We start from the raw sequence: 144,179 nt of genomic DNA on the forward strand, positions 1-144,179 counted from the left end.
AATGGGACAGATTGCAGGCATCTGTGCAGAGCTGAGATCTTACTTGGTAAATTCCAAAGGAGTGGAGTATAGGAGGAATCGCAAACATCTTCTTCCTGTACCAGAACCATCATCAGCATTGCAATCACAACATTGTATCTGTGACGCAAACTCTAAATCAAAGAATGAGTCAGACACTGTTTCCAGACTAGAATGTTTTCAAAAGTCTGATTCTGTTACAGAGAGTGATTCGAACATTCCAAAGGTCAACCATTTTAGAGAAACTGTCCCAGTTGCTAAATCTAATTCCCTGTTTTATGTCACATGATATGGACGATTGTCTACTCTAAACCAAGTGTGAAATATGCAGTAACATGGACTTGACTGCACATACCTATAAGTTTAACATTGTGTAATGCATGTCTATAGATTACTTGTGATTTCTGCATACCAGTCTCATAACAATTGTATGGTCTGTTTCTCAAAGAGGGAGGATGTAGATCAGAGTGGAAAGTGTGTGTGCTTGTATCTTTAAGATCCATGAAAGGCTACATCCACGTATATAACCCGCACACCTTCACAACCTTAGTGCTATTTTAAAGGAGCAGCTAGGGAGTGAGCATGCATGATCATAGTCATTAATTGTATTTAAGTTACTTAATTTAGAGTCTGTAGTCAACAATAGTAATGTGTTTGTATATAATAAAGCTACTTGAACAGAACCCACGAAGATTTGTTTATTCTTGTCATAACATGAAAGCAACAAGCAGCATTTACTGCATAGGCTGACCACTGGTACACATGCATACTTATTCCCAATTTTTACACTCTGTAATGAATGGTAAAACATTTTGCTCAGACTGACTAAGATGCTCCTAGCCTGTCTTGGGGATTATGAGTTGCTGCATATGTGCACTCTTATTCTGGTTACTAATCACCAGCCATCGGTTTCAACTTTTTTTTTGATTGAATGTTTTTTATTGAATTTAATAGTCTTACATATCCATAAAACATTCATAATTAATAGATGCCAAAATAGTAACACATTAAATACCAACAGCATGAATATCACAAAATCATGTTTCACTCACATCCCAACAATAAAACCGAGATCCACAGACCAATTTTCCATGTGGCCAAATAACATATATGTTGCAGTTAGCCCTTATAGACTCTAAGAATAAGAAGTTCCAGCACATGAAATTGCTGCTGAGTTACAGTAAAAGGAATACATTTTACCTCACATCTTTAGTTTTCCTGCATTCATATTTAATAATGTCTCTTTACTGTGTACTTCAATTTTAAGTATTTTGAGGCACACATCTCAATTTCTGACCAATCTTAGCTTTCTGTTTATAGTTCTCGGAATGAAAAATAGTAGGCGTCTAAACTACTTCTTCTGCTCTGGCATTACTTGAGCATTGTTACTATTTCCTCCACTCCCCATTCCTAAAAAATCCCAGGATGACAATATTTTCTTGCCATAGATCAGTTCTCATCCTGCTGTCTACTTTTTCTACTTGCTCCTTCCCTTCCTCTTTCCCAAAACATGTGCTTAATGCTGCATTTCCTCTCCACACCTCCAACATGTGTAACATTTACTCTTGTCCATAATTTTAACTTGTAACGAGTGGTATACCATTGATGTAAAATCACTGTTGGTCCCATCCCACAAACAATACCATTTATGCAGATGATTTCTGGTAGGGCGCTATAACTTCAAGATGCATTTTACCTGCCTGTCCAGTCTAAAAAGAGAAAAAAAAATAAAATTGGAACAGTGGACTGACAGGCTGTAAAATACATTGCATATAAACAAGACTGAGTAGCTAGACATTTGTATGACTTATAGGAGAAAAAAAAGACAATAGACAAAAAGGAAGCAAATCTCTCCTCTTGATGATCTCCAGCTCTACAGCCTAGACTACTGAGAGAGTAGAACCTATAAGGTTCTAAAATTGTTGTTTCTGCTTCCTTACAACAAGAATATATTCAGATTTTGCATCATGGTCACCCAGGATCCACATCCTTTAAGAGAAGAGCAAGAAAATTGGTATTTTGGCCTTCATTATTAAAAGACATTGATAGAGTTCTTTCTTCTTGTTTAGTATGCAACAGTACTAGACTGCATTTGCAAAGAGAACCACTTCAGCTAAATCCAATTCCTGAACTACCTTGTTCTACTGTAGCAACTGATACATTTGAGTGGAACAATCAGCACTACTTACTTTTGTTAGACTTTTATTCAAATTAGCTTGAGATTGATCTACTACCAAACTTATCCTCAACTACTGTTATTACTAAGTTTTTATCATTTGTCAGTTCATAGTAGTCCACACAAACTTTTTTTGACAATGGTACTCAAGTTACTAGCCATTTGTTTTTCAGAAATTTGTGAAAGAATGAAACTTTTTACATATCACTAGTAGTCCTGAATATCCTCAGTCCAATGGTCTAGCTGAACAAATAGTACAGAGTGCAAAGCAGTTACTTGAAAGGTCAAAGAGTGACAATACTAATGTATTGTTGAATTTGCTTAACCTCAGAAACATACCCCTTGATGATATTCTTGGCCCACCTGCTCAAAGACTACTTTCCAGGCAAACTAGAACTACACTACCCATTTTTTCAAGATCGTTGCAGCCTAAATCTAAGATCACTAGAACCATCAAGGCTCAATTATTTAAGAAGTGTAATAACCAGAAATCTAGTTATGACAGATTTGGCAGATTACTTCGTCCATTGAGGAAAGGAGAGATGGTATGAATCCTGACAAAAAAAAAGGTTTTGATCAAATGGGACAGATTGCAGGCATCTGTGCAGAGCTGAGATCTTACTTGGTAAATTCCAAAGGAGTGGAGTATAGGAGGAATCGCAAACATCTTCTTCCTGTACCAGAACCATCATCAGCATTGCAATCACAACATTGTATCTGTGATGCAAACTCTAAATCAAAGAATGAGTCAGACACTGTTTCCAGACTAGAATGTTTTCAAAAGTCTGATTCTGTTACAGAGAGTGATTCGAACATTCCAAAGGTCAACCATTTTGGAGAAACTGTCCCAGTTGCTAAATCTAATTCCCTGTTTTATGTCACATGATATGGACGATTGTCTACTCTAAACCAAGTGTGAAATATGCAGTAACATGGACTTGACTGCACATACCTATAAGTTTAACATTGTGTAATGCATGTCTATAGATTACTTGTGATTTCTGCATACCAGTCTCATAACAATTGTATGGTCTGTTTCTCAAAGAGGGAGGATGTAGATCAGAGTGGAAAGTGTGTGTGCTTGTATCTTTAAGATCCATGAAAGGCTACATCCACGTATATAACCCGCACACCTTCACAACCTTAGTGCTATTTTAAAGGAGCAGCTAGGGAGTGAGCATGCATGATCATAGTCATTAATTGTATTTAAGTTACTTAATTTAGAGTCTGTAGTCAACAATAGTAATGTGTTTGTATATAATAAAGCTACTTGAACAGAACCCACGAAGATTTGTTTATTCTTGTCATAACATGAAAGCAACAAGCAGCATTTACTGCATAGGCTGACCACTGGTACACATGCATACTTATTCCCAATTTTTTTACACTCTGTAATGAATGGTAAAACATTTTGCTCAGACTGACTAAGATGCTCCTAGCCTGTCATGGGGATTATGAGTTGCTGCATATGTGCACTCTTATTCTGGTTACTAATCACCAGCCATCAGTTTCAACTTTTTTTGATTGAATGTTTTTTATTGAATTTAATAGTCTTACATATCCATAAAACATTCATAATTAATAGATGCCAAAATAGTAACACATTAAATACCAACAGCATGAATATCACAAAATCATGTTTCACTCACATCCCAACAATAAAAACCGAGATCCACAGACCAATTTTCCATGTGGCCAAATAACATATATGTTGCAGTTAGCCCTTATAGACTCTAAGAATAAGAAGTTCCAGCACATGAAATTGCTGCTGAGTTACAGTAAAAGGAATACATTTTACCTCACATCTTTAGTTTTCCTGCATTCATATTTAATAATGTCTCTTTACTGTGTACTTCAATTTTAAGTATTTTGAGGCACACATCTCAATTTCTGACCAATCTTAGCTTTCTGTTTATAGTTCTCGGAATGAAAAATAGTAGGCGTCTAAACTACTTCTTCTGCTCTGGCATTACTTGAGCATTGTTACTATTTCCTCCACTCCCCATTCCTAAAAAATCCCAGGATGACAATATTTTCTTGCCATAGATCAGTTCTCATCCTGCTGTCTACTTTTTCTACTTGCTCCTTCCCTTCCTCTTTCCCAAAACATGTGCTTAATGCTCGCATTTCCTCTCCACACCTCCAACATGTGTAACATTTACTCTTGTCCATAATTTTAACTTGTAACGAGTGGTATACCATTGATGTAAAATCACTGTTGGTCCCATCCCACAAGCAATACCATTTATGCAGATGATTTCTGGTAGGGCGCTATAACTTCAAGATGCATTTTACCTGCCTGTCCAGTCTAAAAAGAGAAAAAATAAATAAAATTGGAACAGTGGACTGACAGGCTGTAAAATACATTGCATATAAACAAGACTGAGTAGCTAGACATTTGTATGACTTATAGGAGAAAAAAAAGACAATAGACAAAAAGGAAGCAAATCTTTCCTCTTGATGATCTCCAGCTCTACAGCTTTGACTACTGAGAGAGTGAGGAGTACAGCTGAATTGGACAATGGAGACGCAGTTATGCTGGAAGATGTGCTAGGAGAGATACAAAAATGAATTCCACATGGGAAAAAGTTATGGAACAGACACAGACCAAGACTACAGAAATAGGAAATGCACTGAATAGCCAAACTGATGAGTCAGGACAAGCCTCAGGAGAAGGAACAGCTGCCACTCCAGGCTGAGGCATCAAGATAAGCATAGATATGATGAAGGAGCTATTGAGATATCACCATGGCAGTGCAATATATAAAAATGTTCATCTTCATGGTGTTCCAGAAGGCATGCATGAGAGAAATGAGAGAATTTAAGTAGCTAGTGATAAAACTGTTAATGTAGTGGGCAGAGATGCCAGCAGAGGAAGTTAAGATTGAGAGGACTCATAGAATAGCTTGGTCCATGGGAAATCACCACAACCCTAGACAAATAATAGCATGGTTTGAATCCATTAAGATAAAAGAAGAAAATTCTTACTTGCTTATTGAAATTGTGAGCCAGATGGATGTGTATTTCTTCACAAGTATTTGTTGACCAGGATTGGTCTATTGCTATGAGAAAGAAATGGACAGCATTTCTCCCTGTCATCAAGATGACTAGATATAAGGGTGTCAAAACAAAACTTTTTTTACCTCGTTCCCTGTAAAATAGTTTTGGAAAGTCTTAGAAATATTGGGGACATTAAGATAACAGAAAAATGTTTGGATGATAGGAACATTCATTTTTATCTGTTTCACCTGAGGAAACAACTCAAAAAAGGAGTACACTGTGGAACCAGAAGGGTATAGAAGGCTATGGGAGGGAAAAATCAGGATGTTGCCACTATTTAAAAAATATTAGATGCTAAATGTATTAGTAAAAGCATCATTCTTGCCAACCTTACTAGTTGCCCTTTCACTACAGCCTTTCTCTGGTATGTAGGATGCCAATTATGAAAGTGGAGGTAATTGTTAGAGAAAGTAGATTTTCTGTAAAGGGCAGCTAGTAATGTTAGCAAGAATGGTGCTGGATTTAGATACCTTTTTTGTAAAGTGTTAGATATTGTTGGGTATGTTTTGTAAGAGAGGGTACCTGCAAGAATTTTTAATGGAAATTAGGGACTAAGTAGTGTTCAAGAGAACACATGGTATTTATTGTCCTATACTGACTGAAACAGTAATGTACATAATATGGATGAAAACAACACTAGAACCTTAAAGGTAATTGTAATAGAGCATTAATTTCAACATTCAACTTGGATAGTAAAGTCATAGGTTATTGTTTAATGAAGAACTGGGAGATCTTTCAAGAAGATAATATAGTTCTTAAGAAAGTAGATAATAAGCCCATGGTGGTTTGTAAGAAAGTAGGTAATTCAAAACATTATTGGAGAGTTCCAGGAAAAATCAAAAAGTTAGTAATAGACCCCTAGGAATGTTTAAGTGTGGCCATTGCACACTATGTAAAAACATTCTGGTAAGTAGTAGTGTCGTTATTAGAAATAGAGAATATTTTGTCATAGGGGATTATTGTTTTGAGTCAAAAAATGCGGTGTATGGAGCTTTGTGTTCTAAGTGTCCTGCTTTTTATATAGGGAAAACCTTGAGGATGCTTAAGAACTGAATTTATGAACACATGCAAGACATACAAAAATCAAAGACCACAAATGCCCTTTTCTGACATATACGAAAAAAAATAAAGAACACAATTTTGCTTTTGTAGTTATGGAGGAACTAACAAAAGACAAAAGGGGTTTTATTATAGAAGAACATCTTAATACATGTGAATTAAAATGGCGAATTTTAGTTAATGCAACATGTTTTCCAGGTTTGAATGATTCAATGGCTATTAATTCCATTTTAAAGTTGAAATACTATGACACTACATAGTTTATTGTTATTTTTATTTTTATCTGTGTGTAAGGTTTTACTTTGCAATCAGTTTTAATTGATAGGTTGGGTCTAACATTGTATCATGTGATTTAATCATGTATAAAGGAAGTGTCATTAATAACGGGTCTATATCAGAACACTGAAAGTTCACATTTTCGAATGTTCTTACATCGACCCCTAATTAGTGAATGCTGACAACATTGAATATTCAGAACAGGAAATTTTTTCCTTGGGAAAAAATTCGCTGTTCCAAAACACATACACACAACACAAGCACACCAAACAAACAGCAATCCACACACATACACCCAAAATCTTACAGCTAACCCTACACTAAACTGTACAAACACCACTAACTATCCACTTACCTTAACCCAATCCCTAACCCTAAGGTCCGTCACTATTGCACACTCACCTCACCTGCACCCTAACCCTAACTCACCTAACCTGCCCTAACCCTCACGTCCACACAATCGCACACATGCCTCCCTCGCGCTCTAACCCTAGCTCACCTAACCCACGCCCATTCTCACACTTACCTGAACCCGACCCGTAGCTTTCCACCACAGCGCTCAAAATAGCAAAACGACAGAAACAGACAACTGAATTCTTTCTCTAGGAAAAAATTTGGTTATCTGTCGCTTTACTATTTTCAGCATTCGCTGAATAGGGGTTGATGTAAGAACATTCGAAAGTATGAACTTTCGATGTTCTGATATAGACCCATTAATAACAGATTTAGGTCTGAGGAAGTTCTATCTGATGTACAGAATGAATGCACTAAACTTGTTCTAATAAATTTTGAGTTTGGAATATTGTTGCCTTCTTCTTGATACCACAGAAATTATCAGTTTGTTTTTGGTGTGTTTCTGTGGAGTATTCAATTTCACCCCTTAGCAACATGTAGGAGACAGAATACAGAGGCAGGAGGGCTTTCAGTCTTTCCATGTAAGAATTGTTTTGTGTAACCTGTAATTTATTGGTGAGAAACCTCTGTGGTCTTTCCAGTAGTTGCAGGTGTCTGGTGAGGTACATGCAAAAGGAAGCATTGTACTCAAATATTGGTCTGATGAGGGCCAAGTATAATGGAATTATAACATACTTAGATCTACATGCAAAGGCTTTACTTATAAGATGTGCCACATAGAAGGTTGTCCTTACTACTGTGGAGAAGTGGTGATCAAAGATCAGATCGCTATCAACCTGAGTACCCAGATTATGTACCACTGGGTCTACACTTGATGGGGGGTGCTGTCTAAATGTAGTTAGCAGGGATGTCAGCTTTCCCAAAGGGAATAAGAATGCACTTTTTGCATATATCTTTAATCTGTAGCTTTGGCACAAATCATTTGCCTGTGGTAACCCTCTCTGCATTATATTAACATCATTGAGGGACTAAATAATTGCTTTCACTTTCCAATCATCAACGAACTTGGTCAGCCACAGGCTGTCCATGTTTGCCTGGACTTCTGAGAAATAAATTGCAAACAGTAAGAGGCCTATCACAGAATCCTGTGGTATGCCACTGGTGACTGGTGTTGTGCTAGAGGTGAAGTAACCTACTTTTACAGTATGTATCCTGTGGGTGAGCCAGTTGGCTACCCATCTGGTAATGTAGTGGTAAATTCCCAATTGGGAGAGTTTATCTATAATACCTGAGAAGGGGAATGTGTCAAATGTCTTTACTAGGTGAAGATATGTGGTATGCACTGTCTTTCCCTCATCCAGTGTCTTGGTGACTTTCTCAAAGACGTCAGCCATGTTTAACAAGCATGATCTACCATTAACGAATCCAAACTGGGCTGGGTCGAGAGTTTGGAGGTTACCTATGTTCTTGTCAATAAGGTATAATGATTCTTTCCATGGATTTGCAGATGAGGCTAGTCAAGCTTATGGGCCTATAATTCCCAGCTTTGGTCGATGGTTCCCCTTTGTGCAGACAGATTACTGTTGCTGTCCTTCATTCCACCAGAACATAGCCTGTTCACAGGCTGTGGTAAAACAGGGATCCAAGTGGATCTGCTAGGTCACGTTTTATGTTGTTTAAAAGGCTACCTGGGATGTTGTCTGGTCTCATTGATGCGATGCTTTTGGCTTTGGAGAGCACCAATATGACCTGCTCTCTTGAGATAATAGGCTGAGGAATGATGGCAGGTACACCTTGGGGGATAACTGGAGGGGAAAGGGGGTCAAAGTTTGCTCAAAATCTGTAAGCTAGAAGGTTGGCTATTACTTCCGGCTGATTATGGGTGGTGCCATCCACAACCAGTCCAGTGCATTGCTGGGTATTGCCTTTTAGATTTTGGACATAATTAAAGAATGCCTTGTGATTATCCTTAGCTAGGGAGACTATTTTTGCTTCATAATTAGCTTTAGGGGACTTAACAAGATCTCTACTTTTTTGGTTGAGCTAGAGAGAGAATTTTTCCTCTGCTGAGTCAGTTCCCTCTTGTTCTTGGACATTAGTTTCCTGTTTATACTAGGGGTCCACCAGTGTGACTTGTTTTTTTGGCAAGACCTGGTTTTAATACAGTCAGGTACAAGTGATTCTATACAACTGCTTAAATGGTTATACAGGGCATTCCAGTACATAGGAGTCTGTGTTATCTACATAAGGGGGCTTTGAAATTTCTTATACTATCCCTTAGTAGGAGTTAATTTGTCTTTGAAAAATTCTTAAGTGTTTTGAGCTTGATATGGTATCTGGTCATATAATTACATTGAACAAGACTGATTTATGGTCCCATCTTACCAGGGAGGACATCAAATGGGGGGAGTGTGCAATGCTCGCCATTTTAGTGAGTACTATGTCCAGGACATTTGAGCCTTTTGTGGGTGCATTGATTAGCAGTTCTAGAGCATTTGCATTGACAAAGTCGAAGAACCTCTGAGCCAGTATGTTTTTGGTTGTGCATGTTTCCCAGTCGATGCTAGGAAAGTTAAAATCTCCCATGAGTAAAGTGTTGGGCTGTATGGCAAGTGACTTCAGTAAATACATGTATGTGGTATGCTTTTCCTGTTTCATGGTGGGGGACCTATAGATAACTATGATGTGGTAGGGGGCTTTGCCTATAGTTAATTGGACATGGAGTAATTCAAGAGAGTCATACAGTTTGACCAGTCTCAAAGTGTACTTATCCTTAATGAAGATGGATACACCTCCTCCTTAGGTTCTTTCATGCTCAGTTTTTGGTCTAAATGTATGGAAGACATTGTAGCCATGCATTACTGTGGAGATTTCTGTGCCTTTAAATCATGTATCAGTGACTGAACAGACATCAGCATCTTCCAAAGTGATGAGTGCTTCCAGGGAGTGCAGGTTCTTGTTTAGACTCCTGGCATTAAGCAGCATTTTCTTGAGTTTATCTAGACAGGATTTTGTTATGTTAGGAGGTTAGTTATTTCGACACTGACTAAAAAGGCACAATAGGGGTGGCTAATGCCTTTGCCAGTATCTGAAAGCCTAGAGGAGGCAGGTGCAGACCATCTCTGGCAAAGCAGCATGGCCTGGCAACGGGTCTATATCAGAAGACCGAATGGAAAAAAATATTGAATGGCAAAACAGCGAAATGAATGGACCTCAAAGTGCTGTTTGCCAGATCGTTGTACAGTGAATATTGGAATATATGCCCATTCCTCACTGTAGTGTGATCTCGGAGTTGGCATATATATTTAGCGGGGGTGTGTGTGCAGTCTTCCACAATAGCAAGTTCAAGGTCCGGTCTTTTCACTTTTTTGCCGTTTGATATTTTTTCCATTCCGTCTTCTGATACAGACCCCCTGGCAACCATGTCTTCCCAGGCTGACAGATATTGGATCCCCCTGGATTGCCACTAGAAGCTACGCCAGTTGTTAAAGTCAATCATTTTTTGCTTGTATTGTGGCATCATCCTTGGAGAAAGTAGAGTGCTGCTTAAGACTAGGCTTATACCTGCCTGTGACACATAATCTGAGAGCTCAGTCATGTCTCTCTTTATATACTCCACTGAGGTACATCTGAAGTTGTTCACTCCCACATGGACTATGACGGAGTCATACCAGTACTTGTAGTTGAGTGACCTGAGTGCTTGAGTGACTTCATAGATCCTGGCACCTGACAGGCAGGTAACTGCATCCCACTCCTTATCCAGCCTGGAGAGAGGAACATCTGTGTGTCTCACAATGGAGTCACCTATAACCAATACATTAGGTTTTGTGGTATAACTGCTTATGGGCTTATTTGTTGAGATACTAGTGTGTGTGTTATTATGTGCTACGGTTGTTTATTGCATTGCTATATGTGCAAGTGGTTTCCATTTGGGAGACATTTGATCTTTTGGTAAGCACAAGGTCCGCATATGTGGGTTTATGTTTCATGTCCTTATTTAGTGTGGAAAGTGTGTATGTGTGCTGAAAACCTGTTTGTAATTCAATTTGTCCTTATGTGAGAGTGTTGTCTCAAATTTCATAGTGTAACTACATCTCTCACATAAAGTATTTGTTTGTTTCAGGAGTAAGTAGTTGTCAGTATACATGAGGCAATTGCTACATTTACTCAGGATGCTCATGTCTATCATGCTGGCCAGAGAGATGATGGAAAACTGCTTGTCCATGATAGCAGGTTCTTACTGTATGCTTTATTAGTGAAGGAAATGGGTTAATTTGACAGGACTGTACTGGTAGCACTGAAACTGCTAGAGGGACCTATACTTTATGTAGGATAAGGTTGATCAATAAGGCAACATGGCTCAGAACACAACTGAGTTGCTCTTACAGTAGAAAAACTGAGCTTCTAGGGTTTGTATCAAGGAAGGGTACTGCTAACTGCCATTGAGCAAAGAGCAGCACCACACAAACATGATACTTAAATACAGGCGAAGAGAAACAAGTTTTAAGCTAACTAGCAATTTGGAAAGCACACAATACGCCTTCCACCAGCAATCCCCAACTCAGACATGTTAGATCTGTGCACTTCTGCCACAAGGGTGAGGAAAACCACATTCTTAATGGGGAGTAGCTGGTTTGGAGCCCAGGCATAACAAGACCACACAAACTACCTACAACATCCCTACAACTGACAGCTACAATGTAACACAGTGCAAAGCAGCATCATAAAGTATATTTTTTGAAACTGCTAAAGTGCGGTCACAGTACATAAGAGAAGTGTAAAAAGTAGGTAGAGTCCTTTTGTGTTTTTCCCAGCTGAGTGCCCAAGTAAATAACTACTGCCATTAGATGAACAATGCCAGTTCTTCTAATGTAAAAGAACATTAAAGGCGTGTCCAGGGTGAAATGCTACCACAAACAAACTTAAATCTATGGGTACAGCAGTGTACTTTAAACATCTTATAAAAGCATGATTATTCAATAAAAGTACTTCACTTTGTATAAGTGAGCCAAGAGCCACTCAATTGTACAGAATTTATAAAGGCACTAAACACATGATACACTAACAAGCCATTCAGCTAATACAACTACATGCAGAAATCTCAAGTGTTTCCCCAACCTAAACAGACCAAGCTACCTCACAGTTCACTAGACAGAAAATCCACTGACCTCTTTATGTAAAGGCAATGCTTGCTAGAGTGTGAAAATACACTAATTTCTTCAACAGCTAGCTAGATAATGAATTCAGAAGAAGAAAATCAGTAGAGTAGTCACTGAGAGGCACTTTTTCAATACAAGCACAAGGAAAGGTAAATAAATAATTTAAGATATCAACAGCAGTGTAGAAAGGGAGAGACGTATTAAGCTCAGTTTACAGTAGGGGTGGGTATCTTAAAATCACCAGGTTTAAAAAGTAGTTCAACAAATTGGAGGGGAGGTGGGAAATCCTAGCAGGGAATCACAGCAGTGCTTTAGTTTATGCAGGCTTGAAATCTTTTCAGACAAAGACAAAGGCCCAGAATTTCATTGTGCATTTAAGTATTACTCAAGAGATAATTTAAACAATTAAACAACATGTGAAATGTGCAGCCTAAATAAATTAAGCATCTATCTCTCACATAGAACAAAAACACCCAGCCAAGCAGATTTCTTAAACCAGAAAACAAAATGGAGCAGGTAAAATAGAAATCAGCTCTATCAGTCACAGACAAAAAATATATAGGTTTAATTTCCACACCAAGCAGGGAATCACCAGCAGTACTTTAGTTTATGCAGGTTTCAGACAAAAGCCTAGAATTTCACTATGTATTTAAATATCACTCAAGAGACAATTTAAGCAATGTAAAAAATGGAAAAAAACACGTGAAGTGTGCAGCTTAGATAATTTAAGCTTCTATGGATATTTTAAGATTCTATGAAAGCATGTTAGTTATTAGAGGTATTTTTAATCAGATACATAGCAGGAAGGACATGAAGGAGATGCAGTGTGGCAGTGCAGAATAACAATAGTTGGAAAGAAGACTAAGGTATTGCAAAGCATTTAGGCCTAATAAATATTTGAAATTAAAAGCCAGAGAATTGTGGGAAGGGAGATTTACATTTTATTCTAAAAGATACAGAGCATTGTGAAGGATTGACAGTGGGGCTATAACAGGGGAGCATATACACCAAGTGAGGAAAATTGAGGTAGGGCCTATAATTTTTTACAGAGCACATCTTGTTGAAAATCACATTGAGTTCTCTCAATGAATGGAGAAAAATTATACACAGGTGGTTTCCCAATTAGATGCTGGATAAGGAAAAGTCTAACGAAGAGATATCGGAGACCTTCCATAGGGCATCAACTGAGATGGGGCCAGTTTTGATGGAGGGCTGGAAAATATTGGAGAAGATCAAAAAGACAGAGGAACAGAATAGGAAAAAAAGATAATAAGCAAAGAAAATTCTAGAATCAGTTAAGAGAACACCAATAAAGAGAAAAACCACATCAGAGGAGGACAAGATAAGACTGCAATAACTGAAATAGAAATTTAGAGAGTGGAGGATATTGCTGAAGAAGATTCCATACAAGATATACACTTTGAAACTCACCACTAGCTCATAGGACATTAAGGCTACAACAGCAGAAGAAACAGGGCTACGTATAAGGTAGTGGATGGTCAAACTATTGAGGCAGAAATGCAGAGATAATGGATTCAGTAAATATTGGTAAACTACTGCATTGGTGTATATAAATCCAGTAGGAGAGAAAAAATCATAGAAGGGGAGCAACAAAATTTTTAGACCAACTCAATCTGATAATTTTGATGGAGGTCAAAGCTAAAGGGTCAGTAGAGAAGATAACTGCACAAGAGGTAAAGTATGCTCTTAGAAACATGAAAACAGGAAAATCACCCATAGTAGATGGTGTTCCTATACAAATATGGAAATTACTAAAAAGGCCAAATGATACAGATCTGGACAAAATTGTTTAATTTGGTGCTAAGAGTACAAAAAAAAAACAATATCTTGGAAGAGGGCAATAATATCTCCAATACATAGGGAATGAAAAGATCCAATACATCTTGCTTCCTACTGCTGAATACCCAAGTTAAATCATGATTACAGACTGGTCATGTATATACTTACTAAATGGATAAGTAGTGTTATACCGGGTTTAGACTCAAAAGACTAGACAAGGTCCATAGAGGATGCTTTCAGATTATCTAATAAGAACTCGTATGATTGTGCAGGATGTGAGGGCAATAAAAATAACAGTATCATTCATATGTTTGGATGCTGAAAAAGCTTTTGTTAAAGTAGATTTCTTTTAAGGTGTTAAAGAATATAGATTTCCTGACTGACATGATGTAATTACTATATATATATATATATATATATATATATATATATATATATATATATATATATATATATATATATATATATATATATATATATATATATATATATATATATATAAAGGATCAACAACACAGATTTAAGTAAGGGACTGGGCAAGAATCCCTTTCATCCCCACTCCTTTTTGCAGTAAATTTGGAGTCATTAGCCAAAAGGATACCCAGAGGATAGGCAGCCTAGACAGAAAAGACTATAAATAGGCTTAAAAAGAGCTGAAACTATATATTGTCACATACAATGTCTTAGTAACATTGGGAAAACCAAGGGAACAACTGCTTAAATTATTGGGAATGTTAGAAAAGTTTGGTCAATTATTTGAATATAAAACCAATGTTGGTAAGACTCACACTGTAGGTATATATATGGAGGACAGGATGATTTACAGAAGCAATATCCAGGGATGTAAGGATCAAAGGAGGTACAATATCTAAGTTTCTGGACAAATCAAGTAGAACTTACTCTGAAATTATGCAGAGAATACAAAGAAACCACAATAAATCAGTCTATAGGAATGAGCCCAAATATTACACTGGCATGTACTATTGTATATAGTATTTTAAGCTCAGGCTTTTTGGTAACCAGTAGAGGAAAGATAAATAAACAAATTAAATAACTAATGAACACATACTTTTTGGCAGGGTTATAGACCAAGAGTCAGATGAGAGAGGCTATTACTGCTGAGCAAGCTGGAGGGAATTGCTGTCCCAGATTTAGACACTACAGCAAAGCAGTGATAATGACCTTTAGTGCAAGATGCCATAGCATTATGCATCAGGCTAGGTGAAAAGATATGGTTAATGAATTGAGAAAGACCTGGAACTCAAGAATACGGACCTTTTGGAATTCATGTGGGGAAATAAAAGAAAGATATTTAACATGGCTGTACAAACAGTAATTAACAAATAGATGAGTAAAATGTATGCAAGCACCCATTTGAAATTATGGAATTAGGATGTTTTTCCCATAGGACCATCTAGAAGGGATGCCAATGAAAGACTGGAGGAATGGTATTGGGTACATAAACCTTCTAAACTTTGTTAATAGCCACAGCTGATGAGGTTATAGGGGACCATAATATGGAAAGTGGTTAAAAACACATATGTGACACCAGAAAGAAGGATTGCTGAGAAGAGACCTCTTAACTAATATCCAAGTTTGAAGTAATAATGATTTCATGAACCTTAATTATGTCCTGACTTAGGAATGGGGTCCAATTTCATCAAGGCATATAAAAAAACTAAGTACAGAAAAAACTAAACCAAGAGGACACATGAAAACAACATGCTGGGGAGGAGTTCAGGCAGAAGCTTGGCCAATGGTAGTTGTGTAGATAAGTGAAATTAGGGAAGGACAGATAGGGCATAGGAGCTTAATATCTTTGTCCATTTAAAAATGGAATGTCTGAGAAAAAGTATAATAAAGAAGGCAAAAGAAGAGCAGGAAATAATTCTGATTTGGCATTTGCCAGATTAATATTTGAAAAATATAACGTAGCTCCCAAAAGTGGGAGTTAAAGCTAGAAAATATAAAATATCCATGTGGAAGTTTCAGCATAAGTTCTTCTATACACCTTCTAGCTTTGGGAAAATGCTCACCACAGCAACATACATTGCTAGAGATGTCAGAATTGAGAAAGAAGAACAAAAGAGGATATTGGATCTGTAGCACTTTGAGAGAGCAAAGGGAAGGAATAGAATTTGATAGGAAATTATGTGGACAGGAAATATCTCTAACAAAGGGTTTTTTTACACCAGTATGTGTGGCAGGCATTATCCCCTCTCTTCTGGTGGAAATTTTACTTTGACTAGTAATGCTCATGGCTAAGAAAAGAATAATGCGGATATAGAAAAATCAAGCACCCCCCAACATTTGACAAATTGTGAGATTAATGGAAACCCTAAAGGAGGAGGAGGAAAAACATAAAATAAGTAAGTCACAATGTTTTTTTTTTTTAAGGTGGCATTTATGAATTCAAATACTGGAAGGATACAAAATAAAGGAAAAGTAGGGTTTCTCTGGATTATTATTAACTCAAAGGGGAAGATAAAATGGAGAAAATATATAAAATATGTTTTACTTCTACTCACTGTAAAAGTAACAAAGGGATAGCAGAGTAATTAGAATTAAATAACTATTAAATTTAAACAGAAAATGTTTTGTAGTGACACCAAAAAGTGTTTTAGGAATTTCATTTTGTAGAACAAAAAAAGGTTCTGAAAATATTATAAAACTGTGCAAGAGGGAAAAAAGAGTAATTCATTATAATTAATAGAAGTTTTATATAGCATTTTGGGGAAATATGACTTCAGATAATTATATGCAGTGAACATATTTTGCTCTGTTAATTTAATGATTTGTAATTATGTGATGAGCTGTATTAAAACAAAGCCACTATTTAAATAAATAAATACACTTTAAAATATTAAAAAAGAGAAAAATCTCCATCAGATCTATGTGACTATGGTCACGAATGATGGAATGTGAAGAATGCTTCACTTTTTGAGTAAATTGAGTGATGACCTTCCTATAATCTCTAAAGATTGTAAAAGAACAAAAATAATGGTCACTGTGATGCCTCACCACTGGACCAGTAATCGAGGAGCCTCAATCCTCACCACTGGCAACAGTGGGTGATGTACATTGGGAGGATGGTAAGTACTCAGACAGTATTTCCAGATGCAGCTCTCTGCATCAAGTGCAATTTCCCTTAAGAGCACACAGAGACTAGAGTTATTCTAGGGGTGGTTTCTCCGTCTTTCTCCAGATCCCCAATAAGAGTCCTCACTGGCACAGCTATAGAGTTGAGATCTCAGCTGTGTGGCCAAGCCAAGACCTCCAGCACCATCTCTTTCCAACCAGTGCTTTGTGTCCCTGGCCAAGTAGCTGACACACACACTCTTTGAGGTTTGATTTACACAGACACACACACACACACACACACACACACACACACACACACACACTGGGAAAGGCTGGCACAGGTTTACTAGCTATGCACCCTTTTGTGCATACTATAAGGTAGTTATCACTCCCACCGGCCAACTCTTTATCAGCTACTTTACAGCCCTTAATAAAGGGTGTCCAATCCTTGGCAGTTTGACCAAGAGCAAGGCTATTAGGAGTAGCCCACACAGTGTCACCAAATAAATATGCAAGTACTCTCAAAACTTAAATATCTCTAGAAATATCAGCCACAGTGAACGGTTTAAATATATTTAATAATAAATAATAAAATAACAAGAAAATATTCAGTATATAATTACAGTGACATCAGAGTTTAAAATCAAAGGAAATATTTAAAACAGCAATGCAGGACAGTCTCAAATAAATAAACCAAAATATCTAAACTAAGCTTTGCTATATTCCTCACTATATCTAAGAGAGTTACTATGCCCTAGAAACAAACTTACAGAGCAAGGCAGATGTTGTGGTGAATGGTTCTTGTCAGGTCCAAGACAGAATGCACTCTCTCAATAAGAAACTCCTCAAATTAATATCTCAAATATTACTGGTGGGATAGCTTGCAGAATGACATTTTTTTTTTTTTAACATTTTTTAACAGGGAAAGTCTGACTATCATCTGACTCTATCCGAGGTGAAACCCCCACTGCTGGAATCTGGCAGTATTTAGAATCTACCTATGAAAATACATAGACCTCAGATTATTGGCAGATACTGGAAGTCATAAAACAATTGCATTCCTTTTCATTTCAAAACTAGTAATTAGTCCACTCTAGAGATGATACAGAAAACTTCCTAGTATGGACATTATGTCTCTAGTTCATTGAAAACTGAAAGATGCCATTTTTATTTTGTAGCCATAAAGTAATTTAATTTCAGCTATGTTTCTGATGTCAGCCTCCTGTATTCCAGTTTCCAATGTTAAGATATATAGATTTAAGCACTTACAATAGTGTATGTACATTTCTGTTCTCTTCTAGCAGGGCACATTGTGGTTACATTTTAAGCACAAGCATTTTATAAAATATCTTTCTAACAAACATGTCTGTACAGACCAGTTTGATATACACATGACATACAGTTCTAATACATTTGTAACACAAGTATCTTATATAAATCATGCTAATATTCAAAATTGACATATCGATATTTACAAAATTCCAGCTAGAGTGCTGACAGTATCTCCTTTCATGATAGTCAAGTTATGGTAATTTCCTATAGTGTTTATCAAAATGTAAAGCTGGATGGCATGCGTAATTTTGATTGCCAAAATGCTCTTCTTAGTAGATGATAATTGTGGGAAGGTATTTTATATTTTTTCTTTTCTTTTTGGAGCAGTCTTTTGAATAGCTACTTAATTTTTAGTATTTTTGTGCTGACTGTATTGTACATGACTGCATGACATTCTGAAGTTGTTTGTAATTCCAGTGTTGAGTAAAAAGTGACTATCTTGAAAGGGAAAAATGACATTTATGCAGACTTCTCAGCACCAACCAACTCCCACCCAGTACTCAGAGAAACAATGTATGCCCTCTATTTCTATCAGTTGTTTTTATAACTTTTATGTCAATCTAATTCTTTCTGGATATGAGCTTTCAATATATTCACCCACACCTTGACAATGCATGATGATTTTCTCCATGGTGCTAATGGGGCTAATATACTCTCTTTAGCCTTTTGCTCACACAATGATATATATATATATATATATATATATATATATATATATATATATATATATATATATATATGGATCTAGGATGTTTGCTCAAGTGAACAAACATCCAAATCCATAATAACTGAACACACTTTAATGAAAGTGCTTTTATTGAAAAAGTACTTTCGTTAAAGCGTGTTAAAAAAAAAAAAAAAAATACATTTACATTTTAGCAGGGGGGCAAAGCCCCCCTGCAGCCCCCATGTAGGGGCTGTGCCCCACACATCCCCCTACTTTAATATTCTCCCTCCAAGACCGCATTACAGTGGGGAAAAGAGAAATTTCCCTTACCCACACCATAGTACAGCCTTGGCAACAGGCATACTTATGTCAAAGTACTTCTTCGGTGAAAAGCACTTTTGCGTAAATATGCCCGACCGTTTGGGTTTCGGTCGTTTGCTCACTCGAGCAAACGTCCTAGATACATATATATATATATATATATATTTTTTTTTTTTTCACTTTGGAATCTGAAAATACTGAAATATCGAATTTCAGTATCTCAAGACCAAAGAGTCGAAACTGCAGATGCACGAAACTTCAGAATATTGAACCCAGAAATGTCGAACCCGTGATAGTGATGGCGTGTTAAGTAAGTGTGGTGTTTTTAAGGGTTATGGGGAGGGTTAGTGTGTTTGTGCGTGTGTTGGGGAATGTTAGCTGTGGGTTAGAGTGGTAGGTGAGAGTGTGAGTGTGTCAGTGTTGAGAGTGGTGGTTTGTACCTGTGTGTTTGTGCAGGGGTGTGTGGAATGTTTGTTGGTGGGTTTTGTGTGTGTTGGTGTTTAGTATGACCTTGGAGTTAGTATATATATGTAGGGGTTTGTGGGGGGTGCAGCCCCCTACATGGGGGGTTTAGGGGGGGCATGCCCTCTACTTATAGTAAGGGTGTGTGTGTTTGTGTTGTTGTGTGGCGGCAGGTGTACTTGTCTTTGTATGTGTGTTTTAACGGTCGTGGTTTTGGGTTTTTTGTTTTTTCAGCTTTATAGTCTCGAAATACTGAAATTCGATATTTCAGTATTTCAAGATTATAAAGTGACTCCATATATATATATATATATATATATATATATATATATATATATATATATATATATATCTAGAGAGAGAGAGAGAGAGAGTCCACTTAATATTAGTTTCAACTTTAAATCCAAGAATACAGACTTAACAAATTGCTATACCAGTCTCTAACATTGCTCCTTATTTTGGAGGATACAGCTGAATGTTATTGAGTGTGAAGGAATTAAATAGCATTATAGTGTTGTTGCATTGTCCAGTTTTTAATAAGAAAAGCCACAATAGTGCAGCAGTATAGAACCATCAGCAATGTATTACATGTCCTTAGCGGTACTATTGTTACTCAGTAATACAAACATTTACAGGGGCAATCAGAATGACCACCTGCATTCCACCTCATATGATCAAATACTAAAGGTGTTGTCATGGAAAAGTGATGAATTATTCTAAGCATTTCATTTTTTTGGCCCTTGGTTTGGATTGGTTTCCTCCTGGTGCTCCAATTTCCTCCCACATTACAAAGACATGCAGCTGGAGCATTTCTCCCTGGGCCTCCGCTGAAAATTGGCTTGTTCCAAGTTGGACTTTCCCGGTTAACAAATAATAAATAAATAAAATAAATGACATCTTCTTCTAAATGCAGGAATGTTTACGTGCCCTATACATTCCCAATGGGAAGGGCACGCAATAATGCAAGCACATTCTCATGGGTACTCCTGCCCATAAAATGTGGATTTGTGCCCTCTCTCTGTGCACATGCATGCTTGTGAGTTACTAATGCTGCTCATCGACTTCTGCTAGAGAGCAGCATTATGCTACAAAAATTGATACCTTGTCTCCAAGTAGGTGAGCTGGTCATCAGACACCCTTTCCAATCCAATGCTAGACTAGCTTCCAAGCTTAGTAGTTTACCGCTCTGTACATCATTACACACACACTCCTCGTATTTCTGAAACATTTATTTCCATGGGTTATGGTGCCAGCTTCTATATATGGATTTTCCACAGCCCTTAATTCTCTGGGGCATTCCCTGGTTAACATTTAAACCAGGATAACATGGCAAATCTGTCAGTAAATCCACAACAATCTACTCATATTCACCCTTTCTGTAAATAAATATGAAAATAATCTTTTCAATGCAGCTTTTTGGTAAAATAAATTATGCTTGAATAAAACAGTGAATCTCTTCATTTTTCTGAAATGAATGGATGGTTTATCTTATTTTAGGGATTGCTGTTGCATGTTTGCATCTAGCTTTCAAACAATGCTATCAGATCTAACTCCATTCAGGTCAGTGTTGGTGTCACCTTAATAACCCCTGAAATATTTCACTAATTACTTCAGTAATATGGTGTGAAAACTGAACAGAGGTATTAAATGCTGTGCTGAAGATATCCATTTATAAACTTAACACTAATGAAATAAATGTACTTTTTTATCTATGTTTTATTCTTTAATCTAGGTACTGTGGTGTAGGATGAGGACTGATAGCCTCACATTCTGAGTTGAAGATTCCTTACACGAGATATTTATTTTGAACAGCATGAAAACAACAATACTGATATGGACATAAACCTGTGCACTATTTGTATTGCTCATTTCAAGAAGCTGAAGTCATGTTTCAATTAAATGTTTTGAAACTTATTTTCAAATCTGTAAATATAAACTCTACAAATAATCTAGGCTTTAGTTTTCCACCAGGCATATTTACCTTCCCTGTATCAAGAAGACAGATTTCTGCTGCAAATTCTGAATCTGTAAACCACATCAGTGGTATAAGACATATGTTCATTCTTTCTGCCTTAAAGTTATGCCTTGAAAACTGTTCACTCTAAATGGTGAAGTTGCAGTTTGCCTCATTGTTGCGATACTGTTCATTAAAATCTCATTGCAAAGTAATTTGTTGCAGAGTGGAGAAGTATGCCTGCTTGTACTATGTTTATATTGCAGTGCAGTCTTAATTTATCTTGACGTCTCACTGTTTTTTGTAGTGCCCTGTCAAAAGGCTTGTTGTGCTTCAGTTCACTGCTGAGATGAATCTGTCAATGTTTCATGCATTCCCCTGCTGATACACTGCTAGCATTGTTGTTTTTTTTTTTTTTTTCTCCTGCAGTGGGCCATAAGAAGCATGAAAAGATACATAGCTGACACACAAGTCAAAAGAATAATTTCAAAATGGCAGAATGTGTTTGTTTTCTGTTTCTTTTTATTTCTTTCAGTGGGCTCTACTGATATTAAATACAGTTCATAGGATCCTTTTGAGCAGCAATTTATAATCTCCTGGGACAATTATTTACAATAGCAACTTAATTTAATCTTTGTGATTTCCAATACTTCCAGCAGCTACTTTAAGAACAAAATACAACTATATTGTGACAATCCTGTCTTCTTACTGCAGACTAGCTTTTAACAGTTACTAAATTGTTTTTGCTCCTTTCACTGCTGTACTAGCTCTCACCTTTGCGCTCTCACGGAGTTAGCAGGAGTGTATGCTGAAAAAGTTGTGAACTGTACCCGTTTTAGAAACAGGGGTGCTACTCTCATGATTATGTGGCGGAAACAGTCGACAGTTTATTCAAAGGAATTTGTAGAAGATGGCCATGACATTACAGAGCAGTCAGTCTCATAACTTTTCCAGTTCTTATTGCAAAAAAAGACCCTAAGGAGCAGGTTTGTGGACATTCTAAATTACAATTATTCTCACAGATGGACACAGCATATTTTTACAGAGCAGCATTCTTACCAGTTCAGCTGCATCTTTTTCTGTCACTGGATTACCTGTGAGATGGTTTATGGAGATTTGTGAATGTGAGATTACCCAGGCATTGATTCTATATTTCAGGGGTTACAGTTTGAGAAATTAAAGGCTGTGACAATATGGTCTAAACTAGTAAGGGGGTTAGGAAACTATCGATTTAGCAGAAGATCCTCTGTTCTAGAAGTGACCTGTATGTGGAATGAGTAGAAGTCCACTGGATGGATCTGGGTTTACTGGTGAAATCACATACCACCTGGCAGTTGATGTAGCAGAAAGACTTTCCACTTGATATACTGAACACCATGTGGAGAAGATAGGGCTTTGATGAAGTAAATAGCCCTCATGATTCATAGGTTCATAGATTAGTACTAAGCTAACTGCCTTTGTGAGCCATTTTAAGCCTAGCCAATTATCCCTTGTGAGACACAAACCCTGCACCTTGTGTTTGTAAGGCTAACACCTTAACCATTAGGCCACCCTTCCAAAATGACCTCAGGAAAATTAACTTTGTCATAGAATGTCACATAGTGATACTTCTGTCTTTCTGCTGTTCATGGAAACAACATATGCCCTTCTATAAGCTGCAAAATCATGTTAAGGAACTGATTTAAGATTTGTGGGGCAAACACTTGTGAAACTCTTAATTTATCCTCTATAATATGCTGAAAAGTCCCCATAACAAAGATGATTAATGCTACACAGTGCTAGTTTTTGTCTGGTGAGACAGGAATTCCACCTATCCCCTTGCTTTCATATGATAGTAGCACATCGACTAATTCCCTTACAGTGTCTCTGTCCACATGGTGGTGGCAGTGGGCAATGTTCTGACTATGGAGTTAGTGGTGTGTTTGCTGCTGGCAACCTCATCTGCAGTATGTAGGCTAAAGGTACCCACTATCGCATTCCATCCAAATAATCATGACTCTACTCTTAATGCCTTAAATTGATTGAATATCCTGTACCCTGGCAAAGTCTGATGATCAGAATAACTGTCCTTGCTAAATTCATATGTTTCTGAAACACTCTGCAATATGTAGTTTCATCATTTCCATATCTGATGGCTGTCACTAAGCTGTTATCATGCATTGACATGTCATTATGTAGTAATTTGTACACTATGCATGCCATGCTATTCCTTCATTATTGTGGTCTCGCTACATGTGTCTCTGAATTTGATTGCTGTACCTTGAATTATATATAGCATCAACAACTGCATCATTAGAAATAAACTGTACTTAGCATAGAAATCTTTTAAGCATAAAACTTTGAGAGCTTTGTTGGTCCTAGAAACACATAGGTTAGTACTAGGCTAACTGCCCTTGCGAGCCATTTTAAGCCTAGCCAATTATCCCCTGTGAGATTCAAACCCTGTACCTTTGGTTTGTAAAGCAAACACCTTAACCATTAGGCCAACCTGTGGAGGAAGGTTGATGATTGGGGTGGTGGGAAGGAGGCTGATGGTTTAGCTATGCAATCTATGAAGAATGAGTTGAACTGGCTGGCTGTTTCAAGGTTGGGGTCTGGGCAGGGGTTTTCTTTGTTGCCAGGATTTGTTGAGTGCAATGACTGGAGTTTGGAGTAGTGGGCTTTGCGGTCTTTAATTATTGTTTTTTTTTGTGGAGTTTTGTAGTTGCTTATACTCTAGGAGAGTGTTAGGGTTTTTGTGTTTTTGATATTGTTTCCATTTTTGTCCCTTTGGTGCAAAGCTAGTTTAGTATCTTTTGATAACCATAGGCAGGGTTTGGTTTTGATGCGTTTGGTTTGAGGCATTTGAGTTACTTATGCAGTTTCTTATAGTATTTAAGGGTTCCAGATACAAAACAACTGTTTTATGCAATTATTAAAGAAAACCTAGAAGATGTTTTTTGTCCTAAAATGCCATGACATTTGCCATTTTTTTTTTTTTTGCAGGACACAACTGCCCAAAGGGGGACAGGTGGCAACCCTAACTTTAACAGATTAAAAGGTATGGCTGACACCTAACAAAATTTGGAATTTGGCATTAGTTTTTTTTTTTTTTTTAATACCACAACTATAACACCCAACAGCTCCCCTCCCAGTCATCTAGGAGTGCCTCCTACGTTTTCCGCTGGTGCAGCAGAAATTATCTGCTGACAGTAAATTTTTAGGTGAAAACCCTACAATGAAAGTTTAAGTCGTATAACTGCATAATTTATTGTTCCGTTTATAACAGATGTTTAAGGAGCAGAACACGTATTTAGCAATCTTTACCGATAATCATAATTTGATAGCAATATTATTAGAACGTTTCAATATACATACAGCAAGTGCGCCCCCACAATTTGTTTTTTTTTTTGCAACTGATCACGTCAAACCACTACAGAGCAGTAATCTCATAAATAATGCAGCTCGTGTTACTACTGGTTATTTTTCATGCACATTGATTTATGCCAATTTATTTAAAATTACAGACAGTGGCAGCGGTGGGATTATACAGAATGACTTCAGATATATTAGATGTTACGCCAATTTGTATTACAAATCAGTACTAGACAGTGCTGTTGCTTGGTGGAGAGGGTAATCTACAAGTAATAAAATGTCAAACATTACCTGAAAGTAAGGGAATCAAGTTGTAGTAGTACTGTACTATGCACCTGCCCTACATGTAAAAATATATCCAAAACATCTCCCCCGCCATTAATTTTCAGAACAGAAGGTGGAAGTAGCAAACGCAAAACTGATCCCCTCCCATTTACACCCGCACCAAAGCATGAATGTCTAACATGCTAACCAAATTATGTTTAGGCATGGTAATGCAAAGTTTGCCATTTCCAAGCAAAGCTGAACAAATAAGAACATGTGTCACTTATGTAATTCCAAAATTATGAAATAAAAGTACCAATTGATATAGGAATATCAAAAACAAGTGATGAAAACAAAAATAAACATGATAGATGAATTTTTGAAAATATCAACTCAATATAAATGTGTCTGTGTTTCTTGATGGCTTTAGGCCATGAATACAGAAATCCATGAACATATGAATCTATGAACTTGTCAGCAACAGGTGTGCTGCTCGTCTGGTCAGGATAAAGCAGACGGACATCTGTGGGTTCTGTTCATCCAGCTTTATTATGTACAAACACATCAGGGCTGAGCCTTAATAACTTTAACTTAGGTAAACATATAAACAAACTAGTATTACACTCATACATGCTCGATCTCTGGCAGCACTCTCAAAATGGCACTGAAGCGAGCACATGCTTGCTGTTCATATGCAAGTCCTGTCCTTGAAACATTTCTTAAAGGTACAACACACACACACAAACACACACACACACACATATACATATGACAGAAATGTATGCCAGTACTTGACTATGCCCAATAGCATAACAAGACTCTGAATAACTGAACTTTGCAGAATAAGTCTCCCGGGGGCAAGAATACTCTTGAAATCACTGTACTGTAAGAAATCATCTCTTATCAGTGTAAGAAACATTTCAAAAGAACTGCACTGTGCAAATAAAAGGGGCAGAAGAAACTCAGAGTAAAAAAACATTTTGAGGTAACTGCACTTTGCGAATAAACAGTACATAGCACACTGAAACTTTCCCAAAATGGCTGTACTTTGCTAAATAACTCTGTACAGTGCAAGAAACACTCTGTAATGGCAGAACTCTGTGAAAAGGGACAACCAGCATAAGAAACTTTTCAAAATGGCAGCATTTTGACTGCACTTTATGAAATAGTTACACTTTGCACACAAATAAACTCTCCAGAATAAATGCATGGTAATAAGCATACACTGTAAACACTTTTACACACTTTGAGATACTTTTAATAAATCTAATTATGACCCTTATAGCTTCAATCAATGCAAAATAGTAGCTTATGCCAAAACACAGTAATTTGTCAGAAAACATGCAGTCACCTTGCTTTATTTATTCTCAACGTGTCTTTTTGCTCTTTATTATATTCGTTTTGCTCATTTAATCTTTTTTTCATGCCTATTATACTTTTCTTCTGCTCATTGTACTCTAAACAAGCTTGTTTTACTTTAAACATGCTTGTTTTGCAATTCTGAAATAATTCCAAACCTCTTATATGCTTTTGTGATAATCATTTTATCAAATACCTTAATCTTAAACATTTTGTTTAATTAATAAACTTTTTGTGCCTCTTACTTGCTTAATAATGTAGTTTGTACCCTTGTAATGTTATTTTTTTATCTTTTTAATAAATAAATCCTTCATACAAGTTTTCCTTACCTTTAGTTCATTTCTGGCCCATTTTTTCTCAGTTCGCTTAGTTTACCTTCACTGGTAACTCTGTGCCTCGTAGTTCTGAAAAGCAGTGTTTGGAATCCCAGTTCTGACACTGTCACACATCTGGTCATGATAAAACAGACAAACATCTGTGGGTTCTGTTCAAGCAGCTTTATTATGTACAAACATCAGGATTGAGGCTTAATAAATTTAACTTAGGTAAACTTATAAACAAACTAGCTATCACACTCATACATGCACATTCTCTGGCTGCATTCTCAAAATGGCACTGAAGCTAGCACATGCTTGCTATTTATATGCACATGCTATCCTTGAAATGCTTCTTAAAGGTACAACACATACACTATTCTAGAAGGTGGAACCATATTTATAATTGGTAAAGCTAATGGTTTTGTAATAATGATTAATTACATGCTCTATAGTTTCATAGGTTCATAGATTAGTACTAGGCTATTTGCCCTTATGGGTCATTTTAAGCCTTGCCAAGTACCCCATGTGAGAATCAAACGCTGCATCTTCCGTATGCAAGGTAAACACCTTAACCATTCTGCCATCCTCCCACACTAGGCTAACGACCAGCAGGTCCTTTATAAACCTAGCTGTACAATCCAAACCAATTGTGTCACTGTGTACTTTGGGTGTCTATTAGGAGGGGTATGCTAGTCTGTAGATGGCTAAGGGTTTTGTAGGGTGGGGTTAGTTAGGTAATATTTTACTTGCTGTCTGCCTCTATCCATTAAAGACATGGATCCAGACAGACCAGGGGTAAAGTTACAATTTCCCATCCAATAGTATAGGTTATGTTTAAACAGGGTCAGGGATGCACTCTGCTTCACATAGATGGAGAGCCTGTTCCATAGTGTGGGGATCCTTTTTGATACATATTGGTCTGACCAACATGTTCTCTTGCTGTTGAAGACAAAGTTTAAATTCTTGGATCTACTGTTTCTGGTGCTGCTTGTTTTGCGGATGTCCAAAAGATCCATCAGGGCTGGATCTGAGGATGCCTTATATGCCAGACATAGATCGTCTCTCAGTAACCTGCAGGAAACAGAGTATACAGATATAGCCTTAAGGCGATCTTTGTAGGGCAGTGTATTAATACCTCAAGTTCTCCTGGTGAAAAACCTCTGCAGGCATTCCAACTGTTGCAAATGACTGGTGAGCTACATGCTGAAGGGGCATTGTACTCATTGACTGAGTAAAGTGGTACTATAGCTTCCTTGAATCTGGATGCCATACCCTTATTATGAGTTTGGCAAAATAGAATGATTACCTTATAATCTTGGCTACATGTTGGTTGAAGACCAGATTACTACATATATTCCCAGATTATGAACTGCTGGGTGAACTCTTAGGAACATTTTATGGATAGAGACTGCCTCGTGTAGACTTTTCCCAAAGAAGATTATAATGCACTTCTTGAAACTGAATTTTAAATTGTGGCTTTGGCACCAGTCATTTATCTATGTTAGGTCTTCCTGAAGAATGTTAGTGTCATGGGGGGAATCTATGATATGATACAGTCATCTGAAAAACATGGTGAGCCAGAAGCCCTTGCAAATAGCTTTGACTTCCAAGAAGTAGCTGGCCAAACAGGAGAGGGGTCCAGCATGGATGCCTGAGGTACTTTGCTGGTGACCGGTCTCTTTGTGGAGGTGGTCTCACCCATCCAGGCTTCTTTGGTCCTGTCTGTAAGCCAGCTGTCAATCCAGTCATTTATGTAAGCATTTATACCTAGTTTTCTGAGATTGATAACAATATCTGAGTGAAGGATCGTATTGAACACCTTAGTCAGGTCAAGGTAGGTAGTATGCACTGCATTCTCCTTATTTATTGCTTTGGTGACTGTCTCAAAGAAGTCTACCAGGTTCAGTAGGCAAAATGTTCCCTTAACAAAGAAAAACTGGAATGGGCCCAGTGTCTGTAGGTTGCCAATGTCCCTGTTGATCATTTCCATGATAAGTCATTATATGATTTGAATATTAGACATGTCAGATTGATGGGTCAGTAGTTTTTGGAGTCAGTTAAAGGACCACGCATGTGAAGATGGATGACTGTTGCAATCCTCTTTTCACTCGATATGTAACTTGTTTTGAGGCTGTAGTTGAAAAATACCTAACATGGTCCTGAATGGTCATGTTTTATGGTATTTAGTAAGCAACCTGGAATAATGCCAGGACCCACTGAGGTAGTGTTTTTGGCATTGGTAAGTGCCACCAAGACCTGCTTCCTGTTGATTGATGGGGGGGGGGTGAATATGTTATAAGGGATTTACAGGATGTAGTGGGGGTGGGGTGAAGTTTGAGATAAATTTGTCAGCCAGCAGATTAATTATGTCTCTGTGCTCAGTGAAGGTAGTGCTATTTAACACCAGTTCAGCATACTGCTGTGTTTTACCTTTAAGATTTCAAAGATAGCTGAAGAAGACCTTGTGGCTGTCATTAGCCTGAAGGCTATCCTAACCTCATAGTTGGCCTTGGTGGACTTAATTAATCCTCTTAGTTTCTTGTTTAGTTGAACTCATTCTTTCCAGTGCAGCTGTTTTGAGTGTGTACCTTTAACTTGCAGTGTGTCTGGCTTGAGCCTTTAAAAAATGTAGTTATCACCTTACAGTTCTAACAATTACTCATTGACAGAGGTCAAATATAAATACATTTGTGTTTGCCACCATGTATGCTTCAAGATAAAATATTCTGATATCTTGCATGTAGCATGGTTTTGGAATTATTAATGCCAACATGAACAAACAATATTTGGTGCCTAGATGAGCAGTATAAGGTAATCGCAGAAATGCTTGGAGGCACACTCGGCTGTTTAATCAGTGAGCTCTTTCCTTTATGAGAGTAGCTCTTCCTGATTTTGGCCATGGCTTTTTTCCATTTGTTACATACCCTCTTAAAGTTCAGGTTTCACCAGTGTTTTGCCCCGGGCTTCATGAAGCTCAGCGCAAGGATGGCATTAGCCTTGCACTGACCGTGCGGCGTAGAGATGGCGCAGCAGCACCACAAGCAAATTAATGAAGGTGCACTGCTGTAATGGCCACGTGCATAGGAAATGTGCGCGAGTGCAGGGGGCATGCCCAAGTGATGCACGGAGGCGTGAACATGTCGGTTGCATATGCGCAACCTAAAATGCTGACTAGTATAGCCTGCCTCGAATTGTAATCACTCCTGTCAGCATCCGTGGATACTGAAATGTATGCAAAGCATACAAGACAGTTTTGTGAACACCAAAATAAAAAGTAAACACAAAGGCACGTAGCTGAATATTGAGTCCCCGTACCTCAAACAAATGACATTTAAAATCCCGTGCCTGTATTCCATTGTAGTGTTGATAGGTATACCAAGTGGAAGTGAAACACATCATGTTAGCGTACCACCAATTGCTAAGCCTAGCCCAATGGTTAGGGTTACCACCTGTCCCACATTGTGAGGGACAGTCCCCCTCTAGGCAGCTATGTCCATACCAAAACCATTATAAATGTCAAATGTCCTGCGATTGTAGGACATAGTTATGTCCCATATTTTATGTAATAGTCCCATACAATACTTATTTCCATATGTAAAATACCTAAATGTTACAAGAAACAGAATAAGCAAGTAAATGAAACAGAATAAGCAACTAAACTGCTACAACAATAACCTTATATATAGGCATAAAACTAAAGTTTTATCCTTTGTACTGACCGTGGGTATGTGTTGGCCTGTAAAATCTGATGTTTGTCCCGAAAATGTCCCATCCTGGTCATATGAAAAGGTGGAAACCCTACCAATGGTCAGAGCATTGGCCCAATATCTGCCCATTTGTGGTCCAAGTTGTCCTTGTCAGGACGGCCCAAAGATGAATGGGTATTACCCGGATCTACCTACCATGTCATGAAAGATAAGTATTTGCATGTATCTATGTGCGTGAAGTACAGCATGTGGAAGATCAGAAATGCTAGGGTAGTCCTCACAACCATATTGGTACCAGAGATATGTAGTGTACACAATGCGTTCTGTTGATTGCGCCATGGGCCATCAACCAGAGAAGGGATGGATGGTGTCTGTGGAATATGGGGGTGGGGGCTGACGGGTAATGTAATAATTCGCCAAGGGGAGACTGGGTTGGATGCACAATAGGTGAACTGGAGGTGTACAAGGGAGCAGTGGGTGAATCAGAAAGATAACCAAAGAACAAATATTCACATCCACAATACAACCTGACAGGCCATACTGTAGAACACAATCCCAGAAACATATGAACATTTATTTATTTATGTATTTATTTATTTATTTACATTTGTTGACCGGGAGTGTCCGACTGGACGTAGGTCCATTTTCAGCGGAGACCCAGTGAGAAAAGCTCCACAGTTAAAATAAACAGACAGTAGTTACAATGGATTACATAGCGATTAACAATTTAACATAGCAATTACTTACAACATATTTACAGATGAAGAACATAGTACATCAGTAGACAACCAGAATCTTTATCTGCGAAGTACATAACAGACATTAACAAATGTTACAATGAGAAGTTCCTGCTGTATAATAAGTACTAGGCTTATGAGCATCTGAGCTTGCTATAATCAAGGTAGTTAGTGGAGTGGAAAGAAAGGTAGTGGTTGGATGGGGTGGGTGATATTAGAGTGGGAGTTGCAAGGGCATAGCCAGCAAGTTTTTAGGTGCACTTTTAGTAAAGTTTTGAAGTGGGTGCATCATGGTACGGAGGTAACTGTGGGTGGAAGGGAGTTTCATAATTTGGCTATGGTGCAAGACAATAGTGCTTCATCAGCAGAGTTATTGGCTTTAGTAATCTGCAAGTGATTTTTGTTGCTGGATCTTAGTGGTCTGGTGGTGCGATAGGGTTGGAGTAGATTCTGGAGGGATGGGACATTTAGTGGATGGTTTACTAGTTTGTGGGTGAGTGAGAGTTGATACCACTGAAAGAGGTGAGGGAGTTCAAGCCAGGCCAGTTCAGCAAGTGAGAGACAGTGGGGACTACAGTAGGATGCCCCTGTGGCGAACTTGGTGATTTTGTTGTAGCAGGTCTCTAGCTTGTTTAGATCGCATTGCCTTAGGTTGGTATATATTGGAGAGGCATAAAATAGGGTGGAAATAAGGTGGGGATTTGCTATTGAAATCTTTGCTGCTTTGGTGAGAAATTGCTTATTTCTGTATAACGCTCCTGGTTTTTAGTGGACTTTTATTATGGTCATGGATATGTGAATGTCAAATTTTAGTTTATTGTCTATTTCCACTCCTAGCAATTTGGTGTGTTCAGTTGGGTATATAGTGGTGTTGTCTTTTTCTGTGATGTTAAAGTGAGAGTTGTTTTGAGTATGTTTGGTGAGTTGGAAGATGAGTAGTTTAGTTGTGTTTGGGTTGAGTATTAATTGGGCATTGGATAACCAAGTTTCAACAGAGGAAAAGGCTTCCTATGTGACTTTTTGCAGTTTTGGTAAGGACTGGGCTGAGCAGATGATGGTTGAGTCAACTGCGTATTGTATGAGTGTGCTATGTTTGATGGCAGAGGCTAGATTATTGGTGTAAACAGAGAAGAGTAGGGGTCCAAGGATGGATCCTTGGGGAACCCCTATGGAGACAGGTAGTTGGGGAGATATGTCATTCTGCCATACAACGGATTGTTGGCGGTCAGACAGGTAACTCTGAAACCAGTTGGTGACTGATTGTGAGAAGGATAGGTTATTGAGGACAGAGATAAGTTGTTTGTGCGGGACCATGTCAAATGCTTTAGATAGGTCTAGGAAAGTAGCAGAGGAGAGATAGCCATTGTTTTTATGCTGAAGGATAGTGTTAGTAAAGGAGAGTAACATTAAAATGTGTGATACACATGTACAGAAACATTACCGGCACATACCCAAATAATGGTCTGGCCTGAACTGAGCCATCCAACCCCAACACACCTGGATATATAATTGAATACCCATCATTCCCTCCACAGCACACCACCCTCCCTTCCTGAACGTCCACCAAAACCACCCATACTTGGGCTGCTAGCTAGGCACAGCCATATCTGCACATAGTGACCCCTACTCATAGCTAGTAGGCAGTCTCACCCTAGGCAGTCTCAGGATTGCAAACTATGTATCCCTTGCATTATAACCCTACCTTATTTTCATAAAGCCAAAGGAATCAAGGTCATCGGTCCCCACAATTTTTGGATATTCCTCATGGGATAAGTATCTTTTCTAAACATTAGACTTGGTGTCACGACACAATGTCCAGTCCTGTAGACATCTGGACACAAGTTGTATGAGCAGTAGTTGTCCACAAGTCTGCTCAGCCTCCAGCCGGACCTGCAGAACCTACAACCTGGGATTAAACCCCTGACCGTGATGCACATCTCCCCATGTGCATTATCGGGAATATATACCTTACACATTCACATAGTGGCAGTCTGATATAGGGTGATTAAGGTGCTTTGAAGCAGATGTAAGTAGGATTACCACCTGTCCCACTTTGCGAGAGACAGTCCCTTGTTGGGCAGTTGTGTCCCGACCAAAAATAATACAATGGCAAATGTCCTGAGATTGTAGGAAATACTTATGCCCCATATTTCATGTAACAGTTGCGTAAAATAGTTATTTCTGTATGTAAAATACTTAACTGTCACAAGAAACAGAAAAAGCAACTAAACTGCTACAAGAATAAGCTTTCATTTAGGCAAATAAGTAAAGTTCTAACCTTTGTACTGACCGTGGGTATGTGTCGGCCTGTAAAATCTGATGTGTGTCCCGAAAATGCCCAACTTTGGCCATTTGAAAAGGTGGCAACCCTAGACATAAGTGGGTATGCAAGTGTGTATGCGTGATGGTAATTGGTGGTGATTCAACGGTATGGGAAATGTAAATAAGCATGTAGATGTATATGCATGTGTATGTACAGACCTATATATATATATATATAGAGAGAGAGAGATAGATAGATACAATGAATGAACATGGTCACAATATAGCAGTGATAACAAATGCGAAGGGAAACAGCAGAGGAACCCCCCATAATAGTTAGTGCTGTTATATATCAGGATGGCCAGAGGTGAGCACACCTCTGCATCCCCAACCACAGGGAGAGTTCTAAAAGTGGAACTAACAATGTCCCCATGCTAAGTCTAACTTTCAACTAGGTACAGGGCAGTCCCGGTCCCCAGTCAGACAAGCCTAAACCCAGATGACCACAAGAACACCCTGACAATCAAATACACATATGTGCAAGGACTATAGGCTTTGGAGTTCTGAATATCCTCGGAGTGAGTCAACATGTGGCATGGGTCCAGACCAGTAGGGAATAGGGAATGGTGCATGTGTAGTAGTGCGATTTTCCCAACAGGAAAATGGATGCCTGCTGTGTAAGTGAAGTGATGAGGCGTGTGTTTGGGAAACAATGAACCATGGGTATCCATATAAATGAAGCAGAACACCAATAGTATAGTGGTTAGAGCATCCGCCTAACGAAAAGGCATTCACGGTTCAAGTTCGACTGTAGCACATATCATTTTCCTTGTGGAATGAATGTTGCTTTGCTGTAAAGCCAACATTTAAACATGTAAAAGTGAACATGTGTATCGCATGGGACTATTAACCAGATCCTTTCAATCAAAGCAGTACTGTCATAATGAATAAGGCACAAGTAAGCACAAATAAGCGTCAGTAAACATATGTAACGCATAGTAAGCATAGGCGAGTACACCTGCATGGGTGTAAGCAGCTCCCAGCATAGGAAATGTATGTTTGTATGTACAGATGTAATATATATACATATATATATATATATATATATATATATATATATATATATATATATATATATATATAGTTTCATAGTTTCATAGTTTGGTACTAGGCTATCTGGCCTGGGGCATTTATAAGCCTAGCCATAGTGATGTGGCTTTCGCCACCCCATGTAATGGTACAAACGTGTACAGAATAGATTTAGAATACTGTGCCTCTGTCTAGTAGTGACACAGTGAAGACCCCCTTACATAATAGAATTAGTTTACTGTGCCTCTTTCTAGTAGTGACACAGAGATGACCCCTGGGGTATACCTACGATCTCCCATCCACTCGTCAAGATTTCTCTTGAAGAGAGTCAGTGAGGGGCTCTGCCTAACATGAACTGGGATTCTGTTCCAGAGTATGGGAAGCCTCTGAGTTATGAATCTGTCCCTCCAACATGTCCTTTTCATATTTGTGCTGAGGTTCAAATCTTTAGCTCTCGTGGTTCTGATGGATTTGGATTTTTTGAGGTGGAGCATGTCCATCAATTCCTGATTGGACATGGCCTTGTACGTCAGGCACAGATCACCTCTGAGTAGGCGGTATGCTACTGAATAGAGTTGGAGTTTCTTTAGTCTGGCAGCATATGACATATGTTGGAGACCCTTGATCCTCTTGGTGAGGTACTTTTGGGGTCTCTCTAGCTGTTGCAAGTGCCAGGTGAGGTACATACCAAATGGGGCATTGTACTCAATCATGGGCCTGATAAGGGAGGAGTACAGGGGCACAATGACCTCCTTTGATCTGGATGTGAATCCCTTCATGATAAGGTGGGCAAGGTAAAAAGTCTTTCTAACCACTTTGGCAACGTGGGTGTCAAATGAGAGGTTACTATCGACTTGGGTCCCCAGGTCTCTGATTACTTTTTCCATACTCAGTGGGTTACCACCTATGTGATAATTTGTTTTTCCCAAAGGGGATGACTATACATTTTTTGGCATTTAGTTTAAGGCCATGACTCCGGCACCAGTTGTCCATTTCAGTGAGGCCTTTCTGTAGGATGTATGTGTCAGCTAGTGCATTGACTATGGCGCCTAGTTTGCAGTCATCTGCGAACTTTGTCAGCCACAACCCTCCCATGTTTGCTTTCACATCTGAGAAATAAATGCCGAACAAGAGGGGTCCCAGGACAGAGCCCTGTGGAACACCACTTGTCACTGGCTTTGAGTCTGGCTCCAGCGATTTTGACTTTATGGGTTCTATCCTTTAGCCAGTTTGCCACCCATCTTGTGATATATGGATTTACATTTAAGCTGTTGAGCTTGTCTATGATGCCAGAGTGGGGTATTGTGTCAAAAGCTTTAGCCAAGTCCAGGTAGGCTGTATGGACTGCTTTGCCCTCGTCAATGGCTCTAGTGACTGTTTCAAAAAAGTCAACCAGGTTTAAAAGGCAGGATCTGCCTTTTACAAAGCCGAACTGGGTGGGATCAAGTGTCTGTAAGTCCCCAATGTCTCTGTTTATTAGTTCCATAATGATTCTTTCCATAGCTTTGCAGACCAGGCTGGTTAAGCTTATGGGGTGGTAGTTACCAAGGTCAGTAGAGGTGCCTCCTTTGTGGAGTGGGACTACTGTTGCTGTACGCCAGTTTTCAGGTACATATCAGGTCCCATTGATGCTGTGTTTTTAGCTTAGCTGAGGGCGGTTCTCACCTGGACATCTGAGATGACAGGGAGGCTACATTCAGCTGGGATAAGTATTTCTTCTTTTGGGGGTGAGGGAGGGGAGAAATTTGCCCTGAACATGTCTGCCAGAATGTTGGCAATATCTGTGGGTTCAGTGTATTTTTTGTCATTGTGAACTAACTCTGAACATATCTGAGGGGTTCTGCCCAGGTTTCTAACATAGCTGAAGAAGGCCTTGTGGTTATCTTTAGTGTCCATAGCGATTTTTCTCTCAAAGTTGGCCTTGGATGTTTTTATGAGAGAACGTAGCTTTCTACTAGTGCTGATCAGAGATGCCTTCTCTTTATGGGATTTTGCTCTGTCGTGCAGTAGCTTCCTTCTTTTGTTATACAATTTGTTTATAGCTGAGGTCCACCAGACAGGACACCTGCCCTTGGTGGAGAGGGTCTTGGTTTTATTTTGGATTGCATGATCCATGCATTCTTGGAGATGTCCGTAGAAAGCATTTGTGAAGGATTCTGCATTGTGGGATGTGGTTTCCACTGTCCCAGTGGGCTTAAAGGATACCATCTCAGTTTTAAGAAGTGTAAAGTCGGCTTTTGAGAAGTTTTTCACTGTAGTCTTTTGTGTTGGGGGTGGAGGTGGGATATGTACATCCAGGGTGATTAGTTTGTGGTCAGATCTCACTAGTGAAGGGTATACTTCCGGTGTGGAGCACTTTGTCCCCATGTTTGTGATGATCAGGTCTAGTATATTATCTCCCCTTGTGGGAGAAGTGACTAGCTGTTCCATTGCATTTGAATTTATGAATTCCACGAACCTTTGGGCTAGGGTGTTTGGGCTAGAATAATGCATCCAGTCTATGTTAGGGTAGTTGAAGTCTCCCAATATGATGGTGTTTGGTGAGACATTTATATCCTCCAATGTCTTCAGGAAGGCTGAGTGGGGTTCCTGAGATTGGGAGGGTGGTCTGTAACATGCTACCAGTTGTATAGCAGTTTTGTCTACGGTTAGTTGCACCTGGATGGTCTCTGATGCTTCATGTTCATAGGTTCATAGGTTCATACTAGGCTATCTGCCCTAGGGCATTTATAAGCCTAGCCAGAATGTGTTTGGCTTTCACCACCCATTTTAAATTTATTTTGCTATGCCCTTTTTCGAGGTTAGTATACTGTGCCTCTATCTAACAGTGACACAGAAGTGATACCCGGGGTAAACCTACGATCTCCCATCCACTCATATAGGTTCATAGGTTCATACTAGGCTATCTGCCCTAGGGCATTTATAAGCCTAGCCAGAATGTGTTTGGTGTTGCCACTAACCTGGAGATGTGGGTGTCCTTGATGAATATGGACACTCCCCCTCCCTTTTTGGTTTGGCCCGAGTTTTGGGGCCGAAAAGCATGATACGAGGTATTGCCTGGTAGCGCTGGGGTGCTCTCAAGAGCCTTGAACCAGGTTTCAGTTACTGCACAGACATCGATGTCCTCCATACTGAGGAGTGCTTCGAGAGCCTGCATATTGAGATCTAGACTTCTGGCGTTGAGCAGCATTACCCTTAATTTTTTTCCATTTTTGTTTTCTAAGGAGGTGGATTTGTCTTTTGAGCCTTGCCTAAAAAAGGCACTATGTGGGAGGCAAGAGCCTTAGCCAATATCCGGAAGTCCAGTGGTGACAGATGCAAGCCGTCCCTTGCGAAGCAGCATGGCTTGTCCAGCATGTCATCCCAAGCAGACAGACATTGGATCCCCCTAGAATGACGCCAGTATTTGAGCCAATTATTAAAGCTGGTCATCTTGTCTTTGTATTGTGGCATCATTCTTGGTGAGGGCAAGATGCTGCTCAGGGTCAGGGTCATACCAGCCTGGGCTACATAATCAGAGAGCTCTATGTCTCTTTTCATGTAGTCCAGGGAGGTACGTCTCAGGTCATTCACACCGGCATGGACAATGACGGAGTCATATTTGTACTTGCTTTGGAGTGACCTGAGTGCATGTGTTATGTGGCGGATCCTAGCTCCCGATAAGCAGCTCACCATTACCCTCTCCTTGTTCAGCCTGGTAAGTGGAACGTCAGTGTGTCTGACTATAGAGTCACCTATTACTAGTGTATCAGGCATGGTGTTTGGCCTTAAGGGCTGTGATTGTTTGACACACTGATTTATTGAAGTATGTGATGCATGTGTTATGTTTTGAGGTGGTGGATTTCTGGGTGTCTGCTTTGGGAGCCTCTGTTGTTTTGGTAAGTTTTTTGTTAGAGCCTCCGAGTATGTATTTGTGTTTTTATGTGTTTGGTTTGCAGTTGTGGTAGGTCTATATGGGACTGGGTTTGGTGTGTGTGTGGTTACCTTCTCCTCCTGTCTGGTCTTGCCAGTCCTGAGTTGAGAGAGTTCAGCCTCCAGTTTGGCTATATAGTTGCATCTCTCACATGTATTTGTGTTTGTTGGGAGGAGGAGAGGGTTATCTGTGTACGAGACAATTGTAGCATTGTCTCAAGATTCCCAGATTAACCAGCTGAACCGGAGAGGATGCCAGCAATCTACCACTCGACATGCTAGAATATTATAAGGGAGTGCTGTGCCTTTAAGGGAAGTGGGTACTCACAGGGAAGGTAGGTGGATGTAGTGCTTACTTTAGTTAGCTAGTGCTTACTTAGAAGAGAGGTTTTGAGAACAAGTGCTAGGCTTATAATAAAGTGATTAGACTAGATTATTATAAGAGTAGAGCTTTCTTTAGGGAAAATTTGAAGAGCAGACTTGGCGGAGCCAGAAAAAGTTTAACCTTGTTTAACCGGCGATGCGCTATGCACACAACCGTGCAAAGCCGTGCAAACGTGGATTTTAAACAGGGAACTTCAAAAGAGCTAGAAATGGTCCAAAACAACCAACTACTACAAGCGCTTGTGCTGAGGTCACTCCTTCAGGGACAGATAGGCTGCTCAAGGCTCCCACTGGTGAGCAAAGAAACTTCCTTCTATCCAAGTAAGGGAATGGACACCACAGGAACTACACCACACCCCAGAATACAGCAAAGCCTGTATACTGGTCTAAACTAGTCGAGGAGAGCCGGGAAAACAAGGATTTTTTTTGTTTTTTTTTTTTTGTTTTTGAGATAGAAAGCACACAGAATATATATATATTTTACATATATATATATATATATATGTATGTATATTATATATATTATATTGAAGTTAGGGTGAATGAATTTTGGACGATCTGATAGGGACCCATATATATATATATATACACACACACACACACACACACACACACACACACACACACACACATATATATATATGTATAGATATATATCTACATACATGAAATATATATATATATATATATATATATATATATATATATATATATATATATATATATATATATATATATATGAAGAATGAACGTTGTAACAATAAAGCATAAACAAGGGATGTGAAGGGAATCAAGAGCAATTTTGGTATTATATAGTGCTTTCAGCGTATGTCATAAAAAGCTGCCCAGGAGTGAGCAGAGCACCGCTACTCACACCACAGGCAGGGTTTTACCAGTGGGACTGACATCGTTGAATTGCTAAGTCTACTTTACACACAGACAGAATGTAGTCCCATGCTGGGACCTCCAAAAATTGGAAAGCGCAAATGACCGTATTCCATAACCCCAGGAAATGCACATATGTGCAAATATACATGGCAGGAGACCCTGTGAATACACGAGACGGGACAAAATGTGTGTAGGGCCCCAAACGCTCTGGTGAGGGCAACGTGTAAATGTGTTTCATAGCTGTGATAACAAGTGGATAATGGATGTTACGCGTGTAAATTCAACACAGGTGGGGTGAAAGAACTATGGGTATGCAATTATGGATCCAGGCATGCAAGGGTTGAATGGTCCAGTTCTAATGGACCATCCTGTGGAGGTCAGCTAGTTTGTAACAGGTATATATGCATACACACATGCAGACAACAATATGTTGAAGTACAATTTATGTAACACATGCATTCCATTTGTTGACATAAATAATAGGAATGTGCACATACAAACATCGACAGTAGATGGAATAATAGGCTGTGCAGAAGAGGGATGGGTCAGATCACACTGTATCACACTCCAATTACCATCGGTAATCCGTACATGAACATATTGCGACATCTGTCTGCTGTATAACGTGCTAAATACCGATTATAAGATAACTGGAGTGAAGTGTCGGTGTCATAATGAATAAGGCACTAGTATGCTGGTGAAGCATATATAAACACCATTACACATGTGTAAGTGCGTATGAGCAGGGAATGTATTGACACACACACACACACAAATATATATATATATATATATATATATATATATATATATATATATATATATATATATATACATACACACACACACAAATAGATATATATATATATATATATATATATATATATATATATATATATATATATATATATATATATATATATATATATATATATATATATATATATATATATATATATATATATATATATATACATATAGACAGCAAGCTAGGCCGGTGAGACATACAGACATGCAATAAAGGTAAATACAACACTGCTTCCCAGACCACCAGCAGGAACTACCAGTGGGAGAGATCTACAAGGTCTACACTTTAAACATGGACAGCGACGTCTCTTGTGGGACACCAAAAATTTTGTTCTTCCAGTCAAGGCCAGTAAAGATTACTGTGACCAGGATGTAGCTGTACACAGAACAGTAGGTTGTGCAAGCCTGATAACACATGGGTTGACACAATGTATGACATGTGTCCCAACATGGGGAGAGTGGGCAGTGTGTAGCGGCGTATTCATACCCCATCTGTGCCCACCTGCACCCACAGTAAGGATGAGTGCTGTAGAGTAGTGGCAGATAGGGGAACTATGGGTATGCAATTATGGGCCTAGGCGTGCAGGTGTTGGCTGGCAGACACATATTAGGACTGCCCTATGGATGTAAGTAATATTCCAATGTGAGTATTACAGACGCCCATACCTCCCAAACCTTAAGAGCACATCTACTGTATAGTCCGTAAACCATTGGGGGAACACATAGGGACCATATCATTGAACTGTCCCCGATTACCACGGACGTCCGTGATTACGAATTAGAATCTAATACAGTCCCAACTAAAGCCTCCTAGAACTAGTGATATTAGGAGTAAAGGTTGCAGAATACACGTAATGAATAATGACAACATGTAAGAGTCCTAAACAGCATGTACCTCAGACAATGTGTATGAATACATATGTGCTCTGGGTCCGTCAAAGTGTCAGGTTAATAGCACCAACCTTCCAAATGTGTCCCTAAGGTTATTATGTAGTGTCCCTGATTCAGTGTTCATTCTTCCCCATCCGTATGAGAGGTCTGCTAGTGAGAGAAAGCGCATGTTATGCCGACTACCTTAGATGATAGAATAATAGGATTGGGGTTACCACCTGTCCACCTTTGCAAGGGTCACTCCCCTTTGGGCAGTTGTGTCCTGCAAAATAAATGTAATTATGGCAAATGCCCTGTGATTTAAGGCAAAGATTTCCTATATTGTCTCTGGTAGTTGCATAAAACAATTATTTTGTACCTGAAATACCTAAATGTTATAAGAAACAGTATAAGCAACTATAATGCTACAAGAATAACCTTTTATTTAGGCAAAACAGTGAAGTACTCTCCTTTCTACTGGCTGTGGGTATGTGTTTCCCTGCATAGTCTGATGTCTCTACATACAGGTTCTATAGGGTTGCCACCTTTCCAAACGGCCAAAGTGGGACATGTTCTGTAGAAATGTCAGACTTTCCAGGGCAAAACATACCTACAGTCGTGCATAGTACAGAATTATACTTATTTGCACAAATAAAAGCTTAATCTAGTAACATTTGAATTGCTTATGCTACTTCACATAACATATAGAAGTTTCATATATAAAATAACTGTTTTATGCAACTATTAATGAAATGTAGAATATAATATTGTCCTGTAATCAGGACATTTGCTATGTCTTGATTATTTTTGCAGGACACAACTGCCTAAAGAGGGACTGTCCCTCACAAAGTGGGACAGGTGGTAACCCTAAAGTCCCACCTTGGCCAATTGAAAAGGTCGCAAACCTATAATAGGTATGCAGTAGCATGACTCGGCTGACGGATGTGGCTCCCACAACCCAACTACTTGTCTGTAGTGAAGAGTCTCGGTTCCCATGTATCAGCCAAAAAGGAGCAGATAGTATGAAGAACACACAAATAATATGATTAATTCACTGTACAGGCTGCTTATTCTGTACAGTCGAACGCCATCCTGTCGCCTAATGGGCAGCCATTCCCGATACTGTAGTCATGTAGTCCAATGTAATAGGCATCACAAGATTGGAGCAGATTGTATGAGAACACACAATTAATATGATTAATTCACTGGAAAGGCTGCTGATTCCATACATTCAAATGCCATGCTGTCGCCTAATGGGCAGCCATTCCCGATACTGTAGTCATGTAGTCCGATGTGATAGGCATCACAAGGTATGAGCAGATTGTAAGAGGAACACACAAATAATATGAATGATTCACCGGACAGGCCACTGATTCTGTACAGTCAAAAGCCATGCTGTCGTTTAATGGGCAGCCATTCCTGATACTGTAGTCATGTAGTCCGATGTAATAGGCATCACAAGGTGGGAGCAGATTGTACGAGGAACACACAAATTTCATTGATTCACTGGACAGGCCGCTGATTCCGTACAGTCGAATGCAATGCCGTTGCCTAATGGGCAGCCATTCCTGATACTGTAGTCATGTAGTCTGATGTAATAGGCATCACAATGTAATATTGTGGTCCTCGCTCCCACCCAGGGGTGTGAGTGACAGATGCAAGCACCAATGTCGGTGCATTTGCATATGTGGGAGCGAGTGGGTGTAAGCATGTTTGGCTACCAGTATGCGACTATTGCACTGGTAAAGCAATGTAGAGGCTAACCGAGTGTAAGAAGCTGTAACCAGAGGTCAGCAGTGCTTAACACCGTGCAAACCCATGCACACCCCGCTCCCAACTGCTGTAATGTGCCTTACTCCCTCCATATCCAATGGGCTTGTTCTGCCCTGCAACCAAATAAACGTCCTTTGCAAGGGTCAGAACCAGGATGCTGTGCACACAGCTAATATGTATTACCAATGAGGGTTATACTGGGAGTGACTGTGGTTGGGAGCATCACAACCCACATGCAGACACAGGTTGCCAGTACTGGCATGCAGGTATGCATTGCTTCATGGGTGTGTAGTGGTTGGCTGTGCAAGATGGCTGTACAAGGCTGGGTGAGAGGTAATCCTTTGCATGGCGTCACCCGACAATGGTGTGCAGTGCAGTGCAGGGGTGTAGTGTCTGCAATGTCCCACACAGATGGGTGCTGCATTACCTTGCCTGACATCCTGGTTACCAATGTGCATGACCATAGCTTTGCAATGCATGTCATGTCTGTGTTTGATAGTCCTTCACATGGACATTGCCTGGGATGTGCATGTCCCACAATACTGTACAGTGACATGTACAGGTGTACCTGGTTTGGCAGACATGTTGTGTACACAGCCTGTTATCCCCCAATATGCCAATACTGGCCTGGTGTGGCAAAACCTGCAGGTCAACCCTGCACCTGCATGGATAGTATGATACAGGTATTCTGTGGTGTCAGTGGCATGGGTCCATACAGGGCACATGTGTACAGCATTGCCTGGCCTCTGTGGATCACATTTGATTGCACCACATATGTTGCAGGCATTCATTGTGGAACATAGTGAAGGCATAATGTCCGCATATATGTGCCTATTGTGCCGCTGTACAGGGTGCCATGTCCTCTGCAGGCCATTGCATTCACACCATGCCTACTATCTGTCATCAATGTGCATGGTACTAGCAACATAGCGGGATATCCTAGGCAAGTTTGTTTGTGCATGGCACATGGATGCGGGACATATACCAGGTACTAGTACGGTTGCATACTTTGTTCACCAGTCCTTTTGCCAGATGTATGGGTATGGCTTGCCAACACAGTCCCATGGCTACTGACAGCTGTACTCCTCATGAGGTGGCCAATGTGTCATAATACGGATACCATATAGGAAAACTACAAAATCCACTCCCAAACATGTCCATTGGTAAGACAATCATGGCCACCTCTACACAGGCTCTGACAGACAAACACACACTTGCCATGTCCTGTATACAAACACCTACCATATCACACTGCAGCAATACGTGTTTAGGGAATGTGCTACAGCGAATACTGGGTTGTGCCATACCTATAGTTGTATTACTAGGTGGGGGACAAAACCAGGAATGACAAAGGTGGTCATGCAATTTGTACAGAGAGTGCATACTCTACAAAGCACTGTACTTGTCTCATGCAGGAAGACACACACACACACACACACACACACACACACACACACACACACACACACACACACACACACACACACACACTTGGCATGTCTGGAATTAGAACACCGACCCAACTACTTTATTACACTACAGCATTACGCAGTTACAGAATGCGCTACTGAGATTACTGGGACACAGCACTCCCAGAGGTGTATTTGTAGGTGGGTGACATCATCAGCCTTGCCAAAGGTGGGTATAAGAAATGTAAGGAGTGTGAGCAGTCTAAAAGCATTACTCAGTCCTCAGGCAGATGGGGACACACACACACACACACACATGGCAAGTCTACACTACAGCATTACGCAGTTACAGAATGCACTACCGAAATTATTGGGACACAGCACCAGTTCTGAGGCAGATGGACACACACACACACACACACACATGGCAAGTCTGGGATTAGAACACCAACATAACTACTTTATTACACTACAGCATTACACAGTTACAGAACACGCTACTGAGATTACTGGGACACAGCACTCCCAGAGGTGTATTTGTAGATGGGTGACATCATCAGCCTTGCCAAACATGGGTATAAGAAATGTAAGGAGTGTGAGCAGTCCAAAAGCATTACTCAGTCCTCAGGCAGATGGAGACACACACATGGCAAGTCTGGGATTATAAAACAACCTAAATACTTTATTACACTACAGAATTACGCAGTTACAGAAAGCGCTACCGAGATTACTGGACACAGCACTCCCAGAGGAGTATTTGTAGGTGGGTGACATCATCAGCCTTGCCAAAGGTGGGTATAAGAAATGTAAGGAGTGTGAGCAGTCTAAAAGCATTACTCAGTCCTCAGGCAGATGGGGACACACAAGTCTGGGATTAGAACACCGACCTAACTACTTTATTACACTACAGCATTATGCAGTTACAGAATGCACTACCAAAATTACTGGGACACAGCACTCCCAGAGGTGTATTTGTAGGTGGGTGACATCATCAGCCTTGCCCAAAGGTGGGTATAAGAAATATAAGGAGTGTGAGCAGTCTAAAAGCATTACTCAGTTCTCAGGCAGATGGACACACACACACACACACACACACACACACACACACACACACACACACATGGCAAGTCTGGGATTAGAACACCAACCTAACTACTTTATTACACTACAGCATTACGCAGTTACAGAACATGCACCGAGATTACTGGGACACAGCACCCCCAGAGGTGTATTTGTAGATGGGCAACATCATTAGCCTTGACAAAGGTGGGTATGTAAGGAGTGTGAGCAGTCTAAAAGCATTACTCAGTCCTCAGGCAGACGGACACACACACACACACACACACACACACACACACACACACACACACACACACACACACACACACACACACACACACACACACACACAGCAAGTCTGGGATTAGAACACCGGCCTATTAACTTTATTACACTACAGCACTACACAGTTATAGAATGCACGACCGAGATTACTGGGACACAGCACTCCCAGAGGTGTATTTGTAGGTGGGTGTCATCATCAGCCCTACCAAAGGTGAGTATACGAATTGTATGGAGTGTGAGCAGTCTAAAAGCAATTTACAGTCCTCTGGCACACGGGTACAGACACACACACACGCCAGTGGTGGGAACGGAACACCTGCCTATTTTCAGATCACTATTACAATACTACATACTTACAAGTCGCGCCACACAGACTACACATTTCAAGCCTGTCATTATGACATTCTAGGAATGCGGACATCAACAGGGATGCTGGCAGGTAAGATGTACATACCTGTGAACCTGTGTGTTTAAAGTAGGAATCCATCCTGACCTGGAGTATGCCCATCTGTGGAATGGATGACTACTACCACTATACAGGGTTACAATGGCCATGCCCATACACAGAGCCACATAACCGACACAAGGTGTCACTGAGCATGCTCACACACTTAGTAGCACAGAGCTGTTCAGAATGCACTATGTGTCCATCTACACAAGGTTATACTGGGCATGCTCATGCACTTAGTAGCACAGGGCTGACTGGGATGCACTCTGATTCTAAACACGGAAGGTCACAGTGGCCATGCTATTGCAGGTAGATGTAAAGAACACATTGTAATGGGCTCTGGTGTTAGTAGTTGTCATTGTTAGCAGGAACGCTGCTCTACATATATTTGACAGCAGTCTTTTGCACAACATCTGCTGCTGCCCATCACCTTAGATGTACCATCCTATACCAAGCACAATATCACCACTCACAGTGATGTCTTGCTAGGGGTGGAAACTGCTTGACCAACACAATGATCCTTACTAGAGGTGGCCACTGCTTGAACAACACAATGAGCCAATGCCCTGCTGTAAGTACAAGGTTGTCCAGTGTTTGCCATTCTGGTATGACATGACTGACTGTAGACAGGCCTCTGACACATATCACATGCATCCATGATTCAAAGGAGTGGGGATAATACACAAGTCGCATCTGCCCATACAGTGCCATTCCGAGGCAAATGTCCTAAACACAGGATATCACCCTGACACCTACAGGACAACTGCATTGTTTTCTTATGTTAATCAGTACTAGATGTATAGCGTCCATAATCACAGCTGCTCACAGTAGATCCAACAATGGGGAGTACTGATGTCTGAGCAGTGAGGAACACCTGGCTGATGGTTCTGTAGTGCACAATAGCACTACCACCATATACCTCAGAACCAGACATGTGGGCCATAACACAGGTACGGACCGCTCCAGGTGGTGGTGTCCCCATATACATAGAGGCCACTCACATGTACTGACCGGTACCCCCACAAAAGGCATCACAGATGAGTTATGTGCAGGACACAGTGTCACATGCTGCATTCTAGGATGCAAACCTCAGACACCACCATGCCCTCGGACCACCAACATGCATCCATACATGTTGTAGGACATATTAGAGTACACCACCATGTGACCCTTGACCAGTGGACTGTACCAAGCTCTACATCAACGGTAGAGAGTACCCATGTACTGACACAGTTGCATCATGTGTTATGCAATGCAATGATACCACTCTCTGTAACCAGGTCAGCTGTACACATACCAGGGGCCCTTTGTACTTTACAGCATTAGCAGATGACTGTTGGTGTACACCAGTACACACCCTCATGTATGGATATGACATACATGTACCTGCCCTGGGAATGTACATGCCACACACACACACACACACACACACACACACACACACACACACACACACACACACACACACACAACATACATGTAAATAGCATAGCTGTTGTTGTCCTTTGTGCAAACAGGTGGCTACAGCCATTACACACATGCACATGGAATGTAGGTCCATGGCTGCTGAATGCTAACAGTACATAAGGTGTGACATCAGTGTTGACAAAGGTAACATTCCCTCTGTACCAGTCACCCATTGCACCTATTATATCATACAACAGTCCATGTGTCATGTAGGTCATTACATATGTCCACCAATTGCAATGCCTACAAACATGCCCAAATGACAGGATTGTAGGACCTACACACATGTACCTGTAGTGTTGTGCATTCAGATAGCATGCATGTGCAGTTGCTGATGTATGCAGGTGATGTGTATCCTAGTACATCATGCAGTTGCAATGCAGCCTCAACATTGCCAACTGTATATGGTGATATGCTGAATGTATGGAAAGATGTACCTCAGGTATGGACAGATGTGTGGAAATAACAAAGTGGTGGGGCATCTTTGCATATGGATGTTTGTTGAGGACAGCTCACAGGTGTGTCACAAGTGGTCCTACAATAACCTGTGTAACCGGTAAGCAATGGTTTTGTTAATTGAAGGACATAACACACAACTTAGACAGCGGTAGGGTGACAGCGAAGGTAAATCACTTGACACCTGTTAACAGTTAAGATGTCTCGTGTGCATTTACCAGCACTGTTGCCAAAGGAAGTGTCAGTACACTTTGTAATGCATGCAATACTGCTGTAAGTCTGTCATACATATCATGAGCTAGGCAGGTCTTTGATTCACAGTACTGGCATGTGTGGTTGCGTGTGTGTCCAGATATGTCACGTATGGTGGGGAATACACCTCAATTGTTACTCACTCTCCTGTACACTAGTGTACATATCTGTACAGACTGCAATGTAGAAAGCAGGACATAGGCAGGGGCGTGTATCTCACACATGTGAGGTATCTGTATGTGCGTGACATAGGTGTATTCAATACTGAATGGCACAGTGTGTGTGTGTGTGTGTGTGTGTGTGTGTGTGTGTGTGTGTGTGTGTGTGTGTGTGTGTGTGTGTGTGTGTGTATGGCTGTCTGGTCCCTAGAGTGAGGATGTATGTCACCATACTGAACTGATAAGACCCCTTCTCCATCCAGGCGATGCATTCTACTATCCATGTTGATGTCCCCGATCTTAGGCCATACTGACTACCTGTACATGTGTATTCTCTGTGGTGCGTCATGTAGGTGCACAGTACTGTAATGATGATTTGCACATAGGCAGGGGTCCTCACCTCACCAGTAGCAACTGTATGCGAGTGTGTGTTACTGTGTCGGTGAATCCGTGAGTGTGTGGGTGTGTTACTGTGTCACTGAATACATGTGTATCAATACCTGAGTGTGTGGGTGCAGTTGTGTGCTGGCATCCTATCATGGGAATGTGTATTACTGCTTCCCAATGAGGCATCACACCTCCCACTGGCCTCTAGCCTTGTAATCAGCTAGACTGCTCTCTCATCTCACCACTCCATGTAACTGTACCTGTGATGTCACCCTTTATGGATGTCACGTCTGTAGCCCCAGTAGCGTAATACACAACTATTATGCTCTTGGATCAGTAGACGTGTTTGGAACGTGGGACATTCTCACTGTTATGTGGCAGCTACATGGTGCTTGCTGGTATATTCATACATACCTGTGAGTAATCCACATTGACATATGGGACACTAACTGCAAACACTGACATCCACTGGCACGTGTAATTAGACCTGAAGGAGGACAGCAGAACATCATGACCAACATGCAGTTACTGTTGTTACACAAAACACATACTGTTAACAGTACAAAATGCATTGTATACCTGTAGTACCTGGTATGTCTGCCGCCTGTCAACAGTACTCAACAATTGTAAACTACACTTATTTTCCTAGTCTGTTCACTCTGTGCATCAGACCATATGAGCATGACCCTGCACCGATGGTGTGGATGTCAGGGATGTGGCACAGGCATCATCATATGCTCTGGTTGATAATGTTTGGCAGAGGCCTAGGATGCACCATTTGGTGACATCATGTGTGTGGGTTAGGGCCTTTGATCTAATTGGGCATGTGTGGATGTTATGCATGTGTGTGTTGCGGTGTCCTACATATGTTTCCAATGTGTGCGTGTATGTATGCACACAGTTCTGGCATGTGACTGGCCTACACAGGGGTATTATTGACAGCTGCAGACCATACAGGCCAGGTTTTACAGTTCACAGTGTCCGGCCATGGACATGTGACCTGTGCCTGCCAGAGGTTGCACGGACACTACCATGCAGGGGTGCAAATTGGGTGCTGTCTGATGTCACTTGTCCACTGGAACAGTGTCCCAGTTGGGACTGTCCTAGGCCACGTGCACATGGCCTGCTTTGTCGTGGTGTGGACAGCACAGCACCAGATGCACTGCTACTAATACCGCCACTATGGTAGTGGACATGTGAGATAGCTCATACATGTAGACCTGAAACAGGTGCTTGACGCCTCACTCCTACCAGATGTTCCAACACAGACAGCTCACGCTCGAGAATTGTCATGCCACAGTCAAGGACTCCAACCATGTCACCCAACCATCTATCCAAAGCTTCAGCAATCTGCTGTTGAGCATTTACCATTGCCTGGATGTTGTTGTTTAAAGAATGGACAGCAGCCCTCTGAAGCCTCTGATCTTCTCTGTTGTGCCATTCAGCATGAGCCTGTGCCTCCATTACAGCCTGAAACATGTGTCTGGTGACACCAGCTGCTGCGCTCTGTCTTGCAGGAGCATGTTGGCCAGAGGTCCTCCTATGAGCAGCACTGGCCACGTGCCTGTGTGGGGCACCACCAGTCAGTTGACTGACACCATAGTGTGCAGGGACACCTTCCATGGCCCCCACACTTTCCTGTTCCAAGCTACCACATGCCAACTGTACTTCCTCTATGGCCACTGGTGATGGGGTATTTGCAGGCATGGGATCTGTGTGCGGGGATGAGGGGGATATAGCTGGAAGGGCAACCAATGGCACAGTTTCAGCCCATGACAACTCTGCCTGTGCCTCAATCATACATTCATCATCACTGCTAGTGTCTGTGGGGACAATAACATCAGATGTACCGCAGGAGGGGCAACGCACCTACATCACCTGTGAGGGCAGACAAGAACTGTACATTACAATCTATACAATAGACACACACATGCACACAGACACACAGACACACAGACACACAGACACACACACACACACACACACACACACACACACACACACACATACACACACACATGTGATAAGACAGAAGGCATGCAACATGCATGTGATACGGCAGACGGCATGCAGCGCAGACAATAATACTGGTAGTTATACATCCCTGGGTTGCACACAACAGCATGCATGTGTCATAGCAGACAGCATGCAAATTACATAATAATAGTAGTAGTTAGCATACATCCCTGTGTTACACCATGTAGACCAGCACAGGTTAACAGTACACCTGCCTGATGTGTGGCATATGACCTTGACAATCACATGTAGTATGACATGTGATCTTCTGACATGTGCAATGACATGCACACATGTTTAACACAATGATGTCCTGTCAAATATACAGTGGGGTAATGGAGTCCCAATGCAGTGTCATGTGTATATACAGATATACTGCACATTTAGCTGATGAGCATGTCCATTGCAGGGAATCACGAAGTGCCTCTATTGCTATACAGTGTGAGTTACAGTCACAGTTCATAGCCATGACTGTGTTCAAATACAATACATATATATATATATATATATATATATATATATATATATATATATATATATATATATATATATATATATATATATACTGTGGAATGTGACCCATATCACTGAGGTGTATACACACTAAACCATGATGTAGAAGTTGTGACACAGGTCACTGAAGGGTAAACCGATGACACCCCTGTACATCTGCAACCATATTGCTGCTGCTTGGCAACTATGGCTAGACATGGAGAACACTTCGGTACACCATGTCCCACATGACATCTGTGTACCACACACACACATACACACACACACACACACACACACACACACACACACACACACACACACACACACACACACACACATGAGGAGCAAGTATGACATTGACGTCCGACACCAGCATGGAGAATGTACTGTATCTGTGGGCTGATGTGGATACTGTACAGGTGACTGCTGTCATGCTGTGACACCCTCAAGATGTTCAACACATCTTAAGTGGTGGATTGATGTCACGCCTACACAAGATGTGCACAGGTCTGTAGGATGTCTAGTGTTCCACATCTACAATATAACCATTACACAAAGGCCATAGTTGGACCATGTGTAGCCATTGTACGACAGGGTGTACACACAAGCACATCACGTCTACTGTGTGGGTTGCTTCATGTCTCTGGCCATCCTCCATGGCCATGTGTTTACATGTGTTGGCCAAATTATTGTGATGGGCGTCTATTTCACATGTCTGTCTTGTCCCATATGACATACACCCATAGATGTCATATGCTCCACTGGCAACAGGGTTATGTAGACCAGACAAAGGGTGGTATGTGGGATATGTCTGTAGGTTAGTTAGGCAGTGCTGCAGCCAGGCCACTAGATGTCATGGACATGTCAAGATAGCACATCACATTGTGTGACATTCATAGCAGGGCTATGATTCACACCAGTGAATCCTGTGGGCTGGCCATACTCCAGTCCACTGTGTAGTACTGTTTGTATTCCCCACATGTGTAGTTCTGATCTGTAGTACATGTCCCTACAGTGAACAGCACCTCCACCATTGTATGCACAGCTGTCCACACATCTGACAATGACAGTTTGTGAGGATTCATGTTGGTGAGGTGATCCACATAGTTTGCAAGTGTTGCACATAGGTAGACATTGTGATGCATTGCAGGTCCGACCTGTATATTGTGACAGGACCATACATTATGTGTACATGTTGTAAATGGCCACATGGCAGATAGATCTGTGCATTATGATGCCTGATAAATAATAACAGTCTCACCTGCAACGGGCTGCTGTCGCAGTGGAATGCCTAAATAGGAGTAACACAGCAGTATGAGCATTATCCACACCTGTATGATGGTTACAGGGTGCAATGTGCATGTTAACACATACACTAGTACATTAGACTATACTATGGTGTATGCACATGTGTGCATACACAGAGTAGCATACTATAGTATGCGACATGTATGTATGCATGCCTTGCATATGATGTTACATTACATATTGTACAGTGACACATACAACTATATGGAATGTAGTTGTTATAGGTGCAGTACTGACTTACCAGACAACTCCAGGCTCAGTGGTTGAGAGACACCCACCTCCACAATATCGGCCAAGGCTTGTGGATGTGGTTCTGCAGGTGTCCACATGTTGGCCAGTAGCTCCTCGGTATGTGTGAGTGGAGGCTGGGTTGGTGGTCCACCACCTGTTGCACCTTGTTCCCTGGTGATTGCATTTGCATGCTGTTTCGCCCATCTAATGAGGTCTGCACAGTTTCTGCGCACCTGCTGGTATGTGCGGTTGTGGCCACCCACATCATTAACCCTCCTGCGAAGTTCCATCCACAGGGCATCCCGCTGCTGTGCATCCTGTGGCATATGGCTGAACAGGATATCATGATTGTCAAGTAGGTATGGGATGAGGGCCTCCTCCTCTAAGTGGGTAAAAGGGGGTAGCCTTGCACGCAGCATAACTGGAAGACATAATGATGGAGATAGGTCACAGTAACTCACAGAGACATACAGAGCTACAGCTGAACATACATGTGTATCACATTTATTACATTTAAATAGTTGTATTTGCAAATCTACATGACACTGACGTGTTTGTGTCACACACATGTGACACTCAATGGTGAGTGGATATTATCACCATATATGTGTGTATGTCACCTGATTACATTGCTCATACTCCATGTGGATGCTGTCTTGATGTGGACATGTCTGTTTGCCTGTACTGGTGTTCCTACCTATCAGCACATGGTTGGATGTGTCCACATTAATGCAGTCGATCTTGATGCTGTGTATATGTCACATATAAAGACTTACACTGCCTTAACAGACATGACCTGTGACCCTGCAGACTTGCTCACATAAGGTTTTACATGTATGTGGTCTGCCATATACATCTACATGGCACTGTACAGCAATTCAACATCCTGCCATGTATCATCTGTGTTGCACATGTGATACACATGGGACACTGGCTAGCCAGATGGTATTTGCAGGGATGGATATCAACTATAGCATGTACAGTCAAAGTCAACTAGTAGGCTATATGCCATGGGCCATGTATGAATCTAGGATGGAAGGTTACCTGGCAGTAGCCGACAGCCAGGTCTCTGGGGCCAGGTGGAGCAGTGCCACATTACTGATCCACAGGGTTAATGATGCATTTACTATGCGGTCATCACACCATGTCTGAGAGGGGAGTGATGTGCAGCTTTGACGGACAGGAATGCATAGTATGGCAGGACTATGTAAAGTGTATGGGACAAGGATCTGTCCAGCATGTGGAATGTGGATGTCCATGAAGTATGTGTTTGAGATCAGGATGTGTATGTGTAGCATGTCCAACATCACTGGGTTGGACATGGATTTATTCAGGATATGCATCATGCTACATAGTGGAGATGGGGAATGGGAAGGCTGGTGTAGGCCATCTGCACATTGCCAATGCCCCTTAAAGGAAATATGTGATCTGATATGGGTCACTTGAGTGTTGTGTATGGCTGGACAATGATCTCTATATTCATGGATGGCACCCTGTCATTATTAGGGTTGCCACATATGACTACCTGACAGGTGTGGTGACGTAGCTATCACAGGAAAGACAACTGCCCAGCTGCATCCCTTACACACAAGTGTCCATTATGTTGGCCACTGCCTAGGTGGTAGTTCATGGGTACAGTTTATTAACATAGGGTGACAATGCAATACGTAGCTGTCAGATTGTGGCCATATGTCACACACACCTCACCCACAAAGCCCCTTCTGTATGTTGTCCATAACACTCTTGAGTCGGCTATTGCTCCTAGGTCATAGTCATTCGCATACTTCAATAGGCAGATGCCTTCTGTTTGTCTGTGAGGTATGGACTACTATGAGGAGGAATACAATTAATTAACACTGTCTTACTGTAGCTGCCACTGGTGTGATGAGCATGTATTATTCAGACACCTTCTGTAGTGTTGGTTCTACCAGCAGTCCCATTGCAAAACACTCCTGTGACATAGGAATGTACATCTAGTATACCGAGTGTAGGTAGAACATAGTATGGGTGATGATGTCCTATGACCTGGCAAGGTTATGATATGCAGTGTGAAATCAACCTTACTGTCATCTACATCTGTACTGCTGACATCAATTATTTGATCAAGGTTAATGGCCTTTCAGACCAGACTCAGCAGGGTAGTAGTGCAGTACTTCCCATTATCAGTGGTGTCTCCCCATTTGTGGGTTGTGATACCTGTTGGTGTGCACCATTCAGTGAGTACAAAGCCTGACATGGAGCTATGCTTTACATGATGTGTACATGGAGAGCATCTTGTTTTGCCATATGTGTATGATACAACCTGTGATGTGGACAGGTCCCATGCAGCCTGAGTGCAGCTTGTACCTAGATAGTTGTGGGTACAGGAGCCCTGTGATGTACATAGATATATGATTGTGTGCCTGTTGGGGGGGGCAGTGTGTTTATGTTATCCAAGACCATATCTGGATTGCTTATTCATGCTCAGCACTTGTTCAGAACTTGTAAGCACTACATAAGCTACTAATTACTATAGCACTCAATATTCCTCATTACCTAGAGGTAAACAGGTTTGTATATACTTTTCACACTTTATTAGATTAAAATAGCTCTTGTACTCACTCCCATCACTTATCTAGGGGAAATTAGTTTTATATTCAGGCATGTCCAAGGGTCAGCTACCAGTGTTCTCTCCTGTCTATCTGATGAATCTGGACATCTTGAGGCAATTTAGACATTGCCTCATGTACACAGACAACCCTCTCTGCCTACCACCCAACACTACAACCTGTGAGAGATGCACTTATCTAGCCAAACTGGAGGTAAAGCTCTCTCCAACCAAGCCTGACCCTGACAGTCATGTGGAGAAGGTAAAAATTCGCACCACACCACACTCATCACATAGTCTCACTGAATCTACCTCACCATTTACTGAGAAAACTACTCATGTACCAACTCATTAGCTCAATGTTTTCTGGAATTCATAAACACCAATGCCCTGGATCAACATATCCACACACCCACCAGGGGCAACAATATCCCAGACCTAGGCATTACCAACATGAGTGACCAGTGTTCCACACCTGAAGTCAACTCCTCGTTGGTCCAATCCGACCATGAGCTGAACACCGTTGATATCCACATCCCGCCCCCACCTCCCATTAAGGGAACCACAGTATAATATGTCTACAAAGCCAACTTCATGCTTCTTGAGACAGACGTGGTAAACATCATGACACTCATGCAGATGGACAATACTGTTAAAACTGCTGAATCCTAAACAAATGCACTCTATAAACACTTACACAAGTGCATGGATTGTGCTATCCCAAACGGAACCAAGACACTATACTCCTAATTAAGGAAACCAATCCAGTGGTCCCCTGCCATAAACAAACTGTACTACAGGAGGACAACACTGTTGCAAAAAAGAGTACAATCCCATGCGTGGAGGAGCTCCCTGGTCAGCCTCAGTAAGAAGGTGAGATCCCTTATAAGATCCTCCAAAGATAGCTATGAAAACAAAACCACCACTAATTCCAGCAACAACCACAAAGCATTCTATAGCTATGTCAACTATCTTCGATGTCAACACCCAGATCTGCTCTGAGTTACAGCACAAAGGCACGAACATTACAGAACCAACTGATATTGCCAACATCCTGGCAGATAGGTTCAGTGCTATGTTTCTCCCCTCCCTCTCAAAGCTGCACACTCTAAAGCCAATATCACAGCATCCATGGGACCAGACAACATCCCAGGCTGCGTTTTACATGAACTTCAGAATGTGCTGGCTCACCCCTTACGCACCATGTTCAATAATAGCCTCACATCGGGCTTAGTGCCCCCTAAATGGCACACTGCAACAGTTATCCCACTCCACAAAGGTGGCGCCACAATGGACCACAGGACTTATTGCCCTATAGGCCTGATTAGCCTGGTCTGCAAGGCTATGGAGCACATCATAGATCTCAGTTAGAGAAACATTGGGTAACTCCAAATCTTTGACTCCTCCCAGTTTGGCTTTGTTAAGGGCAGATCATGCATCCTAAACCTGGTAGACTTCTTAGAGACAGTTACCAAGGCATTAGATGAGGGTAAGGAGGTCCATACAGCCTACCTAGATCTCTCAAAGGCTTTCAACACCATTCCTCATTCTGGTATTATCAACATACCCATCTGCCTGAACATTAACCCCTACATCAGGTGATGGTTTGCAAAGTGGCTCACAGACAGAACACATACAGTGGGAGTTGCATAGCCTAGGTCCGACTGTATACCAGTTACAAGTAGCGTCCCCCAGGTCTCAGTCCTAGGACCCCTCATGTTCGGTATATAATTCTCTGGCATACAGGCAAGCACAGGAGGGCTTTGGCTGAAAAGGTTTGCAGACGACTGCAAACTAGGGGACATAATTGTTTCCCCAGCTGTTAGAGACACCCTCGGGAAGGATCGAACTGAGACGGATACCTGGTGGCAATATCATAGCCTCAAGCTGAATGCCAAAAAGTGCATAGTCATCCCCTTTGGATATAACTAATTACGCATGAACTACCACATAGGTGCTAGTCCCCTACATACAGAAAAGGTGATAAGGGATCTGGGAACCCCAGTAGATAGCAATCTCTCCTTTGATACTCATAATGACAAGGTGGTTAGAATATCCTTCTACGTGGCCCCCCTAATCTCTAATGGGTTCGCATCCAGATCATAGGAGGTCATTGTGCCTCTCTACTCATGACATATTAGACCCATTAAAGGATACAACACCCCATTTGGGATATACCTTACAAGACAACTGCAACAGCTTGGAAGATCACAACAGTATCACACCAAGAGGATTACTGACCTCAAACAGATGACCTATGCAGCCCAACCTAAGAAACTCCAGCTGTACTCAGTTGCATACCACATACTCACAGGTGATCTCTGCTTGACATACAAGGCCCATGTCCAACCCAATATTGCTGGATATGCTCCACCTAAACAGAGGCCCCTGAGAGCCACATGCTCTAGGGATATACACCTAACCACAACAATGACTAGGACATGCTGGACGGATAGATTCCTGACCCGGACACTCCCCATGCTTTGGAACATAATCCAATGTACACCAGGCAGGGCCCCTCACTAGCACTCTTCAAGGGAAATCTTGACATGTGGATGGGAGACAGAAATGTACCCCAGGGATCACTACAGTGGCTCTGCTGGACAGAGGCACAGAGAACTAATGGCTCTGCTGTTCAGAGGCACAGGGAACTAACCTATGGGAGTGGCGAAATCCAACACACTCTAGCTAGGCTTATAAATACCCTTGGTAAGACAGCCTAGTACCTACCTTTGCACTTATTACATGTCTTATATGCACGGATAGTTAACTAGCTCATCCATTTTACTTTGCTATTATGCTGATAAACTGTCGGGTGACTACATGTCATATGTATCCTGTTATTGTGTATTGTAAATGCCAATAGACAAAACTAATGTTTGCCTAACATAACAGTAATGCTATGTAACTTGTAATACATATCTGCCTACAATACTGTACATTACACAGTTACTGGCACAATATCCCACAATGCAAATCATAATTGCACAGTGGGCCAACCTTCGACATGTTATTCTCAGTAATACACCCATGCATATGGCTACTGTTACAATATATCAACATATACTATCCCCTGTTATAGCACATACTTGTTGGACCAGCCCTGCCACTGACAGCGGCTGGTGGGGAATATTTATGTTCAAAGCTCTTATATACCATCCCTTGTGGTGTATGTGGTGTTTGCCTTGTGACCTACAGCAGTACACACGTAAATACTACAAGTGTTACTATGCTCAACAATACATCATTACAAGACAACTGTTTCCACTATATGGATTGCGTGCACTTTAAACATAACAGAACAGGTACTAAATACACAGACATACTGAGTTTTCTACATACCTTATTAGTAACCCGAGGTGTCGTTGACTGTTGATTCAATCCTTTTCAGTTTGTGTTTCAATCTTCTTTGTAACATTCTGCTGGTATATACGGATGGTTTGAATGTGTGATAAGCCATCCTTTTCTTATTAAATATCGGTAACATGTGGTATCGTGACCACCAACTGGCGTTCCAAAGTAGTTAATTAGATGGACATCAGCTGTCCAGCTACTCCATTAGCCGATACCATGGCAACAGTGGTGTATAACTGAGTACTCCTTTTGGGCATTGTCCGTTTGCCTTACATTCAAGGAAGATGGCCTGGATGTGTTGTTTGTGATGTATTTCAACAGTTATATGGAGACAGACAGAGATATATTAGCTTCATGACTCCCGTGGATTGTGTGTAATGGCTAGATAATTTTGTTCTACATGTGAGTACAGCTGTTATATTTCAGAACATTGCTACTTATGCAGGGTTTGTTTGTACCTGATACTTCTGCAGATGTTTCAGTCTGGCAAGGATGTTTGGGCAGCTCAAGGCTGTATGGCTATGCATGAACTGTTATGTGGTTTACAGTGTGCTCACCAGACATCCTTGATTTGGTGTACATGTGTATCATACTGTGCTGTTACTCAGTAATTGGTAACACATCCCGGTGTACACACAACCCTCTGAAACGGGATTAGTGCAAACAAACCCTATAATATCAGCAGCTGTTCCATTGTATAACAGCAACTATTTCATATGTTAGTGTGTCTCTGACAAGGTATGTTAAGGCTTCTGCAGATGTCGTACAGAGAGTGAATGATTTGTGATGTTATTACAGTTTGCACTGTAATTTGTTTGGGTGTGGGGGTGATGGTGGGTGTGCATAGTAGATGCAGGTGTGTAGGAACTGCTTTTATACATAATCGATATGTGCACGGGGGTTCCTTCCCTATTTGAACACCTATCCTTTACTGGACTAATAATATGGTAATTGCAGGCTGATTCATTAAGGCACTGTTAAGTATTTCCTGTATAGCACGCAGGTGATGTTAGTCCTTGAATCCTTTCGACAATACATCAGAATGTAATAAAGTGGTGCTATATGAAAGCTGTGTATTTCTGTCATAGGTATTTGCAGTCATTGTAGTTGTGTTGGTGACTGACCCTCTTTGGCTAGGGTTGCCACCTTTTCATATGGCCATAGTGGGACATTTTCGGAACACACATCAGATTTTACAGGCCAACACAAACCCAAGGTCACTACAAGGGAGAGAACTTTCCTTTCTTGCCTAAATATAAGGTTATTCTTGTAGCAGTTTAGTTGCTTATCCTGTTTCTTGTAACATGTAGGTATTTTAGATGCAGAAAGAACTATTGTATGCAACTATTACATTACATATGGGACATAATTATGTCCTATAATCTCACGACATTTTCCACGTTTAATATATTTTGTCAGGACACAACTGCCCAAAGAGGGACTGTCCCTCGCAAAGTGGGACAGGTGGTAAACCTACCATTGGCTCATGTCCATAGCACATATTTGTAATAGTGTATAGGCATATACTCTCCATATCCCTTGTTCTTAAAGGTTGCTCGTGGCAGAATGTGTGATTGCTATGGTCCATGTTATACTCATATATGAACACTTCAACCACTGTATATGGGATACCTACAGAATCCCAAAACCATACAGTTCCGACACCCACTGTACCGGGCTCAGACTCCCATACCCCACATTACTGACAGTGACAGTAACTTGCAAAAGTAACACGAACATGGAACACACACACACACACACACACACACAGACACACTGCTACCCACCACATCCAAAAAAAACATCCTACACTATGTATGAGCAGGTGGACAAGCCCCCCTACCCCTCCATGTAGGTGTCTGCACCCCCACACACCCCTACTTTAATATTCTACCTCCTAGATCACACAAACAGATGCACAAAGCTAACCCACACTCACACATTACAGTCCCCCAGGAACATACACCACACTCAGAACACACACTTACACACACTACAGCCTTCAGAAACACACTTACACACAGTAACCTACCTGAACCGCAACACCAGAAGCACTGACTAACTGTCCCTTAACATTGTGATTTTAAACCTCGCACATCTGGTGTTTTGGTACTGTTTTCTTTTGGACCTTAAGCCTTAGGATTATGTGCTTCGGTATGTCAAGCAGTCGGTATATGGTAGGTATCCCATTTATATGTACCTCCATGGTTATGTAGATGTTGTTAACCTATCTATATATCTACATATATATGTATATCCCCATATATCAACATATATCTCTCTCTCCCTCTCTCTCTCTCTCTCTATATATATATATATATATATATATATATATATATATATATATATATATATATATATATATGGTGATGTGGGTCCCTTGGCAATGGTGGTGGGCTGTGAGGGCCTTCACCATTCTGTCCCTGCTGCAGCTGTTTCTGCAGGATCATATTGTGTAGCATGGCACATACTATGAAGATGTGGGCACACGTGCCTGGAGAGTACTGCAAGGCTCCACCAGATATGTCCAAGCAACGGAACCGTGATTTCAGCATCACAAACATGCACTCTATGATTATACCACTTGTGGTATCACTAATTGAAATATAAGGTGCACAGTGCAGCTCAGCTCCAAAGTTAACTCCCCTGCAAGGAATAACTCACCTGTCATGCTCCCCAGAAAGATATGCCAGGAACTCTTCAGTGTTGGTTAAAGGTGACTATCTCAGCAGACCACCTCCCATGTACCTTTGTTACTGTTCCAGGCTGGTTGCCATGGGGAATGCATGAGGAATCATGTTGCTGACCCTTCTTCATACCTGTTGTACACCATCCTTATTCACTTCCTCACAAAGTCCTATCAGACACTCTCCATAAAGGCACATACCAACTGCATGGTTGTTATCCTGTTGATGACAGTCAGTGTGACATGGAACTAGGCATTGTGCTGATGCAGGACAAGAAGCAGCAGTAACCTGCAAAGAGACAGCATACAGAAACAAAGGTCTATGGAGGATGTCATGTGTTTTGTGCATATATGGACTATAGCATGCATCAGACTTACTGCCTCCACTTAAAGTGTGTAGGAGTACTGAGCTGTTTCTGTTCATCTTGTCTTTCCCCAAAATTGTGGAATTGTTACAGAACCCAGCAGTGCAACTGACCGCCATTACAATTCAGCCACCCTGACAATGGCATATACAGTGAATTTGAGCAATATACATCTATCCTCAAAATGAAGACATTTGATTATGAACTCCGTGCCAAGAATGTATGCAGGACAACAGTAGGCCATGGCCTTTGGCAGAACATCAATCTGCATGTCAGTGTGATCACCTAGTATTATCCACATATGGCTTCCAACATGAATACATAACGAGACCCTACCCTCACACACACAATACTAACACAGGCATACAGCACCATGGTACTCCGTGCCAAGAATGTATGCAGGACAACAGTAGGCCATGGCCTTTGGCAGAACATCAATCAGCATGTCAGTGTGATCACCTAGTATTATCCACATATGGCTTCCAACATGAATACATGACGAGACCCTACCCTCACACACACAATACTAACACAGGCATACAGCACCATGGTACAAATTTAGTAGTAGGTAGCCCATAAATGCTATGTAGGCCTTATGTGTATCTTTCCCCACATTACTGACTGAAACAGAAAAGTAATTTGTGTTTGCTACAAATCCCACTACCCCATGGAGCAGAAACAAGCCAATGAATGTAGTCAATTTTTTTTAGGCTTCCCTCCACTCTCCATCTTCCAAGACATGTTCCAAGGCTGCTTCCTATATGGGCTCCAACAAGAATTAATAACACCATTGGGTACTCTTTTCAATCATATTCTATGTGCTGGCTTCATCCCAGCTGAATGCAAAATGGCCACCGTTATTCCCTTGCACAAATGTGGTGCTTCCACTGATGCCAGGAAATACAGACCTATTAGTCTGACTAGCCTTATCTGCAAGGCCATGGAGTGAATCATTATGGACCTTATCAACAAAGATATAGGTAATCACCAACCATTTGACCCCACTCAGTTTGGCTTTATGAAAGGGAGATCATGCCTGCTATACCTGGTGGACTTCTTCGAGACAGTCCCCAAGGCCCTGAATGATAGGAAATCTGTGCATACAGCCTACCTAGACTTAGCCAAGGCTTTTGACACTATCTCCCACTCAGGCATCATTGACAAACTCTCCCAGCTAGGTATCAACCTGTATATCATTAGGTGGGTCGCTAACTGGCTTACTGTTAGAACCCATATAGTCAAAATAGGGGAATCCACCTCCAACAGCAGACCTGTAACCAGTGGTGTTCCACAGGGATCAGTCCTGAGACCTCTACTGTTTGAAATCTATTTCTCTGAAGTACATGCAAAAACTAAAGGTCTGTGGCTGTTTGTTCATGACTGCAAACTGGTAGTGGTCATAGAATCCCCAAACAATGTCAACATCCTACAAGAGGGTCTTACATCAACAAATGATTGGTGCCAGACTCATGGCCTTAAACTCAATGCAAAAAATGTATTATCATCCCTTTTGGTAAGAACGGTGTTCCTGCTAACTACCACATTAACAGCAACAACTTAAGTCCACAGTCAGTGGTGAAAGACCTGGAAACACAGGTTGACAGCAGCCTTACCTTTGACCACCATGTCACCACGGTGGTAAAGAAGGACATTCGATATTGCTCATCTCATAAGTAAGGGAATGGCCTCCAGAAAAAAAAAGAAGTTATAACCACCCTGTACTCTTCCCTCATCAGGCCAATAATTGAATACAACGCCCCCTTTTGGTATGTACCTTTCCAAGCATCTGCAGCAATTGGAGAGACAAAGGTTCCTCACAAGGAAAATTGAAGGTCAAGGTCTTCAGCATCTGTCCTATGCTGATCATTTGAAATCACTGTCACTTTATTCTATTTCATACAGACCACTCAGAGGTGATGTCTGCCTTGCATACAAGGCAATCACTGACCCTGCTTTACTGGAAATGCTGCATATCTGTAAATCAAATGGTATACGGGTTACACACTCTAAAGACCTTAACCTGGTATGTGACATTAATAGAACCTGCTGGAGGGACAGATTTGTCTCCCAGAGGTTACCATACCTTTGGAATAGACTCCCACTTCATGTCAAACAGAGCACCTCATTGGCCCTCTTCAAAAACAATCTGGACGATTTGATGGGTAACTGTAAATTCACCCCAGGGGTTCCATCTTGGACAGGGACAATAGGTGCTGATCATGGAAATAAGGGTAGAACTTGGCTTGGCTTGTAAGGGCCCTTAGGCTATTAGCCTAGTAACTTCCTATGATCCTATGACCCTATGATACACATGCACTCTTTAACAGGCGCAGTCTGCCAAAGGAAGTAATTATACAAGGTAAGTGGACACACCAGTGTCAGAGCTCACATCAGGATGCCTTGCAATCACACTCTTACTAATGCAGGTTGCAATTTTCCCAAATCAGAGCAGTAGTTAAGTAAATTAACACCTTGGCTAGTCCCTCAGACTTAACTTCCTTCAAACTAAAGTTAACAACAGAAAAAAAATCTCTTCTGAAGTTTGACTCCTCTTGTTTAAATAAGTGCCTCCTCTGTAATTTAGAAACAAAAACATCTTCATTCCAGTGGCAGAGCCATGAGAATTGTAGATCTTTAGCACTTTGTGAACACAGGCAGTGTCTTGTCAGTGCTGTACTTCTGCTTGATTGGCATTGCATTGACAATCATGTCCCTTGCAGCTTGTGCCTAGGACAGCCACCCCCTTCACGCACAGTCCTCAACTTAAAAACAGGGCCTATGCTTTTCACTTAGTAAAACACATGGCAGACCTTTCAGTGTGGCATTTGAAGTTGGTAAGTACAGTACATGCAACTGTTTTGTCATTGTCCTACTGTGCTCATCCCTCATTAGACCCATTATAGAATACAACGCCCCATTTGGTATGTACATCTCAAGGCATCTGCAACAACTGGAAAGGCAGCAGAAATACCTCACTAAATAAATCACAGGCCTAAAGCAGATGTTCTATGCTGACTGCCTTAAAAAACTCCAGCTATACCCTGTCGCATATCATCTACTCCAAGGCAATCTCTGCTTAACATACAAGGCCATGTCAAACCCAGAGCTGTTTGACATGCTACACTTAAAAAAATCCCAATCCCTCAGAGCCACACACTTCAGGGATCTAAACCTTGTCATCACAATAAACAAAACATGCAGAAGGGATAGGTTCCTGACCCAGAGACACCCCAGACTCTGGAATAGACTGCCCATACATGTCAAGCATAGCATCTATTTGGCCCTCTTCAAAAGGAACCTTGATGATTGGATGGAAGAAAGGAAATTCACCCCAGGGATCACGTCAGTCACCCTGCTAGACAGGGGTCCAGGGAAGTAAATAATGTGGGAAGAAATTGCCAGGGAATTGTTATGACTAGGCTTATTTAGGCCCTAGGGCCAGTAGCCTAGTACCAACCTATGAACCTATAAGTAATACATCTCTGCCCATGTACATATCCTCAGACAAGTCGCCAACTATCAGCTCAACTCACCTTCCTCACAGCAATATCATGCAAGTCAACAACTATGAGCTCAACTCACCTTCCTCACAGCAATATCATGCAAGTCAACAACTATGAGCTCAACTCACATTCCTCACAGCAATAGCATGCAAGACAACAAACAAACTACATCTACAGCACATGCACAAAGCAGTAACCATCCAACATTTTCAGGCAGAAGGCTCCATTCACTAACTTACCTTGTCAAGTTAATCAGTGAAAAAAATGGCAAGGTTTGTCCAGCATAGACAAATATCTTTTTTTTTCTCAATGTAGCCAATTCCTTAGTGAAATGAGCAAAGTGTTAATGGATGCTGCTTTTATCATTCTGTTTCAACATGCAAATGTGACAACCCTCTGTTTAGAACAAGTGTTTCTGAGTAATTATTTTATTGCACTGTGCACTTGAACAAGGCTACATATTGAACACACAACTACCTGTGAGGTGCAGTGCACATGCATGGGTCGATAAATAACCTTAGTGGGAAATGGGTAAACGTATGTTTCAGTATGACCTACAGAGGCACTAAAGTACAATTATAGAAGAAATGTAGTTATTTGGCTATTTTGTCACTTATTCATGATATAGTTCAGACTACAGTTCCATCCTGCCATGCCATGTATATTCACTTTAAACTAAGATGGCATCATGACACGTCACACAAACTAATTGCTCAATATCATTCATGACATATCAGCAACATGTGTGGATGGAGGACAACTGTTGTATTCCTCTAAATTGTGCCTTGATAGGTGGATATGGCTTCTAAAGGCACTTAGGATGGCAGGGCTGCTAGGTAGTAATCTAAGTAGACAAAACTATTTCTGTACATTATGGATAGAGACCACCACAAGCACCTGTTAGCAGACTCTTATGAAGCTTCCCCAGTATAATGTGAATGCCTCACACAGCTTTGCCAGAACGTTGATTGCTGTCACTGACATTAGCCATTCTGGTTGCCAGTGCAGGCACTGCTACATAGACCTAAACAGGATCCACCATGACCTTCTAGGCCAATGGGAAGAAATGGTCAAGGAAACTGTACCTGAGAAGTACAGTAAGCATGCATACAGTGTCATTTGTGTCTATATTATGTGATTGAACAGTGAAATGTTCAAACACGTAATAATCGACCCCTAAATGTCGAAACATCATAATGTCGAATGGCAAAAAAAAAACAACATAAAAACACCCAAACAAACCATAAAAATGCTCTAAGCAGGGGTGCAAGTCCCCCTGCACCCCCACACCCCCGCTACTTAAATATACCAACTCCAAGATTGCACTACAGTGCAGACAATGGAAAACTTCCATGTCCGCACTGTACGGAGATCTCCATTGAACCGTTTGACATTCCGACGGTTCGACATTTAGGAGTCAATTATTACGTGTTCGAACATTTCACTGTTCAGTCACGTAATACAGACCCTGTCATTTGAATGCTATATTACACAGAGGTTCAGGGTCATGGGCAGGAAATAAAATTTATGATGCTGCTCCTTTTTGTTATTATTATTTTTTTGTTTGTTTGTTTAAAGCCAGCTCCGCTTTTGGAGAGGAATGGAATATCTCTCCAGATGCAGGGCATGTAAAATTGTTGTCATACAGCATGAAACTAGTGGATATCACATCAGTAGTATATTAAACAATGGTATAGTTATGTGGAGGTAAATGTAACACTGACGTATAACACCAGTATATACTACCAGGTACAACCTCTCTGTTACTGCTGCCATGGTACCCATCTTGCAAGCAGGACATGATAGTGGGTTCCACATATTAGTCATTAAAAATATATTCATGTGCCAGTTATGCATGACATACTCATAGCATGTTAACCTTATGACATTTCTTTCCAATAGTACGTGGGATCTTACATTATGAAGATTGCCTACCATATGAAAAAAGCTGTTAATTTTACTACCAATTACTTACATGCCTGTGGTACAAAATAGATTCATAGATTCATAGGTTCGTAGGAGGTTACTAGGCTAATGGCCCTAGAGCCTTTACATGCCTAGTCACATTATATCTGTATTCCCTAACTGACCACGTTAGATGGTCTATATTAGCAAGTCAATGGTCAGTACCAACTGCCCCTGTGCATGGGGGACATAGGTGCCACTCCTGGTGTGAATTTACGGTCTCCCACCCAAGTGTCCAAGTTTCACTTAAATAGGGTCATTGAGGAGCTCTACTTCATGTGATTTTGGAATTTATTCAAGGGGAGTGGCAATCTCTGGGAGACATATCTGTCTCTCCAGCATGTTCTAATAATTTCACATAATAGGTTAAGTTCCCTGGAGTAAGTGAATCTTGTACCATTTGACTTGCAGATGTGTAACATTTCCATTAGGGCAAGATCACAGACTGATCTGTAAACCAGGTACAAGTCACTTCTCACCCATCTATAAGATACAGAATACAATGGCAGGGCTTTAATTTTATCCACATATGTCATCTTTTGAAGGCCCTGCATTTCCTTGGTGAGGAACCTTTGTGGTCTTTCCAGCTGCTGCAGATGTCTGGTGAGGTACATACAGAAGAGAGTGCTGTACTCTATTGGTGATCTGATGAGGGTCAAGTACAGAGGATTTATAAGATCCTTATTACTGAATGTGATGCTCTTAGTTATGAGATGCGCAACATAGAAGGCTTTCCTTACCACTCTGGATACATGGTGATCAAAGTTTAGGTTGCTATCAATCTGTGTACCCAAATCCTGTACCACTGGATTTGAGCTTAGGGGGTACTTTCTACACTGTAATTTGCAGGGCCATCCCCTTTATCAAAAGGGATAATAATGCACATTTTTGCATTCAGTTTCAGTCCATGGCTTTGGCACCAACTGTTTGTCTGTGCTTGTAATATGTTAAAATTGTTAGTGGACTCAATGACTGCACCCAGTTTACAATCATCAGCAATCTTGGTAAGCCACAGGCCATCAAATTTTGCATGGACTTATGAGAAATAGATACCAAACCGTAGAGGACCCAGCACAGATCCTTGTGGTACACCACTTGTAACTGGTCTACTGGTAGAGGTGGAATCTCCAGTTTTGACTGTATGCATTCTGTCAGTGAGCCAGTTGGCTACCCATCTATTGATGCATGGGTTAATTCCCAACTGGGAGAGTTTCTCAATGATATCTGAGTGGGGGATTGTGTCAAAAGCTTTTGCTAAGTTGAGATAGGTGGTATTACTGTTTTGCCTTTATCCAGAGCTTTGGTGTCATTCTTGAAGATGTTCACCAAGTTAAAGAAACATGATCTGCCAAATTGCATTGGGTCAACAATTTTAAGGTCAGCTATGTCTCTGTTAATAAGGCCCATGATGATTCTTTCCATGGCCTTACAGATAAGGCTGGTTAGGCTTATGAGACTATAGTTACCAGGGTCGGTTGATAGACCCCCTTTGTGCAAGAGGATTACTGTTTCTGTTTTCCACTCTGCTGGAACAAAGCCAGTGCTTAGGCTGTGCTTAAAGAGGGTGCCAAGTGTTTCCACAATGTCCTGTTTTAGGCTATTTCGTAAGCAGACTGGGATGTTATCTGGTCCCATACAGCCATATATTTGGCCTTGGAAGCACGGTTATGACCTGCACTTTGGAGAAGCTAGGTAGAGGATTGGTTGTTGATATGTTTTGGGGTATGACTGGTGGGACAGGCGGGGGTGAAGTTTTTGCCAAATCTGTCAGATAGCAGGTTGGCAATTTTCTCAGGTTCAGTATGAGTGGTACCGTCTACTTCTAGTCTGACACAAAACTGGTCACTCCCTTTTAAATTTCGGATGTAGCCAAAGAATGCCTTATGTTTATCCTTAGCTAGGGATGCTAATTTAGCTTTGTAATTAGCTTTAGAAGACTTACAAATATCCAATTTGCTTGTTCAGGCTGTAGAGGGTGTTCTTGCTCTGCTGGGTCAGTTCTGTCTTGTTCTTAGACATCAGTTTCCTCCTCTTGTTATATAACCTATTTACACTTGAGATCCACCAGGTTGGCTTGTTTTATCATGAGGACCTACTGTATTTCTTCATAAATAAGACCTAACCAGAGAATAAGGCCTAGCATGATTTTCCAGAGTGGTCATGATATAAGCCCTACCCCAAAAATAAGCCCCAGTTAAGATCGCCAACAACACACGATGGACGTGTTGAATTATAAAATAATATTATTGACACCTGTTGACTAAGGTTATCATACTCTGCTCACCATTTTCAGACCATTCGCACACCCAACTTCTTCCCTTTGCAGAAAGTTGTAAGATTCTTTCTCTGGAAGTCCTCCACGGTTCTTACTGTAACCCTAATCATCATTCACTCTTGACGGTTGAGATCCTTGGTCCATAAACACTGGCAGGTGTACTTTGATTGGTCAAAGTACAGAAAATGAATGTAAAGCACACGGACTTGATAACGAATGTCTGTGGTTGTGTCTTCTTAACCGTCGCCATTTTTTGTTGCCACTTCGGTCTCATAAGTCTTCAATTAACCCAGCCCCCAGACAAGATGAATGCAAAAAGAAAGAGTTGTTCCATCGAGCACAAGAAAGGAATCATAGAGGAATCCCAGGGAAAGAATATGACGACTTTCTGCAAAGAGAAGTTAGATCTCCGAATGGTCCGAAAATGGTGTGCAGTGTACGATAACCTTAGTCAACAGGCCAACGAGGGAAATGCTAAGAAGTCTAAGTGTGGCTCAGGTCAGCAACCATTACTTCCTGAGCTGAAAGACGTCATCTGTGAATGGATTGCTAACAGGAGAGCAAAGGCTTTGGTTGTGCACAGGGCTTGCCCTTGGAATGGCACCACAGTTAGAAATATCACAAGAAAAATTCAAAGCATCACAACACTGGCTGCATGGCTTCCTTCAGCGATAAGAACTGTTTCTAAGAAGATCAATAACACTGTTCAAGCTGGAAGATACTGAAGTTATTAAACGTGCAGTTACGTTCAAGTCCTTTAATGATGGCATCGACTTTTCTAAATACCAACTCTCCAACATGATTGCTGTGGATGAAACTGCAATGTTTATGAGCCAGGGATCTCAAACAACAGTTGATCAGAGGGGTGCCTCGTCAATCTATATTCCCTCCACTGGTTACAAGAGTGCAAGTGTTACCTGTATTTTGGCAATTCATCTAGATGGAAAGAAAACCCCACCTCTAATCATTAGTAAGGGCAAGAAAGATATGATTGCACGTGTTTCAGGCATTTACATTCTTGAAACCGAAAAAGCCTGGTTCACGCAAGCAGTTATAAGGAAGTGGGTCGATGTAATGCCGTCACTTGTTTTGCAAGGTGGTGAAAGAGGTCTGCTAGTCTGGGATTCAGCCAGCACTCACCACACTAAAGACATAAAGAAATTCCTTGCACAGAGAAGACTAGATCAAATAATGATTCTTGCAGGAATGACTGCCTATCTCCAGACTCTTGATATTGCAATAAGCAAGCCATTCAAGGACCATTTGCACACGGAATTCAATGATTACATTGAAAATAGAATGGAGAGAAATCAGCATGGAAACTTTGTGAAGCCTAGCCTGCAAGACGTTATGACTTGGCTGAAAAATTCATGGGATAAAATCACTGACAGTTGTGTTGCCAATGCACTACAAGCAGGCTACTTGGACAAGCAGTGCTCATTTAAGGAGAGTTCTATTACTAGGCATGACAGATTGGGGCCAATGGTTCTACAGGAAATGGAGTTGCAAGAAATTCAGGCCTGAATACAGGGCTTGGAGACTTATGACAATGTTCCAGAAGAAGATGACATGACTGTATTTTAATAACTTTTCCATTGTCAGGGCAACAGAATGGATTGTTTCTGCTTTCAGTTTTATTTCCCTCCTCCAATACACATGCACTGAGATTTTTCTGCACTTTCTGTTAAGCATGAAATATTGCACTGTGAAAGTCAAGGTGTAAGTCAAAATGTCTGTTGCACTGTTTATGTAGAATTCTCACACAATTGTTAGTGCGTTGCTTAAAACTGTTGTCCAATAACTGAAAAGTACCAAATAAATGTCAGTGTATATGAATAAATGTCGATTTTTGTACATGAATACATGTTGATTTTTGTACATGAATAAATGAATAAATGTAGTGGTTAAATAAGGCATCCCCTGATAATAAGCCCTAATGTGTATTTCAGTAGGGGAAAGATTATAAGACCCAGTCTTATTTTGGGGGAAGTATGGTAGTTTTGATCTGCTCAGGTACAGCCAAGTTTATACAGTTGTAAAAGTGGTTCTACAAGCATTTATGTACACCTCTGCATAGGAGTCTTTGCTTGCTGTGTTAGCAGGAGATTTGAAACTATATTTATAGTATCGCATAGTAGGCAGTAGTTTGCTTTGAAGACATTTTTCATTATTTTAGCTCCTGTGGGAGGCCAGTTCTGATTGTTAATTCAAACAAGACTGATTTATGATCAGACCTTACCAGGGATGGCAACACACAGAGTAGTGCAGTAAGCCACTATGTCAGTGAGTACTAAGTCTAGGATATTTGAGCACCTTGTGGGAGTACAGAGTATCTGTTCAAGAAAATTTTTATTGACAACGTCCAGGAGCCTCACAGAGAGCATGTTAGTGCTCATATATTTCACCCAGTTGATGGAAGGATAGTTGAAATCACCCATGATCAAGGTGTTTGGCTGTACTACAAGTGACAAAGTCCAGGTTGGCAGTGTGTTTCACTTTTTTCATGGTGGGAGAGCTATAGCTAGCAATGATGTGGATGGGGGTTTTGCCTACAGTTAATTGGACTTGGAGTAGGTCAAGAGAGTTGTACTGTTTAACCAGTCTCAAGGTACATTTGTTCTTAATGAAGATTACTACACACCCACCTTTGGTTCTTTCACGCTCATTTTGAGGTCTGAATGTGTGGAAGGCATTGTAGGCTTGCACGGCTGGGGTGCTGTCTGCAGCATTGAACCATGTCTCAGTGACTGCGCAGACATTATTATTTTCCAAGGCGAGTAGTGCCTCCAGAGAGTGCAATTTCCTGTTTAGACTTCTAGCATTAAGTAGCATGATCCTGAGTTTGTCTCAAGTGGATTTTTTTATGTCATAAATGTTGTTGTTGTGGCTTTGCCTAAAAAAAAGGCACATTGGGGGAGGCACGTACCTTTGCCAGTAATGGAAATCCAAGAGGTGACAGGTGAAGACTATTCCTGGCAAAGCAGCATGGTCTGTCAACCATGTCTTCCCAGGCTGACAGATACTGGATCCCAGATCCCGTGGACTGACACCAGGAAACTATGCCAATTGTTGAAGTCAATCATTTTTTGTTTATATTGAGGCATCATCCTGGGTGAAAGTCGAATGTTGCTTAGGGCTAGGGACATTCCTGCCTGGGACACATAATTAGAGAGTTCAGTCATGTCTTTCTTCATATAGTCCAAAGAGGTACATCTCAAGTCATTCACCCCAATATGGACTATGACAGAGTCATAATGGTACATGTTGTGGAGAGACTTGAGTGTGTACATGATTTAACTGATCATGGCACCTGACAGGCAGCTAACTTTGACCTTCTCCTTGTCCAGCCTGGTGAGGGGGATATCTGTATATCTCAGAATGGAGTCACGGGGTTTATTAGTTGAGACACTGGTGTTTGTGTGTGTGTGTGTGTGTGTGTGTGTGTGTGTGTGTGTGTGTGTGTGTGTGTGTGTGTGTGTGCGTGTGTGTGTGTGTGTGTGTGTGTTGTGATGTGTAGTGGATTCTACTGGATCTGCAGTGTGTGTGCAATAGGTTTGCTCTTGGGAGGTTTCTGATCTTTTGGTAGGCTTCTAGTGAGTACCTCTGCATATGTGATTTTAAGTGTGGTGTGCTTGTTACATGCAATAGGTGAAGTCTGTGTACTGACAACCTGTTTGATGTCTGGCTTGTTTTTATATGAGAGAATTGATTCCAAATTCATATTGTGTATACATGTCTCACATATAGTATTTGATTTTTTTTTTTTATTTTAGGAGTAAGTGCTTGTTGTCAGTAAACATGAAGCAATAACTACATTGCCTCGGGAAATCTGTGTCAATCATCTGGACAGAGAAATGGTGGAAAACTGACTATTCATTGTGACAGGATTATACCTTAATTATTAGTGGGGAGTGGACTAGTTAGATGAGGCTTTGCTCTAGGATTAACCAAGGTTTCTATTTTGAAGTAGGCAAGGGTTAAAAAACTGTAACAACTCTTCTCAGTGCCACTCCACAAGGAACACTGTGCAAGGCAAAGCCAACCAAAAACAGTGCAAAAGCACAGTAGGAATGGAGTTCAAGCAGCACAAATTTACAAAATCTGATTTTATTAAACGATTAAAACAAAACATTTTAACTGATTCACCGCGTTTTTCATCCAAAACACAAGGACTTCTTCAGGTTAACAAAATAATTTCCTACCTCAGGGCTTTTATATAAAATTTAATCCAATCATTCAATCAACTAATTCCAGTCATTTAAAGTTATACATACATAATATAATATATAAATGTTAGGTATTGCAAAGCATGCTAATAAGAACACCATAAGAAAGCACAATAAGAAAGCATAGATATTACAAAGCATACTAATAAGAACACCATAAAAATGCACAATAAGAAAGCACAATAAAACAGCACAATAAAAAATAAAATAAATACATATCTTTAAAACTATAATCTATAGGCATACCCTACCATAAAAATAATGCATTAATTTACCTACCCTCATAAAATGCATTCCAGTAAAAATAGCTTATTCTATTGAATTTCTCTAGCCTTATAATTTAGCTGCTCTTAATTTTAGTACTGGTAATAACGATATAGATTAATTCATACCAAGGTCCTCATTGGCCTGAAGCACTATTTGTCAATATATCTCTTTATATTCTAAAGTGTCTTCCCATGGGCCACCTCTAGTGCTAATTCTCACCACTTCTAATACAAAAAAGGCAGACTTGGCTAAGAGGCATCCTACAATATGTTTATAAAGTGCATTGTTTTCATTTTTAGTCTTAATGCTATACATATGCTTGTATAGATGCCTCTTCAAGCTCCTTTCTGTCTTGCCCACGTAGAAACCTTGGCAATGCTTACAAATAGCTAGATATACTAAACCAGATGTCTCACAATTACAATGCTGTCTGGCTTTAATCAACAGATCCCTATTAGGTATATATATACTCTCCCTACCACTTATATAAGTGCATTAAGTGCATCTTCCACATTTATATGTGCCTCTCTTTTTTAAACTACTTACCCTTTCTCTAGCACCTCCTTTTGGAATTCACATATTTCCTTCATATTTCTACCCTTTTTATACATATAAAATTAACAGGTTACTCAAATAAATGTACTTCATCTGATATACTATTAAGTAACTGCCAATTCTTAGAAATTACTTTCTATGCCTTTGAGGCATATATACATTATTATAAAACAAACTAATCCCCCTTCTGTATTCTTCTTGAGGTGTTTTATTTTTACCTGTTTTGATGGATGTTCCACAATTATTTTGGTCTACATGCTCTTTTTTACCTAGGATAGGTTGATATCTATCACTTCTACCTTTTAAGACCTCTTAAAATTTCCTTCACCATATCTAATGGGGTATTTTCTTTCTAAAAAAACATCTTCTGACTCTTCTCACATTCTACAAGAAAATCGTCTTCATCTGATGTCATTCTAGATGCTCTTATTAATTGCCCCTTGACTATATTACGTTTTTGCTTATAGGGGTGAGCGCTAGAGTAATACAGATATGAACTGGAAAAGGTGCCTTTCCTATACAGGGTAGATTTAAATGCCTTTTTATCCATCACCTCATGTATAGTCACATCCAAAAAATCCAACTTACCTTTACTTGTGTTATATGTAAACCTCAAAAAAATGGTAGTCTGTTGAATATAACTAATAAATTCTGCCAATAATTCCATGGGTCCCTTCCAAAATATAACTATATCATCTAAAAATATTTTGTATAATGTCCAGTACTGGGCATATTTTGAAGAAAACACATTTTTTCTCCCACATATTCGTTATTATGTTGCCATATGTGGGGGCACAGTTTGCCCCCATTGCCACACCTTTAATTTGTTTATAAAACTATCCTTTAAAATTTATATAATTATTATTTGGAATAATTTCCATAATTTCTAACACCATATATTCATTATTATTTTCCTTACTAATATCAAATATTGCCTAAAAGAGGTCTACCACATCTATGGTGACATAAATAGTATTGTCACAATATATACTATCAGATACCTCTTGAAGAAAATCCCAGTAGTCCTTTAGACAGCCACTTTGTCCGTTATTATATTTTTTCAACAGTTTATCAACATATATAGCCAGAGATTGAGTCTTTCTTCCCCTGTGAGTTGCTCACAGTGCAGCAGGATAGTTTGTGAGGGTTTACTAGCAGATATCTAGGGAAAACTATCTTTCTAGGTGTTTACGTATACAAATCCCAATGCTAAACCCCATTTTGTGATATGTAGCTCTGAGCAAATCTGAGGCTTAAATACAGGCAAAGTTAAATAGTTTTAACACAAACTAACCAATAGGAAAGCCCAAAACTGAGCATTTTTCCAGCAATCCCCAACAAGGGTGCAGGAGAGCCTTCTTACAGTAAGATGGCTGGTTTTAGTTCTCAAATGATAACAAACAGTCTAGATTCAGCAAGTCTGAATTTAGTCTATTTTCTGTTTAGGCATAGGTATTACACAATTCAAAGTGCAGAATAACAGTCCCAACAGCAAAAAAAAAAAAAAAACAGCAGAGGTGAAACAGGTATTTAGAGCACAAAGTGCAATGCAGGTATAAAATATACTTACTTTTCATTTGAAATCAGTGCAATGCCTTCGATTTCTCTACGGATGCAATCAAGATCTCTGGCTAAAGTTGCCAAACTCAGCACCTCCAGTAAACTGAGCCAAAATACTGGCATGGTGAGACTTCAGGCCCTGCATAGTTTGTACCAATGACCAGGCATATGTAGTATTTCTTTGACCCTGTTCCACATGACATGCTCTCTAGGGCAGACGCACACACACCTTTGATGATCTCTGATGCTCACTAGTATATTACAGACAGTAGTGTCACACTTTGCTCTCTGAGGCTACTACTAAAATGCCACTGCACTCTTGTCCACATTTCTTCCTTTAGGGCTAAGCGCAGTCTATTCCTACTTATTATCATATCTACTAGCTTCATTACATTCCATAGCATATATTTAGTCTATCTGTAGTTAACTGAGTGGCTGATAGCTGACCTCACACAAAATACTGATGCATTTTGCTCTGTTTCTTTCTTACATCCTTCCTTATAGGTTCATAGGTGTGTACTAGGCTAACAGCCCTGGAGCCTATATAAGCCTAGCCCAAGAAGATTCCCTAGCATCATGCCACCCAAAGCTAATTCCCAGTGCCCCTGTCAAGCAAGGCCACTGAAGTGATCCCCAGGGTGAACTTCCTATTGCCCACCCACTTGTCAAGATTTCTCTTAAAGAGGACCAGTGAAGTGCTCTGCTTGACGTGAATTGGAAGTTTGTTCCAGCGTATGGGAAGTCTCTGGGTTAGGAACCTGTCCCTCCAGCATGTTCTGTTTATTGTAGTAATGAGGTTAAGGTCCCTGGAATGTGTGGCATGGAGGGATTGGGATTTCTTTAGGTGTAGCATATCTAGTAGCTCTGGGTCAGACATGGCTTTGTAGGACAAGCATAGATCGCCTCTAAGTAGGCGATAAGAGACAAGAGTATAGCTGGAGTTTTTTGAGTCTGTCCATATAGGGCATGTATCTAAGGCCTAAGATCCTCTTAGTGAGGCATTTTTGTAACCTTTCCAGTTGTTGTAGTTGTCTAGTGAGGTACATACCAAATGGGGTGTTGCATTCTATAATAGGTCTAATGAGGGACGAGTAGAGAGGGATTATGACCTCTTTCTTCCTGGATGAGAAACCTTTTGAAATGAGATGTGCCACATAGAAGGACCTTCTGACTATACAATGTGGTGATCAAAGGAGAGGTTGCTGTCAACCTGTGTCCCCAGGTCTCTTATCACACTTTCAGTGTTTAGTGGTCTACCGCCTATGCAGTAGTTCATGGGCACTGAATTTTTCCCAAAGGGAATGACAATGCACTTTTTGGCATTGATATTAAGTCCATGGTTCTGGCACCAGTCATTGGTGTCATACTTTACTTGACATGTGTTGCTTTATTTTTCTCCATTTCTGTTACTGTTTTACTCAGTGTCAGCTATAGCTGTGTCTGTCATGAAGCAGTGCTCCATGCTCCGTTGTCCTGCCCAGCCTTCTCCTACTGGTTCTCCATCTGCCTTCAGGCCCACCTCTCCATCAGGTGATATAGGTCATGTGGTGGTGGAGCATGTCCTGAAGGATTCCTTGGAAGCCTTTGACAGTAGATCAATAGAGTGGGTTACACCACCATTAGATCTCAATTTGTTACTTGGCAGGAATTAGAAGAAGTGATGGTGGAATTTTTTAACTGGCAACACAACAACTGTATTGGCCACCTGGAGACTGTCCTTTGTTTGACTAGAAGTGGGACACTGCAGCCTGGCCTGTCACTGACTGGTGTGCCATTTGAGGCAGGACTCAGCAGAGAGGGCAGTCACGGAGGGGACTGACCTCTGACTGTGTCCTTTCTAAAGTTATGGAAGAGGAAGCCGGAACCCCACCCAGTCATGGTATTCCCCTTCCTTATGTTGTCACTTCCCACCCCTGTTTATGGTCCACACCTCCCTGTCTCAAACTGTATCTATCCAAGCCACCCACTTTGTGTCAGCACCTCTCCTGTTGGTATTTGTGTTTTGTGTTTGTGGGCCTCTACTGTAATCTCCATACCCTCTTTCTACAGGACATATGGGTATAAAATTCAGGGACACTTCTGTGACCAATGGGACTCCAGGCATCTCTGGCAATGCATCCAAGCCATAACCAATTACAGGCCTGCATCCTCACCATGTGATGACAACACAGAATTTCTGAACAAACTAAACACCTACTTCAGCAGATTTGATATGGACAACAACACTGTGCCAAATAAGCTCCCTGTTGAACAGGGTGAGAAGGTGCTATGTCTATGAACATCTGATGTTCTGAAGACCCTGAGGCAAGTAAATCTAAGAAAAGCAGCTAATACTGATAATATTATGGGAAGGGTTCTAAGAGATTGTGTTACCCAACTGTCCACTGTATTAACAGATATAGTCAAGACATCCCTGCAACTAGCCATTGTACCCAGTTGCTTCAAAAATGCGACAATCATTCCCTTACCCAAAAAATCCCAACCAACCAGGGTAAATAATTATTGGCCAGTCGCTCTTACATCAACAGTAATGAAGTGATTTGAGCAGTTGATCAAGAACCATATTTCTTCAAGCCTATCCACAACACTGGATACATTACAGTTTGCGTATAGTTCTAACCACTGCATGGCTGATGCAATAGCTATAGCATTTCTTGAATCCTTGGCACATCTAAAGAACAAGAATTGCTATGTCAAAATGCTGTTCATCGATTTTCATTCTGTCTTTAACACTGTCACCCAGCCCAGAATTTGATATCAAAGCTGATTCAGCTGGGCATCAACACCCCTATGTAACTGGATACTGGACTTTCTCATCAACAGACCACAAAAAGTATGTGTGGGAAATAACAGGATTATTATAGTGAGCATGAGTGTCCTTCAGGGCTGTGTTCTGAGTCCTCTGCTGTTCACCTATTGTTGACGCATGACTGCATGGCCAGCACAAATCCAACAAAATCATTAAGTTCGCTGATGATACCACTGTTGTAGGTCTTGTCAGAAATGGTGAGGAAACAGCCTACAGAGTTGAAATGGAGCAGCTGCTAGGATGGTGTCACAATAACAATCTGGCCTTAAATGTAAGCAAGACTGACAAATTAATAGTGGACTTCAGGAGGACTCAGGAGATACATCAACCCTTGGAAATTAAGGGGTTGGCAGTGGAAAGAGTCAAAAACACTAAGTTCCTGGGGGTGCACATCTCAGATGCCCTGTCCTGGTCCACTCATATTAGTCACACAGTGAAGAAGGCACAACAATGTCTGCACGTCCTATGGAAACTGACAAAGGCAAACCTGTCTCAGTCCATCCTCAATGCCTTCTACAGGGGGTACATCAAGAGCATCCTCTCTAATAATATCATAGTTTGGTATGGGAACTGCAAAGCCTCTGACTGCAAGGCTCTCCAGAGGATAGAGAGAACAGCAGAAAAAAGTAATTGATTCCTCACTCCCATCCATGGATGATCTGCATGAGGCTCGGTGTGTGGAAGGGGCTAGGAAGATAATCAACGATCCTACTCACCCTGCCCATGGCATGTAGTTCTGCCTTTCCTTGGGCAGGTGGTATCTCAGCTTACACTGCAAAACATCTAGACTGAAAAGGAGCTTCTTCCCTTCATCCATAGGGATGCTGAACTTGAATGCCAGGCATGACAGTGAATAATTAGATCTACGTATCTGCCACTTGCTATGAAGTATCAGCTATAGTAATCTCTGTGGCAAATTGCTTCAATAACTGGTACAGATAGCCTAATTTCTTATGCTATTACTTCTTAAATGTGCAATTGTCAGAAGTGAGTCACCACACCATACATGTGTAATATGCAATATGAACATCAGAATATATCATACTACATCTGATGAAGTGCTATATTCTAAGTAATCACAAAGTGAAATCATAGTCTTGCAATACCTGCTAGTATAATATTGTCTAATGTCTTCCTGTCCAATTGTGGTAACTTATTGTATTGTTAATATGTGAATTACTACTGTATGTGCATTAGTCTTAGTGTCATTCAAACTATGTGTTTATTGTTATATCTTGCACGGGGAACAAAGCAATGTATTTTCATTCGGGTTACTATTAGAACATTGAATTTTCAATTGTTCGAATCACTAAAGGTCGACCTTTAATGATCGAACAATTGAAATTTTGAGGTTTTCAAAATAAACATTAAAAAAAAAGAAAAACTAAAGGGTGTAGGCAGGGGGGAAAGCTCCACTGCACCCCCCCACTACTTACATATACCAACACTGAGATTGCGCTACATGTAGGAAAGGGAAATCTTCTCTTTCCACACCACAGTTCATTAAAGTGCAATCTCGGAGTTGATATATTTAAGTAGTGGGGGGTTGGGGGTGCAGGGGGCTTGCCCCCCTGCTTTAACCCATCAGGGTACGTTTTCTTTGTTTTATTTATTTTTTTTAATTTTGAAGTTACAGAACTTTAATCATATGGTGTTGACCATATGGTATTCGAAGTTCCGTAACTTCGATTTCGTAATAGGTAACCTTTTCATTCAGCTTGCACTGCTATGTAGATCTAATCAACAATAAAGTTTACTTTGACTTTCTTTCTCCCACTTTCCGATTATATCCATTGCTATCTACCCTTCTTGAAGAGAAAGAATACATGTCCCAAAAAATATACCTTTCCTCCATCTCACCAATCCCGCAGTTTCCTTCCATGGATCCCTTCTATATGTTCATCTGCTTGCTCTTCTTGCTTTCTGACTTTCGTATGATCCCATTTCCTCCCTTTTTAAATAAGTTAAACTATTAGAGACCTTGTTGGAAGTCATATATTACTGCTCAAAGCACTTCTTGTAGCGACATGAGGCTGCACATGTAGATGCATCCATATCATTGGTTGAGAATTCTGTAACCTGTTCAAAGTATTCTTCTGTATTCATTGGCTGTGTCATTTATGCTAACAAATTTCTTAATAGCCTTCTTAACTGATAATCATAAAGCCATGCTATGTAACTTGGTATCACAGTGGCAGCTGCCATTTACTTAACTCAAGCTTGCTGGCTTAGCACAAGTGTCACTATAACCAGGCTCAGGGCATTGCATGGAGATATGAAACCTGTTCATGAGACAAACAGGAAAGGATGTGAGATTTTTGGATGATAAATTATGGTTGGATGCCATTTTATTTTGGGTGCAGATAATCAAATATTTACCAGATTACAATGTAAAATTCATGAATGAGACAAGTTTGCCCAGAAACTGCAGCATTGTAAAACCATTAATTAAAGAAAATAGGTAATTCATTTTCAAATTACTGTCAACATGGTCAGTGGGGGTCAGTGGAGCAGAACTAGCATTTCAAATTCCTTATCATCTTGATAGGTGCATTACTGAATAGTGCAGAGAGTTTAAAAATATTAATATTTTTAGAAATCCTTGAAGTGGATTCAGTCCTGGCTCCAGGTAATGTCAGACTAAGCAGGATTAAGTTGAGAAAAATATTCAGTGAAACCAATATCCTTATATTTTATAGCTTATGTGCCCCTCCAAATCATATATAGATCTGATAAGACTTGAATTTAAATATAGTTCACTTTTTTGTCAGCACATACATCTAGAAACAATTATTTTCTGAGATGAAAACACTGAATGAATATCTAGAATTCATATTCTATATATTCATTTATCAAAAATACATTGAAATACTGTAAGTGCTGATGAATACATATTCTAACTCTGCAACAGAAAGAGAGTGAAATATAGCACTAAATACAGACATACAGACATAATATGCATATGCACTGCTTATGGGTGACAGTCAAATTATTCTGAATGCATTTTTTATGCATATATCATTTTTAGCAAACGTTATGGTTTAAACTTTTTTTTTTCTCCAGAGTATAGAATTACAAATCCAGCTTAGAATTGGTTGGACATGGGCTGATATACAGAAAGCATTTTCCTGGGAAAATGACATAAAATATAGATGAACAACATTATAAAGAAACTGCTGTTAGAGTTGGATATAACATTGAAACATCACTGGTAACATTTTTGGAATTTTTAGCTCATGAAAAATAATATTTCATTTTTTTAATAACTGTAAATCACTGTTTCCTACAATTATGTCAGACAGACTTCCTTAAACTCACTGAGTGGACATCTATGTGTGCTCCAGTAATGATTTACTGTCTGTGTGGTTTTCTGTTTTCTCCATGATTTGTGAAGCTGTGAAGTCAGTAAGTTAGTATATATATATACACACACATATATATATATATATATATATATATATATATATATATATATATATATATATATATATATCTGTGTGTATAAAATAAGAAGGGCATATATAAATAATCTCGCCTCTGCAAAACAAACAAAAAAGCCTACTTTTACTTTTTTTATCATTGTGCTGAGTTCCTAATGAGTTCAAATGAAAGAGTTGTATCTTCATCAAGGCTGGATTCAAAACAAAACACAAGATATGATTATAGACGAATGCAAGCATTTAAGAATGTTAAGGGCAGAAGGAAAAACAAATGAAGATGGGGTGGTGAAGGGGAACTAAAAATAGGCCAGTTGCAGCTCACAAGCAGAATCAGCAATCTAAAGCTGTTCTTTGATTAGAATATTAAAATGTTCTTGTGTTCCCATGAGTAAAAAAATCACATTTTTCTTTTATTTCTGATGATTGCAGTATGTAGTGCAGAGTGTCTTTCAGAATCCCCCAAAAGTAGTGCATGCAGGATTGTTTGGACAATTGTTGTCATGTCCATAAAGCATGTATGTTTGGATACCTGGGAACATTGCTCTCTGTGCATATATGCCTGCAAAGAATTATTCAACTTGGAAGTAAGGAATCCTAAACAACATCACTACAGCACTACAGGACCACAGAATTCACCACTGCCATGAATTTTCATTTTTTTTTTTTTTTTTTTTTTTTGCAGTTTATGATATTCACTTGTCCAGATATCATTATTTGTTTCTTTGCCAGGATTTGTAGGTGTAGGAATTTATCTTCCACTATATTAAACATGAAAAGTAATCCACTAGGCAATTAGGATAAATTATGTTTGTCTGTACCACCTAGACAATAAGCAGAAACTAAAATGGAGGAAAAAAATACTTAAAAAATAATAATAAGGTACCAAATTCTGCCTTTAAACCAAACCCAACTGTAATTTCAAGTAGTATGGAAACTTGCATTTTGGTCTAACAATGTCACTGCTGAACCAAAACAATACCAGATAATGAAATGAATTCTGAGCTTAAAGCAATGAAATGACAATGTCCATGTCACATATAAATATGACAACTCAAATGCAAAAATCCAAATGCTATTACACGTTCAAAGACAATAAAAAACCTGAATTTTTTTTAAATTAAAAATTTCCTTTTCATTAAAAGCTGCTGAATATATGTCATAGTTTCCATTCTAGCTGTCACCATGCAAGTATTATTGGTTTTTCAAGGTAACCTGGCAGAAAATTGGAAGCAAGTGGTGTGGAAGAGTAATCATTACAGCGTCTCTTCAAGATTTTCTAACAAAAAAAAAAAAAAACTACAAGATGCATTTTTTTTCATCTGCCTTTCTGATGCAGTTAATGTATTTAATTCATTTAATCCTACTAAAGCATAACGGTCTGATTTAGTTGCTATAAAAATAACTGCCAGTAGCACTGAAAGCCTAGGAATAGTTTGCCATATTTATATGCCATTTATTTTTTTTCTAGAAACTAGAACTAATAGGAATCTACTGATGAGTATTTGACTGAATTAAGGCACAGAGCAAAACAGTGTAAGTTGCAAATTAGCATGATTTAGTTCTATGAGACAGAAGAGAATGCTTCATAAAAAATGACAAACTATTACATAATAAGCTGCAAGGGTAAATATAATTTGAGATGTTTCAAACACTATGGCAGCAGAAAAGCTTCTGTTATATGTGAGATTAGTAATGTAGATCAGCAAACACAATTGATGGTCAATGTATGTTTACCATCCCAATAAAAAGTCATGTCTTGCTCTTAAAAGAGAGTCTAAAATGTGGAACGCGTGTCATATATGCAAGTCAAGGAAAACATTTAAAAACTTGTTTTGCAAGTAATTAATGCAATCTAATGGTTATGGAAACTCAATTGTGTCTAATTCTCCATATGAGCCACATATGGCAGAGACTGAACTGTTTGTGAATGCAGTTGTGTTGTATGTACACAATTTCTTTAATGGGCTAATAATCTCAATATTTTTATAGAGGTAAAAGTCACTGAATAGAAAATCTGGTACATAAATAGTACATTTATCATATTTAAGCTGCATACCAAGGCTAAGTATAACACTATTACTACTGATGTCCTCAGTGAATTGTGCTTGAAAAATTCACTATCCGAGTAAAACATTTCATTACTGAATTGTTCTGGTTACAGACTGAGTCCATTGGGTCAGATACATCTGTGTTGTAAGGACAAGATAAAAAGTACAATTTATGATTTCAAGTTGAGTCAATTAAGCAGCCTAATATATTGACAAGTTCTGCTTGTGAACTACTGAGCATAATTAAAAGAATTTACATTAGGCAAAGGCAGGAGCACAAGAGGGTGTAGCTGAGACAGAGACAATACACAAATGCAAAGAAAATATGTCATACAATTAGAGACACAATGGCTCGGATTCACAGAAATACACTTTGCATCTGGGATGGTATGGCAAAAGATAGAAACATTAAATATCCAGACAAAACCATGCAGCATATACATGCAACTAGCTGTGGTCAGAGGTACATAAATGAAAGCAAGCAGTACACACGGCATAGAACTGATCATGCTAAAGTAGGCACCTACAAATGTGGAGCATGCAAACAGTGTGCAGCCATCATTAATGACAGCATGGTATATATTCCATCTAGGGAGTTTAGGTTTATGCTGATAGACATTACAACTGTGGGACAAAGGGTGTTGTATATTTGGGACTATGCACACAATGCTTAAGTTTCTATATAGGGAAAACCGAAAGGCCCCTGAGAAGAAGAATCTATGAGCATTTTTATGACATTTCTAAAAAGAAAGAAATTAGTGCTTTTTATAAACATTCTATTTTTTTGTCCCAAAATGCAACTTAAGTTTATTGTCCTTGAACAGGTGACGCAGGATGCCAGAGGGGGAGACTGGGAGACCCGACTTGAATATAAGGAGCTTTTATGGCAGCTTAGGCTAAATGCTGGGAAATCCCCTGGTCTTAATGAGAATATTAACATCAGTAGTGTGCTTAAATTAAGGATGGCTAGATTGTAAGTCTTAGTAATGATTTTATATTTTTATATTCGCACAATGATTTTTATTATTATTTTTATATTCATGTTTTGGAATGTATTTTATATTCATTTCATATTTCATGTATTTAAAAGTATAGAGTGTCTTTTGGAGGTTTAACACCTGTTTTTTATATACATATATTTATATATATATATATATATATATATATATATATATATATATATATATATATACTTTTTACACATATTTTATATATTGTTTAGTCTGTTGTTGGTGTTACTGAATGTCAGTAATGGTACAATTTCCTTAAAAAACAAAGTTTTTTAACACTGACAGTTCAATCATCTATTCAACTGAGCAGTGAATTAATCAATTAAGGTATCACGTGATTATGCGTATGCTTATTTAAAACACATACTGCACTGCGTATTTTATCTTGATAAAGCCTGGTATTAACCAGGTGAAAGCACTTGATTCACTACGGTTTGTTTTTTGCACAGTTAATAAACATTTTTATTTTCCTTTGGTGTCGTTCTCCTTGCCTGTGGAGCTTTTTTTGGATTTTCTTAGTTTTATTCGTGGTGGTATTTTAGGTACATAAATGAACCATGCAGAAAATATGCAAGTTTGCCTATCTGTGTAGTGGACCTACACTGGTAAACAAAGCTGTACAGTGAAATGCATTCTAAAAACACATGACACAATCCCTAGAGTGGCTACATGGTACATTCTTGTAAGAACAGAATAAGTAAAGTTGCACCCCTACACATGCTTCCACATACCTTGACAGGCTGGTACAAAACACCACGGACTGATAAGTAGCCATATTATGTGCAGCTGCACTGTTACGATGGCAAGTTATGTGGACGCGTGTTAGATTAATAAATGGGAAGAAAAAGTGCACAAATGAAAATAGGGAAAGGGGGAGAGCAAGTAGATGTAACACTTAGCAACAAACGGGGGGAGAGGAAAGCATTTTTAATGGGATAAAGCCCAATTTTTTCATTATAATATGGCAAATGTAACTGGGAAAAGCGAAAAGAGATCAGGGAATATGAAGAGGGAAGGTAGGTGCATGAGGACAGACAGACAAACACAGAACAGCACAGACAAACAGGGGTAGAAGTTCACACAACAGAATGGGATAAATTGGAGCAAAAAACACAAGTGTGGGGGTAGACAAATGGTGATGTGGATGGCTGGAAAATAAAAAGGTTATGGAGCAAGATAGAAGATGAAGGCAGCACACATGCCTGGGGACAGTAGTGTAGCTTGGATGGGACAAGAGGATCAACCAGTCTGGACACAAATTGTTAAAGGCCACAATCAGCTGCTCCCGATTTGTAATGCAATACTTGGTTTAAGAGCTGTAGTGCACCGTGTGTGGTCCAAACTATATTAGCTGCTGTAGCAAGCAGTTTCCTACAGTTTAAAAGTAAATAACTATTTTAACTAAAATCTGAGTGCTATAGAGGTCCATGCAGTCAGGGCATAAAATTCAGCAACTGTTTATTGCATTTGTGGCTAACAGTTTGCTACAGTTTACAAGAAGATTTTTTTTAAGTAAAACATGGGCATGTAGTGCTCCATACAAACAGCAGAGTATAAACTGTAGCAACTGTTTACTACATTTTTTGCAAGCAGTTTGCTATCGTTTGTGCAATAATAAATTATTTATTTATTTTTTATTAAAGTAGAATAGTGCCAGGGAAGTGCACAAACATGGGACCTGAATGAGTAGGTGGGGGGGTGGGGTGGTAGTGTTGTGCATCTGGCAGTAGAAGAAACAGCTATTGTTTTCCATTTTTTTGAACTTTAATGGAATAGCTAGGTGGAGGGATGTGGATCTATAATAATGTAATTGCTTTGCTGCAATGCAGCAACTGGCCTAAAACAGTAAAGTGTTTTTTTTATGCTCTTCACATGATGGGCTGAGGGGATGGGGCACTGGTTCATGGTACCAGCACTGGGCACTAGTTGAACCAGCTATGCTTCTGAAGGGACACATGATGGAGTTTGAGCAACTCATGTATACTACCCCTGTCATGGGCTAGAGAATATTACAGGGATCCATCTCCACATGATGGATCAAGGTCAACACCGCATGTGCCATATTCTCCCCTGCTGGTCCAATGGTATGGACTACTTGGTCAAATCAGTCTATGGTGATCTTCAGGATGCTGTCCATGTAGGCCACACATCTGATCAGTGCTCACTCCAACACATCCTCTGAGAACTTCTTCAGCTTTGTATGGGCCACTAAAGGTAAAGCAGATGAGTCATCTTTCAGAAAGGAGTGAAAATTCCACCACCTACCCCCCCAATGTCAGCCTCATCAGTCTCCTGTACCCTTGCCACAACCTCGGTAGGAGCAGGACATGATGGAAGTACATGCAGAGTAAGTCTAAAATCTGGATCTGCAGTAAGAAGGCAGAGTGTGAAGGTTGTTATAAGGGAATATCCTGTCATGGGATGTCGCCCTTTGTGTAGGGAGCAAACTTTGAGTGGCTGCATACCTCTTCTGCCTCCTCCAGAAAGTGACATGGTTCACATCAGGATATGTTTTTGTTGAAAGAGAAAGGAAGCCATGATATCTGGAAGGTGAGATGCTAAAATAACATATATAACAGCTCATAGATATCTCACATTAGCTATGGGAGGCATCAGGGAAGTGTGCGTCCCCTGCACTTACATTAGGATATGTAAAGAGAATATGCTACAGATGTACATAGAGATACAAGAGGTAGTTTGCCTTCACTGTGACATGGTGCACCATGACCACATCCCACAACAGGGTCTTGCATAATCCCACACAAAATTTGTAGGCATATCACATGCACTGTTACCACTACCATGTCCACTTGACTGTGGTGATGCAGACAGTAGCAAACCACATGCCTATGATGAGCTTGAAAACTACTTCCATGTAGCAACAACAGTCCTAAACATACAACAGCAATAAACAGAAAACATAAAGGAACAAAAAGATGATGAAAGAGAAAAAGTTAATTTCTGTATCATTTTAGACATCCCTGCCTACCCTCTTCCTCCTGTGCATGTAGATCATCAGGGTTCTTATGCCACCCATCATCAAACTGATGTTTGCACTGTCTCAAAGTCCTCTTAATGCATATGGCTGAGGACAATTCCTCAGCCAGATCATACAAGGATTCCACTTTCTTAAAAGAACTATGATAGGAAAGCAGAAGACATTCCTTGAAATGACCAAGAAGGAAAAAAAAACATTGTTTTGCTCTTCTTCATACATCACATAATCTCCAGTAGGCTCTAGTAGAAGCTGCCACTCACAAATTTCCTCTAAAAATGGTGTGCCCATTCACAAGGAAAAAAAGGTATTCTGGGAATCTGCATAGAATGTGATTTCTGCAATACAGTCAGAGGAAGTAGAGAAATGCTTGTACATGCACAATTGTCCAGCACAAACTTGTGGCCTTGAGATGTTACTGCGACACCTGTGCACTGGCCCAGCAATCAAGGAGCCTCAATCCTCACCACTAACACTAGTGAGGGGTGTCCATATAGGGAAAGGATAACAAATACACACACAGTAAAGTATAATTTCCCTTAAGAGCACACAGAGATCAGTCTTGGGCTGTTTTTTCCCTTTCTCTCCAGGTCCCCAATAAGACTCCCCACAGGCACAGCTATAGGGTCCAGATCTCAGCCTAGTGGGCAAGTTAAAACCTCCAGCACCCTCTCTGTCCAACCAGTGCTTTATGTCCCTGCCCAAGTAGCTGACACGCACAGACACATTGAGATAGGAGTTATATACAACCACACAGACACTCCTGGGGAAGGCTGGCACAGGTTCTCCAGCTGTGCCCCTTTTACCCAGACTATACGGCAGTACCACTTGCCACCACACACTAATATATATCAACTACTAAAAACGCCCTTAACAAAGGGTGTCCAATTATTACTTTGCAATAGTATTATTCAAGTGGTAAGTGCAACTGAACAGTGAAGGCTTATTGGAGTGGCTTGGCCAGTATCACTTAATACATGCAATGTACTCTAGAGCTTAAAGTATCTCTACACAAAACAGCCACAGTTGAAAGGTTTAAAAATATTTAATAATAGGTAATAAAAACACAAGACAATACTTACTACACAGTGCTAGTCAAGAGTTCGGAGATCACAGAGAAATACTTAAAATAATACAGTAGAAAAGTTCTGACATCAATACAGAAAAAAAATAATCTAATCTTCCTAGTTCCTAGTTATATCTAAGAGAAAACACAGTTCTAAAATAAACTTACATACAGAACACAGACAGAGTGCTGGTGAGTTGGATTTTCTCAAGACAAATGCTAAATGCCCTCATTCTTTCTGTTCTTAAATTGTTAACAGAGTACCACTGATTCATTTCAGATTACATCATTTCTTTCTGGTTCCCAGGCTAACAGAAACTCAGAGGTTAATAGCCCTTTTGATCTCGCAGCTGGTCAGGAAGCCAGAGCAATAAAAGAAATTATACATGTAAATTCTAGCCATTAACTCTGGCCTCAAAACAATAGGCAGAATGCTTCCCTCTAGACATCTCAGCTCCGAGTTTTAGATCGAAGAATTTCACACTGCTTGACTTATCAGCTTTCTTACAGCAGAGTGCACTGTTATTACATTTTTTCAGTTTAATATCCAATACAGTCTTTTCACATTTAAGAGAACAAGCTGGTGGCTTACATTAATATTTACAAATGACAGAATTATCTACAAAATTCTATATAGCTAGGCTGGCAGCCTTCACCTATCTTCACACATCTCCCCTCATGGAAAACTTAAGCTAGTTTTTCAAGTGACCCTTGAGAAACATTGTTTGAGAGGGTTAGGTCTATCTGAGTATACCTTACCCCATTCCCTGTCTTGAGAGCCCATCTGCGTAGGCATTGCTAATCCCACTGTGGTGCTGCACTGACATATCATATGCTTGCAACCTTAGGCTCCATCTTAGCAATTTGGAATTTTGCTGTCTGGCTCTGTTTAACCATGTTAGGGGATTGTGATCTGTAACTACAGTGAATTATCTTCCATACAGATAAGGCTGAAGTTTCTGCAGTGCCCAACACTATGGCTAGACATTCCTTTTCTACAGTTGCATAGCATTCCTCCCTGGGTTGGAGCCTACAACTGATATAAACTACTGGGTGCTCTTCACCCTCTGGATAAATCTGCCTAAGTACAGACCCCACCGTATGGTTTGAAGCATCCACCTGCACAACAAATCATTTGCTGTAATCTGGACCGGCTAAAACAGGGGGTCCTCCCAAAGCTTCTTTATGCTTCTGGAATGCCTGCTCACATGCAGAGGTCCACACTACCTTATCTGGCCCAATTTTCCTTGTCAGGTCTGTAAGGGGAGCAGCTATGATACTATAACTGGGGACAGACTTTCTGTAGTGCCCTGCTGTCCCTAATAATGCCCTTGCCTGGTTTATTGTAACAGCTGCAGGCTATGCCTGAATAGCTTCTACTTTGGCAGGTTATGGCCTGATCTTACCACTCCCACTCTATGTCCTAGGTAGGAGACCTCTGCCATAACCACCTGACATTTGCTGGGCTTAATGGTCAACCCTGCCCTCTGGGGAGCCCAACACCTCCTTGACATGTTGAAGGTGTTCTTGCCAGGAATGGCTGTTGATGACAATATCATCTAGATAAACAATGGCAAACCCTCCTGCTCCTGCTAGGATGTGATCTACCAGCCTCTGGAAAGTCGCTGGTGCATTTTTCATCCCAAAGGGCATCTCTGTGAACTCATGCAAGCCAAAAGGAGTCACAAAGGCTGACTTCTCTTTAGCAATGGGAGTCAAGGGCAACTGACAGTAACCCTTGGTAAGATCAATGGTTGTAAGATACTTAGCCCCACTCAGCTGCTCTAGGGCCTCATCTGTTCTGGGCATGGGGTAAGCTTCTGACTATGTGTGACTATTTAATTTCCTGTAGTCCACACAGAACCTGGTGCTGCCATCGTCCTTTGGCACCAGCACCACTGGAGAGGCCCAGGGACTGTTGGAGTCTTGAGCTCCCCTAGTTCCAACATTTCCTGTATCTCCTCCCTCAGAGTCTGTTTGACTCTCTCAGGCACCCTATAAGGGGCCTTCCTAATAGGCCTTTGGGGTCCTGTATCCACCTGATGCTGCACCAAGTGGGTGCACCCTGGTTTCTCAGTGAACATGTTCCCAAACTCCTGTAACACTGCTCGGATTTCTCGAACCTGGGTAGGAGATAGCTGCTGTGACATTGCTACCCCTTCCACTGAGGTGTCAGTCTGAGATTCACTGATGAGATCAGTCACCAGATCTCCCTCAGACTCCTCCTGCAATCCACTGCAAATGCTTAGCCCTATCATGGTAAGGTTTCATCATGTTAACATGGTACAGTTTGTGCTCCTGCCTCCTGCCTAGCAGTTCTACCATGTAGTTAACATCACTTACCTTTCTTACAACCTTGTAGGGTCCCTCCCAAGCTGCTTGCAGCTTGTTGTATCTGACAGGAATGAGAACCATTAGCTACTGCCCTACAGCATACTCTCTAGCTTGAGCATTCTTGTCATACCAGACATTTTTCTGCTGCTGGGCTTTTGCAAGGTTTTCCTGGGCCAAGCCCATGAGTTCCCTGAGCCTTGTCCTGAGGTTTAGAACATATGCCACAACAGACCCCTTGTGAGATTCACACTCACCTTCTCATTCATCTCAAATTAAATCTAGAGGTCCCCTCACCCTATGCCCATACAACAACTCAAACGGTGAAAACCCTGTGGATTCCTGGGGACCCTATCTGTAAGCAAACAACAGATGGGGCAAATATTTGTCCCACTCCCTATTAAACTGGTCTGCAAATGCCCGTAGCATGGACTAGATTGTAGAGTTAAACCTTTCAACCAGACCATTAGTATGGGGATGGTAGGGGGTGGTCTTCAGGTGCTTCACCTCCCGGTACTTCCACAGACAAGCCAACAGGTCTGACATGAAATTGGCACCTCTCTCTAACAAAGCATTTGCCACCTTTTCTGCCTCAATGGAGGACAAAGTCACTGTCTCAGGGTATCGGGTAGCATAATCCACTACCACTAGGATATACTTTTTCCCTGTGGACATTGGGGTACTCAGAGGCCCCACAATATTCATAGCTATGCTCTGAAATGCCTCCTCAATCACAGGCAAAGGCATCAAAGGCGCTCTCACCTTGTCTCATGCCTTGCCTACTTTTTGGCACTGCTAATAGGTCCTGCAGTACCTTGTTACATCTTTGGAAATTCCAGACCAATAGAAGTTCTGGATAATACGTCTCTTTGTACATTATATGCCAGTATGACCTGCAAAGGGAATATCACGGGTTATGGCTAGAAGTGCCAGATAGTAGGGTCTAGGCACTAACAACTGCTGCACCTTCTCACCTTCTAGACCTCCATCAGGGGTCCACTCTCTATACAGTAACCCTCTGTCCTAGTATACAGATTCCCCATTCCATTGAGAATCAGTTGTCTCCATAGCTACCTGTCTCAGGCCTTGCAATGTAGGGTCTGAGAGCTGAGCCTGTCTCAGCTCTCTTTGTAACCATTCCTAGCTCCCCTTCCACAGGAAGTCTAGCATCCTCTGACAGTGGTGCCTCACTGTCGACCTGGGGACTACTACTCACCTCTACCTTTGCAGTCACTCTGTCTGCCTTTAGTCTCACTGCTACAGAGTAGCTCCCTCCCTGAAGTAACCACCTCATCAGTTCTGGCTGCAAGTATGTGGTTTGTCTGGGTCTCCCCCAGGCTACCAGACCCACATGCTTGTCTCAAAACCTGCCTGCATGTAACTGCATTAATACATGGTACTGCCTCATCCAAATTCTTCCCTATCAGGACATCTGCAGGATGGTAGTTCGGTACCCCAGTTGTCTCAGACAACCTAATATTGGCATTTTGTCTTCCCCACTTACTGGCTCTCTCACTTTTTGTTCCTCACCTTGCCTCTGTGGACATCTGTATGCCACATGGTCCCACTGGTTGCATTCAAAACGTGTAACCCTAGGTCCTGGCCATGTACCTGAACTAGTGGCTTCCCCCGCTACTGGAAGATTCTATTGAGGCAGTCTATGCTGCCCACCATGGGTTCCCTTTCCTGTGCAGGGATGCCCTACTTGCTAGGTATAGGTCTCCCTTCTTCCCAAAGTCATCTGAAGTAGCACATTGTCTATCAGCTAACCAGCTCCTCATGTCCTCAGGCAAAGTGCTAAGGGCTTGTTCCCTCACCAAAAGGTCGGCCAGCCCTTCAAAGTGGTGACCTGACATCCACTCACCTACCTATGAAAATAAGTGCTCAGTTCAGCAACATATTCACACACCCTTTCCTCTGTCTTGCATCTATGCTCACGGACCTTTTTCCTATATGTTTCAGGTATTAGCTTACAAAATTCTACAAGCAGTTCTTGACAGTAGTATAATCAAAACATTCTTTATCAGAAATTTTAGACAACACAGTTACAGCTTTACCATGGAGTAAGGGGCTCAAGAACCATACCCAGAGCCTTTGGTCATCATCATACTGTTTATATATCCTCTCAAACATGTGAATGAAACTATCAAAATGATCCCCCTCTGCAAACTGCAGAAGCAGTTTACTGACCTTTTGTGCTTCTGGGGTTTGGTTACTCCCTTCCCCATTACCTCCATGACTCTGGCAAAGAGTCAGCATCTCCTTTTCGTGCTGCCTCTGCCTTTCCTTTTCCTCAGCTTCCAGGTGTAGCGGTTTCTCATTCTCATCAGCCTGCAAACATCAGAGTTTCACCTTGCCCTCACTCTCTAGACGTCTCAGTCTCTCAGCTGCTTCTATTTCTAAATGCCTGGCCTCCAACTCAAGTCTCTAGGTCCAGATGGATATCTAGGTCCTCTGCAGAAAAGCTGGGCTGTACATTCTCTGAGTGTGGTACACCTTCCTAGTTCCTAGTTATATCTAAGAGAAAACACAGTTCTAAAATAAATTTACATATAGAACACAGGCAGAGTGCTGGTGAGTTGGATGTTCTTGAGATAAATGCTCAATGCCCTCTTTCTTTCTGTCCTTACATTGATAACAGTGCCACTGATTCATTTCAGATTACATCATTTCTTTCTGGTTCCCAGGCTAACAGAAACTCAGAGGTTAATAGCCATTTTGATCTTGCAGCTGGTCATGAAGCCAGAGCAATAAAAGAAATTATACATGTAAATTCTAGCCATTAACTCTGGCCTCAAAACAATAGGCAGAATGCCTCTCTCTAGACATCTCGGCTCTGAGTTTTAGATTAAGGAATTTCACAATACTTGACTTATCAGCTTTCTTACAGCAGAGTGCACTGTTGTTACATTATTTTTTCAGTTCAACATCCAATACAACCTTTTCAAATCTAAGAGAACAAGCCTGTGGTTTACATTAATATTTACAAATGACAGAATTATCTACAAAATTCTATCTGGCTCAGCTGGCAGCCTTCACTTATCTTCGCAGTTACCAACAAGCATAGGGAATAGGCTGTATCTTACACCGCTGCTGCACTACAGCAAAGTATAGCAATTCATAGACATGCATGTCACCCACCCTAATTCACCTAGCAGTGTGCAAATAAAAAAAAAATACATAGCCTTGGAGGTATGTCACCATGCTGAGGACTAAGTTGTATATATCTGGGAAGTTACATTTCAGATCTGGGAAAAATTAATGTCAGGAATAGCAGTATTATTTGCATTTACTGGCAGCATGAAGAGGCAGATTGTATTCAGACAGTGTGTGGTAAGCTGTGTTATATCTACCTTCTTAAGGTTGTGCACCTTTCCCCAGGAATTCACATTACCAAAGATTAACAACAGCAGTTTGTGCCTGCATGTGTTATTTATTTGTAGATGTTACTGATAACATTAAAGCCAACAGTGTCAGGGAAATCTGTTCCCGTACCCACCTGCCAGACTGTACATCAGTGTTACCACATATTCAAGCTACTTCTTGCCTTATGGTGGTTAATATGGCAGTCATATGCTTACACATATTATTTCACATGCTACAGTAGAGCTATATCTCCAAGGTAATCGCAACTATCTTCAGAAAGGAAGTCTGCTTTACACTATACATATCTAGCTGGACAAAGAAACATTGTTTGTAGGCCCATCTGTCCCCACAACGGTCACATAACATAAGTCCACAGTCATACTCCCCACAACTGTCACATAGCATAAGTCCACAGTCATAACTTTGATTACTATATTTCTTTGTAGGTTACCACTTTATCTGTAGAAGTCAGTCTACCATTCACAACAGTGTCCATTCATATAATTCTGTCTCATGTGTTCACAGATGTCTTTATGTCTGTAAGAGAAAGTGGAAGGCAGACAATGGACAATTTCAGTTCCACTGTAAATGGCATCCTACTAAAAGCACTACGTCACATGAATGTCACCAGCTGGATAGAGAGGGTGCTACTCAGTCACTAGGTGACCACATGTTGCAGACAGTGGACCATGACACAAATGTCATGTGAAGGGTGCAATCACATATGCAGTAGTGTCAAAAACATGTTACTGACATGCTACGTCTTACCAAGACAAAAGCACAATCTGTAATAACATAGAAGTTGACTACAGAGTGAGTAACTTAGTAGCAATAGGCTGACAGATCTAGACATGTTTTTGGTATCCCTGCAGGGCTACACAGGTTCTGGATTAGTCCTAGTGGAGTAGACTCATATAATGATGGACCCAGCTACATGTCTCAATTGATACTGTATCAGTACTTTTCACTAGATTACTGCACAGTTAAACTGTTCATAGACAATATAGGTGGAATGCAATGCTTGGCTATGCATTATTTTAGTTACATCAAGTATCCATCCATGTCAAAATGACAACATTTTCTTACTGGGTTTGTATAACACCTCTTACAAATACGCCTTTAGACTACATGATACAGAGGCATGGTTTTGGCACAGAAACCCTTGCGCAGTCTGGTATGTCTTTTGTTTTGCATTCACAGGGCAGCACAAACCTGTGGTAACACCTGTATAGGCTGGAGAATAACAACAGACTGATGTCGGTACCTATGCAGAGGTTGATGATGTTGACAAGACACATATACTTGAATCACAGTCTGTTAACATAGAGGCACTGTCTACCTCCATCCTGTATTTGAATACACCCTCAATACAGGTTGAAGGTGTGGCCTCACCCATATGAGAACATTGTGCTGTATATTGTGAACCGTCACCATTCCTAATTGAAGAGATATACGTCATGGCTCCAGACATCAACAGTGCTCCCTTTGTGGCTGCAGCACTGGATAAACACAGTGCATACAAAGTGGCTACACTCACTAATTTGGACTCTCTTAGGGACTGTCAACACTGTCATGTGTTACATGTTGTCCCTAACATACGGAGAACAATTAATACTAGTCAGTAGATGTACTGAAATGTTATCCAGGCACTATTTGCTGTAGCCTGGTTCAGCATGCATCTCTCAGCTGTATTATGTAGAATTGTGTCATGGAGACCAGAGACACAGTAATGATTGGTTTATTAAGGTCTTTGGTGATATATGGTATTTCCATGTCCACCTTCAGTGGAGGGGTTTCAGTGCCAGCATTGCCATGCTTACGTGCAATGTTTGGTTTGTTGAGGGCAAATATGAGGGGGGCTATGTATGGCAGGCATTGTAGGGTACACAGACTTCTACTGTATCTGGACATGTGCTATGCTCCACCACCCCTTAATCAGGAAGGCCATGGCTCTCATCCACTATTGCTAGAGCATTTCATGTGCCAACCTCATCTTGCATTTGCACAACATCTCCATCAGGAGGAATCACAAATCCCATTTCAACAAGCCAACATATTGGCTATAGATTATAGTCAAAATGTGGCACCTCAAATATATCAGAGGAGGAAATTGTGCATGTCACAGAACACCTTTTACTTCAGAATGGCCATGTCTGCATCAAGTTAAAGTTCTATAAAGAGGCATTCACTCCTTCCTAAAGGAAAGAGTATATGATGATAAATACTCACTACTTCAAGATACCCACTGCAGATACCTGTGACATGCTCCTTGCTCATTTTTTGTGTGCTATTGTGTCCCTAGTCATTTGTGCACATGATGACAATTGTGGGAGACTCCATTTTCTCTGCTTTGTGGTAAATGTGGAAATGTTTGATGCCCCTTGTACATCAATCGTATATTGACCCACATAGCCTTATATTCAGACTGAATACATTTTGGATAATTATTATGATACCACACTGTTATAGTGTGCTTGGTAGGACTTATACATCTGGACTAGATAATTCACCTGCAATTCCCTGTACTGCTCTAGTCATTGTATGGGGGGGGGTGGATTTCTGGACATGATGCTTCTTCCCTGCTGGATATATGTGTGTCTCGGGGGTGTTTGTGTGTGTGTGTGTGTGTGTGTATGTGTGTGTGTGTGTGTGTGTGTGTGTGTGTGTGTGTGTGTGTGTGCATGTGTGCGTGTGTGCGTGTGTGCGTGTGTGTGTGTGTGTGTGTGTGTGTGTGTGTGTGTGTGTGTGTGTGTGTGTGTGTGTGTGTGAGTGTATACAATGTACAGGCAACTGGGCCATGTGGTCATCTGTTGCTTGCCCGTACTTACCCTTGGACTATACTTCCCTTTTCAAGCAACAATAGGTCAATCATACTGGAGGTGAATTTATGAATTCTCAAACAATTGAATAATTCCTTCTGAAAAGAAGACAGTGTCTCACATTGCTTAATATGGAGAGGAACTTTGTTCCAGAGAAGGGATAGTTGTGTGACAAATCAGTCTCTTCACCCTGATTTATTTATTATTTGCGGATGCAGGTGCATACCTCTGACTTTAATGTTTTCTAGACTGTTTGATTTGTGGAGAAATAAGACATTGTAGACTTCCATATCTCTGATAGTCTGGAAAACAAGGCACAGATCACACCTTAGGACTCGACTGGACACTGAATAGAGAGACAAGGCCTCTAGGGTTTCTTTGTAACTAGGGTCCTTTAGGCCAATGATATGTTTTTTTCAGGAACCTTTGGGGTCTCTGCAACTGCTTGATATGCTTTGAAAGATACATCCCAGAAGGGGTGTTTTATTCAGTGATAAGCCTGATGAATGCAAAAAATAGAAGGGTAATGGCTTCTTTGGATTTAGTGGAACTACCCATAACAATCAGCTGTGCCAGACAGAAAGATGATCAATAAAGAGAGAGTTATCTACCCATGTTCCAATGTCTCTCACATCTTCATTTTGGAGTGCTGTTTCTGTACTATACACAGGGCAGAGGGTTTGCTTACCAAATTAACAGCACTGCATTTTTTAACATTTAATTTTAGTCCATTTTCAGAGCACCAGCTATTAACATTGGTAAGTTCACTCTGCATCTTCTACATATTAGAAAAGGGTTTGAGTACAGCATCTAGTTTGTAATCGTCTACAAACTTTGTTAACAAGAATTCTTGTTTTTTGATTTGCAGATTAGAGAAGTATGTGCTGAATATCAGAGGTCCTAGCAAGCAGCCCTGGCGTAACCCATTAGTCATCTTCATGGCTTCTGATGCCGAGCCTGCCACCCTTACAGTTTGGGTTCTGTCTCTTTCTCTCCCAATTAGCTGTCAATCTGACTATGCAAGGATGAATTTAAAGTGCATATAACTTATTGATAATGTTGACGTGATATGGAATTAAATGCTTTGTCAAGGTCAAGGTTTGTTATAATGACAGTATGACTACTGCCCATGACTTGAACTGCTCTGTCAAAAATAAATAAATAAATCACCAGATTCATTGGTCAAGAAGAAGATTTAACAAAGCCAAACTGCTGAGGGCCAAATAATATAAGATATTTTATATAGTAGTTTATCAGGTCTGTTATGACCTATTCCATGACCTTGCAGATGAGACTTGTCAGGCTGATGAATCTGTAATTCTTAGGCCCTGTGGTGTGGCCTCCCTTGTGAGGTGGCTTTGCTACTGCTATGCATCAAACCTTGGGAACAATACTAAGAAACAAGTGGGAGCACAGATAAGACCAAGTTCGATTAGGAGATCCAAAAATGTCAAAATGCCAGTTCTTTGGAGATGAAAAATAAATAATTATGAGTGTTCAGAATCAAATACATTCTAGTGAACTGAAGTTAACTTAAATTAAGTAAATTCAGATGCTTATTTTTTTAAAAGATTAAGTAACTTTTATTAATATGAATAGTCTGGGCAGATGAGAGCTGTACAAAAGATTTAATGAGCTTTTCACAACATGCTTATGTATCAATTATTGTTATCATATTAGAACATTCAGAACAGCATGTCAAACATTGCTACTGTCCCTGGCTAATAAGAGGGGTTTGCATTGAATAAACCTTAAGGACGTTTCAATGAATTGGAAATTCCATATAATTCTCCAGTCAGTGGCTGTACATGGTGGATGATAACCAATGAAAAGCCCAGTTGAATAAGGCCAGTCATCATGAGGGCCAGAAAAATTACATAAGAAAAAAGGAAGGGGAGGGTGAAAGCCCAATCAGGATACATCTGAAAATGGGAGCCTCTGGGAGACTGTACTGACTGGAGGAGCAAGAAGGGTGGAGATTGTGGCCAATCAGAAAATTCAAGGCCTATGGTTGGAAGGAAAATGAGTAATGTATTGGCCCAGGGCAAGGACCAATCAAATGTTGTTGTGCGTTCCAGTGGTGGGAGTTATGGGAGCCAGTAAGCAGACAAAAGTATTTGCTGGGTTTTTAGAAAGGTAGCCAGCCATGTCCAATAGGCTTAGGCCATCACATTGTAATAGTATTGGCTAAAAACAAATCTTGAGGATTTTTGAGTTGCCAAAAAAAAACAAAGCCTGAAGCGCATACTGGATTGACTGAGACATGGGGGTTTTGTCCTATTCAGGCCATGTTGGAGGAGGATCACTTGATTGGTCTAATAACAGCCATTTGCAATTCTAAAGGTCATGATTGATTTAAATAAAATAGAGAAAATATTTAACGGGGTGTCTGACTGAGCTGAGCCCTTTTCAGCTTTTTCAGAGGAGAAAAAAAAGAAAAAGAAAAAAGAAAAATTTAGTTATTCAATAGTACAGACATTACAATCATACACAACACAAATTACAAGAAGAGACACATTGGTTACACATGCAAAACAGTACAAAGGAGAAGAGAAAAAAAGAATAAAATTTTTAAAAAAAAAAAAAAAGTAATAGATTTGTGGTGTGGTGTACACAGCTGAAATGTAGGTAGAATACATATACACACATAAGGTACAGTACATACACAAGATTTGTGTATTAGTGTTTGTGAGATTGAAAAAAACTATTATCAATCAATTGCTCTAGATTTAGTATGCATATGTTATCCGCTTTCACTAGCCTGGGGAGCAAAATATGGAGAAGTGGTAAATAAATTGGTTGGCCCAGGCGGACGTATCAATAATGAAAGATGGGGATTGGCTCAGAAGACTAATTGAAGCCATAAGCTCCATTAATGGATCAAGTAGAGTAATTCCAATTTAAGAATTCTTTGATGTTAAAATGTCTAATCATGACAACTTACAGTTACTAAATATACCAAGTATTATCAAAGAAAATGAGGGCTCCTTGATTAGATTTTGTTCCAGTTCTGAGCCGGCCATGAATTGGGCAGCCACAAAAAGGGGATTATGGATGTAGGGTACCCCACGTTAGTCAGGAATAATTGGTTCATAGCCTATGCTAAATCTAATTTAGCAGACATTTACACAACCATCAGCCAGAATACCTTATTTTAAAAAACAATCGTCATAAAAAAATCATAGACCTCACGAAATTTACACCAGTCAAAGTATAAACAATTAATACAATCAAACTATAAAGTTATTTGACAGCCCTTTCAAATTAATGAATTTATTTTATTTATTTATTTATTTATATTTGTTGACCGGGAGTGTCCGACTGGATGTAGGTCTATCTTCAGTGGAGGCCTGGGGAGAAAAGCTCGACAGTTAAAATAAACAGACAGTAGTTACATTGGATTACATAGCGATTAACAATTTACATACCAATTACTTACAACTTATTTACAGATGAAGAACATAGTACATCAGTAGACAACTAGAATCTTTATCTGTGAAGTACATAATAGACATTAACAAATCTTACAATAAGAAGTTCCTGCTGTATAATAAGTACTAGGCTTATGAGCATCTGAGCTTGCTATAATCAAGGTAGTTAGTGGAGTGGAAAGAAAGGTAGTGGTTGGATGGGGTGGGTGATATTAGAGTGGGAGTCGCAAGGGCATAGCCAGCATGTTTTTAGGTGAGCTTTTAGTAAAGTTTTGAAGTGGGAGCATGATGGTACGGAGGTAATTGTGGGTGGGAGGGAGTTCCATAATTTGGCTATAGTGCAAGAGAATAGTGCTTCACCAGCAGAGTTATTGCCTTTAGTGATCTGCAAGTGATTTTTGTTGCTGGATCTTAGTGGTCTGGTGGTGCGATAGGGTTGTAGTAGATTCTGGAGGGATGGGACATTTAGTGGATGGTTTACTAGTTTGTGGGCGAGTGAGAGTTGATACCATTGAAGGAGGTGAGAGAGTTCAAGCCAGCCCAGTTCAGCAAGTGAGAGACAGTGGTGACTAGGGTAGGATGCCCCTGTGGCGAATTTGGCAATTTTGTTGTAGCAGGTCTCTAGCTTGTTTAGATCGCATTGCCTTAGGTTGGTATATACTGGAGAGGCATAAAGTAGGGTGGAGATAAGGTGGGAATTTGCTACTGAAATCTTTGCTGCTTTGGTGAGAAGTTGCTTATTTCTGTATAACGCTCCTAGTTTATTGTGGACATTTTTATGGTCATGGATATGTAAATGTCAAATTTTAGTTTATTGCCTAGTTCCACTCTAAGTAATTTGGTGTGTTCAGTTGGGTATATAGTGGTGTTGTCTTTTGCTGTGATGTTAAAGTGAGAGTTGTTTTGAGTATGTTTGGTGGGTTGGAAGATGAGTAGTTTAGTTTTGTTTGAGTTGAGTATTAATTGGGCATCAGATAACCAAGTTTCAACAGAGGAAAAGGCTTCCTGTTTGACTTTTTGCAGTTTGGGTAGGGACTGGGCTGAGCAGATGATGGCTGAGTAATCTGCGTATTGTATGAGTGGGCCATGTTTGGTGGCAGAGGCTAGATTATTGGTGAAAACAGAGAAGAGTAGGGGTCCAAGGATGTATCCTTGGGGAACCCCTATGGAGACAAGTAGTTGGGGAGATATGTCATTCTGCCATACAACGGATTGTTGGCGGTCAGACAGGTAAATCTGAAACCAGTTGGTGACTGATTGTGAGAAGGATAGGTTATTGAGGACAGAGATAAGTTGTTTGTGTGGGACCATGTCAAATGCTTTAGATAGGTCTAGGAAAGTAGCAGAGGAGAGATAGCCATTATTTTTATGCTGAAGGATAGTGTTAGTAAAGGTGAGTAAGGCAGTGATGGTGCTATGGTTTGGTCGGAAACCATGCTGAGTATTGGAAAGGAGGTTGTTAGTAAGGAGGTAGTCTGAGACCTAAGAGTGTATGCATCTCTCTAGTATTTTGGAGAGTGGAGAGAGAATAGCTATGGGGCGGTAATTGTTTAGTTCTGTGGAGGGTCCGCTTTGTGGAGGGGGATTATATGTGATACTTTCCACAGTGTGGGAATGTAACTTTCTGACAGAGATTGGTTAATCAAGATGGATACTGGGTAGGTCAGAGCATTAGCTCGATTTGTAGGTATTCACTGGGGAGGTTGTCTGCTGCTAATTTGGTGGGCTTAAGTTTAGTTAAGAGTTTTTTTTTATGTTGGAGGTAGGTACAGGAGAAAAAGAGAAGGCAGTGGGGTGATTACTAGTTGAAGGTGTGGGTTGGAGGGGGGGGTTGTGTTGTTTAACTAGTGGTACTACGGTTTGTGTGAAGTGTGTGTTGAATGAGGTAGTAATATTTCCTGAGGAGTGAGGGATGTTAGGCGGAGGGGTACTGACTTTACCTGGGTGGAGGATGGAGTTTATGGAGGACCAGAATTGTTTGGGGCTGTGTTGGGAGGAGTCTAGGGCAGACTGGTAGTATTGGAATTTGTCCTGTTTTATAAACTTTTTGACTCTATTGCGTAGTTCTAGGAATTTCTGTCTAGTTCAGGGGGTATTGGTTTTGCGCCAGTGCTCCCAGGCTTTATCCCTGTTTTTTATTTCTAACTTAGTGGTTTTCTGTAGCCATGGGGAGGGTTGTGCTTTGATTCTGGAAAGTCTTATGTGGGCATGGTAATTAAGGATGCTCAAGAAGGTAGTATTAAAAAATTCAACTGTGTTATCAAGACTGAGGTACTTTAGAGGATGCCAGTTACATTCTTTGAGGGATGAGATGAACATGAGTGGGTTAAAGTTTAGTTTTTTACGTATTTGATGGTAGATGACAGGTTTAGCTTGGTATAGGTATTTTTTGAGTAGGAATGTTGGGGAGTGATTACTGAGACTATCTGATAAGCAGCCTGTTATATATGACTGGGGGCTCTTACTGACTAGTATCCAATCCAGGGTGCTTGCTGGAGTTTTTATTTATCCTGGTTGGTGACTGGACTAGTTTGGGTGAAGCCATGAAGGTTTGCATGATGGGTTGGATGGTTGCCAGAACAGGATTGCCAGTCAATATTGAAATCACCTAAAATGATAGTTTTTTTGGGGAGATGGTGGGTAGACCAGCTGAGGAGGTTTTTTTAGTGGAGGGATGTTTTGGCCAGGTGGGAAGTAGCATCCAATTATGTTGATGGTTTTGTTTTGGTATAAATCACCGGAATAAATATGGAATGAATGCAACAATATCTTTCATATAGTGTATAGGAGGTAATCCCAAAAGGAAAAAAAAGAAAAGAGAAAAACTCCTCTAGATCAGGTAGATAGGCCTTGGACATATACAAGAGTTTGTAGTCCAGGATCCAAAAAGGAGTGAACTGGGTGGTGGATGCATCAATAGTTCTGTTCTATGATGATTGTTTTTTAAATTAGGATATTCTGGCTGATGGTTATGTATATTTGATTTAGCATATACTATCCAACAATTATTCATGACTAACTCAGGTCTCCCATCATTCACAGTCCCCTTCTTGTGGCTGCCCAATTCACAGCTGGCTCAGAATCAAGAGAAAATCTAACCAAGGAACCCTCATATTTTTTTGATAATACCTGATGTATTTAGTAACTGTACATTGTCATGATTAGACATTTTATCATTGAAGAATTCTTAAATTGGAATTACTCCACTTTATCCATTAATTGAGCTTTGGGCTTAAGTTATTCTTTTGAGCCAATCCCCATCTTTCATTATTGATACATCCTCCCAGACCAACCAATGTATTCAGTACTCCTTCTCCATATTTTCTCTATTTTCTTTACACCAATCATGACCTTTAGAGTTGCGAATGGCAGTTATGAGACCAATCCAGTGATTCCAACTAGCACTTAATGGGACAACACCCCTGTGTCTAAGCCAATCCAGTACATGCTTCAGGCTTTGTTTTTTTTTGGCAACTTGAAAATTCTTAAGGGTTGCTTTTAGCCAGTAAGATTAGACTGTGATGGCCTAAACCTGTTGGCCATGGCCAGCCATCTTTCTAAAAAAAAACACCAAATACTTTGGTCTGCTGATTGGCTCCTGTTACTCCCACCACTGGAGTGCAGGACAGCATTTGTTTGGCCCTGGCCCCATACAAATAGATTACTCATTTTCCTTTCTGCCAGAGGTCTTGAGTTTTCTGACTGGCCACAGTCTCAACCCCTCTTGCTCTCCAAGTCACTACACTCTCCCTGAGACTACTATTTTCAGGTGGCTCCTGATTGGGCTTTCATCCTCCCCTTACTTTTTTCTTACATAATTTCTCTTGACCATATTCAACTGGGCTTTTCATTGGTTATTGCACAGCATGTACAGTCACTGATTGAAAGATTATATGGAATTTCTGATTTGTTGGAACATCCTTAAGGTTTATCCAATGGAAAACCACTCTCATTAGCCAGGGATAGTCGCGAGGCTTGACATGTTGCTCTGAATATTCTAATATAATCAAATAATTGATATATAAGCTCGTTGTGAAAAGCTAATTAAATCTTTTGCACAGTTCTCATCTGCCCACACTATTCGTACTTGTTTCTTAGTAGTGTTTTACAGGGGAACTTTTGCAAAATCTTGACAGTGCTGACACAGCAATCCCACACAAGGTGCGTGATTTGTCTATGATCTCTCACAAAAAACCTTGGGAACAAAGCAAGTAGATAAGCTCAGTTTAAATAGTTGTAGGATGAGATCTACCAGAACATGTTTAGTGCTGCTCAGCAGACAGCCTGGTATGTTATTATGCCCCGTAGAGAATGAATTTTTAGTTTTGGAGACTGCTTTCAACAAGTGTTTATTTTTTTATTTTATTTTATTTTATTTTTAAAGACAGGAAGTTAGGTATATGTGGGTTTTATATAGATGTCACTGGCATGAAATTTGTACTGAATTTGTTAAATATATTTGTGATATGTTCTGGATAACAGTAGGTAGTATAATTCTGAATAAATTCACAACTATGTGTTATTTCTTAAATTCCTAAGGTAAGTAAATAAGGATTTGAAATTATCTTTAGCTTCTGATGCCAGACTAAGTTCATGGGAAGCCTTTGTTTTCTTAAGAGTATTTTTCAGTGCATTGGATAATCTTTTGATGTTGACCTTACTTTGTGGGTCTTTAATGTTGCAATATGTTCCAACAAACTTTTTCTTTATTTGCATGTTTTATTTAAGAATGTGAATCACCAGACTCATTTGTTCTTATCATTACAAAGTTGCTTGGGGCTGACAGATGTATACATATTTTTTATGAGCATATAATTTATTTGCATAACTACTAGCTGTATCAACATTTTGTGGATTTCAGTTATACTTGATCCTACAGACTTCACTGTAGAATTGTAAAGAGTTTTTATGTTTGAAGTCTTTAATTACTGTGAGATTTGTGTTTGCTGGTTCAAAGATTTTGACCAATTTGTAGTCGGATGACTGTGGAGGATTATACCTGTGAGACAGAAATATAAATGCTATATTTGGAAGGGCCAGATCAGGAACATTTGTTCTCTATGTGGTCATTGTCTATTTGATCCAGGGAATTCAGATTTATGAAACTGTGGAATTTTAGGGCATAGCCTACATTTGGGGTATAGGCCTCCCAATTTATCAGTGGGTAGTTCTATTCTTCTAGGATGATAGAGTTTTGCTTATCTGATGTTCATCCAATGTATTTAAGAAATTAAGATGTTTTTGGGGGAGTCATTGAAGGGATCCTGTAACATGTATAAACAAAACATTCAAGGAGAGAAACATGGCTCAGAGAAAACTTTTTATTAAAAAAAAAATTGAGCAAGTATGAGCTTTTGGATTCTAACATAGACACTTCTTCAAACTTAATGAACCACATCATAAAATCAACTTAAATAACTTTCTACAATGAGATAAACTCATTTGTAACTAGCTCATTAGTATAAATTAACTACTCAGGTTGTACATACAATTAAAAATCTAACTAAAACATTCTAAACTACTAAATTATCGAAAACATACAACAACCTAACATCAAACTATAAAATCATTCTCCGCTATGTTATTTAATATATATACAAATAAATATGAAAAACATATATAAAAGATATACATGTTCTTCTTTCGGCTTTTCCTGATTAGGGGTCACCACAGCGGAACTCCGGTCCACTAATGATTGGAAGTAGATTTTTACGGTGCCAAGGTGCCAGCTCGACGCCCAACCTTCAACGAAGGCATGCCCATTCTATGCATGTCTTTCGAAGGCCACTTGACAATGGGGAGGACATGCAGATTCCACACAGCAGGTGCTCCAGCCAAAAATCGAATGGGAGAACCTCTTGCTGTGAGGCAACAAAGCTACTGCTGCACCACCGTGGCTTTATATAAAATATATACATATATATGTAAAAGACAACAAAATCACAATAGCTCACTTGCTAAACTGCAAAAATGCTATTAGAAGGAGGCATAATCCATGTTAAACTATTCATTCAAAATGTGTAGTTCATTCATAAATTTTCTAACAAAACAAATTTAAAAAGCAAGCACAGTAATTTATCTATGGGCTTCAATAAATTCAGTTCTCTACATGTTGAATTTGTCTGAGCAATTAATTTTCATAACTCTGTTAAACAATAATAACATATAACCACAAACTATTTAGAATATTAACAAAGAATCGCTAGCGCATTAAAGATCTATCACGTAAGGAGGGTTTCAAGGTTGCACTATCATTAAGTTCAGGTACTTTATCAGATTGTAGTCTAAGAATCCATTTAAGTTCTTGTTTCTTGGTCTTGTTCCTAATATATCCTAATCTAGGGTTCTTAAACATCAACTCAATCACTAAGAAAATACATTTATGTTTTAAGCCATTTATAGAAACATGCTTGGCTAATGTATTAGTATTTTACCCTTTTTCTATAGCATGAAAGGGTTCTATAACCCTTTCATGTAATGTACAGATGGTTTTGCCAACATAAAAGGATGGACATTCTATGCATCTGGCTAAATAAATCAAATTCCTACAATCAGCATAATGTGAAAATGCATATACTTTAGAAGTAATGAGATGAATACATCTGTTATCATTAGCCATAGAAGAACAACAATTACAGTGCCTGCATCCAAATGTGCCTTTTCTTTGTAACTCAAGACAAGAATTTCTATTTTCTTCATAACATGAAGATAAATTTTATAGTTTGATGTTAGGTTGGTGTATGTTTTAGATAATTTAGTAGTTTAGTAGTTTAGAATGTTTAATTGGATTTTTAATTGTAAGTACAACCTGAGTGGTTAATTTATACTAAGGAGCTAGTTACGTATGCATCTACTTCATTGTAGAAAGTTATTTAAGTTGATTTTATGAAATGTTTCATTAAGTCTGAAGAAGTGTCTATGTTAGGATGCAAAAGCGCTTACTTGTTCAATTTATTTTTAATAAAAAGTGTTCTCCGAGCTGTGTTTGCTCCTTGAATGTTTGTTTTACTGGACTGACTATTGCTACATTGAGAGGAGCATAATTCACTGGGATATTCTCTGTTTTCTTCATTCTGTAACATGCTATAATCTGAACTTTGGTTTTATTTAGAGTGAGTAGAATCTCAGTAAGTTTGGTTTGGTTTGTGGGACTCTGGCAATATGCCTTGAGGAAATGAGGTCTTTAACAAATATTAATATTGTACCACAGTTCCATCAGGACTACAAGTGTGGTTGGCACAAAGCCCAGGTACAGAGGCGGGGGTGTTTTCTGCACTTTTAAACCTGGTTTCTGTAATAATACACACATAAATGTGCTCCAAGTGCAGGAGGGCTTCAAAGTCACATAATTTGTTATTTAGACTCTTACCACCATTTTGACATTGTCCAGTGTTATATCTGTTATGCTTTTTGGGTTGAAAGATTCTTCATCTGGACTCTACCTAAAACGGCACTTTATGGGGTAGCAAGGACATTAGCCAATGTACAGAAGCCCTGGAATGAGAGGTACAAGCTATTATTGGAAAGGCAAGATGAGCTGTGCTGCAGTTCATCCCATGCTGACATATACTGGGTCCTCCTTGAATGATGCTAATTATTTAGCTAATTATTGAAATTGATCATCTTTTCCATGCACCTTGGCATCATTCTTAGTGGAAGTAGCAATTAATTCAGTACCAGAGTCTTTCCTGCATTCTTTTTTTTCACTAAATATTTTTTTTATTATTTCAAATAAGATGTCTTAAACATTACATGAAATAAAGATAAATAACATATTTACAATTCTAAAACATTACTAACTTCAAACCATTATATAACTATTTACATTGGTGTCTATGCAAATAACATTGAAATTCTATATTATATAAAGTTAGAAACATAAGATGATATATCTTCTTCGATCTTTTCGAGTATTTCCAGTACTTTCATCCAAGAGTAATAGTAAGAAGTAGATCTTTTAGCTCTGTTCTTCACTGTTAATATTTCCATGTGAGCAACTGTTATTAAAGTCTCAAATTCCTTGAACGTAGGTGAAGCCTCATTTTTCCAGTGTATATTTATGATTTTACGTGAAATTGCCAATAGTGACCATAGGATTTTAGTGTCTTTTTTTGGTACACAGTTTGGAATAGGAGAGTTGAATAAAATTAAAGACTTTGTTATTTGAAAATTATCATTATAAACAGTCTGAAAAAATAGTTAATGGATTTCCAGTACATATTGAGACATATACATTCATAAAAAACATGCTGCCAATCTGCTTTTATCTTGGTATGGCATCTCCAACATTGATCTTCAATAGAATACATTTGGCTAACCTATGTGGTGTATAGAAACGTCTGTGTAGATATCTCCAAGTGAATAATTGCCAGTATTTTGATAATGTAGAAAATTTGGAAGATCTTAGAATATTACTTTTTTCTTCTTCAACTGGAGGATGGTTGTTTATTAAAGTATAATAATCCCAGTATGATTTTTCATGATAGTTTTTTGCTTTTTTAACAATTTTATAGATATTAGACAAATAACCTGTACCCTGATAAGTCTGTTTTGTGATAAGAATAAGGTATTCAATGAGTTTTGGAGCTTCATGTCTAACCGAAGGTTGCATTTGTTCTATTTTATTTATAAGAAAATGCCTTAGATTTTGTAAAAACAGCCAATTGTCTTTATTTATATTATAATTATAAATTATCTGTTCCTTTGTTAGAATTTTCCCTTTCTCTATAAGTTGATGCCAAAAGAGTAATGTTTCTTCTTTAAGTATATTTATTTTAGATATTTGGAATGTATCTAGAATATTTGGTGTAAAAGCTATAGGGAAAATAAGAAAAATCCAAGAATTAATATTTGGTATTTTGCTTATATATGTTTTGAACACTGAAAGTGTACAGCTTATATAGTTTGATGGCAATTTATTAATATTATTCCTTTTCCCTAAAAAATAATCTTTTAACATCCATATAAAGGGTGATGGTATTACTGTTAAGTTGTCTTGTATGTGATTATAATTGATTTCTATGTAAATCTGCTCATGGGCTTGTTTCCATATAGGTGTGTATGAATTATTTAACCATAGTGTTATGTTTTTAATAACAGATGAGGTAATATATAAATCAATATCTAGTAAACTAATTCCACCATCTTCCCAATCTGGCAAATGTTTATTTAAGGCTATACGGGGTTTATTTGGAAACCATAGAAAATTTAAAATTAGTTTATTGTATCTTTGAATAATATATTTGGGAGGTGGCAATGAAAAATGTTGTATTAAGTATAATATTTTTGGAAATATGATTATTTTAATAAGATATAATCTGTCTGCTGTTGAAAAGGTATATTTATTCCAGTAACCAATTGTTTGTTCTATTTTGTCTAGTATTTTATTATAGATAAATATTAGAGAATCTGTTAATTCATTGAGTAGATTTATTCCCAGATATAATAATTTACTTTCTGTTACTATATATTTGGAAAATCTTTTGTTTATATATTTTTTTTTCAGTTACAGGGCATAATTTTAGTTTTGTTTTCATTAAATTTTAAGCCTGAAATATTTTGAAATTTATTCATGGAGTTAAATAGAGCATTCAAAGACTCATTTGCATCTGAGAGAGTTAATAGTATGTCATCAGCAAAGAGTTGTATTTTAAGGTTTAACATTTTATTAATACAAATGCCCTTTATTTTATTGTTTGATCTGATTTGATTTGCAAAGGGTTCTATGAGTAATGCAAATAACAATGGTGATAAAGGGCAACCTTGTTTAGTTCCCTTTTTGATTGTTATAGGGCCTGATCTATATGATCCCAGTTTAACATATGCAGTAGATTTTTCATATAGTATTTGGATAAGATTATTAAAATTAGAAGGAAAGTTATATTCTTTTAAAACTAGTGAAAGAAAGTTCCAGTTAACTGAATCAAAAGCTTTATTAATATCTAATGAGATTACATTTAAATCTATGTCTTTATGTTTGCTATAATATATTAATGTTAGTATTCTTTCAATATTATCTGAAGTATTTCTTCCTTTAATAAAACCTGTTTGATCTTTGTGAATTAAGAAAGGAAGAAAGTGTTTGATCCTATCTGCGTATATAGCCATAAACATCTTATAGTCTGTATTGAGTAATGATATTGGCCTATACGAGGAACACTGCTTCTCATCTTTATCTGGTTTGATAATTGGAGATATCAATGAATATTTCCAAGAGGGTGGTATATTCAAATCTTTATTGGCTATATCATATACTTTTAATAATAAGGATATGGCTTGATTGGGTATTAATTTATACATTTCTGGTAGCATATTGTCTGGGCCAGGCGCTTTATTTGTCTTGAGCTTTTTAATTTGTGATTTTAATTCTGTCATATTGATTGGTTTGTTTACAATGTCTATTTGTTCTTGTGTTAATTTAATATGAATATTGTTTTCTAAGTATTTTTTATATCCTTAGTAGGTGTATCTTGAGTATTTATGGAATTATCAATGTTAAATTGGAGTCTGAATGCTTCTAAAATATAATTTAGTTCCGTAACTCTTTTGTTAGTATTAGGAATAAATATTTATTTTATTTGCTTAGATTTAATTTTTTTTTTTGTTCTATTAGTTAAGTATCTCAGGTGTGCTGAATTAGTAGAGTATGAGTTTATTTTTATATTTTCTAAGTTAATCATAATCTTATGGTGTAGCAATTCTGTATACTTCTTATTGATTTGTGTAAGTTCTTGAACTTGAGTAGCATTACCCTTTTGTATTTCCAGTTTCAATGTATCTGCTTTGTTTTGTAAGTCTAGCACATCTTTATTCCTTTTATTTATGTACCAGGATAATATCTTCCCATATGTAACTGCTTTTAATGAATCCCAGACATAGATTTCTGAAATATCTTCTGTGTAATTTATTTTTTCCTGCATTCTTGAGGTTGCATGTTTATGTATCCATGGTGTCATGTTGCAGTTCAGCCATACTCTTGTGTGTTCCATATGGATGATGTAAGGTAGGGATTTATCAACTATTATCAACTATCCAGTATCCTCAGGACAGTATGATTATGTGTGTGTGTGTGTGTGTGTGTGTGTGTGTGTGTGTGTGTGTGTGTGTGTGTGTGTGTGTGTGTGTGTGTGTGTGTGTGTGTGTGTGTGTGTGTGTGTGTGTGTGTGTATGTGGAGGGGGGGCACTACATATGGACATACTAGGTATGTTGCTGCATACTTTAACATTAGCCACATTGCCAGCACTGACCGACTAGATGGCCTATTGGATATCATTATTCAGAAAATGACATTACAGCTGAGATGTTTGCCAAATATGCGAATTGTTCAAACTGACTAGTTGCTGTATGACTATGTTGGTTCTGATATCATATGTGTCACACATTTTCTGGAAGTTCACAAATGGCATCCCTTCCTGTTCAGTACCCTATCTGCTTGTGGATAATGTGAGGCATTTATTGCTACATGGACACAATCTATGGCACCAGGTGCCTTAGGAAGGACAGTAATGTTATAGAAGGCTTCTATGGCACCCAGTCTCTCCTGTAGTGTGATGATAAATGATATATGATGTTCTACATATAGAAGAATTATACTGAGCAACCTTTTGATTATTCTTGAGAAGCTGTCACGTGAAATGCCAAATATACCCCAGCGGATCTCAGAAAGGTCTCTGTACCTACTATGTAAAGAACAATGCATACCTTGGCCTCCAGAGGTACAGAAATGTCATGCATTCCTGTTGTTTCTGTGTATGGCTGAATATTAGTTAGGACACACATGATGCCCTGATCACCTCCAAAGAAATCAATAATTCTGTGATCCAGGAAACTGTGCTAAGTCTGTCACTGAGAGTATTGTTTATGCTGATGCCTAAGTCACTGACAGTATTGTTTATGTTGATGCATAATAGCACCACATATCTACAAGTGTGACTCACCAAAACTAAGAACTGCTGTGCAGCAGATATTGTGACTCCAATGGCTTCATGGCCACAGCTAGTGGAGTTTACCTATATTGTTGAATGTTTCCACAAAGACTTAAAAAGAAAAAGTAAAAAGTCATGGACATTCAGAAGCCATATAACTGAAATACAATGCCCTTAAGGGTTCTTCCATGGATTTCTATTACAGGATGCTTAAGCTATCACACAGTGAAAACTCTAGCTTGGCTAGATTTTTCTTGTAGTTGGTTTGTCTGTTTGACCTTTTTACTTTTTGGTTTTGGCTGTTAGTTGGGATATTTTCTAGACACCATAAGGGTAATGGAGATTAGCTGGGTGTAAAGACCGTATGTTTCTAAAGTATAACCAAACAGTCTTCTTATTCTGTGCTGATAAGGTCATAGGAAGGCCAAAATATACATATTTACAAATATTTCAAGCATGGGCATTAATGCCCCACTAGCTTTCCAATATACCAAAATACTTGTTCCCATAATAAGTGTCCAAGCTCCAAGCTGTTCATAAAAATATCTAAACTAGTACTTGCTTTAATGTAATTTGGCAGTCTATTCCATGCATCAGTTGCTCTCTCAGAGAACCAATTAGTACACTTCTCATTCCTACAGAATTTTATACACATGTTTTCTGATGATCTTCTAGCACTTTTTAATAACCCCAAACATTCCCAGAGGCAGTTGTCTTTAAATGCCCTATATATCTGAATAAGATCTCCTCTTAAATATCTGTGAGAGGCACTGTACAGGGTCAGATATTTTAGTCTTTCATAATAACTTAAATTTTCACATCCATCGATGCCCTTGGTATATTTGCGCTGTACTCTTTCCAGTTTACTCATGCTTGTTTTCTTATAAGTTTTCCATATTGTTATACATGTATATTTGTGTATGAACCTGTCAAATGCCTCCATTGTATGGAAAGCTTTCTACATGGCCCACCTCATTAGTAAGGGTACCTCATCCAGGTTTAAGTAGATCATAACATCCCTGTATTCTTCCCTTATAAGACCCATTATTGAGTGCAATGTCCCTTTCAGCATGTACCTCACAAAGCACATGTAGCAGCTGGAGAGACCACAGAGGTTCCTCACTAGGAGAATTCAGAGTCTCAAACATCTACCCTACACAGATAAGCTAAAAGCCCTGTCCCTCTACTCAGTCTCATACAGACTCTTCAGAGGTGACCTCTGGCTGGCATACAAAGCAATTTCAGACCCCATCTTGATGGGACTGCGGAATATCCACAAATGAAGCTCCACTTAAGTAACCCGCACATGTGACCTCATCCTGATCTGTGACATCAATAAGACTTGGAGGAACATATCTGTGTCCCAGAGACTCCTCCTCCTGTGGAATAGACTCCCTTTCTGCATTAAGCAGAGTACCTCATTAACCTTTTTTAAGCGCAACCTGGATAACTGGATGGGTAACAGAAAATACACCTCTAGGATTCCACCTGTGTCCTTTCTGGGCAGGGTCGTCAGGTGCTGACTTGTCAGAACATGTGCTAAATTCTTGGCTAGGCTTGTAAGGACTTCAGAGCTAATAGCTAGTAACTTCCTATGATCCTATGATCCTATCCCATACTCGAGTTTGGTTCTAATGTACAGTAACTAACAAACAATGACTTCATCATTTCTGATTTCCTGGATTTTATAAATCTTTTTATACAACCTATAGTTCTATAAATATCATTAACTGACTGGTTAATATGACTAGAAAAACTCAAAGCTGGATCTACCCTTATACCCAGAACCTTACATTAATCTATAGTTTAAATCAATGTGTGGTGTATTAAATATTCACTTTTCAATTTATGTCTCCCAAATCTCATATGCTTAGTTTTTAATGTATTTATCAGCATATTATTCTCCTGTGCCCAAATGGTCAATTTAGTTAAGTTATTTCGCAGAAATGCCTTATCTGTAACACATACAATCAGTTTACCCAATTTCAGGTCATCAGCATATAGACTGTAGAACAGATACAATCTAAACAAGTAGGGGCCTAGGACAGAGCCCTGAGGGACACCTTGAAAGTAACCAAGAATTTCATCTGCCCAATTGGTATATTATGCTTTCCATGTTCTATTTGTAAGATATGCAGCTCTCAGCTTATCAAGAGTACATAGATACCTAGTTGTTCTAATTTATAGATCAGTGTTTTGTGTATGAACCTGTCAAATGCTGAAGTTAAATGTATATAAACTACATCACAGCACACACAATTTTTTCATTCATAGCTGATATTATTTTATTATAGGACATCATGTTACAGGTGGTAATAAATCTAGTTTCAATATATGCATGCTGATATATGGTTTAAAGTCCCAACCTATCCAGTTCTTGCAATAACTTATCCAATATTACCTTCTCCATTATTCTTCTACAACATGAAAATAGACGTAAGGGTCTATGTGACTCTGGGTTTGTCCTACTCCCCTTTCCCTTGAAGACAGGGTTAATAAGCATGTCTCCAATCTTGTGGAATCTCCCCATATTTATATGACCCAGTAAATAATACATATAATGGCAATGTAAATTCTTGCTAAAGTGTTCTTAAGTCATTATTACTAATTCTGTCTCTTCCCTGTGCTTTGTTTGCATCCAGTTTACACAGTTCTTTTTCAATATAATCTAATTTGATTCCATTATCTGAGCTTCTCTGGATATCACTAGGTCAACTTATCTCCCCCTTTGTGTAGCCAAACTGCTTAGCATAAGATTGTGCAAATATAATTATAATCGGTTGTGTCTGAGAATAAATTTTAGAATCTACACACAGTTTATCAATTTGTATGTCTATAGTCCTTCCACATTTTATGTATCTATAAAATTTTTATATAAATTTTCTTCAAAATTTTCTTGATCTTATTTAAATTTTCAAAGTTATAGTTCAGCCTCTCTTCCAGTTCATATATTTTTGTCTCCCACCTTCATCAGTTATCTTGCTCTTCTGAAAATATATCCCCCTGATGTTGTATGCCAAGATCATGATGTTAAAGATTTTTTTGATTTTTTTTAACTCTAACAATTTATCTTTCAAAACTTTTAACATTCCATCTGCAGTTTTCCCAATGAACATATCATTCCAGTTAGTTTTACACAGTGACTGATTTGCTTCCATATAACTGTAATTAATCTTTTCTGTATTGGTTTAGATCTTTAGATCTCAGTTTGGCAGAGCTATCTAGCAACAAATTAGCCTTTATATACCACATGATGACTGCATATCAACAGTGGTAAAACTTGACTTAAAGTAACAGCAATTTCTTTAGGAACACAATATCTAGTATGTTCCATTCCCTGGTAGTTTTTTTTTATACTCTGAAGCAATTGTTGTTCCTGAACATATGTTGTGAATAATTTCCTTACTAATGTTGCAGCAATAGTATTCCAGTCTGTTTCTGGTAAATTTAATTCCCCAGCTCATATTAAATGCATGAATTCCTCTAGGTCAGCTCCGCTTGACTTTGGTGGTCCAGCAATTGTTATATGTTCCAGAGTTGTCTTTATTGTCAACATTACACAGTCTATAGTATTGATGTTATCACTGAACATATAATAATCACAGGTCTCATAACTATCTTTAATCCCTATCATAACACCACCTCAATTTTTGCTAGAATGTATGTTACAGTAAAAACAGTTATACCTTGAAAGAACTGGTTTCCAGTTATTGTTTTTTAACTATGTCTCACAAACAGTAACAACATCAGTCTTGTGGGAACATAGCACATTTTCTAATATAAAACTTTACTATTAATGATCTTAGCATTAACAACCATTAGAGAAGAGATTCATCAAATGTTGCTATCTGTGAACTGTTAAATATTTGACCTGACAAAAATCCTGCCTATTTTAAATGTTGCTTTCTGTGAACTGTTAAATTTTCAACCTGGCAAAAATCCTGCCTAGCTATTGCAAAATATCTGCTGCAAAATTTCTCTTCCTTGATTTTGACAAATGTACTCCAGCCTGTCTGAACACGTGTACCCAAAACTAGGCTTGGATGCTCGACACATTTCCATTTTTTTAAAATGGGGCATTTTTTCTTTGTAGGTATTTACCCCCAAAAATCTTTTCATTCATGGTGACCTGGTTATTCTTTGTATATGTGATTTGTGAAAAATACGTTCTAACATCAGTACATGCTATACTATCTAAGACGGCCATAAGTTCCCTAATAGCAGTCAGAGAGTCCATGCGGATGAGATCACTTGTACCGATATGAATAAAACAGATCTGTACTTCCTTATATTAAGACATTCCAAGGCTTATTTCACATTATCTATTTTTGCTCATGCAAGCATAATACTATTTGATGTTCTTTATCTTCTCTGCATATGTAAGTATCAGTTTCTCTAATTGAATCTCCAATTACAAGAATATGTTTTCTGACCAGATCTGAAGAATCTTCAACTTCTAATTCAATAATATCTTCTCTATCTATTTTTACAAAGGAATGAGCTTCATCACCATTAGTCTTATTAATCCCACTATGTTCACTGCATATTAAATTTGTAAGCATATGATTCTCATCCAGCTGGCTTTGTATATCCACAACTTGAGCCATGTAGTCAACATCTGTCTTTCTCATCTTTTTTCTTACCATGATGTTCTTCAGTCCTTCCACATTCACTTTTGATTTTTTCCTTTTCACATGCCCCGTGCCTCATTTTTCCTACTTTCTATTTTGGAAAAATGATGTTTTTTTCTGTGGGCTGAAGATTTTCTGGTAGAAAATGTTATAATTCCCTGTAATCTGTATATTATATAACAAACCAGTGTCCATTTTAAGACCATCCCCAGTTTTTAATAAACTTCATGTAGGCACTGTGTAGAACCTAGACAGAATGTATCCATGTACACAGCCATGGTCCTCCCTCGGAAACACACCATGCATATTAATGACAGTGCGCTGCTGAGGGACAGTCGAGAAAGATGGATATTGAATCAGTGTTGTCTGTTTTTTTTTTTTAAATGCATGTTTATGTGGCGCAGAGTGCAGTAATGCCAAGCTGTGCTCACATGTAGACAGTTAACACCTGCCAGACATCTAAAAATAGAAACCAGATTTAATTAATAAGCATAATGGCATGTTATGTGTTTTTTTTTTTTTTATTTGGTGTTATCATGGTGCAGAGTGCAGCTAAGCAAAGCGAAGCTCATACATACATGGCAGACACCTTACAGACATCTAAAAATAGAAACCTGATATAATTAATTATTTATTTATTGATGTGTTTAAGCATGTTTGCATGGCACTATCCTGTGCTCAGCACTGCTAACATCTATCTCAGTGGTTGATATTAAGTTATACCAGATTTCTTAATATCCATGTACTTTAGTGGGTAGAGTTATGTCTGTATGTGTACTAGGTCCAGGGTTCAAATACATGGATGTCAGAAGTTGCTTGTATTTTTGTTGCACACATTATGGATAACATTTTAAAATATGGCTCCGCTGTGCTCTGCGCAACTGAGCTCAAACCTGCTAAGTGCTGCATAAACATGGTAATGGCTGCCAGTGGCTGCATGGTGTTCAGCTTCATTAAAACTACAATTGTGCATGTTTGTACACTGCTCAGCTCTGCTTGGCTGGTTTGTGTGCTGCTAAATAATGCAGTGCTTTTTTGAATGTTGCTCAAAGCCAGAAAATAGCCTATATAAAGTGCACTAGGCAGGAATTCTGCAGAATCCATTGGAGTTCAGTCATCTGTCAATATGGCTGGTGGTGATGGAGAAGGTGTGTGCTTTTAGGTGCAGAGGTGGGGCATTCAGGAGTCCAGGGTCATGGTTGGGCTTTTGTAAAAAAACATGATGATAGGCTGTTGCAGGTCAGTTTCCAGGGCTTGAAGTGTAAGGTGGAGGCCTGGGACTGGCTGTCAGAGAACTCACCAGTGTTACTGGTATCCCCTATACATGTGAGCAGTATCATCACCACCATGATGACCTGAAAAGATGAAAGAGGGGAACTTTGGACACCTGGGTCCAAGAAGTGAGGGCAGGGAATGACCCACAAGCATGTCATTACTTTTTCCTATGTTTTACCAATATGTCATCTGAATGTCTGCAAAACTAGTACGCATAATGGATGTTTCTCTTCCAACAGCTGCAGCTGAGAGGGCTCACAATGTCAAGTCTCATGGCAGGCCCTGGCCAGGTTGCCCCGTGAACATGGTGAGTATGGATGTATTATGCCATCTGTAGTGCAATAAGCAAGAAAGAGTAAAGCATTAACTGCAATAAAGTCTGTAGAGCAATAAAGTTGGAATTAGAACTGTAGTGCAATAAATGAATAATAACTGTAGTTCAATAAAAACAAGAAACAATACCAATAACAGCAAGGAAATGGTGTATAACAGAATTGTATTGTTATAACAATTGCAGAAACGTTGCATGAATTTAGTCTGTAAGGTAAGGTTGCTGCAGTCAATTATAACAATATAATAGCTGAAGAATGCAAATCTAATGGCTGCATACTGTATCACTTAACTCATAGTACTGTTCAAGGCATTCTCTAGGCCAGCACCAGTCATATAATGCTCTATCCTCCACAGACATCAGGTAATAAAGGTATATGGGTGAGGTAGATCACTCCATGGCCAGATATTATCATTGGGGAGTTCACAGATATCACAAACTAATAACAATAATATTTGTTCATCTGTATTGTTGAAAGTGAAATAAAGCTGTAGTAATAGATGCAGTATGGTTGTATACTATACATGCGTATTCTATTGGCACTGCAGTCTAGTAAAATACGGTAACAGTACTAGAATATTAGAGGAAGGTCCTGTAATTTGTGTTGCACAATTCATAATATGTTTACATGTGGTCTCCAGGCAAGTATCAGTCACCCTATAGTTAGCAGTGCCTCAGTAGCTCAGTTTGTTAAATTCCTTGTACACTGTATATTTTGCCACACACAGTCCTGGATCTGAACCCAGTGCTATGCAGCACTACATTTTCAGTATCAGTCATGTAATGCTCACAATTTATCTCTCCCCAAGAACAGAAACATGTGATGGGTGAGTTAGCCTGTATTATGTGCAGATACTATGTTTAGATCTCACATAATGTTACACTCAGTAGTAAGAATGTGTGGATCAGCATTGTTGATTCCGAAATAAAACTGTGTAATCCTAACATGGCTGCATCTCTTGCTTGTCCATACTATGCTGCTGCTGTCAATTATTAAATTATTTGCAGATGTCCTCTGCAGTCACAAGTAGTGGTTTCTACTCCCATGCTGCCAACTAAGCCATGACAGCTGTCTAGTTTAATTACTGTACACAAACATGCCTTTCAAGTGTCACAATTTCTCCTAATGTAATTAGAACTGACTAATCCATCTGTGATATGTTTGTCAGATAAATTATTACCTGGAATGCAATGTATTACCAAATCTGTTTACAGAACACTCTGGTAGTTATATAAGGCCACATTATGTGAAACCATTGTTAGTAGTTCTGTACCTGCACTTGATAGTGCTTGGCCCTTACTATCTCATGCTATCAGCTTGAGAGGTATGTACATGCTACAATAGCTGTAGGAGAATTGTAGTCACTGTAATCACAACTGTCACCAGTACACACCTGTAGAAGTATGTATGACCAGTGTTGTCAAAGATATCATCTACAATGTCACTAAAAGAATGATTTTCTCTCTCTCCCCACCCCTTACCTTAATTTATTCATTATTGTAATGTATTATTATGATTTGATATTAACATAATTTGTTAAACTAACTATATTTTGGAAAATGTGGTCGACTGTTATGTTTTATTATGATACAATATTAACACACTTTGTTAAACTAACTGTTTTGTTGGCCTTATGGTTTACTTCATACTGGCATGCTGGTACCATACGGACTGTTATGTTACATTATGTTGTGTTGCATATAGTATACATTAATATGTATTTGGATTAATAAATATGATGTTCCATTCTGTTACTACTAACAGTGGTTTGGTTGTTACTAACCATAACCTATTTCTTTACCTCATATACCACAGCATGTCAGGGTAGGCCAGTTATAGCTGATCCCCCTACCTTGCCTCAACCAGCCATGGCACCGGGCTCCTGCACGTCTGGGACCTAGACTAGTGGTGCTCCCTCTGCTGCCCCTGCACTCTCTGCAGCATCGGGTAGCACAACCCCAGGGGACAGGGCACAGTTCCCCAACTGGAACAGTGGCAGAGGAAAAGTGGTCACCCATTATGAGCTACCAGTTCTGATGCAAAGGATAGTCCACCATGGCTATGACCAACTCCTGCAGCAGATTGAGGGCATGCTGGCCAACCAGGTGGTGCAGCATCACCTTGGTGCCCAGCCTCCAGCACAGCCACCCTCAAGGCAGTGAAGGAACAGTGCTGACAGTTCCATTGATGGGGATGTGAGTCATGCTGATGCCGTCTGGAGGCACATGGGACTCGGATTCCGCAACATCCTCCCTGTCAAAGTTGTTCATCCCTTTCCTGTGTCACACACTGCTCCTGTATGCTATTTTGTCTGTTTGTAAATGCATCCTCACCTAACCAACTTACCTTCCCCACATGTACCTATGACCCTTCCCCATTCCCCAACATTCCACTCTCACCTTAAAAAAAATGGGCACCTGTCCCCAAAACTTTTTTTTTCCCGTACATAGCTCTCCATTTCACACACGTGTCCAGTGGACACACGTAATTCAATCCAATTGGTTTGACAATGCAGTCATATTGTCCCCCCCCCCCAGGGTTTGAGATCCAAATTCATGTATAAATCTGTCAAACTGTACAGCTGTTGCTGTACAAGAAATAGATAGCTATAGTTCTTTCCTACACCCTTCCTGCACATCCCTCCCTACCTTTCAATATGTTTTTCCTCCTACTTGCTCTCATTTCACCACTTTCTTATCTCCCCTTTTTTCTTTTCTTTATATTTTTTTTTGCAGGGAGCTGCACAGTGTGCCATGTTAGGCAGCTTTGCTTAGCTCAGCTAAATAAAGCTATAATGAATATATGTGTTTTTAACATTGTAAGACACATATACAAAATCAACACCTCTGCCATGTTTCAAACCCAAGCCCATCAGTGTGGGTTATGCCACGTGTGAGCAATCAGTGGATAGTGGCAGCCATTTTGCCCTTGCTGTATCTGTACATAGTAGACATCCACATATCTGATCAAGTAATGTCTTCCCCTTGTATTATCTTTCAGGAATAATGTATCATAGATGACACCCAACCTTCTCGAATGCAGAGAATGAGATAATCTTGCATGGACTGAGGCAGCATCATGACATCCTATTATCCATGGAGAGACTTAATAGAGAACAGCGGGCTGCATTGTGGTCAGACCTTGTCCATGACATTAATGACATGGACCAGCAGGGCAGGACATATGAGCAGGTTCAGCACCAGACAACCGATATGATTAATGTTGCATGTTGACGGGCAGCGGATATAGTCAGGGACTGTGCTGTCACTGGTAGAGGGCCTGCAGTGGAACAACAACTCTAGGCCACTGAGGAATTCCTGGTGTACCTATGCACACATGACAGCTCCCAGGCATCTATCACACTGTACATCGTGGAGGTAGGTGCCACAGTTTCCAGAGCTGAGGAGTGTGCAGACAAGCTTCCTGTGATCAGCATTGTAGTACTGTAGTGGTCAATTTGTTAGGCTGTAGATAAATTTATGTGAGGGTTAGGTCTTTGTTCTTTGGGGGTGACCTCAGGTATACAGTCATATGCAGATTGGGACCAATACAACAAGCAACAGAGTAGCTACTGTAAATGTGATATATAGGGGCATATTACCTTGTTGTGCTACAACATGCAGTGTTACTGACATTACTCCACCCTCAACTTTTCACAGGTTCATCAGGTATTGCCCAAGGCTATGGTCCTGCCCCTGGTAAGTATGACACTTGTTTAGTTATGGACTAATTATAGTTTAGTACAGTTAAGGGCCAGAATAATGCCCTATACACATGTAATTATGTGTGTAGATAGGGTAGGATGTTTTTAAATGCCAGTCCGGAAGAGGTACCTATGGTTTTGAGAGGGAGTAGTCACAGGAGTGTAGTTCAACAAACAGATACACTTTGGCAGTTACAGGTAAGAGCAGATAAGGCTCCTGGTTTAAAAGAGGCAAGGAATCTATAATGCCTTTTAAAATACAACAGGTTGAAGGTGAATGCATTAGGCAGTGAAATATGTATTTCCATATAATTGTGAAGAGAGTTGCACTGGATTTTATGTATTGTTTTTTCAATTATTGTGTAATACTGAGTAAGTAAAAGATAAATATTACTGGTTATGTTGACTTGATTTACTTCAACTGATGGTATAAAGGTCCTGAGTTGAATTTGAATTGTGTTATGAGGTAGTGATTTCTGGAAGAAGGCAGAGAAGGAAGTTGTTTGACTGCTAATCCAGATGTCAGTCTTCATTGCTATGAGTTTTGGATGATTTCCATGCACAATAGTACAGGTATTAATATACTGCTTTTTTCTTTCTTATTGCAGGTGACCGTGGGGGTTGGAGTCTGTTCCCTGCACAACCTGATGTCAGTGTCTCCTTGGATACTGATGACAATAGTGGCCCCAGTGAGACACAGGTGGGGGTGTCGGGGCTGAATCTATCCTAGAGGTAGACATCACTCTGTTTCCTCCATTGTCACTGTACACAGTCTGTATGCCCACACATACCTCATCCCTGGAGACCATAGATATTGGACAGTCAGAGGGTGGAGACATTGATCAGGAAATTGTGGCAACTATGGCTCCAGTGAGTGCAGACACTGGCCATAGCCAGATAGCTGATGAGGTCCCACACAGGTGGATTGACAGAGGTGCTTGTAGAAAGCCTGCTGTCCATCTACCATCTGTTGCAGGTGTCCCATCACTGGTGACCCAGCGCATATTTTGGGCTGTCATGGAGGCATAGGCACATTCTGAATGGAACACCAGGCATATACTTAGGGTTATGGATGCTGCACTGTCTCACATCCGTGACAACCTCCACCACATTGGAGACACCCTGGATTGGTTGACTGATGCAGTGACAGATGGTGGGCTGAGACAGTGTCTGTCTTGGACCGCACATTGTCTGTACTAGAACGTGTCATTGGAGTTGACCGTCAGACCTGTGGATGTAGGTCAGCAACACCATCTGCTGCAAGTCCATATGGCAGTGCACACTCATGCTCCTTAGTGGCAGTACATCTAGCACTAAAGAGGTGACTGTGCTGTCCACACCACGACATGGCAGGCAATGAGCTCCTGGTCCTGTGGGGGGACACAGTCTCAGCAGACAGCAGTTACTGTCAGGTATTAGCACCGCTTCTGATCTTGGGCATGGTGGTGCCAGTGCAACTCCTGGCAGAGCCAGTTCCCATGTTCTGGGCTAGAGATGGTGAACTGTGAACTGTACAATGTACGGTCCACAGCTGTCCAACATACACATATCTAGGGATAGCAATGAGCTTGACTGTGAACATGCACGCACTCACACACCACTGTCAAATGCAGGTCACATACAGGCACACACAGCATCTCTCCATGGTCCGTCTTACATGCTCTCCCCTGACTCACACACATGCTGTCTACCATTTGGGGCACCCTAGGCCTCCTGCATCTGTACACAATACCCTGTGAAAATGATGATACCTGTGCCACATCCCTGTCATCCTTGACATCAATGCAGGAAAATTAAGCTATGTATCTGATGTACAGGGGGACTATATTACTTAGCTTATATTTGTGTAATGCAGTGTTGGTTCACCATGCCACTTGTAGTGGTTAATGAGAGATACTCTATGCTGGTATTTGTCATGTGTATGCCACATACATTTGTGTACCTTATGTGGTCCTTATGTTGTTGAATTGACTGTATAGTTACACAATGACAGGTGTGTCACAGGCCTGTTTCTGTTTCTGTTACAGGAGTCTGTTGGGATAACTTATGGATACACAGTGGAAATAAAGCAGGACAGGATAACATGTCGGCACAGCCGACATTTCATCAGCAAAGTACAGCACTATAACTGCATGGCTCCATAGGTTCATATGTGCATAACAGGCTAACAAGGACAATGCTAGCATTCAGCATACTTATGCATCCCTAATCTGTGAGAAGGTCTGCTACCTTTCATAAGTGCCGCATGAGTTTTGATGGAGATGTCCCATCTACATATATCCTATGTCCAGTACCAACAGTTGCCTGACAAAAGTTATAATTGTTGTGTTCTGCATCCCAATGAGAACCTGCACATAATGTGTGTCACAGCAGATATGTACATGACATGCTTGGGGGGGCCTGTTTTATGTAGAGTGTACTGCCTGCATTACACACCTCTCTCACCAGCATGTACTATGCATACCACACTGGTGTTGTTGGTGTGTAGCAAAGGTGACACATGTGTTCGTCCTGTCATGTATACACTAAAGGTACACTGTGGGAACTGACACCTCCCTATATGGAGCCATACATGTCCCCTCCAAAGCATTTTGGAGACAGACTACACATGTACAGTCCTGACATAAACTCAATAGGACATGTTCTCTACAATGTGCATTGCTGTACCTTGGAACCTGTGTGGCTGCTACAGTTGTACAATATGTCTGTGTAGTGACATGGCAAGGGTGCCATTGCACATGACGATAGCTGTGATGACTGCCACATTCAGTATACCAGTGCCAGTCTGGGATGTATGTCCCAAAACTGTCAGTATTGGTTGTACAACAGTGAATGCATCCACATATTTCCAACTAGTGACAGTCAAGGGCTACAGTACTCTCTGTGTTCAATCCATACGTCCCATCATTCCATAACATGTTGCAAAATGTTCTAACAGGCTCACACAAACACATGGCTACATTGAGGCTAGAACCACTTCCAGTCAGTGTGTATAAGACATGCCAAAGCACACACGTAGTGCAAGTTGGCTGTATGTAGGTGTGCACTCTTACCAATGTAATGGTGCATGCTACAGATCACACCACGTGGTACATGCAACACACCTCATGTCTGCTAGTACAATAATTTTAAGACATCTGCTTGATGACATATGCAGGCCTTGTTGTGGTCAGTCCTTAGGGGGCCATATCACCATCTACAAATAAAACACTGCAAAACCCTACATATGTTTACGCTACAAAGGTTATGCCATATGGATATATATACACATGCACCAAGTGGGCTGGAGTGAAATTGGCACCGCTACCTATCTACTTTTATACACTGTAGATCATGATACTTTTCACATACACCACAACGTACATCTGATATTACACTGTCAGCTGGTAGTCTTAAGGTAGCGGACATCATCAGGCCTTGTATAAAAGGGCAGTGTGGAAGCTAGCAGCAGGTTGCAGGGCCAAAAGTGTATAACCATTGCAGGTAGATAGCCGATGAAGGCATGTCCCTTCATTTATAGGAAGATACACACACACACACACACACACACACACACACGCACACACACACACACACACACACACACACACACACTCTTTCTGATACAGTCACGCACCCAGTGGGCTAGAGTGAGATTACAACCTCTACCTATCTCTTCTTATACATTAAAGATCACGGCACTTATTGCATGTGCCGCAGCTTACATCTGATATTACACTGTTAGCTGGTAGTCTTAAGGTGGCTGACATCATCAGGCCTTGTAGAAGAGGACAGTGTGGAAGCTAGCAGCAGGTTACAGGGCTAAAAACATGTATAACCATTACAAGTAAATAGCCCATGAGGGCATGTCCATTCACTTGCAGGGAGATATGCACACATTCTGACACAATCATGCACCAAGTGGGCTGGAGTGAGATTAGAACCCCTACTTATCTATTCTTACAACCTGCAGATCATACTACTTATTGCATGAGCCACACATTAAGTCTGTTGCATGTGTGATTGCAGGCACAGTACTTGTGTATTACACCAACTAGACCTGTGTTGACCAACATCTGTGGCCTACAGTCTAATATTGCTTAATACTGTAATCTGCATCTAGTATCCTAGCAGTGGGATAACTGCAATTATCCTAGCTGCGTGTGTACAGTTCCCAGTATGGCCATATGTGGCTGCTTGCTATTACATAAGCATACCTATGGGCAGGAACAAGTTGCCCTGTCCATACATGCATTGACATCATTATACATTACAGCACCTGCACACCTGTGTCTGTCTACATGGTGACATCCAGCATGCACAAGAGTCTGTGGGTAAGTGGAATTTGTACTGTTGCACCCTTAGCTTAGATTCTTTGAGCAACAGTATGGCTTTGCGAGAGTGGAGATTTATTCATCATTATTAGGGTATGTTGAACAAGACAAACATCCACACACATATTTCTGTATTTAACAGGGATGTATATATAACTGTACTCCATGTGTGTGTATGATATGTATATGTGTCATGTAGATATACAGGGGAGAGTGTATGTATCATTTTAATACATATAGCTATATATATATATATATATATATATATATATATATATATATATATATATATATATATATATATATATATTTATCAGTACATATCTATTTGTCACTACATAGCAATAACTATACTCTGCATGTGAGAGAGAGAGATAGTGACAGATGGATATGTATACGTATATCTGTCTGTATAGACTTTATATATAACAGGTCATTTTGATGAAGGGGCAACAAGATTGTGCTCATTTTAACTAAGAGTATTAGCATGCCCAGTGGGACTATCAGTATTAATAAGGTGACTCCAGTCCACACTTACCTGGACTCCAGTCTGGGATTTTCTATGTTACAGACATTAACATCTACCCCTGTTTCTGCAGTACTGCACTTCACTCAAACTGTCCACAGCATTCTCCGGCTGTGTGCTGTACTTAATCCGTGACTGTGGTTGGTAATGTTACACCACCAACAGACTGACAGTCTGCATACCTCTCAACTGTTCTGATTTCCACAGAATGTCCAGAGTTTTGCATCATATGTTTGGTCTGTTCCTCATACATTTGCGGTCTATTGGTGAAGTATAATATTTACGTCACTACATTATACTACTTACAGACAAACATTTGTGTTTCAGATGTTATATCCTTCAGAACATATGTAATGATGCAACACCTTTACTTCTAGTGACTTTTTAGGTTTACTGGGCCAATATTTGAAATCTGACCCTATGTTTGGGCATTTACCCCCACCCCCAATCTTACTGGCTTTGTCTAGATTTTATTATTATTTATTTATTTTATTTTATTTACATTTGATAACTGGGTAGTGTCCAACTGGGCCAGAAGCCCATTTTCAGTGTAGACCCAGGGAGAAAAGCTGCAAGAAAGATTACATAATTATACATTTGTACATATGACAATTACAATAGGGGCTCAAACGCAAGTTCCTTGACAGTGTATCTAAAATCGTATAACAATGGTAGTATAAGCTTAGACTATTCATACAGACAAAACAAAAATATATATTTGTTATTTCACAAACTGAAGCTAAGAAGGCTCAGTTGCCTAGAAATATTGATAGTGGGTAGTGGAGAGAAGGAAGTTAAACATTAAGGGGTTAAATTAGTTAGCCTGGTGGAGAACATGAGCAAAGCCTATGCTTGGCGAAATATTCCTTTAGGGACTGTTTAAATGAATGTGTATCACTGATGGACAGAATATTCTGGGGTAGAGAATTCCAGTGTTTGGCAATGATATGTGAGTATAAGGAGACGCTGTGACAGTTTTGGGTTTTGTTAACCTTCAACAATACTTTATCAGCAGACCTAAGAGATTTTAGGTTAGTATAGGGTTGGACAAGGTCAGATAGAGCTGGACAGTTGTCAGGTTTGTATAAGACTGTATGGGGAGTTAGTAGCTGAGTCAGAGTAAGCAGGCGAGGGAGCTCTAACCAGTTCAGCTGGAGAAGGGCAGTGCAATTGTGAGATCTTTGAGACTGATTAGTGGCAAATTTGGCTATTTTGCTATATCAAGATTCAAGGTTATTCATTTCAGATTTGAGAAGCTTGGCAAATATTTGTGAACAGTAAAGCAGGAAGATAAGAGATGGGTTCTGGCTGTTGCGAGTCTGGCATGGTCAGTAAGATATGATTTAACCCTAGAGAGAACCCAGTTTGACATGAACCTTTTTAATTGTTTGTGCGAGGTGTTTGTCAAACGTAAGTCCACTATCAGTTGTTATACCAAGAAGTTTTGTATGTTCAACAGGTTCGATTTTTGTGGAGGGCTGCTGGAGTTTGTCTTGGAGTTCCTTGATAGCGGGGGCAGAGCAGATTAGGGAAGCATCATCACCATATTGTATGATTAAGGTTGGATTTGCTGAGGAGTTTAGATCATTGGTAAATATTGTGAATAAAAGTAGGCCAAGGATAGATCCTTGTGGGACTCCTACACATATAGGGAGCTGGGACAAAAGTTTATTGTCCCATAAAGTGGCTTGTTTCCTATCTGACAGGTAGCTATGAAACCAGCTTAGGGCTTCAGAGCTGCAGTGGTAGAAAGCCAGTTTACTGAGAAGTATTTGCTGAGATGCAGCATCAAATGCTTTTGACATATCTAGGAAGGCAGCAGAGACTAGTTGGTTGTTGGTTTTGAGTTGATTTATTGTATTAGTAAAGCTAATTAGAGCTGTACTTGTGCTATGCCTAGGTCCAAAGCATGTTGTGTATTAGAAAATAAATCATTTGACAGAAAGTAGTCTAAGATCTATTTGTGTATACTTTTTTTGTAAGATTTTTGGCAAGTGGTGACAAAATGGCTATGGGTTTGTAGTTGGATACATCAGTAGAGGGAGCACCTTTATGTCAGGGTATGATGTAAGATATTTTCCAGAGGAGTGGTACGTACTGTTCAAAGACAGAATGATTAATGAGAATAGATATAGGGTAAGTGATGGAAGTAGCAGCTAGTTGTAGAAAGTCACCAGATAGCTGGTCTGCAGCTTGTATGCAAGGTTTTAGTTTAGAAAGGAGATTTTTAACATAACTTGTTTGGATAGCTTTGAGATAGAGGAGGGTAGAATTGTTGTTGGATGTTTGAGGTATGGACAGAGCCATATTAGGGGTTCTGTTTAGTACAGAGGTTACTGAGTTAAAAAAAATGGGAGTTAAATTGAGTGGCTATGCAATAATTTCGGTTGGTCTGAGTTGGGGCTGGGCTAGTAGGTTTTCCTGGGTTGGGAAGAAGGTTGATTGTTTGCCAGAATCTTTTGGGATTTTTCTCGTATTTTACCTGACTTATTTGGAAGTAGGTTTTTTGTCTTGTTTAATTAGTTTTTGGTTTGGATTTGAAATTGTTGGTAGGTAATGAGATTTTGTTTACTTCTATTATTATGAAAGAGATACCAGTCTCTGTCCCTTTGTTTTAGTAGAAGAATTGTGTCTTTTGACCACCAGAGAAGCTGTTTGGATTTAGTACAAGTTTTTCTAATTGGGGCTAGATCATTAAGTATTTGTAGGAAAGCACTATTGAAGTACTGTACTGCATGGTCAAATTGAAGAGTTTTTAGAGGTCCTCAAGCATATTGTTGACGAAGAATATTAAATATGCTAAGAGAAAAGTGTTTTTTATTATGAATATAATGAAATTAAATGTTACAGGAATTGTGTGTATGTTTTCGAATCAAGTAGGTAAGGAAGTGATCACTTAGTGTGTCAGGGAGACACCCAGCATCATAGCTAATATTGGATTTCTTTGTTAAAATCTAGTCAATAATGGATTGCCTGTTGATGTGTTTTTCGATGCTTGTGGGGTGGTTAATTTTTTGACAGAGTAAAAACCAATAGACTAATAAAGTTAGTAGGGGGATTAGAAGAGCAGGTAATCCAGTCAAGGTTAAAATCACCAAGTATAATAGTTTCATGGCTGAAATTGATAGAGGCCCATTCAAGCATGTTTTCAATATTTTGGAGGTTATTAGCAGGGGACAGGTAGATCACTATAAAGATAATGGACTTATTCATATCTAGGCGTGCTACTGAAACTTCTGAGTTAGGAATTTCAGGTGGAGTAGAGTAAAGCTGTGCCAATTTAAGATTGTCATTAAACAAAATGGCACTTGTAGTAAGAGGTATGACAGTCTGTGAAAACACCAACATAGTACTACCTTACATGCAAAAGATGTGAGTAATTCCAGATTAGAACAATCAGCACTATCACCCACGCTAGCGTCCCTAATCCACTGAGCCACTCAGGTCACCGGACAGAAAGGAGTCATTCATCACACAATCAACAGCATAAATATGTACCTTGTTATCCTGCATGAGGAAAGACATACAATGGTGTGAGCAATATCTATGTTACAGCCCTGAGATTGCCTGGTCCACTGTTATACCATAGGTGATTTTCTGTTAAAGCGGTTGTATGGGTGCACTGCTGTGTTGGGGGTGTGAGCCCACTATTTAATAACTCCCTTGACTGAAGTAGTGAATATTCCAACCATGAGGCCTAGTGACTATTAAGGAATACATACTATTGGACTGGGTATCTGTAGTCCTATGTGGATGATGCATCTGTCCAATTAGCCCACTATATTTCCTTGCATAACAGCAGCAGATCAATACATATGCTATATTTTAGTAAACCTTACAATTGGTGTGTAGCTTAGAGACTTACCTTGAAAATGCAGCAGTTGACAGACCTGTAGTTCAGGGCTGACTCTGTGTGATGCAAGCAGTACGCAACCAATATATGGATAGGAACAGGTTGTGTGGATTGCCTGGCATCAATGCATTTACTATATGTAAGTGAGTAGGAGTAAGGTGTCAGTCCCTAGGGCCCTAGGTTGTCAGTGAATGTGCTATGTGTTGTCTCTTAGCCAATGCCAGGGTGTACTGGGCACACCTACATCTGCCTACAGGGACATCAAGGGGCTCATCCTCCAAGTCTTCTTGTGAGTGTGGCTGTGGTGACTTAGGCACTGGTGGGGGTCTATGTATCCCTTCCCTTTGCTGATCCTGCTGCAGGTGTTTCCACAGAATCATACTGTGTAGCATGACACATACTGTGAATATATGTGTTGTGCACATGTGGCTGGAGAGTACTACAGGCTCCACCAGATATATCGAGGCACCAGAACCGTGACTTCAGCAGCCCAAACACATGCTCTATGATGTTCCTAGTTTGTGCATGTACCTCATTATAGTGTTCTTCGGTGGGTGGGTGTGCATTTTTGATGGGTGTCATCATCCAGGGTTCCAGGGCATAGCCAGCATCCCTCAGTAAATGGCCATATGAGATGTCCCCCCAGCAAACATCTGGTACAGCTGTGATGCATGCCAGATATGGGAGTCATGATAACTGCCAGGGCTGCCAGCACAAACATTCATGATAATGCCCCGGTCATTGCACATGACCTGGCAGTTGATGGAGTGGTACCCCTTGTGGTTGACATAGATTCTACCCTCCCCACCGGGTGGTACCTGGATGTGTAAATGAGTGCAGTCTATGGCACCCAGTGCCTCAGGGTAGTACGCTACACTGCAGAAGTGTAGCATATTGCTGGCCCTTACCTCAGGGGAAATAAATGTGCTCACGGACATGTGGTAGCATGGCATCCAGGAACTGGTGGAGTACCCTGGATGCTGATGCCTGTGAGACCTCCATCATGTCCCCAGTTGATCTTTGGAAGGCATATGTGGCTATTATCATAAGGGCTACACATACCTTTGTTTCCACTGGGATGTGTTCCCCTCTGTTGGCTCTCAGTCTGAGTTGAGGGTGGCAGAGCTCAGTGAATTCCTGTAGTATGTCCGTGTCCACCCTGTAATGCGCTACAATCTCCAGCTCATGTAGCTCCTGGAATGTTACCTTGGGCATGAATACTCTTTGCCTCCTCTGCCTAGGCTTATTGTCTGCAGCAACAGTAGCAGCACTGACGTCAGTATCTAGCATATCCAGATGTAGCAGACCTGTAGAAGCCCCTAGCATTCCTTCAGTTAAAACTCCCATGTCTGTACTCCACTGGTGCAGAGTATGGGGATGAAATCAGATACAGGGTGTATGCATACTTTATAGCGCTCTACTGTAGGTGCTTACTGTGTGATTGGCTACCTATGATACATTCTACCTGCCAAGTATATCATTAAGAAGATTTAATGGCCCTAGTTTTAAGTGAAATAGGGATCATCAGTAAGTAATATATCCTTGGCTTTTAGATACACTCAATACATCGACACACCATTCAAACAAGCAGAAACAAGCACCTTGAAGGTAAACAAAGCTCAGTAATCACTGTACACACTCCTTTGAAAGGTCACACTCGGAACAGTGGTGCACTGCACAAACACATGGAAACACACACCCTGAATGTAAATAAAGCTTAGCAGCCAGTGCCACCCCCCCCCCCATTGAGCACAGCGGCACACTGCACAAACAGGCACAGCTGAACTCCAATGAGCTTACAAGTCCTCAGACACACCCTTTCTTGATATAAGCTACTTCTTCTTTTAACACCAACATGGTTCTGTACCTACACGGAAGGGATATGTGGACATGGATACCCATTTGTGCTATTCATTAACCCCCACCTTATCTGCATAGGGATCCATACACACAACCTGCAAACTACATAGTTCCAGGCCCTACCTCATTAGCAACAACACAGTTCCACCATTGCAGATTGTCCATCCAGGGTCCTATAATATATTTCTGTCACATATGATTAGATGTGGTTTTTCCACTCTTTTTTTTTTTTTTTTTTTTCATAAAAGCACATTTGCGCATTGCGGTGAGCTGTGCAAACATACCCAGATCACTAAAAAAAATAAAATTATTTTAAATGGTCTCCCTTACAGTTTTGGAAACAAGGTGGATAGTTTTGTTCCTATCGGTATGTGCTATGCTATTTCTGTCCATCTATCTGTTTTACAGCCCCTGTTTTCTGTCTGAAAATCTGTACATGGAATTTTTCCATGTACACTACAGACACCGACATGTGGTCTGCATGCTGGATCACTCTACTTGCCTCATTTGCATGAGATTTATCTTTTTATGAGGTGATTTGTATGCCAGGGAACTTCCAGTGTTGGTGCGCTCATGCGTGACGCACGGCAGTGCTTACTGGATCACAAACCTGCTTACTTTCATGTAAGCAGCTTGCCACGATGCGTACATGGTGCAGGTTTATTAAATCCCCCCCATAGCCTTTTTCTATATACAATGCATGGTCATTTACCTATTTTGTTCCTTATTTCTACATCATCTTTAAGGACAACCCAGTTCTTATTTATAATCCATGTTATTGTCCAACTTTCCAAACTAAATGTTGTCACACAAGAGCCCTTATAAAAGGCACGCTCCACTTTCTTAACAGTTGTTTTTTCCTTTTCCTTAATACACTGTTGTAGAATCAGGTTAAAGTGATTATTTTTCCTCATAAAGATCGCCTCATTTTTTATATTATTAATCATATCAGCTTGATAATATCTGTTTAAAAATATGAAAGCTAAATTTTCACATTCTGCTAAGAAGTCAACTCCCTTAGTTATCATTCTTTCAGCACATACAAATTGCCTTTAACCACAGATTTTTCTGTGAAAAAGGGTGTGCACTAGTGTAATGCAATAGGGTATTAGAGTAAGTGGGCTTCCTGTATATATGTGATATATAACTATTGTTAGTTTAATCCTTCTCAAATAAAACATCCAAGTATGGAATCCTTGTTCCTTCCACTTGTGAAGTAAATTTCAGGAAGGTGATACTATTATTAATGTAGTCAAAAAATGTATTCAATTTATCCTTCTTGTCCTTCCAAACCAAAAATGTATCATCCAAATAGTATGTATATATATATATATATATATATATATATATATATATATATATATATATATATATATATATATATCTACTTCAGTTGATTGAACTTTTAAATTGTTGAAGAGCATATGGCCGAGACCATAACATTGAACATTTAAAAATTCGAACATGTAAAAAAAAAATACAAAAAAAAACAAAACTAAACATTTATAGCTGGAGGGCAAGCCCTCCTGCACCCCCCACATCCCCTGCTAATTAAATATACCAACTCCGATATTGCACTACATTGCGGAAAAGGGAAATCTTCCCTTTCCATTTAGTGGTCCGATCTTAGCATATTAGTGAAGACCAGATCCAGTATATTTGTTCCACTGCTTGGTGTATTGACAATCTGATCCATGGAGTTTGTGTTTAAAAATCTCGGAATCTCTGCACCTGTACTTTTTGTGTCATGTATGATTCCCAGTTAATAGAGAGGTAATTAAATGTGTCCCTGGATATAGTATGGGGTTGGGTGGTGAGTGTCTCCAATAATTTTAAATACATGTTATGTGTTTCCTGGGTCATAGAGGGGCATCTTTGCCTTGTGAGTAAGTGATATAGAATTTGTCTGTGGTGATCTTGACATGGAAAAGCTCAAGTGCATTATCTTATTTGACTATCCTTGAGGTATATTTATTTCTGAAGTAACTCCACCTTTAGTCCATGCCTGTGTAGTAGCTGGTCTAAGTGTGTGGAAGGCATTATAGCCTTGCATGCCGGTGTGTTTCTATAGCTCTAAACCATGCCCCAGAGATTGGACAGACATCAGTATTCTTTACCATGAGTAGTGTATGTAGGGAGTGCATATTTTTTGTGTAGACTCCTAGAATTGAGCTGTCACACCTTTAGGTTTTCTTGGTTTTGATTTGCTATTTTGGAAGTACTTTCAGTCTGGCATTTTCTCTAAAAGGCACTATGAGGGAGGAGAATGTTTTAGCTAATATTCAAAACCATAGAAGGGTTGACCATCTCCTTCCATGCTGGCAAATATTGCGCCCACTTAGAATGGCATGAAAAACTATGTTAATTATTAAAGACAGTCATCTTCTGCTTGTATTGTGGAATCATCCTAGGAGAAGGTAAAATGCTGCTCAATGCTAAGCTCATACCAGCCTGAGGCACATATTCTGAGAGTGCCATGATGTCTCCTACATATAGCCTAGGGAGGTATGTCTCAGATCAATTACACCCACAGGGACTATGACTGAGTCATACTGGTAATTGCGGTCTATTGACTTCAGTGTGCACGTAATGAGGTGGATCCTGGCCCCTGATAAGCAACTGACTGTGAATTTCTCCTTCCTCAGCATACTGAAAGGATATCAGTGTGTCTCACAGTGGAGTATCCAATGACCAGAATGTTGGATTGTGTGTTGGCTTGCCTTATGGGCTTAGAAGTAGAGGCTCCATGAGGTGTGGCTGTATGTGTTGATGTGGGTGTTGTTTTGAAAGAGTGCATTCAGGGATACTGAGGGTATTTTTATGTGTACTTCTTCTAGGAGGTCTGTGGAGTTTAGGAAGGCTAAAGTTAAGTGCCTCAGCATATGTGGGCCTATGTGTCTGCTTTGAACTGTTTGTGATGGGTGCAGCGTATGTACTACTGACGACCTGAATGACATTAGAAGTGCTTTTATGCAAGAGCTTTGTTGCAGTTAAATTGGGTAAATACATCTATCACATACCATATCAGTTTGTTTGAGCATTAACTGGTTGTTAGCAAACATGAGGCAATTTCTACATTGCCTCAGGATGCCCATATCCACCAAGCTGGCAATGGGGATAGTGGGAAAGTTCATATCTATGGCAACAGGCTCTTTTTTATTGATTAGACAGTTGAAGTGAGAATATTAAGTAATGTCAGGAGTATCTGCTTTGCAACTCTGGGGCAGTATTTGTCACTACAAACTAGTTGCCCTGTGTATCACTAGGTATTGGTGAAACGTTGAGTACTTTAACAGGAAAAATGTCAGCTTGAGGTGTCTGCATCTATATAGGGCACTGCCAAACACTTGAAGGAAACTAATAAGTAGACTGCTGATTTTCTGAAGATAGGTTAGACAGCAGCAAATCAAGCAGTACTTCCTGAAAAGAAAGAATTAACTTTGTCAAAAATGATGAGAAAAGGGGATTTGCCTGAATGGCTACTGCTTGGCTACTACTAGTGCTGGTCTTACCATCTTGCTGGGATGCAAAGCTCCTTCAGTTCTTCACTCAGCAGAAGCAAAACAGCAGCACCAGTCACAAGATAAGAAACAGGCCACAGGCTCTTTGGTGATCAACAGTCTTGTCCTAGATGATGCAAGCGTCTGTAGGCTTGTTGTAGCCTTTTCCTGATAAGTGCCTTGAATATCAAACAGACCAATCAGGAAGATCAAAAACAGACACTCACTGCTCATTTGGAAAGTGTCAAGAATCAATGCATTTTGCTCCTTCTCTCACCAGGAGTAAAATACAAACACAAATTCCAAGTTAGCACCTATGAAGCAGTTATTAGGCTTTCTGGTGACCAGTATTCTCCAGGAAATAATGTCCTTGTGCTCCTTCTATCACCAAGAGCAAAACAGAAGCACTAATCCCATGGTGACTGATAATAAGTAGAATATGGGGGTGGGGTCTATATTATAACACCGAAGAGGCGTTTAAGTGAACGCCTCTTCGTCGACATGTAAAGACCGAGTACACTAAAGCATGACTGGTCAAAACAGTGAATTCTTTCCCTGGGAAAGAATTTGTTTGCTCAAACACACACACACACACACACACACACACACACACACACACACACACACACACACACACACACACACACACACACACACACACACACACACACACACACACACACACACACACACACACACACACACTTACAAACATAACTATGTAGGGGGCTTTGCCCCCACACCCCCTAACTAAATATATCAACTCCGAGATTGCACTACAGTGGAGAAAAGGGCAACACTGTATAGTTGGCCAAATACACCTTTGCCCTGTAAAGTATTCATCAACTCGCTTAAACGTGCTTCGATGAACATGTGCCACTCATTTGGTGTTCGATATTACAATGTTTCGATGTTGTAATATAGACCCGAATATGGGCTCTGCAATAACTAGTGGACTTGCAATAGATGTTGCTGATTTTATAGGTAAAATGGAAAAGTAGCTTAATTAGCTTAATATCCTAAGAGTTGCAGTGTGCACTATGCAGTTAGATATAAAAGCGGAAGTAACTTAAGCCTTAGCTACCTAAGTGGAGAGCTACTAATTTTAAAAGAACAAGACAGAATGGAAGGTTGTGGGTACTTTGTATTCTGGCTTTATGGAATACAGTGGGATGGCCAATAAATTTAAATTTCTGAAGGGGAGGGTGGTGTCAAAAAATGATATTTTCTGCTTACTCACAATAGCCAATGAAAGTGGAGAGGGAAGGAAATATATGGTCAAATTAACATGAGGGACAAGCAACTAGAAAGGCACTTGAGTTTACAAACAAAACAGCACCAGAATGTGTGTGTTGGGGGGGGGTATGTGAGGGAAAACGTAATTTCTGTGTGACTCAAAAGAGATATAGCTGTCATCTTTTCCTACTTTAAATGTGCAAATAAATGCAGAATAGAGGTAAAACAGAGTGCAAAGAAAATAAATCACAATCTGCATAATAGAAGGCAATGAAGCAATGCAAAATACAGGAAAGCAATAACAAACTAATCTTTCCCCTCACAGCAAGTTGCGGCAGAGTGAGATTTTTCCATTAAAGCCTTGGAATGTTTTAGTTCACCCCTTAAACAGAAGGTTTAGTTCCTAGTTTCACCCTCAGTTCAAAGGTAATTAACTTTAAATGACGTGTTCTAATTTCTGTGTGACTCACAAAAAACACAGTTGTGGCCTCTTTCTTAGTTTAAATATGCAATTAAAAGCAGAATAAAAAAGCACAGTGTAAAGGAAATAAATCAGAATATACAAAATAGAAGAAGACAGTAAATCAATATAAAACACAAGAAAGCAAAAACAAACTAACCTTTCCCTCACAACAAGCTGTGGCAGAGTCTGATTGAGCTTTTCCAGTAGCTGGGTCATACTGAAGGGCACCCACAGACACATCAAGGCAATGGAAACAACCGCTTAACTGGCCAAAAATTCTCTCAGTGACTATATGATTCTGAGACAGGGTTCTATTAAAATTATCTTCTGCAGCTCCTGACGTATTCCACACAGAGGTCATAAGGCATGGCTTCAGGGAATAGCCTGCATCATGAAAAACAGAAGAGAAAAAGAGAAAACGTGTACACACAAGGGAAGGGTGGTTTAGTACAAAGCAATATATTTTTCAAAAAAATAGCTAATAAGCTTATGAGTCCCCCAAGCCTTTCTGTGTTGGAGGGAAGCCTTCTAGCTTATCAGTGGGAGTGGTGAGCACTAGGTAGCCTATCTACCACAGAAGGAGAGGTTTCTGGCCAGAAATTATAGTTTATTGGCCGTTTGGGAAGCTCTTCCATCTCTTTCAACCTTCTGATTCAAAAGCCTGTGTTTGTGCTTGTTTCCTGCCTTTCCTGTTACTAGTCTAGTCCAGGTACAGAGTTGCTGTATCCAGGACTATTTGTAAGCTTCTGAGCCCCCCAAGCCTTTGTGTTGGAGTGCAGCCTTTTAGCTTATTAGTGGGAGTGGTAAGTACTATGTAGCCTGTCTACCCAAGATGAGTAGTTCTTGGCCCAGGAATTGTAGTTTATTGATCATTCGGGAAGTTGTCCATCTCTTTCAACTTTCTGGTTGAAAAGACCACCCCCGGGATTCATGAAGCTCGGCGCAAGGATGGCGTTAGACTTGCACCAACCGTGCAGTGTAGAGATGGCGCAGTAGCGTCATATGCATATTAATGAAGGCATGCTGCCGCCACATCCACATGCATAGGAAACATGCAAGAGTGCATGGGGCGTGTCCAAGTGCCGCACGGAGGCGTGGACATGCCGGCTGTTTACGTGCAACCTAAAATGCTGAATAGTACAGCCTGCCTCCGATAGTAATCACACCTGTCAGTGTCTGTGGATACTGGAAGGTATGTAAAGCATGCAAGACAGTTTTGCGAACATAAAAGAAGCAAACACAAATGCACGTAGCTGAATATTGAGTCCCCATCCCTTGAACAATTGACATTTAAAACCCTGTGCCTGTATTCTATTGTAGTGTTGATAGTTATACCAAGTGGAAGCAAAACACATCGTGTTTGTGCGCCACCAATAGCTAAGTTTAGCCCAATGGTCAGGGTTACCACCTGTTCCACATTGTGAGGGACAGTCCCCCTCTGGGCAGTTGTGTCCATACCAAAACCATTATAAATGTGAAATATCCTGCTGATCGTAGGACATAATTATGTCCCACATCTTATGTAATAGTCACATACAATAGCTATTTCCATATGTAACATACCTACATGTTACAAGAAACAGAATAAGCAAGTAAATGAAACAGAAGAAGCAGCTAAACTGCTACAACAATAAGCTTACATTTAGGCATAAAACAAATGTACTATCTGTTGTACTGACAGTGGGTATGTGTTGGCCTGTAAAATCTGATGTGTGTCCCGAATATATCCCATCCAGGCCATATGAAAAGGTGGCAACCCTACCAATGGTCAGAGCATTCGCCCAAAATCTGCCCATTTGCAGTTCAAGGCGTCCTTGTCAGGATGGGCCAAAGATGAACGGGTATTACCCGGGTCTACCTACCATGTCATGAAAGATAAGTATTTGCGTGTACCTATGTGTGTGATTTACAGCATGTGGAAGGTGAAAAAATGCTAGGGTATTCCTCACAACCATACAGGTACCAGAGATATGTAGTGTATGCAATGTGTTCCCTTGACCGTGCCATGGGCCATCAACTAGAGAAGGGATGGATGGAGTTTGTGGAATATGGGTGTGGGGGGTACAGGTAATGTAATAATTTGTCAAGGGGAGACTGTGTTGGATGCACAGTAGGTGAACTGGAGGTGTATGAGGGAGCAGTGAGTGAATCAGAAAGAAACACAAAGAACATACATACACATCCTCTGTACAACATGACAGGCCATACTGTAGAACACAATCCCACAAACATATGAATATTAAAATGTATGATACACATGTACAGAAAAATCACCGGCACATACCCACATAATGGTCTGGCCTGAACTGACCCATCCAACCACAACACACCTGGATGCATAATTGAATACCCATCATCCCCGCTACAGCACACAACACCCCATTGCTGAACATCCACCAAATCCAGCCATACTCGGGCTGCCAGCTTGGCGCAGCCATATTTGCACATAGTGACCACTACTCATATCTAGTAAGCAATCTCACCCTAGGCAGTCACAGGATTGCAAACTATGTATCCCTTGCATGTATAACCCTATGACATTTTTGTAAATCCAAAAATATAGAAGGTTATTGGTCTGTTCAATTTTTGGATATCCCTCATGGGATAAATATCCTGTGTAAACATCAGACTTGGTGTCACGACATGATGTCCAGTCCTGTAGACATCTGGACACAAGTTGTTTGTGCAGTAGTGGTTCACGAGACTGCTCAGCCTCCAGCCAGTCATGCAGAACCTACTACCCGGGATTAAACACCTGACCATGATGCACAGCTCCCTACATGCATTATCGAGAATATATATTTTACACATTCGCATAGTGGCAATTGGATATAGGGTGATTAAGGTGCTGAAATAAGCAGGGTACCTCCTGTCCCACTTTGTGAGGGACAGTCCCTGTTTGGGTAGGTGTGTCCTGACCAAAAATAATACAATGGCAAATGTCCTGTGATTGTAGGAAATACTTATGTACCATATTTCATGTAACAGTTGCATAAAACAGTTATTTATGTATGTAAAATATGTAAATCTTACAAGAAACAGAATAAGCAACTAAACTGCTACAAGAATAAGCTCTCATTTAGGAAAATAAGTAAAGTTCTAAACCCTGTACTGACCGTGGATATGTGTTGGCCTGAAAAATCTGGTGTGTCCCGAATATATCCCATCCTGGCCATATAAAAAAGTGGCAACCCTACCAATGGTCAGAGCATTCGCACAATAACTGGCCAGCCTCTTAATCCCCCCTATAACCAGTGACCTTTGGTGGAAAGGTGGTGAATTACACTGAATGAATAATGACAATAATTAAGAGTAATAGACATCTTTTACTTCAGAAAATAAGTATTAATACATATGTTATGATTCTGTCAATGTTTCAAGTTAATAGTACTAATATTTTAAAAATGTCCGTGATTGTCCCTGATTTGTCCTTGCCTTGTCCCTGTTACTGTTGAAATTACTCCCTGAGTTGTTGAGAGGTCCGTACATATATGTACACCAACCAACTGTCACATTTGTTGCCAGTACTGTTGAATACCTGTAGTGAAGTCATATATCCTAGCTACCATCCATGCGGAATGTACCACAGATGGTGTAATGGTCAAACCGGTGACTAAGGTATGTCTGTTTCTTGGTCCAAGCCATGGAAGGGCCGCTAATTTTATGTGATGGCCAGAATAATGTCTGTCGGATATAGGGAGGTAAAGCCAGCGGGGATGCGCGGCGGACATTCAACAGTATGGGAAATGTAAATAGGTATGTAGGTGTATATCTATGTGTATGTACAGACAGATATATATATATACATATATATATATATATATATATATATATATATATATATATATATATATATATGAACATGGTCACAATAAAGCAGTCATAACAAATGTGAAGGGAAACACCAGTGGAACACCCCCACCCCGTATTATGTAGTGCCGACATATCAAGCCGGTCAGAGGTGGGCAAACCCCTGTGTCTGTATACACAGGTAGAATGGTAACATTGGAACTAACTCTGTCCACGTGCTAATTCTGACTTTCAAATGGGTACAGGGCTGCTCTCGTCTCCAGTGGGACAAGCCTAAACCCTGATGACCAGATGAACACCCTGACAATCAAACACATATGTGCCAGAACTATAAGCTTGGGAGTTCTGAATATCCTCAGAGTGAGTAAACATGCAGCACGGGTCCAGAGCAGTAGGAAATAGGGAATGGCTCATGTGTAGTACTGCAATTTTCCCAGCAGGAGAATGGATGCCTGCTGTGTAACTGAATGGTTGAGGCATGTGTTCGGGTAACTATGAACCATGGGTATACATATAAATTAAGCAGAACACGAACAGTGTAGTGGTTAGAGCATCTGCCTAACATGAAGGCATTCCTGGTTCATGTTCGACTATAGCACATATCATTTTCCTTGTGGAATGAATGTCGATGTTCTGTAAAGCCAACTTTTAACATGTAAAGGTGAATGTGCGTTTTGCTTG

Source organism: Protopterus annectens, chromosome 1.part2 (genome assembly GCF_019279795.1).
Source record: "Protopterus annectens isolate FY-2018-M chromosome 1.part2, PAN1.0, whole genome shotgun sequence".
Taxonomy (NCBI): domain Eukaryota; kingdom Metazoa; phylum Chordata; order Ceratodontiformes; family Protopteridae; genus Protopterus; species Protopterus annectens.